Here is a 121,896-nt window from a genome sequence, read left to right as displayed (position 1 = left end):
AAATTTTGGAAATTGCCCAATTTAAACATTGGGTATTATAGTACAGGACCCTAATATGTATTATGATAAATTTGGATGGTCCACCTTGTTCCCTTTTAGGGGTACAAAATTGCCAAAATATAAACGTAAGCAATACGTAGTACCACGTGTTTGGTTTTTGGTCGATTTTATCCCCTTTGATGAGGTGTTATTATCCTATATAGTTATATGGTCATGTATAGGGGTCCATTACCTTTCATAAGATATGGGTATATTGGTGGACTCCTTTAAAAATTTGGGAGGGGTACTTTGGCCCACCCCTTAAATTTTGGAAATTGCTCATTTTATATATTTGGTATTATAGTATTGGACCCTAACATGTATTATAATAAATTTGGGTGGTCCACCTCGTTCCCTTCTAGGGCTACAAAATTGCCAAAATATAAACGTAAGCAATACGTTGTACCACGTGTTTGTTCTTTTGGCCCAATTTATCCTCTTGGATGAGGTTCTATTACCTTATATGGTTATGTATAGGGGTCTATTCCCTATCATAAGACATAGGTACATTTGTGCACTCCTTTAAAAATTTGGGAGGGGTCCTTTGGCCCACCCCTTAAATTTTAGAAATTGCTCATTTTATATATGTGGTATTATAGTACTGGACCCTAACATGTATTATGATAAATTTGGGTGGTAAACCTCGTTCTCTTTTAGGGGTACAAAATTGCCAAAATATAAACGTAAGCAATACGTTGTACCACGTGTTTGTTCTTTTGGCCCAATTTATCCTCTTGGATGAGGTTCTATTACCTTATATGGTTATATGGTTATGTATAGGGGTCTATTCCCTATCATAAGACATAGGTACATTTGTGCACTCCTTTAAAAATTTGTGAGGGGTACCTTGGCCCACCCCTTAAATTTTAGAAATTGCTCATTTTATATATGTGGTATTATAGTACTGGACCCTAACATGTATTATGATAAATTTGGGTGGTAAACCTCGTTCCCTTTTAGGGGTACAAAATTGCCAAAATATAAACGTAAGCAATACGTTGTACCACGTGTTTGGTTTTGACCTAAGTTATCCCCTTGGATGAGGTCCTATTACCTTATATGGTTATATGGTTATATATATTGGTCCATTCCCTATTATAAGACATGGGTATATTGATGCACCCTTTAAAAATTTGGGAGGGGTACCTTGGCCCACCCCTTAAATTTTTTGGAAATTGCCCAATTTAAACATTTGGTATAATAGTATAAGACCCTAATATATATATTACTATACATTTGGATGGTCCATCTCGTTCCTTTCATGGGTACGAAATTGCCAAATTTTAGTACAACCACGTGTTTCGTTTTTGACCTAATTTATTCCCTTGGATGAGGTCCTATTACCTAATATGATTATATGATCATGTATAGGGTCCATTTTCTATCATAAGACATAGGTACATTGATACACACCGGGAGGGGTACCATAGCCAATCCCTTAAATTTTGGAAATTTTTCAATTTAAACATTGGGTATTATAGTACATGACCTCAATATGTATCATGATAAATTTGGGTGGTCCACCTTGTTCCCTTCTAGGTGTAAAAGAATGCCAAAATATAAACATAAGCAATATGTTGTATCACGTGTTTGGTTTTTGGCCCAATTTATCCCGTTTGATGCGGTCTTATTACCGTATATGGTCATATGGTCATGTATATAGGTTCATTCCCTATCATAAGACATGAGTACATTGATGCACCCTTTAAAAATTTGGGAGGGGTATCTTGACTCATCGACTCAGTTTTAGAAATTGTTTAATATAAGCATTTGGTATCTTCGTACAGGTCTTCAATATGTACCACTATAAATTTGGATGGTCCACATCGTTCCCTTTCATGGGTAAAGAACTACCAAAAATCAAATTTCGGAGGTTATTGACCCTTTGATAAGTATTTAGCACGTTATATGGTTTATTACCTTTATATGTTTTTGTTCTCTTTTAAATTTGGGAATTATAAAATAACATAATTTGGTAAACCTTTTCTAGGACCCATTGGTGTTCCTCTTATGGCCAAATATTCAAAATTTAAAGGTTATTGACCGGCTTTATTATTGAATAACTACAGGATTTATTACTTTTTCATAAGACACAGGTGTATTTGTGTACCAATCTTAAATTTTGGGAGGGGTACATTTCTTATTGTCATATCAATAATTGGTAATTGTTCTTAAAATTGGATAGTATTTCATTCATTGGGTAAATCATTATGATCACGTGATCAGTTATTAACCTATGATGGGATTAGGAGTCCAGGACATTGGTACATTTAAACTTTGTAGGATAATTTGAGAATGCGTCATTGGTATTGATTATTACAGCCAAATATAAACGTAAGCAATACGATGTACCACGTGATTGACCTTGATGAGGTAGTGTACAGGGATACATAGCTAACCTTATTGAATCTTATGACTCATAGTCTTAAGGGAATACATGCTACAACACTGGCAAAGTTATTGTTGATGTAATTTGATTGGTTGATCACTATCTTTCGTGCAATCTGATTGGCTGATCACTATCTCTCGTGCAATCTGATTGGTTGCTGAGTTTCAAATCTTTGCTGCATTCAGTTTTGTTTAACATTTGAAAAGTTTGAAACTTTGGTTTGACATTTTTCGTTTGATATTTTGTTTAAAAATTTTTGTTTCGAAATTTTTGTTTGAAAACTTTGTTTCAAAATTTTGTTTGAAACTTTTCGTTTGAAATTTTTGTTTGAAAAATTTTTGTTTGAAATTTTTGTTTCAAAATTTTGTTTGAAAATTTTTTGTTTGTAAATTTTTTGTTTCAATTTTTTTGTTTAAAATTTTTTCGTTTGAAATTTTTCGTTTCCAAATTTTTTTGTTTAAAATTTTTGTTTGAACAGTTTTGTTTGGAAAATTTTTTTCGTTTCAAATTTTTGTTTGAAAATTTTTTGTTTGACATTTTTAAAAGTTTTGTGCACTCATTAGTAAAGAACCGGAACTGTTTAGAACTAAAACCTCTGGCAACATTGTGTTGCAATAGTACACGTCAGAACATGATGCAACGTCATCAGTTTTGCATCACATATAAGTATCGTTCGAGTTAGTATTCATGATAACGTCATCATGGCTACTTGTCTGCAGTTTCTAAACACACGTGATGTGATGAAATCATTTACCAAGATTACTGATTTACAACAGAATGTACCTTATAGAATCTTAGCTAGCCAAATGATCCCTACAAAGTTTGGATTAAGAATCGTAGTGAAGATTGAAAATGTTAAGAATATAATTTTACCAGCAAGATATTTTCCCATGGAAGCATCAAAACAAGAAGAAGTGCTGCGTTTCTTAAATACTGGATCTGTATCTTTATGTTACAAAGGATTCTTGGGTCGAAGTCATCAATTTGAATTTAGTACACAGCCGGATTCGTCAGCAATTGTGATGAAATCATGAATTCAAACGTCAGCACATCAGACATAGTTGTATGAATTTGGTTGGTCAGCATGACGTCAGTAACTGTGATGAAACCATGAATTCAAATGTCAGCACATTCCTTTCCAATGACGTCAGTAATAACTATAAATCAACCAATACACTATCATCCCACGAAATCATTTGAGCAAGTGCTTTTCAGGAGGAAAGATGTGTACTTCTAACGATAAAGAGTTCATCTTCGCAAGCTATTATTCAATAAATATATTTCAAACAAAACATGTGATGATTGGTATCAGTGCTAGAACATTTGAACCTGTGATTCGATTGGGCAAAGCAGAACAATTTGGTGTACAACTGAGCTGTGAAGAATGGCAAATATTATGTTCACGAATCGACCAAATGAACGATTATTTTCATGATGAGCTAGCTAAATGTGACCATAGTCAAATCATTAGGCTCAAATCATGAAGTGGTGATGCGTACAGTCCTCGAAGAGAAGATGGTGCTGTTACGTAAAAAGAGTACATTTCATGCCCCTCGCAACATGGTGTATCTAACGCAAACGGAATGGAACAAATTCATCAGCGTATTTCAGTGTGTGAAACATGCAGTGGAAGTGTGCAACAAAACAAGTATATTCCTGAAAAAGTACTATTTTGAAAAATGTGTTATGCATATTGTACAACATGTATCTAGATATTGTGATGGTTGTCAACATCGTTCGTGGGTGCATACCTGTATTGATAAACAGTTTATTTGTGATCAAATGGACATTGAGTTTCCACCAATTGATATTGCAATAGACCTCAAAAGACTTCAACTGGAATTAAAATTATATGCTAAACAAAACTAGTGCAAGAAGTTCAAAATACATTGTATCGACAATATCCAGAACCACTATCTGGTATGGATGTATGTGGAGTGTAATAAAACGATCCTTTTTAAAGGATTTTTTTTCATTTCAAGTACAACCCCATATTCTGACGTGTACTATTGCACCACAATGTTGTCAGAGGTTTTTGTTCTAAACAGTTCCGGTTCTTCACTAATGAGTGCACAAACTTTTAAAAATGTCAAACCAAACTTTGAAACAAAATTTATGAAACGAAAAAAATTCAAACAAAATTTTGAAACGAAAAAAATTTTCAAACAAAATGTTGAGAAAAATTTCGAACAAAAAATTTTAAACAAAAAATTTTCAAACAAAATTTTGCAACAAAAAAATTTCAAACAAAAAAAATTTGAAACAAATTTCAAACAAAATTCTGAAACAAAAAAATTCAAACACAAATTTGAAACAAGAGTTTTCAAACAAAAACTTTCAAACAAAAAAAATTTAAAACTAAAAAAAATTTACGTTTCACGGTTAACCGTCAAACTTTATCAGGTTTTTAACTATTCGATTAACAAATAAACGGTTTTGATCATATTTATCAGTGAGTGCAAAATGTTGAACGAAACCAAGATTTTTAAATGTTAAACAAAACTTAAAACAATGCAGCAAAGATTTGAAAATCAGCAACCAATCAGATTGCAAGAAAGATAGTGCTCAGCCAATCAGATTGCACGAAAGATAGTGATCAACCAATCAAATTGCATCAACAATAACTTTGCCAGTGTTGTAGCATGTATTCCCTTAAGACTATGAGTCATAAGATTCAATAAGGTTAGCTATGTATCCCTGTACACTACCTCATCAAGGTCAATCACGTGGTACATCGTATTGCTTACGTTTATATTTGGCTGTAATAATCAATACCAATGACGCATTCTCAAATTATCCTACAAAGTTTAAATGTACCAATATCCTGGACTCCTAATCCCATCATAGGTCAATAACTGATCACGTGATCATAATGATTTACCCAATGAATGAAATACTATCCAATTTTAAGAACAATTACCAATTATTGATATGACAATAAGAAATGTACTCCTCCCAAAATTTAAGATTGGTACACAAATACACCTGTGTCTTATGAAAAAGTAATAAATCCTGTAGTTATTCAATAATAAAGCCGGTCAATAACCTTTAAATTTTGAATATTTGGCCGTAAGAGGAACACCAATGGGTCCTAGAAAAGGTTTACCAAATTATGTTATTTTATAATTCCCAAATTTAAAAGAGAACAAAAACATATAAAGGTAATAAACCATATAACGTGCTAAATACTTATCAAAGGGTCAATAACCTCCGAAATTTGATTTTTGGTAGTTCTTTACCCATGAAAGGGAACGATGTGGACCATCCAAATTTATAGTGGTACATATTGAAGACCTGTACGAAGATACCAAATGCTTATATTAAACAATTTCTAAAACTGAGTCGATGAGTCAAGATACCCCTCCCAAATTTTTAAAGGGTGCATCAATGTACTCATGTCTTATGATAGGGAATGAACCTATATACATGACCATATGACCATATACGGTAATAAGACCGCATCAAACGGGATAAATTGGGCCAAAAACCAAACACGTGATACAACATATTGCTTATGTTTATATTTTGGCATTTTTTTACACCTAGAAGGGTACAAGGTGGACCACCCAAATTTATCATGATACATATTGAGGTCATGTACTATAATACCCAATGTTTAAATTGAAAAATTTCCAAAATTTAAGGGATTGGCTATGGTACCCCTTCCGGTGTGTATCAATGTACCTATGTCTTATGATAGAAAATGGACCCTATACATGACCATATAATCATATTAGGTAATAGGACCTCATCCAAGGGAATAAATTAGGTCAAAAACGAAACACGTGGTTGTACTAAAATTTGGCAATTTCGTACCCATGAAAGGAACGAGATGGACCACCCAAATGTATAGTAATATATATATTAGGGTCTTATACTATTATACCAAATGTTTAAATTGGGCAATTTCCAAAAAATTTAAGGGGTGGGCCAAGGTACCCCTCCCAAATTTTTAAAGGGTGCATCAATATACCCATGTCTTATAATAGGGAATGGACCAATATATATAACCATATAATCATATAAGGTAATAGGACCTCATCCAAGGGGATAAATTGAGCCAAAACAAACACGTGGTACAACGTATTGCTTACGTTTATATTTTGACAATTTTGTACCCTTAAAAGGGAACGAGGTGGACCACCCAAATTTATCATAATAGATGTTAGGGTCCAGTACTATAATACCAAATATATAAAATGAGCAATTTCTAAAATTTAAGGGGTGGGCCAAGGTACCCCTCACAAATTTTTAAAGGAGTGCACAAATGTACCTATGTCTTATGATAGGGAATAGACCCCTATACATAACCATATAACCATATAAGGTAATAGGACCTCATCCAAGGGGATAACTTAGGTCAAAACCAAACACGTGGTACAACGTATTGCTTACGTTTATATTTTGGCAATTTTGTACCCCTAAAAGAGAACGAGGTTTACCACCCAAATTTATCATAATACATGTTAGGGTCCAGTACTATAATACCACATATATAAAATGAGCAATTTCTAAAATTTAAGGGGTGGGCCAAAGGACCCCTCCCAAATTTTTAAAGGAGTGCACAAATGTACCTATGTCTTATGATAGGGAATAGACCCCTATACATAACCATATAAGGTAATAGAACCTCATCCAAGAGGATAAATTGGGCCAAAAGAACAAACACGTGGTACAACGTATTGCTTACGTTTATATTTTGGCAATTTTGTAGCCCTAGAAGGGAACGAGGTGGACCACCCAAATTTATTATAATACATGTTAGGGTCCAATACTATAATACCGAATATATAAAATGAGCAATTTCCAAAATTTAAGGGGTGGGCCAAAGTACCCCTCCCAAATTTTTAATGGAGTCCACCAATATACCCATATCTTATGAAAGGTAATGGACCCCTATACATGACCATATAACTATATAGGATAATAACACCTCATCAAAGGGGATAAAATCGACCAAAAACCAAACACGTGGTACTACGTATTGCTTACGTTTATATTTTGGCAATTTTGTACCCCTAAAAGGGAACAAGGTGGACCATCCAAATTTATCATAATACATATTAGGGTCCTGTACTATAATACCCAATGTTTAAATTGGGCAATTTCCAAAATTTAAGGGGTGGGCCAAGGTACCCCTCCCAAAATTTTCAAGGGGTGCATTAATATACCCATGTCTTATGAAAGGTAATGGACCCCTGTATACGCCCATATAACTATATAGGGTAATAACACCTCATCCAAGGGGATAAATTAGGTCAAAAACCCCCGAAATTTGACTTTTTGGCAATTTTTTACCCATGAAAGGGAACGACATAGACACCCAATACTGATAGAGGTACAGACCTCGCGCCACGAGTAAACTCTATACAGAGGGGAGACGGAGTAAAGAGAGGCAGGAAGGTCAACTCTATTTTCAGAATCTGGGGGTGGAAGATGGTTTATGCTTGGCCTTTCCGCGTGGAAAAGATGTGGTATCAAGGGTTGCCAGCACGGCGAAGTTGATTTACAGTACATTGACCTTCTAAATTTTACCCGAAGAAATTACCAATCGGGAACCGCAATCATATTTTCAGTAGTGAGCTACTGTTTTTTTGTGTAGAGTGTTCTTTATTTATGTAATTCAGAAACTATACATGACTGAAGTAAGTGAACATACTAATCGAAACAAAGTGTTAAAAAAATAAATAATTCAGCACACAAAATCTCATGCCACTGATTTCCAACGATGGCAAGCTTGCAGAGGTTTTGGGAGGGACACGCGATTAGAAATTTAGTAGTTGTTTGCTGTCGCAGTAAGTGGTCAGTTCAACATTTTAGTGCTTGTGGTGTGTCGGCTGTGGAATTGTTATTGTTTGGGGTTTTATTTGTTCGTGTTTTTGTTATTGCTGTTAATCGTTGATTAGTTTGTTATTTGTTGATATATATTTCATCGTGGTGATTTTGTTGAGGAGTTTCCGTGTGTTACGAATTATTGCAAGAGCATGGGAAAGAAAGGCAAAACAATACACAATGAAGGGAGAGAAATTATTAGTAAAGTTATAGACTTTTGTGACCAAGAAGCTAAAAGCAAGCAATGTATTGTCCCTATCACTCGTGCCAACAAACGTGCAGCAATTGCGACAGGTACTTCGGTGTCTACAATTATTAAGATCCGGAAAGAATCAGATGAAAGAAATGCGCGGTCTCCGCAGCGTAAACTGTTATCTCCTGGGAAACATAGGAAAAGAACTCCTAACAGAAATGTACATGTCGATGACTTTGATCGATGTGTTATTAGAAGAACTGTTAATAATATGTACTTAATTCAAAAGGTGGTACCCTCATGTAACAAGCTGTTGCCTGTTTTGAAAGAGAAGATTCACTTTCCGTGGAAAGCCACTTCGTTAAGAAAAGTTCTTAAAGAAATGGGGTTTAGGTGGAAAACTTGCGCCAACAAACGAAAATTGCTTATTGAAAGACCTGATATTGTAGCTTGGAGAAGTAAGTATTTACGGTCTGTAAAGAAGGCTCGTGAGGAAAAAAGGACGATCATATATGTAGATGAAACTGCTGTAGATAGTAATATTACATATTCGCGATGTTGGCAAAATGATGATGTAGCAGGAGTATATTCTAACAGCAGCAATAAAAATAGACTCATTGTAGTGCACGCTGGAAGTACGGAGGGATTTGTGCCTAATGCACAGTTAATTTATAAAGCAGGCAGTTCTACTGGTGACTATCACGGGCAAATGAATAGTGAGAATTTTGAGAAGTGGGTACGGGAGAAGTTATTGCCAAACATTCCCCCTCAATCTGTTGTAATCTTGGACAATGCTCCATACCACAGCGTGCAATCACTGAGAATCCCAACATCTACCAGTTTAAAGTCAACTATGATTCAGTGGCTACAAACACAGAACCTTTCTTTTGATGAAAACTTAAGAAAGGCTGAACTGTTCCAAATTATTCAGCTGCACAAACCAAGAAAGAAAGTGTATCGTGTTGACAAACTTTTTGAAGAGCACGGCCATTCAGTCTTACGGCTTCCACCCTATATGTGTGATTTGAATGCAATTGAACTTGCTTGGGCAAAAGTAAAGAGATTCATTAGGGACAACAACACGACAGGTTCGCTTGCAAGTAATACATTGCATGAATTGACAGAACGTGGAATAATGTCTTGCACACAAGATGACTGGCGAGGGTTCTGTAGACATGTAGAAGAATGTGAGCGGGAATATTGGGAAAAAGATGGATTGATGGAACAAGAAATAGAAAGAATTGTGATTTCGTGTACAGATAGCACAGACAGTGAAACATCGGCGAGTTCTTCAGACTCAGATGATGATAGTGATGATTCCCAAGAGATATTAGCTGTTCCATTAGAGTAACATTGGGTAAGTACAATGGAATTATTTTTCTTAAAATTAATTTGAATTTGTTCTAGCCTAGTCAAGTAGACAATATTTTCAGGGTGCGGGGAGAAAAATATATTAGAACGTTGATTGTAACATCTGTATGCCAGTTGTAAGGCATAAGCGTCACAAACCGGTTGGAAGGCCGTTGTCTTCTAAAAATTGGAGCATCAGAAGTACAGTATTTTATTTATTATTACAGTTTTGTTTTGGATGAGGACCAATCGAGTTTTTATGTGAGTCTGCACCTCATGTAAATTAAATTTTTCAGTTTAACGTCCCACAATTATGCCCGTAAGGCTAAGGGAGACGATGATGAAGCAAGTGAATGATAATGGAAGAATTGGTGGAATGAGAATGTGGGAGAAAACGAGGGTACACCTACAGACACAAACTTACTTGACCGGGGATCGAACCAGGGACCCTGTGAACCAGAGCTAAGCAGTTTATCACTGAGTAACCTGCCTCCCTTTTGTACCCCATTGTGAAGTTTGAACTGAAAAAGTAGCGTTTTTTTTGGGGGGGTGCGGTGATATTCTAGACGGTGGTATTCCCTCTCCCGCATTTTTTTTTTTTTTTTTGAGACCAGAAGTCAACATGTGTAACACTTACAAGTTTTTCCTCAAATATAAAAATATCAACCAAAGCAGTTTTTCAAAGAAACTCGAAAAGTAGCGGGCCCGCGGTAGCTCAGTGGTAGAGCGTTTACCTCTGGTACATGGAGTCACTGGTTCGATCCAGCTCGCGCCAAGTAAAGTTTGTAGTGGACAAAGACAGTGTGCGTGCGTTTCCTCGGGGTTTTCCCGTTTCCTCCCACTTTCTTCATTCCACCATTTCATTCATTTCTCATCATTACCGCCTCCTTTAGCCTAGCCGGCATAACCGTGGGACGTAAAACTCAAAAGATTTCGTTTCACTTTTTTCTCGAAAAGTAGCCATTTTTCAAGTTTATTTCCAGGGTAGTATCAGTGAAAATCTCGCCAAAATGGATTCAATGGTTCTTTGTTAAGTGTAATGGTATTTGCTACAGATATTTTCTTTTTTCAAATCTTAACAATTGCTCATAACGTGGCAACCCTGCATCTAGTTCTGAATACAGCGTGTTCGTCACACGGTGTCTTGTGCCCGAATGAAACGGTCTCCCCTGCGCCTGTGAAATCGACAGGGTAGACACATGTGATACACCTACGTCAGAGTTTTACTCGTGGCGCGAGGATAATACATACTATGGTCCTAGGCTACCATACCAAATTTTTAGATTTGGCAATTTCCAAAATTTAAGGGGGTGGTTCTATGTACCCCTGCCAAAATTTAGGGGGTGGGCCATGGTACCCCTGCCAAAATTTAGAGGGGGTGGTCCTATGTACCCCTAGGTCATTGACCCTGGCCAGGGACCATGGGTCCTGAGGCAGGGACCCAGGGGCCAAAAAGTGTCCTCAGGTCACGCCATTACTACTCTTACATTCATAAGACTTTTAAAAATTTTTTTCTTCGTGTGTATAAAAATAAAATCTCTTGTCTTGTCTTGTCTTCTTCACCATTTAAAGGCGTATCATTCCTTTTGCACCCTCCTATTGTTGTGCAACAAATGTTGATAATAGAAGATTTTTTTTTATTTATTAAGAAATGCCATAGAAAAGAAATAACAAAGAACTTTATTGTTACTGAGCAGTTTTTCAAGTGTTGTGATATTCTTGTGCTAATACGATATTAGCCGGTTAGAAATGATAAAAAGAAGTTAGGAACTGTCTAATGTATTTTTCAGTATTATGTATTCCTTGAAATTCATATTTTAAAGTAACTTCAAACTTCATATTTAATTGGAAGTTCTGTATTTTTTTTTAATAGTTTCTCGTAAAAGTGATCTTATTTTCAAAAACACGTTATACTTAGCTCAAAAATAGTAATTTTAGATAATTTTCTTTTATCGTGTAACAATCTTTTTTGATGATTTCCTTAATTACCCATACTTCTGAGTGTACCGGTACAGATTATGTCCAGAACTCATTAATGCATTAAATGAAATTTCACTGCAATGAAAACCTTCGATAAAATATAAGACGTGACAGTAACCTTTATAGTCTTCTCCGGAAGCTACTTGTCAGCGGCCACCGGTTACTATTTGGTACCAAAATTATCACTATCCTCTTAGGTATTGATCAACGCCAATATCATCGTCATATCTCTATGACTTATTGTTCCCAAGATATGGCTTCTTAAATTTCCTGAAATAGAAACAATGTAAAGAAAACAAGTCGAACAACTTTACTATTGTTGTTTGCTAGCCCCAATGAAAGCTCTTTTTTCAGCTGAATTGGATCTAGAATTTTGCCTATTCTCAGTGTTAATTAAAAATCATAAGAAAGAACTATAAATAAAATTGACCAAAAAAGGCGCTAAATTAGAACACAGAAATATATGTGTATACTCAGACGCTGAAAGAAGAAAACTTGAGCACTAATTTGCCACATAGTAAATCCATGGATAGTACAATTTGATAATGAGATTAATTATGATACTGACCTATAAAATACCGTATGTAGAATGTTTTAAGATTTTAGGAGTCTGAAGGGCAGTTTGAGTGGCACTCAGTGGGGCAGGACTAACCTCCAGGGGGGTACTCGTTCCCCTTGCCCCCCTCTGGCGTCGTCACTGATGCACATGTACACATAACTGCTTAGGCACGGGTTATATACATGTGTGCTTCATCCATACAAATGCACATGTGCACATGCACGACTTAATCACGTGTTATGTACGTGTGCTTCATCCAAGCAAATGCACATGTGCACATAACGGCTTAGGCACGGGTTATATACATGTGTGCTTCATCCGTGCAAATGCACATATGCATATACACGACTTAATCACGAGTTATGTACGTGTGCATAACCTACGCAAATGCACATGTGCACATACAAGGGTTACGTATGTGTGCTAAATCCACGCAAATTCACACGTACGGCTTAAGCACGGATTATGTGTGTGTGCATCATCCACACAAATGCACATGTGCACATGTACGGCTTATGCATGGATACTGCACATGTGCCGTACACTTACATGTTGTCTGGGGGAAAGTGTAGTTTTCCAGTGTTCTCCTGAGATCAAATTTCCTAGTTCTATTCTTTTATTAGCTATTAAAAGAAGACTACTGTAGATGACAACACAGACTTGTATTCATTCTTGCCCTTGGTTGGGGAAACTGTAGTATTCAAAATTTCAAACATATGTTGACCGCAAGAGCAATAAACATTTCTTCCTTCTGTAATGTGATGCACAGGAAAAGAAGGAAAACTCTGGCCCACTTGTGCTATTGCTAGTACCTTAATTGTTTGTTTTCTTGTCGGTGGAAGAAGAAATGCATTATTGGTATATTGATGTCCGGTACTCCGAGTTTCAATGGTAAGCTTAAACATCAAATCTTCCCCTTCATCTTTCCTGACAAAGAGGAAGGGGACCTTGCAAATATACTACAGATGTTGAAACAACACGCATCTTTGCTTTTGGTTTCTTGCAAGATTCGTTTAAAATTCCCCAAAACGGTATTTTTATGCGAGTAGCTAACACAAACAAATACAGCCTCATATACAGGAAAGAAGAAAAGGGAAGTGGGACAGAAGAAGTGTCATCCAAACTTAGAAAACAGAATACTCTAAGAGTGTGATTTAAAATATTTTCCATGATAAAGGAACTATGTATAGAGAGGGGAAACCACTATCCCTGATCGGGACGACATTAGCTAAACCAGAAGCCGAGATGATTTTCCCAGAAGGGGAAAATCCCATGCATACCCCCTACAAATCGAACACAGGGACAAACACCATGTGCGTGGGTTTCCTCAGGGTTCTCCCGTTTCCTCCCACTTTATTCGTTCCACCATTTCATTTATTTCTCAACATCAGTGTCTCCTTTAGCCTAGCCGGTATAATCATGGGACGCAAAACTCAAAGATTTCATTTTTCCACACTTCTGTGTTAAGTTTGGTCAAGAAACTAGATTTCGACATCGATAGGTTTACTTATAAGAGAAGAAAACTATGAAATACTGCTACAGAACTTTTTTGAAAAATTGCGAGGCACAAGGGTGAAATATGTATTTTAAAATTTGTTCAGTGTCTGCATTTCTATTTGAGTTATTTCTCAGAAAAATTAGCTTCTATAAGCAATGAACAGGGTGAACGTTTTCACCAGAATATTTTGCAGATGGAAAAACGTTATAAAGGGAAATGGGTATAACCACTAGACCAGCAAGGAGAGCACAAGATATTATATATATATATATATATATATATATATATATATATATATATATATGTGTGTGTGTGTGTGTGTTCTATAGACCTTGGTGTAAGTTAGTTGTAAATCTCGGGCCCCGCACCTCCTAAGGCCGGACCTACCCCTAATATTTACTCATAAATGATTTGGGATATTATTTGATACGGGCGATTCCGTCCGTCAACGCATGCAAAAGGTGAGATTGATTTTACGATAATAATTATAGGGTTCCAGCTATCGCATTAAGGTGATGTACGATAAATTATAGGAAAACTTGCTCCGAAATGTCCGGGCTTTATTATAGAATTTTTTATCCCTAAATTTTAGCTGTTTTGCTTTACCTGGCAACAGTTGATAGGCGGTTTATTTTGAATATCAGGTTTGTGTAGTTTGTTTTCATATTTATATTTCTAAATTTTTATTAACTTTTAATTAATAAATTAGTACACATAATATTTTGCTTTACGTGCTATGTGACTGTTTTACTGTGTTTGTAGCTACACACTGTGCTAGACGATTACTGTATCGAATCATTTATGTGAATTGAAGTTCTTATTTTCTATATTGGTATCACCATCATCAGCTAGTTAGAGGTAAGTTTACCTGAAATTCTTTCGGAAATATTACGCTAATTTAAAAAAAAGGCGCCCAACTTAAGAAAAGCGTTCCCGTCAGAAATAAATACATAATTTTAATAAGATCAACTAGTGCATTGAAACCTATTTCATTGGCGACTTTTTTTTTTTTGTGTGTGTGTGTGTGTATGAATGTGGAGGGATTTACTTTACCTGGCATGCTCCAGTTGGTATCCATACGCGGCTAATGTTTAGGAGAAGTGGTCCAGCAATTGTTTCTAAAAAATGTTGCAATCTCGGTAATTTCTGTTCACATTAGGTTAGGTTAGGTTTAGTTTAGGTGATTTTAAGTTAGTTTATGTTACTGTAGGGGTCCAGCATAATTTTCCAGAAAATGACAAAATTTCGCTTATTTCTACTAATATTAGGTTACCGGTAGTTCAGGTAAGATTTGGTTACGTTATGTTAGATCTAAGTACTTTCATAATGGATTTCTCATGGTAATTTTGTGTTTTTTTTACGTGCTTCTGGACCCCTTTCTGCTAAACATAACTCTCCACACGCAAACACGGCTTTCCTTTTAATCATGAGAGTTAAGAGATATTAGCAAGGTTTGGAACCTTTATGCGTACCCACCTTCGCTAACGCCTTGTTCCTTACGTATGCGCTCACGTGGAGTTCATCTTGCTGTGCCTTGACGCAGATTAAACTTGCTAAAGAAAGAGTAGAAACAGACATTGCTAAAGTATTCCATATTTTCTGTTAACGTAGGATTATCTGGCAGGAACAAGCATACGAAGTTTGTTCTTTCGACGATTGGCGTGTAGACGCAATGCTAGCTTGAAGGATACGTTAGTGGGTGTTTTCGCGTAACTGCATCGAACTATAAAGATAAAACAACATAATCTCTCACAAAACACGCCGAAACTAGCCCTTCTTTTTGGCTGCTTAAGGAAATCAACTGGAGCCTGTAATATATATTTTTTCAAAGATATGTCCATATAATTTAAGTTCCGTAAAGCAGTGGGAGCCTGAGTGAGCAGAGGTAGGAGTGTAGCGACGGTTAGGGCGCTAAAGGTATAGAGGCACGCGTTTTATTAGGTCATTATGGCCTAATGTAGACTAAATTTCGAAGGTAGCTTATTCAGCTGTATACATTGGGCACTGTTTTGCAGAAATACTTGGTAATTACCCTTCCACTATTTATCTTATTTAGTTATTTAGAGCTGTGTCATCGCCTGCATATATTAGTTTCTTGGTATTATTATCAGAGTTACAACGAAATGTAAGAGGGAAAAACATCTCCTAATATGATGTTTTCAATCTAAAGTGAAGGAGTTTTTTAAATCGGACGAGCCGTTTGGCGTGTACACTCTTTATGCGCCCAATGTTAAATAGAAATGCAACGTTGCCATTTACCTGGACCCACAACATAAATGAATGAAGTTACTGTCCTTTACGCTAACGTGTCGATAACCAGCCCCAAACGGCTTGTTCGATTTAAAAAAATCCTTCACTTTAGACTGAAAACATTTGGAGATGGTTTTTCTTCTTACATTTTGTTGTAACTCTGATAATAACAGTTACCCTATGTCAGGGGACTTTTTAGACACCCTATATATATATATATATATATATATATATATATGCAATATTCTGTAATACTATTACAAAAATTTTATATTTACGTTAGTTTCGTTCCAGATTTTAAGATGGCGAGGAGAAAATCGGCCGTTTCCAGATCTATTGTGCAAGAAAGGTACCCTTCCAATTTATAAAATTACTTAGTGGCATAATAGGATTCATATTAATAATTAAAAAGTGAAATTACACTAACGTAAACACCAAAATATTAACGGCAAATTGCCGCTACATCTTATTGGCTCATCGCCATCTTCTATATGCTTGTATTTTAAAAAAATATATCGAACTACATCTTGTGACCAGTTTCCTCCACTGTGGAGACAAAATTTAGAAGTTCTTAGAATCAGGAGTTTGAAAAACATTGGTGAAAAGCAACACCCATATTTTTAAACGCTCTGATGGATTTATGACGTTTTGGAAAACCCTTTAGGAGAGGAAAAAGTGGCTCTTGATGAATAATTTTTATAGCGGTAATTCACGGAAATTTTGAATTGTGTCTACAGTAGAGAGAACTGATTACCAGTTCTACAAAAAGCGTAAGGTGCCTTCCATTTCAACTCAGGCAAAAAAAAAAAAAAAAAAAAAAAAAAAAAAAAAAAAAAAAAAAAAAAAAAAAACCTCAGATATCGTTGAAGCTTCTTTAGATAGCAACTAGACATGATTTTAGGAGACCCATATATATATATATATATTTTTTTTTGTTTTGTCGAAAAAAAAATCCGCCAAGTAATGGGCCATCGAAGTCGGGAAGTACAATTTATGAATTGTAGAAGACATGGAAAATGGTCAACTTGGGAGCGCCTCCATTCAGCTATGGAGACAGGTAGAGTTATAATTCTTGTTGTGTATGTACATAGGGATATAAATATACTATATTTTATTATAATTTGGTTTGCGCATGCGTATCTTTTTGTACATACATTAACAAATGATCGTCAGTTTATCTGAAAAGTCGAAGTTTGCGAACTTTTTTTCGAGCACATCCGGTTCAAATTTTAAAATTCTGTTTTCATGTTTGGTAAGTTCTAGTTACCCGCTTTCCGAAAATAATTTTATACACTTCTATCTGCAACTGTTACGTCACAAAAAATTCGAGAAATTGTCAAATTTTCAAAAATCACCATTTGTGGGCCATTTTCTCGAAAACACCGTAAAAGTTCTGAAATTTTGTCAGATGGTTCAACTTTACATGAATAATAAACACACCTTTTGAAATTGGCGAAGTTCAGTTAACTTTGATGTTACAGTTGGCAACACTGAAAACAATAAAAGTGCAACAATTTGATGATGTTTAGGGTTCACATTCATTAAATAACGAACAAAAGTTTTTCCCTGACTTTTTTTTTTTTTTTTTTTTTTTTTTAATTTTGATCAAAAATGCTCTCTCAAACAGTAAATAAGCCTCCCCCTACTCATCCGTTTTCTTAAACCGAAGTAATCTGAGATGGATATTACGATTACGAAACATACAAAATTTAAGTTTTTTTTTTCCTTAAAATGGTCTTCGAAAACAAAATTTCACTCTTTTTCTTTTTCCTTCGCATGAACCAATCATTTGCTTGCTTGGTGTTTTCTTTGCTAACAGCATGTAATCGAGCAGATGCTCCAATAGGTGTTGGTGCACTCACAACTCGTAGCACATTGTCGATAGTCACAAAACACTTATTTTCACTTCTCTTTGTTGGGGCGACGTCGAATACTCTCGCTCCGTGCGCTGATTTTCCACAGCACGGCATTGCTCATGCTCTTCTGAAAATCTGTACACTGTTGAAGGTCCATGTGGAAGCTTAAACAGCATTTCAACTTCACGTAATTCATGATTTATTCATAATATTTCTGCTACCCATCACTGGTTATCATATATGCATGTAACAAAAGTTCCTTTTTGCAGACTTTTTAAGTCTACGCTTTGAATTGCAGAAGCTCGATTTTGGGGGAAGCATAAAGTTAGTTCATGGTAACCCGTTACTGCCATAAAAACTTCGCCATTTTCCGATGGCCAAAGGTGACTTCGTTGAATACCAGTTACCGGTCGTACACTCTCCTATTCTTGCATTTTTTTTCCCTCGGTAATTGTCGGCTTCAGTTCCAGGTAACAAAACAAGAGTGATACCCAGAGTTTGTACTTGCACTATGCTCACGAATTCTTCTACAGTTTTAATAATGATTATCTGTTTTGCCTAAGGTTATGCCGCGTTGCCACATTCTTTACCCCCTTCTTCCCAATACCGTCGCAGAGACTCTTGCATGGGCGGTTTCACTGTAAAAACCACTGCTCTATCGGACCTGTCCTCATCTCGAACATCTGGAAGCTATTTTTAAAGTGGGATGGAGCACCATCAGAAATCACGGACACGGTTTGGGAAATTGTAGACACTTATTTTTACGTATTCGAACCTTTTTCTATTTTCTCTTTTCTCCGGGTATTTTTAGAATCTTGTCTATGGCTATGAGTACATGAGCCGAGTGTGTTTTGTCGTCGCTTATTACAACAAAACTGTCAGTTGTTTCATAATGATATGCCACTGCCATTAAGATGGAAATTTGCTCGTTTTTCCGGTGATAACTCTCAATTTCACTTTGCAGAATAACAGTCCAGTTTTCAGCGAAGTCCACATGAAGTAAAATAGAATTTGTATCTTGAAATTTCATGCGTTGCTTTTCAGTAGTACTTAATTCTCTTTGGATTTTCTTGATGTAGTCGTGAATTACAATTCTTACAGTTAAACCAGCAGTGTATGATACGAAAACAGAAAGTGGCACAGTTTTTTTGTAAAGTTTTCCCATATGGCATACGTAACACTTTCATTTTCATCAGGATCAATAATTAAAGACTCCACACTTATTTTTTCCACTCCAGGACATTCACCACATTCTTGAAGAAGACAGGTGTCATTTTCTACGGATCATATTACTAGAGAAAATAGTCACTCATGACAGCTTCAATACAGGCTGCACCTTTGATTTGTTGCAATGCATTAGTAGCTAACTTAAAATTTACACAATACACACACTTCCCTCACAGGTAGCGGACTGACCCACTTTGGTCGAATACTATAAAATTTCGAGTGACACATTCTTATGCTGGGATTGTTCTGTTTAAAAAGTCCGTAAATTTTTTGATGGAACGCGTAAGAAAACGTTTCGATTCTTTTAACTTTTTGTTTATTTTAGATCACTGTAATGACAACGCACTTATTAGGACTTTGTCTGGAGCATTCCAAATCATCACTGAATTAATAGGTCAGGCTTTTTATAGATCATCAGAATTTATTGGATAGCCGTATCAAGTAAACTTAAAATTTGTGTTTCCTAATCGTAATTTCCACCTTAGATTACTTCGGCTTAAGAAAACGGATGAGAAGGGGGAGGCTCATTATACTATTTCAGAGAGCATTTTTGATCAAAATAATAAAAAGCAGTCAGGAAACAACTTTTGTTCGTTATTTAATGAATGTGAGCCCCAAACATCATCAAATTGTTGCACTTTTATTGCTTCCAGTGTTGCCAACTGTGAAATCAAAGTTAACGAAACTTTGCTAACTTCAAAAGGCTGTAGTTAGTTCATGAAGCATTGGTCGAGAGTATTTGGTGTGTGTATTATTCATGTAAAGTTGAACCATCTGACAAAATTTCAGAATTTTAAAATGTGGCGTTTTTGAGAAAATGGCACCAAAAGATGGCGATTATTCAAAGTTTGACAATTTCTAGAATTTTTTGCGACAAAACGGTTGCACACAGAAGCGATACATTTTTTTTTTTTTTTTTTTTTTTTTTTCGGGAAGCAGGTAACTAGGTCTTACCAACCATGAAAACAGAATTCTAAAATTCGAACCGAAAATGCTCGAAAAAAATTCGCCAACTTCGACTTTTCAGATAAACTGACGTTCATCTGTTACAAAACGATACGCATGCACAAACCAAACTATAATAAAATATAGTATATTTATATCCCTATGTACACTCATGTCCAAAATGATTGTCGCATATCTATAACTGTCTTCTTGTAAGAATATAATTTGATAAGGTTGTTGCAGGGCACTTTTAATACTGATACTATGTGTATAATCGCAAAATGTATATTTGTGGTGAATTTCATAGGGAAAGAATTATAAATGCAAAAATTAGAATGAGTAAAACAAAATCTTGCTAAATGGAGAAGAAAGTTTTATTTTTGTTTTATTGTTATTTACTGCTCTTTTGACATGAAATTTGCCACATACATGTCTTTGCCGATTATACACATACTAACATTATAAGAAATACCGGGCGAATTCGTTATCAAATTATATTCCTAGAACAACATATTTATAGACAAGCGACAATAATTTTGGACATGAGTGTACATACTACAACAAGAATTACAACTCTACCTGTCTCTATAGCTGAATGGTGGGGCTCCGAAGTTGACCATTTTCATGTCTTCTACAATTCATAAATTGTACTCCCCGTCTTTGATGGCCCATAACTTGGCGGGGAATTTTTTTTCGACAAAACAAAAATACCTGAGTCTCTTAAAAACATGTCTAATTGCTATTAAAAAAAAAAAAAAAAAAAAGTTTCAGCAATATCTGAGATGGTGATGGTATGCTCTGCCTGAATTAAAATGGAAGGCACCGTTATATATAAAGATGACAAGAGGCCATTGAAACGCGGCGTCAATTTGCCGTTAACATTTGTATAATTTCAGTTTTATTTTTATCTTCTAATTTATTTAATTTTAGGCAATTTTATTCTTCCATTTCTTCGTAAATGTTTGTTGCCAGTCATTTTATTTTGTATGGTGCGAGAAAGAGGTCATACAGTGGATGTTGTTTAAGAGGTGTATTGAAAAATTCTGCAATTTTTAACCCTTGTAAATGTATTTAGTGATTTACCTTTTAATATCGTCAGAAGGAATTCAGTTATAAAGTAATAGGGATATTGAAACGAATCTCTTATCTTTGTATCCAATTAAGAGTAATTCCATATACATATTTCAACACATGCTGAGGTCTTTCTCAACATCCATACCTCGTTACATACCAGACTCTTGTTATAATAACCATCAAAGTTCTGTAGGAGTTAAAGAAGAGTGAATCATCGGGAAAACACGTGTACTCGATTTTTGTATTTATTGACAACTGTATCACTCACTGTCATAGTCGCATTTGCCCAAGAATAAATGTGGCTCATGGTGTCAGTAAAGTGGTTTCAAAAAGAAAGGAAAGGATTTAGAATTTAGATTTATGGGCTTTTCGGCTACTATGGCCATTTACCCCGTCATTCATTTATGAGGGATAACGTCCCTCGGCTAGCGCACTATCCGAGGAAAAGGAAAGAAGAAAGGATTGGAGAAGGAAGGAAGAGACCTGGAACTTATAAGTTAGGTACCGCTCCGGCATTTGCCTGGTGTGAATGAGGAAAACTTCATTCAGGATGGTTTGCCTGAAAAAGGTTTTTACACTTTTTCGGCCGAGTGCCCCTGCAGGGAATCGAACCCGGGACCGCTTGCACCAAAGACGAGAGCGTTAGCGACTACGCTACGCGGGGCCACAGGAAAGGCAAAAGTATTAGCTTGTAACGTATATATTAAAATTGATCAGTTACGAAGAATGATCTCGTACAGTCTATACAGATAGGTATAATTAGATTATTTTCTGTTCCTTATCTCAGTCCTTCAGCCACAGTGACATCGTATAATTGCACAATGTCCACAATTGATCACATCAGTCAATAATTCAAGAGTGGAGTATTCCAAGTTACACTCGATGCATTTCATCCACTGGGAAAGAAGTGTAGACTTCTTTCTCGTTTTTAGTTCTTCCGTGTGATGGTCAAGAGAGAGAATGTCCGCACCATGTCCTTTGTTTAAATACTCTCCGGTATTCCTTGCTGCCATCTGCCGGAATGTTGATAGGAACTTATAAAAATATATATATATTTTTTTTTTTTGCTCAGATCGCGCCTTTCAGTTTCGGCACCTGAAAGTTTAACCGAAACAGGGCTATCATCATTGCAATATTCTTTGCTTTATTATTTTTTTCATCATTCATTTGTTTTTCTGTTTGGACAAGGGTGGACAGGGACGAGGGATAGGAAAAATGGACGAAACCACAACACTAAGAAACAACAAAAGATAAATTTAGACAAAATCAACAAAGAAAAAAAAAAAGAAAAAGGAAAAAAGATTTTTTTTAAAAAATATATAAACTCCTAACTACCTAATATTTGTTCGTCTTCTAATTTTCCTATTCTATTCTATTCTCGACTCAAGTTTAGCTTACTCTAGTCTTCAATTATTTTTTTTTTATCCTCGTTCTTTTATCATACTTAGCCTTTCTCGTATGTTTATCATCATCTTCATAGGTCTAGGTTTCACCTGTATGATAGGCTTTCCACCTAGGTTTTATGATCATCTTCCTCATTGAATCAGGTTTCTCCTGTATGATTAGCTTTCCACCTATATAATATCCTTTCCATCTATTTTTGTATTATCATAATCTTCATTAGATTTAGATTACACCTGTGATGGCCTTCCACCTGTATAATAGGTTTTCCACCTAGATAATAACCTTCCACCTATTTTTTGTATCATCTTCATTGGATTTAGGTTTCACCTGTATGATAGGCTTTCCACCTATTTTATTTTGTTCTTTTTTTTGACATTTTTTAAATTTAGGTTTCCTCCTGTGTGATTTTTTAAAAATAAATTTTTACTACATTTTTCTAATAGAGGATGATAATATTTGCACTACTGAACTCAGCATCATTATTATACACTTACATTTAAATATTGCACGCTTAAATAAGCACTACACACTCCTGTGTGTGAAAACACAACTTTTCCGTAATAAAAAGAACATACCACTATCACCACACTGCACACTACAACACCCATTCACTTTTCTGCGATCGCGTAAACTTTGATTTCCTTATTGATCCTAAGCGGAGTTAGTCATTTCAGTTTTCCACAATTGACTTCTATGGTTCTGATCCTCAGTGCAACGGTTTGAGGTCCAGGACCCACTCGGAGCACTTAGTGCAGGCCCTGGTCAGTTGTGTCCTGCCGCCGTGAGCGCTGGGACCGGTGTTGACACCTACACGAACAAGGTTCGAGGTGGACACTGTATGACATTTACCGAGTAACTGGCTTTGTTGTGCATAGGATCTTTAGTGTATGTTATGTATAAGCTATTTTTGATTTGTTTTGAAGTTTACGCTATTTCCCACCACCTATTTCCGTGCACACCCGCTCAACACATCCGGAGTTCCAATCCGGCTGGATGCCGGAGATGCGTCGAGCGCACATTCACACTATTCTTCCGGAGCACGCGGAAATCCAGCGTTCCTGGAGCAAAAACTCCGGTCCTGGAAGATACTCATTTGCACTCTGACACATTCATTTTCATTCCTTAGTGTTTTCTTTTACATTTTGTTTATTCCTGTGTCACATTTCCAAAAGTCTTTCTCTTATTCTTGTTGCCTTTTATATAATTGTTTTCTTAGATCAGAATATTCCTTTGCTATTCTACTTAATATTTTGTAGTCCTCTTCCTTAGCTAAGACTTCCCCTGTTTCTTTTGTTCTGATGTCATCTCTTCCCTGTAATTTATCTTCCAAGAGGGGACACCATAAAATATGGTGTTACGGCGTGCCTAGTTCTTGGCATTGGCATCTGGGATGTTCTTTCAAACCCATTCTGTACAGGTATTGTTCATATGGCCCGTGCCCTGAGAGATAATGTATCAGTCCTGGGTTGGAAAATATTGTAGAAGGAATGGTTGATGTGGTGCTACCTACCATATCATGTAGAGAAATATAAGGTCATTTGGAATAGCCACCAAACAAACTTAGCCACTTTTTGTAGCAAATTGAGTTCATAAGAAATTCACCAATATACGCGTATAAGGCACTAGCGACTAGTACCCGCTTCGCTGGGTTACAATAAGCAAAATTAGTAATATGTTCCGTTAGTCAGTTACTTTTTACTATTACTAAAGCGCTCTCTGATATATATCCCCTCTCCCAAATTGCGGGGCTGAATCTGGATGTAAACGGGATCGCAAGTGTCACTGTTCGTCTCAGCGACACCGGAAACTATAGATTCGGCACTAATATCGATCATTTGAAAAATGTCTCTCCCCCTCCCCTCCCATACGTTGCACCGTCAAAGTAACATGATAAGAAAGAACTATTCCAGGCCCGAACCTCATCAATATTGAAAATTTGATCGAGATCGATCGGGTGGTTGAAGAGTGATTAAGTTTATATATATATATATATATATATATCCTTCTCACCTAAGTTCTACCGTCAAAGTGAAATTATAAAAAAATTCCCTGTCCCGAATCTATGTTGAAAATTTGATTGAGGTTGGTCGGATCGTTCTAATGTTATTAAGTCATAAACATAGTCTTTTTAATTTTTATATAGATAAAGTGGTTAAGTGCATAAGAGATTAGTTAGTTTCGTGGTTATTCAAAATGCCTCCCACATTCTTCTGGGTGTAATACAATTTGTCGACAGTTTTCAATAAATGCAAAATTCGGGTACATTTGTTTTCCTGTTGATTCACGTCTCTGTAACTCCTTCAAAGGGTGTTATTGGAAGAGTAGCAAGGTACGTAACGAAGTATGAATGGGAAGATAAGAGATTCTTCTCATTTTTCAATATGTATCCTATAGATCTTTAAGTTCGAGTATAGATCTCGTATATAATAGGGATATTGTTTTTATTTAAATGGAGATGTATTGAAGTTTAGCATTTGCATATCCCATTGTTTTGTTTTCTGGTTGCCAATGCGTCTAATTTTCAGGTTTCAACTATTTTATCAATATATTTTTTTTTCTCAGGAAACGTAGACGCTCGCAAATTGTTCAGGAGCTGAGTGAATTGGCTTCTAGCCGATCTATTAGGAGTCGTAGTAACCAGTCAAAAGAACATCGAGAATCATGCAGGGTAAGAAAAACATATTTGCTATATTAATGGTATCAAAGAGTCCTCTCCTGCGTCAATTAAGAAAATAAAGTAAAATAAAAAGACAGTTATGCATAGATAAAATGTAATTGAAATTTGCACATAGAGTTCTTGTATAGCCTGTTGCAACATTTCTCAAACTTTTTTCAGGTGGGGTCCACTTTTGCAAGATAACCCAAAAAAGTTCTTGCCGTCTTTGATGTTCCATTAATCAAGCGCTCACAGAGAGGAGACGAAATGGCGTACATGCCTGCCGAGCTATCGGGAGTCAGTCTGACTATGGCACGTTACAATCATAGCTCGTCCAGTGTCAAGGAGAAATCGAAGTATCGAAACAGCTTGTTCACGTCTGTTTGTTCTATGACTTTAAAGTGGGTCTATCAGCCGCCGCATCAAGTAGCCGCATATGCCAGGCATTTGGGAAGAACGCCGTGAGCAAACGCACCGCCAGGCATTGGTTTCAGAAATTCTGTTCGGGAGATGTGAGCCTTTCGGATGTATCTCACAGTGGACGACCACATGTTTTGGATGACGAGGCCCTGAAAGTAGCCATCGAGGAGGACAGTGGTCTAACGTGTGACGAAGTTGTAAAAAAGTCCCATGTTTCCGCTGAAACAGTCAGACTGCATGTGCATGGGATAGGGAAGTCATACAATTTAAGCAAGTGGGTACTCCACATAGTGTCGGCAGCTAACAAGGAACAACGAATTAAACCTGTTTGTCCTTGCTCATTCGGCACCTGAACACACCCATCTTTGATCGCTTGCTCACTGGTGACGAAAAGTGGATTCTCTTTGACATTCCCAAGCGTACCAGACATTGTCGTCATGTGCTCACATCTTAAAACCATCTCTGTACCCACGAAAGGTTATGCTCTCTGTATGGTGGAATTTTCGACAGGTAGTGCATTATGAGCTCCTTCCACCTCGTCAGATCATCACTACTGACCTCTACTCTCAACGGTTGCAAAGGATGCGCCGTGTATGCATAGGGAGCCGGCACTGGTGAATTTCAAGGATGTACTGTTCCTGCGTGACAATGCCAAGCCACATGTGACAAAGAGAATTCGGGAAACTCTTCAGCAGCTTGGCTGAGAGACACCGGTCCATGCACCATATTCACCGGACCTTGCGCCAACAGATTACCATCTATTTCATTCCTTCGATTACTACTTCCGTGGGAGATCCTTCGCAAATGAAGAAGACTTGCGGAACGAACTCATGGACTTCTTAGCATCCACGACCGCCGAGTTTTATCACTAGGGTATTGTACAGCTGCAGGTACATTGGCAAAAGGTGTTGGACGCTGATGGAGATTACTTCGAAATCTAAAGGGCACTAGCTAATCAACCGGTACAGAAATGCTCGTTACGTTTCAGTAGAGATTCCAGATAGAAATTCGATCAATTAAGTGGTACCCAAACGTCGAGCTTCTTTCTGTAGCCAGCCTTTGGTGATGAATGTTTAGGTCATTGGCTGCTCATGACTGTTTACATGTCGGTCTTTCTCGTTTTTTGCCAGAATACCATTAACTCTTTCTGTGATTGGGTTCTTCCACTGCGAGGAGCATTTTGGACATCCAGAATGAAAGCGACTGAACCATCTTTTGGCTATTGTTTTTGATAACTACCTTACCCATAAACAGCACAAATTTCTTCACGAGTTTGCGCAGTTTTACAGAAAGTTTACTCATCTTCACGGTTCAATATCTTAGTCTGAATATAAGAATTCCAATACTTTTTGCACTCCTATTAGCTTTAACTGTCTACTGTAGACTGGTATTAGGCCTAACTCGTTGTGACTCACATACCCTGAGATTTGGAATACTATATGCTATCTCGTGCGTACAATGCTCAGTATTGTCTAGACTATCCGATAGATAATTTGGAATACTTTTGGTATAGCGGGAGATCCGGGGTCGATTTCCGGCGGGAGCTCATGTGGTTCGGATTCCACGTTAATCAGTAGGTCCCGTCTCATATGGTCTCGCTGTTGGAAGGGACGTTAAACTCAAAATCAACTCAATACTTTTGGTTTGTTTTTAATAAATGTAGAAGATGTACTTTATGGTTTGTCTAACTAAAATATTTTTGTAAACAGTACAAGTTCGTCGGGAAAATCCTTTTCAAAAATGTAAATATAAGGAATAAATTTGAATGAAATTCGCAAACTCTCATGTTACAATGCCGACCAACACTCATTAAATCGATTCATTTTACTACTGTGTGGGTAACAAATATGTCATCCTCAAGTTATTTAGATGTAGCGATGTCGCACCGACACCCTAAAACTTAAAAGAAAGAATGACTGCCAAAATGAACTTTTTAAATATACTTTTCCCCTGTAGATAAGACATTAACATATGTAGTGAGTTGATCTCCGTGGCAGTCCAGAATTAAAATAAATAAATAAATAAAAGATAGAAGTGTTACAACGCTGCCAAAAGTAAACGAAAACTAGGAAAATTCCTAACTTTATAAGCGCAAGGTTCTTACGTTTATTAAGGAAATCATGGAAAAAACAGACAAAACGAAATTATACGAAAAAGTCAAAGACCTCCCTCGTGACTAAGCGGTTAGCGTACGCGCTTTTGGCGTGGGAGACCCAGGTTCGACTTCCGGTGGGAGTTCATGGTTCGGATTCCGTGTTAAGCTGTAGGTTCACGTCTCATATAGCTGCGCTGCTGAAAGGGAAACATCACATCATGAAAAAGTCATAGAAATGTCAAGGGAAAAGTGGTACTTAAACTGGAAATGAAGGAAAATTGAATATATTTGCTTGGGAATTGATTTTCTTCTTCTTCTTCTTCTTTTCGTTTTACTTATTTGTTGAAACAAGCCGATACGCATACATTAAATTGAAGCTCATATATAAATACAAGCCGATACGCAGACTTACACATTAAATTGAAGATGTCTTATAAAATTTATTCAATAGCTCAAAAAGCATTTCTTTGGTTAGTTTACATGTTTGTTTATCCATTGTAATTAATCATGTTTTTATTTACCTCTTACAGGCATTTTTCATTATAGACTTTTATCTTAGTATACGCCGTGGGTCAGAAAAATAGGTGGTCTAGCACCTGTAAATCAGAGAAAGAAGTAAATATTTATTTTGTAAGAATCCTGTAAGCAGCAAAATAAATTTCCACTGTTAACACAAATATTCCTATTATCCAATCATAAAGCGGATATCCCACATTTATTAAAAATATATCAAAAGTATTTTTCCATGTTTTTAAATAGCCATATCATAGGCTACAAAAGGGCCAATGAACCCTCGTTCTTTGCGATTTAAATATATATATATATAATAGCTTCTTAAATTACGTATTTCTTTGTATTTGAAAAATGCCTCGTTTTTCTTTTGTTTTTATATTTTCATGTATGTATTTGTAAATTTGTTATTAAGAAAGAATATCGGAAGCGTTTTGTTATATGTATATACATATTTATCTACTTTTGCTAGGAGGCTCCAGAAGGTAGACGAAGGCGGCGACCTGGAGTAAGAGCCCTTCAAGAGATACGGAAATTCCAAAAATCCACAGATCTCCTTATTCCGTCTCTCCCGTTCATGAGAGTCGTCAAAGAAATTGTTCAGGAATATTCATTGAACATGAGGTACAGTATTTTTTAAGCTATAAACATAGGTAACGTACTTAACAGTAACCTGCTTTAAAATTGAACAACATTTTGTAATTTTGTATTACTTCGTGCTTGAATTATTCCGTTAGTTTTGCCCTCGTGAAATTACATAATTTTTTACTTACAATTTACGAGATTCAATGCATAAATAGTGTTCACTAATATAGAAATAGGAGGGGAGAAAATAGAACAAGTGACTAGTTTTCGATACCTGGGTAGTATTATTATTGATGACATGAAATGTGAACGTGAAATAAAAGCAAGGATAGGAATAGCGAAACAAGCCTTTAGGGGGAAGATAATACCATTTTGTGGGACCCTGAATAAAGAGTAGAGAAAAAGACACATTAAATGCTTCGTGTGGAGTATTGTACTGTATGGGTCAGAAACATGGACATTATGCAAAAACGATGTGCAACGACTGGAAGAAGTTTTCGAAATGTGGGTGTGGAGAAGAATGGAGAGAATTAGCTGGGTTGAGCAAAAACGAATGAGGGGTCTTAGAAATGGTAGGGGAGAAATGTACAATTTTAGATATTAAGAAGAGGAAGAGAAACTGGTTAAGACATTGGCTAAGAAGGAACTGTATCATGAGGGACGTGCTAGAGGATATGTTGGCAGGAAAGAGAGGGAGTGAGCGAAGGAGACTATAATTAATGGACGATATCAAACAGAGAAATCGTACGTGAAGACGAAGAGATTAGCGGAAGACCGTGATGCATGGAAGCTTTTCAATTGCGGCAAAATACCTGCAATAATGGGAGAATACCTATGATGATGATAAATTCTTGTTTACTTACATGTTTAATTTTTGTTTACATAGTGTTTCTTTAACAAGACCAACGTAGTCTCCAGTGGCGTCCAGTGTGACTACTCAGCAAAAATATGTCGTACTAACTTATGTAGAAGAAACGTACTAGATCTGGGGAAAAAAGTACTAAAATTTTATTTGCTTCCGTTTCATCCTATTTATGACATTTTACTATATTAATATCTTATTAGAAAGTTTCCGGCAGCTCCCTTCCTCTGTGAGTGGAGGAGTGACCCCACACATTCTTGAATAATAATAATAATAATAAAAACCCAACTTTAAATTTTTTACAGCCAAAATTCGACAGATGGTATCTGCCGTGCCGTTTCTTCGTATTGTTGTTTGCCGGCAATATCTCGCCTTTCAAGATTGTAAATAGTGCAACATAATTAATTTTCTTCCCTCCATCCTAACACTTGCCCCAAAAGCATTTGCCGCGATTCGTAAAGAACTACTAGGTCTATCATCCCTTTTCCCTATGAATTATCAAGAGACGAACAACTGACCACTGCCAGAATTCCTTCTCGTTGGAGGAGTTGACCGGACGGCACCTATGTTCCACTTCCGTTTTTGTAAATACCACTGTTTATAAAATAAAATAAAATAAAAAAAAGTTATCAGGAACAGTGACATTTTCGTACATTGTTAAATTTTCGTGAGATTCCTTTTTCTCTCCCAAATGTATGTATGGGAAGAGAAGAGGAGGAGAAAAGTACTAGATTTGTTGGTGAACGTACTAGAATACTAAAATATTAAAAAAGATACTAGATCTAGTACGAAAGTACTAGCGCTGGTCTCACTGGTGGCGTCTCATGACGTAATTTTTCGGCAGTTCACAGACGTTAGAAAATTCTAATTCTAGAATTCTTTCAGTGTTCTAAATACGAAAAATCAATGAAAGTAGCCTTACATATAAATTATATATAATAAGAAGTACCCATTCATAAACATATGCTCCATTTCATTCATATATGAAATCACTTCTGTTGTTCTTCTGGGAAATCATCTTGTCAATAGCTCTTCTGAAGTTTAGTTTTTACATTTTTTCTGTTGATATTATAATGCATTGAGACTATTTTGAACGACGGCACTCCTTTAAATGCTTTTATATTTTTTAATATGTTAATTTTCAGTTTTTGAAGGCAGCGTCGGATCATTTACCATGGTTTTCACGAATTTTATTGAATGCCATCTCTTTCTACGGACTCACCATCAATTTCACGACAATACACTAAATGAAATCTACTACGTCCCACGGTTATGTCGGCTAGGCTAAAGGAGACGGCGATGATGAGAAAGAAATAAAATGGTAGAATGAAGAAAGTGGGAGGAAACGGAAGAACACCCAGAAAACTCTCACATGTGGGTTTGTCCACCACAAAGTTCACTTGGCGCGAGCTCGAATCGAACCCAGGACCCCATGCATCAGAGGTGAACGCTCTACCGCGGCCCCTGAATCTCCATCAGACTGCAAACGTCTGCTATTTTGTATAGACTATTTGAATTGCCAGGTATGCTGTTTTGTGAACTGTTAACAGTATACACAAAAACATGCAATGTATCAAATTATTATGATAGTTGCAGAGGCACCGTTATTTACGAACATTTTTTCCACGCACTTTTGCATTGTTGTCTCAAGAAACTTCATGACTGTTTAGTTTGTATTTACGTTCTCTGTTAGAGGTTAGGTTATGTAAGACGAGATTTACAGTTTAGAAAAGAGATTACTGTAATGTGTTTGTTGCTCTCCCACCTGGAATTAAACCTGGGGCTTGCCCATCAAAGACATACACTAGTCACTATACAAATGAGGAGGACAGGACATTTCATGAAGTCAAACAAACCACGGAGAACACCAGAGCTACTAGAATCTTCGGATTCCTAATGAAGACATACAACGTATTCAAACACCCCAAAATCTGGTGCAACCAATCGAAAGTGAGCGAATGTGACTTCTTTTTCTACAAGATTATATGAGTCTTAATAGAAATAATCGTGTGCACGAATCGTAATAGAATATTTGGCACTTACTCAGATAATTTTGTTGGATTAGTCCAAGTTTGGGAGGGGGTCCAATATTATAAGACACCACACCCATGTACGAATGATCCAATGTAATTCTACACCCGAGAAACGATATCTAATTATTAAGTTCCGCCATTTATATTCCGAAAAATATAGAATTAGATATTTTCAAGGAAAGAAAGCGTAGATATTTTCAAGGAGATGAAGTGTAACATCAAATCTCTAGGCTGTCAGTCATTTCTATACTAGGCAATTATAGTTTTATTATGAAACGTATGTCGACTTGAAAAGTTTCGATGGAGGATCCGACTCGGTAGATTCTCCGTGTGAGTGCGCTCCTGGTGCTTACACTAGTTAAATTCAGGTCTCTTGGCCTCTATAAGGTCTCCTGAAAATGTAAAGGACTTACGTTTCTGATTATTACATTCCACGTTATAGCATAATGAAAAGCTGAAAATTTCTTTAAGACACCATGTTTGGACGCCATTTTCTCAAAAACCCCACCTTTTAAAAATCTGAATTTTTCACATGTATTGGAGAAGTATCTAAGTATTTAATATCCGTTAATCGTTCATGCGGCTGCAGCCCCTAACATTCGCAATTAATTATTGAAATTTCGATTTTTGTACTTGAAATGTAAATATTTCCTATGGGCATTTAGATCCTATACACAAGGCGAATTGAAAGCGAGTATGAAAATTTTGAGAGATGAATCCTGACATCAAATCCAGTAGAAAAGTTTCTATAAACATGAGTCGAATTCCGTTTCGTTTTCGAGTTACAGGGTTTCCAACTCGAGACCCAAAATCGGCTCGGGACAATGGAAAATAAAATATATATTTCGCCTTAAATCAGGAACTATGTATTAAAGCTTTGATAAAGTTCACAAAGTTGATTTGTATCAGTATGATGATTTTTACGTGAGTTGCAATTCGGTTGGCAGTGTTGCCAACTTGGTAGAACTTTTATTTGTTTCCAAATGACACTGCGTGGATTTTATTTGATATTTGGTATTCATTAATGATTATAAACATCATATGAAGCACAATTTTCCCTACATCACCACAGTTTTCGAAAACTTACATGTATTTCATTAAAAGGTTTTATCTCGTGCGTTATTGATAGTTTGTGTGATTCGGTGTCGTGAACATCGTCCTAGTGTTTTCTGGAACCATGAAAATTTTCACTGGTAGCTTGACATTGTAGTGCACTAGTTAAGTGTTTGTGTGAATAACAATGGGGAAGTCCTATTACAGTTAAGGACCGTATTAAATGTGTTGATTATTCTAAAAGCCATAAGAAGATTGTGTACAGAAAAAATTCTAGACAAAAATTTTATCTTGCGGTAAAATATATGGATTGCGTACAGCGTGTCTTCCCAAACGTACTATTAGGGGAGGATGATTATTTGTGTCATGTAGACAAGGCGATTTGAAAGGAGTATGGAAAATTTTGAGAGGTGAATCCTTCCCCGTAGTCTTAAGTTTTACCGATAACGGCTGTTTTTAATGGCGACACATTCATGTTTAGTATGTTAACTGTTTGGTTAATGGTTTCCAAATCTACATTCAGAGAAACAAATTCTTTATCTTGCTGATGCGTAATTTCATATTTACACCTTCTTTCGTGGTCACCAATATCTCTCACACATTCATGTTGTTCACGGTAAATATTCAGAGCACCATTTACACAAATAATCATCCTCTCCTAATACTACGTTTTGGCAGACGCGTTGTACTCAATACATATATTTTACCGCAAGATAAAATTTTTGTCAAGAATTCTTTCTGTACACAATTATCTTATACCTTTTAAAATAATCAACACATTTAATACGGTCCTTACTGTAATAGGACTTCTCCATTGTTATTCACACAAACACTGTAACTAGTGCACTACAATATTGTGTTACCAATGAAAACAGTTTTCGTGGTTGCAGCAGAACTTCTTGAACGAGTTCGAACTTGATGCGTGGAGTTATGGGAGGTTTTGCAATAATAAAAGATAAATTATCTTCTTCGTCTTCTTCTTCTTCTTCTTCTTCTTATTATTATTATTATTATTATTACAACTTACACAGACGTAGTTTTTATTCAACATTTTGGTTTTACTAATGATGGCAAACATCAAGTGAAATTCACACTTAATATTGCAAACTATCAATAACACACGAGATAAACCTTTTAATGAAATACATATAAGTTTTCGAAAACTGTGGTTATGTGGGGAAAATTGTGCTTCATGTGATGTTTACAATCATTAATGAATACCAAATATCAAATAAAAACCACGTAGTGTCATTTGGAAACAAATAAAAGTTCTACCAAGTTGGCAACACTGCCAACCGAATTGCAACGCGCGTAATCAACTTTGTCAACTTCATCATAACTTTAACACGTAGTTCTGATTTAACGCGAAATTTATATTTTATTTTCCATTGTCGCGAGCCGAGTTTGGGTCTCGAGTTGGAAACCCTGTAACTCGAAAACGAAGCGGAATTCGACTCATGTTTATCGGAACTTTTCTACTGGATTTGATGTCAGGATTCATCTCTCAAAATTTTCATACTCGCTTTCAATTCGCCTTGTGTATACGATCTAAATGCCCATAGGAAATATTTACATTTCAAGTACAAAAATCGAAATTTCAATAATTAATTGCGAATGTTAGGGGCTGCAGCCGCATGAACGGTTAACGGATATTAAATACTTAGGTACTTCTCCAATACATGTAAAAAAAATTCAGATTTTTAAAAGGTGGGGTTTTTGAGAAAATGGCGTCCAAACATGGCGTCTTAATGAAATTTTCAGCTTTTCATCATGCTATAACGTGGAATGTAATAATCAGAAACGTAAGTCCTTTACATTTTCAAGAGACCCTAGAAGCAGATGATTGATATTGCTCGTGAGGGCAGAAAAAAAATGTTTGAAGTTAGCAAAAATTTCATCAAAGTTGGCAACATTGCGAGTTAATTGCACGATTCCTATTGGACCAATAGACGAATTTTGGCCCTCCACCGAAACATATAACTTTATACTCTTCCTGCTATTGCGATTATGTTACTAAGTACACTCGTTTCTTTACAACAAAACTTTTAATTTGGCATGTTTTTCAGTTTTTCGAGGATTCCGAGAGGAGGGCAGCCATTTTGGAAGGCTGTATATCGAAGGAAAAATTTTTTTCAGCAAAAAGAAAAAATATGGGTTTAATAATCTTGCATGTAGATCCCATATAAAAAAAAATAAATGAAATCTGAGACTATGATGGGGACCAATTGTGGTTTGCCTGGACGATTTGAAATCGAATCGGTCTATTTTCATTTCATAATCTGTCAGCCATTTATTGCTTTAAATCAGCTTTTAAATTTCGATACAGTTCAGTTTTCACCTCTACATAGTGAACTTTGGTCGATTATGTTCTAACTTCTTTCTAAAGTTATACAATCCGTCAGTGGAAGAAAAGTAGTTTCCAATCACTCAATACAATCCTCTGCAAAATAGGGTAATGATAAGATTTTTCTTACAAGAAATCTTTCGAAAAATGATTCCGTGTCGAACAGGCCTTAGATTCACTAGTATGGAGGAAGTATTTTAGGAAAACCTGACACTACAAACCTATCGAGAAGGATACACAGGAGTATACGGAATATACCCACCTTAATATCTTTAAAGTTCAGCACATAGTATTTACTTTAATTCAGAGATGTAATGGAAAATAACTAATCATAAATACTAGCAAATAGTATACCATCACATAACACATTTTCACTTTTGTCACTTTAAAATACACTTAGAGAATAATGTTTCTGCGCATAAAGTACAATCTGAGAAGTAAATTATGCCTCCTTCCTCAAAAGAAATAAAAAAAAGAAAAAAAAAACTGTCAACTTTTTTTAGAAGTATTACAGCTGAACGTACGTTACGGCAAATACCAATACTCGTCCTTTTCTACTTTCCATGTGTTAAAGATGAATGCTGAAATAAAAAATCAGTTCCAAAATTTCCTTGAGGTTCCCACAATACAGAAGGTTAGATTTTACCATTGTAGCAGTGTTACCAAGTACAGTATGGTTTGATAAACTATTCGCTTTTCTTACAAACATTCAGTTTATTTAGGCAGGAAAACAGTACCCTACAGAAAAATTAAAGATTATACGTATTTAAAAAGAAGTCTTCAAAATAAATTTAAAAAGTTTATTTTGCGTTAACTTAAGAAGCTCTGGGGAAGAGTTCTAGACAACAGAAAGAATACCCGAAACACCTGTAGCCTTCATTTTCAACACTTATCACCGTCTAAGAGGTGTACACTACAGACCTCAAAAGCACACACTGCTGCATCGTGAACTAAAGTTCAAATGACACAAGGTTTATTGCGATTGCATTATGCGTCACACGATATTGCCAACCTGTGTATTTATGAAATAATTCGTAGAACATCTTACGTATTTTCATAATTAAAGAGTAGTAAAAACGTTGGGCAAATCAGTTTCGTTACTAAGTTTGGAGGGAAAGGCATGATAACCAGATTTGGCAAGTTTCGTGTTAGTTCAATTAATTGACCAGAAATATAGCTTTAAGTGTTTATTGTTCTACTTTTGTCTTATATTTGAAATTCAACAGCAGCAAGAGGTTAAAAAGTCTAATTTAAAAAACCAGCATTTTTTGCACAATGTGCAAGGTGTTAGCCATGTAGCTCGTTACAAACAATGAAAATGAGGATTTGAGATAACAAACCCATCCCACGATTTTGTACAACAAACTAACAGAATTATAGGTACTGAGATCAAGACCTGAGTTGTTTTCACGAAGTGAAATTTTACACTTTCAACAGAAATAGTACAGTATTTAATAACTCTTAAACCAAACGACCGATCTCGACCAAATTTTCAACATAGATTAGGTTCGGACCTGGGATTTTTTTTTTTTTTTTTTTTTTTATCATTTCACTTTGACGATAGAACTTAGGGGAGGAGGAGAAGGAGGTATGTAAAAATAAATAAAACTGAATAACTTGAATGTTCGACCGATCTCTATCAAATTTTCAACATAGGTGAGGTTCGTACCTAGGATGGTTTTGTCATTTCACTTGCAAAACCCTCGTATTACGTCTTCTCGAGGGAGAGTGGTTGCAACTTAGGGGAGGGGAAAATATGTTTAAAAATGATCGAAAATGATCGATATTAGTGTCAGATCCATAGTTTTCAGAGTCGCTGAAATGAACAGTGATACTTCCGATGTCGTTTAAATCAAAATTTAGCCCCGCACCTTGGGGGAGGGGGAGGGAAGATATATAAAGGAGTTATGCATTTAAAGTTTTTATTTCAACCCAGCGAAGCGCGTAATCAGTGCTCGTACTTAATATTTGTACCAGGGTAAATATGTGTGTATGTTTCTGATACAATAATAATAATAATTATAATTAATATTAAAAATGTGTGAAGAGAGCACGGTAGCTCAGTGATAGAGCGCTTACGTCTGGTGTGTGTCGGCCCTGGTTCGATCCCCGGGTAAGTTTGTGATAGACAACGTTGTGTCCGTGAGTTTTCTCGGGGTACTTCTGTTTCCTCCCACTTTGTCATTTCACCAATTCTTCCACAATGATTTACTTGCCTTAATTATCCGTCTCCCTTAGCCTAAAGGACATAATCCTGGGACGTTAGAACTGAAAGATTTAATTTCATTTCAAAACTTAATTAACTTAAAAGTAAATATAAATAAAAGCAGTAACAAATTACTTTACGAATACCCATAAAGAAAAACTGTCAATCTTGCATCAGCCAAAAACGTGCGCACCTTTTTTCTATTGAAATTCAATACACACTTTATTAGTCACTTATCACGAACAGGAAAATCATATTGTCAAAATCAACCTTTCCCAACCTTTTCTACACTGCGGCCCTCTTTAGAGTCTACAATACATGTGAAGGACCCCTTCAATATACATGGTTAGTATTTATTTATATTTCTTCCCCTTGTTTATATATATATATATATATATATATATATATATATATATATATATATATGTTTGAGTGAGTGTGTGTTTTTGTTTTTCTTTGCAGTGGTATGATGCCTACTCCGTAATCGGGTGGTCCTGGGGCCGGACACCTTGACTAAGATCTTGCAAATATATAAATAAATAAATCCAGTACGTGAATAAAACTTTAGACCACAGAAAATAGCTTAGTAAAGGATTTTTGACAAGTGAAAGAATGCCGAGCAAGAATTTCTCATTCCCTCTTTCCTTTTCGAGTCACCTATTATGTCACAGAAGATTTTCGTTTGAAGACATTTTACAAACACGTACATCAGTCCCTAGACGCATTTTGGCTCTGTCAGAAAAAAAATATCATTGGAAAAAAAATACGCAACTTCTTGTAGGTCGAATATCACTCATCACGCAAATTGACGTATCATTATTAATTCGATCATTTAACTTACAATGGTGTGGTTTTCACCACTGTGTGTGCCTTTCTCTGATTGGCTTGCGGACCTCAGGTTGGGAATGGCTGGTCAAAGTAATAGGTTATAGTAAAAGACTATCTTTACCTAAGGATTATCTTCATTTAAAAAAAAAAAAAAAAAAAAAAGTAAGTTCACTGGTTTATTCAAACAGACGTTATTTCATCTTTACGAGAATTTTTAAAAAAAGATTTTCTTTTTATTACTGTACTTTTGTTTTCCTTTCTTAAATGGCTCTGCCATACTTCTATATCTGAAATAACGCCTTTAAGTTAAAGGTAAAAATTATATATATATATATACTCGAGTTGAATGTAATTACATGGCGTGAATGTTGTAAACACAGTAGTATCCTAATAGTAAACAGTCACGCTAATACATCTCGCTGTGTGATGCAAATAGGTGTCCCTAACGCAGAGGCAGTTTGCCGATTAAAAATCATTGCGACCATTTAATTGCAACTTAACAACTGTATTATTTCAATTTAATAATTTGTAAAGAATTCATTGTGACCAGTGGCATCACAAGGAGAAGTTTCTGGCTTTTATAATCCTCCCTTGAGTAAGATATTATAAAAAATAAATATTTACCATATTAATTTATGTATACTAACACTTGAAATGACATTACCGTGTTTACTAGTGTAGTAGTCACACTTTTTGTACCAATTTTTAATGCAAAAATCCAACTGCGACTATTATACGAGGAAAGCTGCCATTCAACTTCTGCTTTTTTGAACTTTCCCATTTTTGTCCGAGCAAAAACACGCAAGAAAGAATTGTCCAAAATTGTAGTTTCCGCTCCCGTAAATCGCACTCGAACACGCAACGGTCAGACCACGCTCTCTTCCAACTACCGTAATGATGAACGTCAGTGAACTGGAAGTGAAAGTCGCGTAGCAACAAAGATAGTTTGTCTCTTTGGCACCAGAGGCTGTCTGCCAGCCAGGAAGTAATTTTTGAAATCACAACCAGATGTTTGAAACCTTCGAGGCAATACGATGGAATGCCAGAGCAGATGAGGTTGATTGTAAATAGGTGCCATACTGAGACAAAGGGGTGGGGCGCAGAATGAAGGGTGGAAGTAGGTTGCTTGATCTCAGTTGACAGATGTGCTACGATGTTACGTGTCATTAAACACGAGAAGTTCTTTTGCTCGGACTCGCGTAAGATAAGCAATGTCGAAGAAAGTTTTATTCACAAAGACGAAAGTTCCGTAGACTGCTACTTTTATGCGGGGAATTTTTTTTTGGCGAATGTTTTTACTTCAAACTTAAGGTGCGACTATTACGCGTGTAAACACGGTACTTGGGAGCTTCAATCCCTTCCCTCAATGAAATACTGCGCACGTTACTAATTGTGACGATTTGCATGGTTTCAATTTAATTAATTCAAAATGGACACTGATGGTACGTACTTCGCTGTTTATTATTAGGATAAGAAGCATAACCATATTTAGTTGTAAGTTTTACCATTTGTGTAACCGCATGTGGATAGACTAAGAAAAGAACAATTAGGGTTTTTAACTTAGCACGGTTTTAACATACGTCGTACAGCGGGCCGAATAACTAGTCTTTTTGTTTGACATTAAGATCCACAAATATGTTCACTCGCTTCTTCTTTTTAATATAAAATTGCCAACTAACATGTAAGGAACTAATACAGAGTCCGCTAGAAAATTGTATACACTCTTTGTCATCCTGTATATCAGGATACTGGCATTGACAATTGTTCTGAAATTTAAGGATGTTGTAATATGTTTCTTCGCCCAACAGATGTCGGCATTGTTCTCAGTTAAAATTATGTAGTAGTACGGTTTTTCGCTCAACAGCTGTCAGCACGATTAGTGACACAAGAAAATGGCAGAAACACGCTTGACGTTCGAGGAGCGTAAGTACGGTTTGAAGTATTATATCACGTTTGGAAATGGCATCAATGTGCAGCGTCAGTGTAGAGGAGAGTTTGGTACTGAACTACCGACCCGCCTAACAATCAAATGCATTGTTGACAAGTTTGAGGCGCATGGAACGACGAGCGGTTAATGTATCAATGGAGACCGATGCATATGTCTCTGTAATCTTCTGGAGAAGATTCTCGAGCGTCCCAAGCAAAGGCCAACATTTTGAACATTAAGAAATATGATATATAGTTTGTTTTCTTCTTTTTTAAAGTGTATACATTTTTCTGGTAGATGTGCTTTCAAGATAGACAGGAAAAAATGATTGTATATCATGGTGAATTTATGGCGAGAAGATCGCTTACACTTGTGTGGTAAAGTACAATTTATATGGTTTCATTTTAGGGTCCAACGCGGAGCTGTGGAAGCCCTACAGATTGCTGCTGAGGCTTATTTAGTGCAGTTCTTTGAGGACGCATTGTTATGCACTCTCCATGCGCGAAGGGTTACTTTGATGGACAGAGATATATCCCTGACACGACGAATTCGAGGACGTTTTGAGTCGAATAATTGAATTATACAAAATGTTGGACCGCTTGCGCATTTTTAAACTGTTAAGTCATGAAGAGTGATTGTAAAGTGAATATGCTGCAGTTGAGTAATGTGTATGTGTGATGACCTCATGGCATTGTAATAGTTCAGGCAAGTTTCACACCATTTCAATATTCCAAAAATCTGTAACAACTTGATCATTAAAATGAGACTGAAACTTAATAATAAAAATGGGTAATGGGATACTTAAGAGTAGAGAAAGTTTCTTCTTTTACGATCAATCGAAAAAAAAAAAAAAAAAAAAAAAAAAATACGAAGAACTTCATTTTGATCATCAGAACTTCATTTTCATATATACTTTTATTTTTCTCGTGGATAGTGTACTCCTCTGTAGTACTGACAAAATAGAGAGAGAAACATCCTCAGGTACTCGAAATTTCCGAGAGGTAGAAATACGAATCATTTGGGATCTTATGGGAGGTAGTCATTGCCTTCCTACTGTACTACAGTACAATTGTTAGATTTTGAAATTGGAAATAAGTAGATTCTGGATTTTATGGGGCTTACTCAAAGCACAGCATTATTGAGGTTTTTAAAGATAATTTTGATGGCTAAATAGAACATTTTTTTCCTTAGACCACGATCAAAGCACTGCTATATTTACAGTACATTTTGCATCCTCTCAGAAACATCATTTTCTATATCTACGCTGCAGTCTCCTAAAGTTTATTTAAATTGAAAATATAACTTCGCCAAAAACAACTTTCGCGCCACGCATAGCTTTTGTAATTCTTTGATAATGAACACCATTTATGTTGAATAAATTTTAGCATCGGTAGCGCTGGATTTTGATCAAAGACATTGAAAGACCGAAATTTTTTTTAAAGACAATAATGCTTTGACTGTGGAATATTTGACGGGGAAACAAGTTCGTTAGACTCTGTGAAGAGTCTTTGACGGTTTCCCGTTACTTGACACCCTGAATATGTTGAAGGACGAAGCAACGTTCGTGGCTTTCTTCAGAATATTAAATTATTGTAAATTACGTTACAATTGATTTAAATTTATTGAAGTTCTTGATTTAATACACTATTAGATCAAAATATTACTACTCGGCAAAATATAGCTTTTCATGTATTTAAAATCTGCTTTCTGATTTTTTTTTTTTTTTTTTTTTTTTCCACTACCGTTATACAGATTGACAAACTTAAGACTCTCACTACCCATTTTACAATATAATTTTTGGAAAAGATAAAGGTACTACATGAGGTTTTGTGTATGATTAATTATTAAGGGTTTGTGGTATGCGTATGTGGATATCTTGCCAAGGCATTGGTTTGTTCAGTGTATAGCTTTTGCCAAGACAAGTGATTATATGCTAACCCAATAGACTTGCAATGTTCTCGTTGTGTGAATGGCGTAAGTTAACAGCGAACCAATCGAATGATGGCTCATTGCTATTTAGTACAAAATGTCAATATGTAGTTGCTATGCATGTGCCGTTGTTTTAATTTGTTAATAGCGAGTAAGTGATATTCTGCTATAGTTTGCCACGTCTTACTGTTTGTAGTACAGAAAAGCTGAAGAGTTACAGACCAATGACCGTGAATATCTAAGAAAGGTTTTTGCCGATATGCAAAGGCGTTTCAGTCATGTTTCGATTTATTTTCTATATTTGGAGAAAACATATCTGGAAACCCTGTATTAGCAACGTGAAGCAGATAGCTCTGTCGGGGCGCAAATGGTCAGTATAAATCCTGTGAATTCTTTTTCAGTTTCTTTTAATTTTTCTTCTTTGTATAACAAAGAGCAAAATTAAAGCTTAGAGAAAGTTAATGAAATAGAATTCTAAGACCAACTTTAAACTTGTAAATGTCATATCTTTTCAAACACAAACAGACTAAGCTTTCGTCTTCCATGTGCTTCAACCCTCTTCTGAGCCAAATACTAGAATGGGGTGGGAATTAAATTGATTTTAAATTAGAAAAAACTGTAAGTTGTAACACAGCGATACTTCTTTTTTACAATTCACAAAGGATCATCGTGTTAAAGAATTTAATTAATTTTGACAATCCAGTTTTTTTTTTTTTTTTTTTTTTTTTTTTTTTTTAATAATTATTTTTACTGAAAATTAAGAATTCGTAACCTTTTCAACTGTCCTTATATTTTGATGCCTGCTCAACTTTCAGTAGCTAGACTTGCTACGTTCTATTGAGATTTTGCTAAAAGGGGTTCTCATGCATTGTACACACACGAGCATGCAGTAACCGGAAATTTAGCGGCGCATGAGAATAGGTAGGACATTCGCAGGTTTAAAATGAGCTGCGATGGATTGTAAATAGAATTCTCGTGCTTTTTCTCTCTCTTCCGATATATGCATGTATCTTATGTAGGTCACAATATGGATATGACGAATTCTTTAGCTGTAAATGTCACTTTTCATATTTAAGTGGTAGTAAAAGATTTTAAGTTGCTGTAAGCTCTAAGTTTGTATATTGCTCTTCGTTTTAGTTTAAAAGTTAAGACACAGGAAAATTTAATTGGAATTACCTTAATAACTTTAAGGGTGAATTACAAATAGAAAAGAAATTTTTCGTTTAAGTACAAATGATTATTTTATCTAATAATGTACAGGACTCATGTTTCTCCTCTTAAAGCAAAGGTTTTACGACAGGGTGTCTACTGGTCATGAAAGTCATGAAAGTCATGAAAAAGTCATATATTTTGCTTAGTGGTCATGAAAGCCATGAAAAAGTCCTTTATTTACCCAACTGGTCATGAATATCTGAAATCTCAGAGTATATTTTTATACTTCATACTTTTATACCTCATACTGCATGTACTGAAACAGTTGTATCAGGTCAGTAATTGTGAGAATTTCCCCCACCAGTTAGTGCTGGCTAACTGGTACTTTACTGTCTTCCTAGCTGCTCCCCATTTCATCTTCTAGTCTCTGTAATACCTGTATAGTAACAACTTTTTACTGTCCAACTTTCTGATCTGCTATTTCTTTACTTCTAAGAAATGTAAATTGTGTATTTTTGGGCCCTTAGACTTATGCAAATAATATTATTCGTTTGAGTTTGCAGATTTTAAATTTGATGATCTATTTTTTTTTTTTTTTTTAACGAATTTCTTTTATAATTTCTTTTGTCTTTGGGCAGTTCTCTGAGTGCTTAATTTCAGACAAATTTCTGCTAGATGGATAATTATACTCAGAATTAAAACTTCAAGTACAGTATAGAGTGATTCACTGGTAAGAGCAGGCCCGTATTTAGGTAAGTGCTATTCTGTGCTCGAGCACAAGGCGGCAGAATTTTAGATTCTTTCTTTAAGATTCACAATAAGCGATATTTAAGAACCGCAATTAAAAATTTGTTTACCGCCTTTTAAATTGCTCTTGCATTTTAAAATTAGTTGTCAGCTAATCGATATTATGTACATTAGACAAATAAGAACATAATGTGATCTTCATCTTAACCGATGCACCACTGATGGTAGGGGTTTATTATTACTAATGGTAAATTTTTATCGCCATGGTCATGAAAATTTGAACAAAAAGGTCATGAAAAGTCATGAAAAAGTCATTAATTTACTTTCTGGCATTCCAGTAGACACCCTGTACGAACTACCTAAAGGACACTCAAGAATGAAGATTTTAATGCGCTTTTATGTTGTGTGTTTATGTTGAGTACACGCTGATATGAATCTCTCGCAATGCGAGTTAAAGTTAAGTTTTCGCTGATGTTTCTAGTTGTAATGTAAAGTAATGTGAAAGTTTATGGTTACGTTTTGTCTTAATGTTTGTTGGCAAATGCAATTATGGATTAATTTCTTTTAATGAAGGTGACTGCAAAAATGTCTTGTCTGAATTGTTTGTGTCTGTGCAATTTACGTTAGAATATTGATATGTTTTGTGTCTGTGTATACGAGGGTCATTTCAAAAGTCTGCACACAGCGCATGCGCGACCGTTTTGAGTGGTGAGATCAAATTCAATTTTATGTTAGTTGTGAATCAGATTTTGGGCTTGACAGTTGTGTCTGTGTTTACTGGTTCGCGTGGCTGTGAGAAATCTAGAGTTAAAATGGAAGGTGAACCCGACTCAGGTCGGATTACACATAGTGACGCGCTCTTATATCAACATCGAAACTCTACGTGGAAAGAATCCAACTGAAATTTACAATGCTTTGCGAGAGGTTTTTTGGAAATAGTGTAGTGCATTGGATCGTAACACTGTATCATGGTGGTCAGCTCGTTTCCGTGAAGGTCGTGTAAGCACTGCGGATTTTTCTCATCTTTAACTTTTCAGTAATGATTCTGTAAACTAAAGTGACAGACATTTTGGCCTTATATGCAGTTTACTCATATGTTTTTCGTCGATCCTCTCAAAATGTCATTCACAATAATCTCAGAGGTGTAGTCTGTTGCAGTTGATGGTCTTTCACTTCTTGGGTTGTCCGCAGTGCTTACACGATCTTCACGGAAACGAGCTGACCACCGTGATACAGTGTTACGATCCAATCCACTACACTATTTCCACAAACCTCTTGCAAAGCATTGTAAATTTCAGTTGGATTCTTTCCACGTAGAGTTTCAATTTTGATATAAGAACGTTGGTCACTATTTGTAATCCGACCTGAGTCGGGCTCACCTTCCATTTTTACACTGGTTTCTCACAACACAACCACGAGAACCAACAAACACAGACATTAACGGTCAAGCCCAAACTCTGACTCACAACTGACATAAAATTGAACTTCTCCACACCACTCAAACGGTCGCGCAAGTGTGTGTAAGACTTTTGTAATGACCCTCGTATTACGTTAGAATATCGATATGCTTTGTGTCTGTGCATGTTACGTTAGAATATTGCTATGTTTTTTAGTTAAGTACCAAGAATATCGTGTTTATAATGTTTTAGCTATATAATGCCGTACGCAAGTCGTAAGCATTTGTCTGTGTATATAAGTTACATAAAAGTACATTTTTTGTGTTAATAAATGTTACTTTTTAATCAAGTTACAAAGACGAATGTGGATAGTTATGGACATAGTAGACGAATGTGCATACGAAATCAAAACACTAAAATAATAATCAAATTATGTTATTTCCTTTGCGCACCTTATTCTTCCTATATTACTTTTATTTTAATCTTGTTTGTTAGCTGATAAAATTTCTCTTATACAATATATGTATATAAAACCACTTTTTCAATTCCAATGTGTTTATTTTGAAACTTCAGTTATGTACTCGTTCTTCGCAATGGAATATAATTGCCATAATCTCCATTTTGTACGTTTTATAATAAAATATAAAGAAACTCAAAGTACTTTCTGCAGATATTATTTATTTTATAATTTTGAAGTAAAAATATGCATATTTCCCTAAAACATATAAAATAATGTAAACTTCACCAGATTAGTCTTCTAACGTCAAAGTTACGTTGCTTATATTTCAGTGTCTTCATTAACCTGTCACTTTTATTAGAACAACTAGAAAGTTTTATATATATAAATATATTGAAAAATAGAAGTGATTTTTAAGTACACATTTTTTGCAAAGAATAATGAAGTCACAAGGTAAGACCAATCATCCATTTTTATTAAGTTAGTTTTTGTAATATCTAAAATTTTCTAACCCTTATTGTCTTCACAAAAGCGACACAGGGCTATAATTTCACTCAGATATACGCATCCTAACTTTGACATACAACACTTAACTGATGAGATTTTAGTCAAAAAATATGTTCTTTATGTACCTTAACGGTGCTGAAGACCGGCACCATCTTTGTTTTTTGTTCTTTGTTAGATCATTGATTTATATGAAAAATTATTTTCTTTGAAACGAACTCGAATTTAGTTGTTTGAATTTTCTGGTTTCTACTTCAAATCTATTTAAATGCCCTTTACTTCATGAAAATTAAATTTTGTTTTGTATAATTTTAATTTTTAATAATCAATTTTAATTGTATTATTAAATTTATAAATAATAATTCTTTTTGGAAAAGGAGGGACGTTTAACTAAACTTGAAGAAGAAATTAGTAAAATTCCGGTTCATTTCAAAGAAATAATAATAATAAAAAGAACTCAGTACCATTAAGAGACGTTATTTCCAGCATCAAGTAGAGGTACTTGGCGAGTAGTTCAAATTATATACTCGTATTTTCTTTTACAAAAATTGCTTTGTGAGTACTTGAGATTCTGAAACATGCATTTTTAGATAGCGCACATATTAGTTCCTAAGTGAAGTCTTGGCCCGACTACGGTAGGTCCCATATTTAGAGACACGATTTTTGGGGAACACGCGAAATGTATCAATTTTGTGTGAAAATGTTGTGTACGTAAAATATATCTTTTTCACTATTTGTTTGCCCATATAACGCTCGCGATTACACGCGAAATTCTGTCGAAATAGCGAAATTTGCAACAAGTCTCGATATTCTACGAAATTTACGCAAAAGTGACATTTTTTTGACGCTTTTACGATTTGTTCATTACCATAATTGATTTCTTCATTACCAAGAAACTGGTTGACATGCTTAAAAAGGATCCAGCTGGTGAGATCTTTAAGACACTGACATCATTATTTCATCTTCCCCAGCTCAAACTGGCAAAACTTGATGGTAAGTTTTCCAGCAATGTAATGAAAATTCCCATTTTTGAGAAAATAGACGATCATGAATTTTTGAAATTTTACATGCAGTTAAAAATGAGCTCCAAACGGTATCTACTGGTGAAGTGTATAGTGTGGAAGGAATTTTGCGGGGTATGTTAGATGAGCATTGAGAAATCGCTGGAAAGTGTCTCCAACTAATGTACATATCAGTTTCGGATGTTGATGTAGAGAGGGCTCTCTCTTCTTACAGCGACATACTTATCGGGGGGAAGAAAAAACAACATTGAAACAATGCTTGTGAGTTATTTGCATAAGTAAACTGTGAATACTAGTTATTTTTTTAAATTAATGTTCTCTGAGTGATTTCTTTTAATACGTTTATTCACTGAAGATGCCTAGTATTATTTCTTAAAAATTCCAATATTGTTTAACATAGTCATGCATGAGCCCATGTCATAATGATTGATGAGTTGAAATTAAGGTGAAATAAAAGGTAACTAATTGCAATTGCCAAGGAAAATAGTGTTTTTACACTGAATTTTTATTCATCAATTTTATCCTGGTTTACGCATATTTTTATAACGAAATTACGAATTCTTATTTACCACAAAATCATGTCTCTACCTATAGTTTTAGAGCTCTGGACCTTTATAGTTCACTTTTTCATTGTTCGGCAGCGTATACTCCAAAAGGAAGCATTTGTGCACTCAGGTTGGTCTATACTTTTTCTCTTATCTTGGTGTCAGGAATCACCTCCAAAATGTTCTCGGTATTGTTTTGAAACAGTATATGCGGCGTTGTGTATCAGGAAAAATCTCCTTAGTTATGGAAGTTCAGAGAAGTCAATATCAGAATTTCAGTATGAACTCTGTATTAAGTAAAATAAGAAAGTTATTTTCAAGATCTTTCATATAATGAAGAAATTTGAGAGCCTGGCAATTCTGACGTCATAAACTGACTCCTCAGATTTCTAGCCTCCTATAAAGAAAACTGGAAGTTTTATATTTGGTCTAGGAATTAATTCGTGCGGTTGGACAAGAGATGGCGCAACGAACGGAGCGTCCCACAGTTCCGTGTATCCACACATGTGTTGCAAACCCCTGTCATCGCGTATCGTTCGTAGTATAGGGCAGTGGATTAAAGCGTGAACAACACCAGTTTGTAGTTAAGTGAACATGGCGCAATTTGTGCCTGATAAAGTGTTTTTGCGGGGTGTCCTGCTGCATTACTTTAACATGCAGAAAAGTGCGACTGAAAGTCATCGTATTTTGGTGGAAGTGTATGCTGACCATGCTCTAGCTGAGCGAACGTGTCAGAAGTGGTTTGCACGGTTTAGAAGTGGTGATTTCGGCTTGGCAGACCAAGAGCGAGCTGGACAGCCAAAAAAATTTCAAGACGAAGAATTGACAGCATTGCTCGAGCAGGATTCGTGTCAAACGCAGGAACAACTTGTAGCAGCATTAGGCGTTGATCAAACAACAGTCTCCAAACGCTTGAAAGCCATGGGAATGATTCAAAAGATGTCACATTGGATTCCACATGAATTGAAAGACAGAGACGTTGAAAGACGAAAAGCCATTTGCGAATTGCTGCTTCAACGACAGAGCAGAAAGGGGTTTCTGCATCGAATTATTACGGGTGATGAGAAGTGGATCCATTACGAGAACCCTAAACGAAAAAAGGCCTGGGTGAAACCAGGTGAACCAGGTCCATCACAACCAAAACGAGATATTCACTGTGCAAAGGTTATGCTGTGCATATGGTGGGATATGAAAGGTGTGGTGTACTATGAGCTGCTGCAACCGGGTGAAACTATGAATGGAGAACGTTATCGACGACAATTAATGCGTTTGAAGCAAGCTCTGGCCAGAACACGACCAGAATGGGAGAACAGACATGATAAACTTATTGTTCAACATGATAACGCTCGCCCACATGTCGCAAAACCGGTCAAAACCTATTTAGAAAATGTCGGATGGGAAGTTTTACCCCACCCGCCGTATTCACCAGACGTTGCTCCTTCGGACTACTACTTGTTCGATTGCATGAACAACGATTTGATTGGACAGCGGTTTACTTCTTCAGAAGATATCGAAACATGGGTCTCTGACTGGATCGCTTCCAAGGATGAGGACTTCTTTCGCCACGGAATCCGTACATTGCCTGACAGATGGGCGAAAGTGGTGGCTAGCGATGGACAATATTTTTCTTAAGGTATTTATGTACTTTGTGTTTGTACTACAGCTTCAATGTGTGCGTACCAACCGCACGAATTAATTCCTAGACCAAATAACATTTTATAGAAAATTTGACATACTTCCTACAAGGGTCGTTCAAGGTTGATCGTGATTTTCGTACGTAAATAACCGATGAATAGCCGGATCATGATGAAACTTGCGGGTGATGTAATGTATTCCTTCTCGAGTAACCGGCATGACGTATTTGGTGCATGCGCAGCAGTTGCAGCGAACATGGCGGCAAGCAGTATGTCTGTGGAGCAGCGGTGTGTAATCAAATTTCTTGTGAAGGAGAAAGTTAAACCAGCTGAGATTTTCAGAAGATTGCAATCACAGTATGGTGAACAAACGATGTCACGGACAAGAGTACAAATTGTGTGAACAGTTTCGCAAAGGACGGGAGCTGGTGACAAATGAAGCGCATGGACACACTCGCCCGACTGCAGTCACACCAGTCAATATCGCACGTGTTGAGCAAATGATTCTTGAGAACCGGCGAGTAACAGTGGGGATATTGCTGCCGAGGTGAATATCAGTGTCGGGAATGTTGAGACAATCATTCACGACCACGTACGCTTCCGCAAAATCTGTGCAAGGTGGGTTCCACGCCAGCTGACATTCGATCAGAAGTGGACACGTACGACGGTCTGTGAACAGCTTCTGAATCAGTTTCGAGCCTAAGGTGATGAATTGTTGCAATCCATCATCACGTGTGATGAAACATGGTTGCACAATTCAACCCCAGAGACCAAAAGGGGCAGAATGGATTGGCGGCATAAAGGTTCCCCGCCGCTCAAGAAAAGCAAAACACAGCCGTCCGTTGGAAAGATCATGGCAAGTGTCTTTTGGGACATGAAAGGTGTTATGCATGTGGATTTTCTGGACAAAGGGAGCACAATTAATGCCCAGTATTACTCCACATTGTTGAGTGGTGCTATATGGAAGTCCATTCGGAAGAAAAGACCTGGGATCTTGTCTGGAAATGTCATTCTTCTCCATGACAATACCCGCACTTACACGGCCAATGTGACAACAACTCTGGCCGAAATGTGCTGGGAAGTTCTGCCCCATCCCCCTACAGTCCAGATTTAGCACCCAGTGATTACAATTTGTTTGCACCCCTTAAAAACCACCTGGCAGAGCAGAAATTCACGACAGATGAAGCACTGCGGAACGATGTCCTCCAGTGGCTACAACCCCCACCAAGTTCTCTCTATGCCAAAGGAATTAGGAAGCTGCCACGCGGATGGCAACGGTGCCTCGACGCGCACGGAGAATACTTTGAAAATCTGACATAGTTTGGTGCTTGTTGTGCTATCTGTTTCCTCTGAAGAAATAAAAGTCCCGGTCAACCTTGAACGACCCTTGTAAGTTTTCGACGTTCACTGTTTTTAAGTTATTCACTAACAAGTAAAGGAAAGGTAGTGAAGACAATCCACATATCAGATAGCACCTCACACACTAACTGATCAAGCTATTCGAAGTGTTTGCTGTACACCAATATCAATGCTCCTGGTCCGAGGAAGATGTACATGCACATCTGATAATAATCGTTTCTTAGACGCAGGCCTATAATTACATATGCCATTCAAAAGACTTAATGCCTTCAGGCTTCCGTGATTATGCAGGTCGCCTCCAATGGAGACGCAGACGAATAAACTGGAGGGGTAAATGCTACGTCGGCTCCGTCTCGGCCTTAGTAATGGTTGTTTGGAAATGTAGCAACGCCTTCCACAATCCATACGACATACACACAGAAGCAATGTCAGGAGTTACGTATGGTAAGCCACAGCCTCTGGTGGAATTACAGGGAACGTTTGGTTAATGCAGTGTATATCCAGAACATCACAGAAGTTATTCTACTGCTGTTTCCGCACCGATTAGGGAAACATGCTCTTTCAAAAGAAAAGTACCAGCTCTTACAGTTCATATTACCCAACGCTCTTATGTCACCTCTCCTGGCCTAGTATCTATCACCAGACCTGCTCCTATTAAGCATGTAAAAAGAGTTGGTTTTGTCCACTTAGCAATTTCCGTAACAAACCTTAATCGGGTGTCCCAACTGGACAAAGCATGGAGCGACATTTCCCAGGAAGAGATCCGGGATGACTCCCTCTTGAGACACCCTGTATATTTCCCTGTGCACAGGACTATTTGATGACAGAAAGTAAATGTAAAATTTCATTCACGGGACATATGATTTCTGGCTGTTCATTTTAAGTTTCTACTAGTGTAGTATTCACCTGGTAGAGCCTGTCTATTTCAGATGTGCCCTCGGAAAAATACGCGAAACATACTTCGACCCCATCCCCGCCACCCTCTGACGGATGAAACCCTCCCTTTGCTTACGGAAAAGAAGTGAATGACCTCAGCTGTGTTGCCAATTTGTCATTCAGTCGTTTGGTCTTCACAAGTAAAAATTGTAGGCTACTTAGGATGGCTAACAAGACAGAGCACAGCGAAGTCCGTGAAATAATTCATTGTGGCAACTCTTCCGCATCTAACAGTTGAAAGATCTCGGCCGCAGTAACTTGTCTTTTCTCTTTCGAGGGAGATGCGGAAAACACACATCGACAGTAGTGCCGAAAGGGGCACAGTTGAAATACAAAGACTCTACAACCGAGGAAAGAATTGTGAAAAAAATTTAAGTTGGACAGCCGCCGTGGAATTCGAATTGGGATTTAGTTTCGAACACTCGATGAAACACAATCTCTGGTTTGGAAATCACGTAAGTTATTACTATACCTGTCTAGAGTCCCAACTCATGAGCATACCAAAATCCTGAGTATTAGGAAAAGGGCAAATCAAAGAAAAAGTGTTGTTTGTTTAAAAATAATTTCATTGCGCTACCATTATCATTGATTACAACTATCTTCTCGCTTCATTATCTGCTTTTTGGGTTCTTCTACCGACGATACGTCGTGATTGGACAACGATCTGCTTCGTTTTCCTTGGTTTTTCAATCTTTTCTCTTCCACCTTCTCTGCATACACACTGAAAATAAATAAAATAAAAAAAGATATAATAAAATGTAATGGTTGGTGTAATTTCATATAACTTGCTAGAAAATCAAAAGAAACTACCCTACTCTCCTCTTTGCCAATGCAAGACCTGACACCGTCCAAGAAAGGACATTTTTGTAATAGTAATATCGTTAAAATTTATGTTTTTTACCTCAGTATGCTCGCACTTAAGTGTCACTAAAAAGACATTTTCTGTTGCTTTTAGTTATTATGTTCCACTATCAACTGTAACTATAATTACAGAAGTCTGGTCGACTTATATCCGATCGATTTTCAAGAAGTTCTTACCCAACGGGAAGGCTTATCGCCACCACCAGTTGTGTTCTATCGGGCCACATGTATTATGGACTATCGCCCTACATCGTAATTTCCATGCCAAAAACTACGTCGGAGCACACACAGGTATAAGAATTTCTCCCTGCAGGTTTCTCATAGACCAGTCAGGGTAAGGCGACCGCAACGGTGCAGACATCGTTTTAGCACTCCAAATGTGCAGAAATCTACTGGGAATCTCTTTACAGGAATGTGATAAAAGGGGAGAACACGATTCCCGTTTCCTGCTCCATATCGTGGTTAAACCGATGAGATGATCTTGCGGCATGACTACGTTTTGTCCATGTGGATCCGCACCTGGTACTTGTTGGCTCCGTACAAAGGATATATCCGATCGATTGGAGTCATGATGGAATCCTCGAAATAGGCAACATTCACCTTAATGTTCCTGTTCCATTTTATATACCTACAACTTCTGGCGCTCCCTGCGGGAAACTTGCTTGGCACTGTGTAGAACTCCGTCGTCCCTTCCAGATTCCTCCAGACGTAGATTCCTCAAAATGGCCATTATGCGTGAGATAAAAGAGGGCGTCATCCAGTGTTACAACTATCTCGCATTTTAAACCCGCAACGTGTCTTTCGTACAATTTGTCTTCAGAAAAGCTACTATGGAGGTTGTGAACCCGTTCGCAGGTCAGTGCGCCGACGAATAATGTCACCGGTGAATTGTTTGGTAGTCTATTCTACGAAGCATCTTAGGCGACACTTTCGCTTCTAACATTCACCGAAGGTGTTACACAAGAGAAAAATTCAGAGGTACATGTTCACAACTACTATGTCACATCCATATAGTCGTAGAAGCGTTAAGTTTTGCTACTACTACAATAACATGAACCCTTGCACTGGAAAGCTGAGCGTATAATAAAGCCCTAAGATGTGACCGGAACCAACCTGAACGGAATAATGATCATAATTATGATGGATGCGCCTTCTCGCTTCCAGCACAAATTATGATAATTACTTCCTTCCATTCAATCTCACCGTTGTTAAGACGAACACTGAATAAATACTATGTACTTGGTATTTCACATAATATTCTTTTATGCAGTTACTTTTTATTTCGCAGTTATAGTTTTTGTGCAACACCGAGGTTATAAAAGTCGGGACCTACTATCAGCGTGTGTTTCGAACCATGTTCAAGGCTTGACTCCGGTGCATAGGTCTCGCCTCCAAGAGACCTCGATTACAGGACCGTGCTAACGGGTCCAGCGAACAAGAGAAGTGTCGGCATACCCACAAGTAGTTTCATTGCAAACCAACGAAGCTTTTTTTGCTTGTTACCATTATTTTTTCAAAATAGCAGATTTTTTTTAATTATTAAAAAGGGAGGGGGTAACGTAATAATGTACATTTATATGTAATGTACTGAGTGGCTTTTCTTTATATAAATACAAAGACAGGCACATGAGTACGAAGACTTGGTTGACCCATGAAAACTACATCGAGTTCTTTACACCGGATGTAAGTTCCACTTAATCATTGTACATTTTTCTTCATCGTTAAGTCATCGAAAGATACAAAAGAAATGTATGTAAGGTTCGTTGGGAAGCATCATCTCAGTCTATTCCGAACAATTAATACATTATTTCAAGGCCAGCTCAATATGAAGTAACGTGATCGAGGTTATAAAAAGTGACCAGAACCATTATACGTTATCTTGTTCTGATATATTTCATACAGACTACACGTCGAAGCTATAAAGAATTTTACAAGATATTAAGCGCTTTTGGCCCGCTCACCTTATTTGCTTCTTTTCACTTTTTTAATTGAAAGGAGATCAGTTTAAGATGAAGTAATCAAGAAGACTTCGTCGAGACGAAAACTAAGATGATCAGACGCAGATTCTAGGACTTCCAGAATTTTGGTGAAGAAGCTCCCTAGTTGTACATGTACCGTCTATGAGAGCCACTGAATGACAATTATTCTTTCAACCGGCACTATTAGGGATATAAATCAAGTAAGTGCTAAGATATTAAAGTTAATGAAATTTGCTGTAGGCCTCTCTAGATCACAAATCTTTCCTAGACCTAGTTGAACGAATTTTACTAGCTAACACGTCACCTGTTAGACTAACATTGCAAAATATGTAAATTTTAAGTTTGCTGTTCGCTTCGATAAAAGTAGTTTATTGTTGCACACGTGAAATGGCCTGATCTTAGTCCTTTCGGCTTATTATTGAAAATGTCTCTGAGTTATCAGGCCTATTTTCTCTCCTCAGAAAAAGTCTCTTCCTGATTTTGTTTCTCGTTGTTTTCATCGCATCAATGAAAGGCAAGAAAAGACAACGAGTTATGCCCTTTTGTCGTTTTTGAAATAAAACGAATGAGGTACCAGAATATTTATCAACGCATCAGGTTCTTTGTCTGCTATCTGTTTGTTCATGGAATTTACCAAGAATGGGTAAGCAAACCTGTGACGTTACAGAGCACTGAATTGGAAATTAAGACAGTACATAGCCTATTATTATCTTACTTCTCTGCAGATTTCAATGCAAATCGCAAATGGTAGGTGGTAAAGTAAGGTTGTACTTACCCCTAAATTTAATATTTTCTCAAGATTGAAAACCACGTTTATAATTACCAATACATACAAATATATTTGCATAAAATCAAGTAAAAGGTTTAATAGTACTTATGTTAAATATATAGAGGGTGCCCGGGAAATAAGGACGAATTTGAATTTCGCACCATTTTGTCATATAACGGTTGGCAGCCGTGGCTTTACCATGTTTGTTATCCTCTATCCTTCCGATTAGTAGCCTGCGTGGTGAGTATTGTTGGTTGGTGTTTATTTCGGCATGGAGCGTTTGACAACAAAGCAACGCATCCAAGTGATTAAAAGTTATTACAAAAACAAGGAAAGTCCCACGGCAACCGTTCGAGATTTGCATGTGACACTTGGACGCAATGTTGCTCCTACTGAGTCATCAGTTCGGAAGTTGGTCCTGAAGTTTGAGACCACGGGGTCAGTGTTAAATGTTAAGCAAACTGGACGGGCAGGAGGAGTGATTGGCCAATACTTTTTTAAAGACGATGAGGGAGCTGGCGTCACTGTGAACGGCGACCGTTACAGACACGTGCTTTCAGATTGGCTTTTCCCAGTTTTGGATGAAATGGAAATTGAAAATGATGATTTTTGGTTTCAGTAAGATGGTGCAACCTGTCACACATCTCGTGAAACAATTGGTCTGCTGAATGAAAAGTTTCCTCAAAAAATTATCTCTTTGCGAGGAAATCAGGAATGGCCTGCCAGATTATGCGATCTTACCCCTTGTGACTTTTTTTTTTTTTTTTTTTTTTTTTTTTTTATTTGTGAAATCTAAAGTGTACGTGAACAAACCACAGACAATACAACAACTGAAGGATGAAATTAAGAGGGTTATTAACGGCATCACACCAGATGTTTGTGAACGCGTCATCGCAAATTTCAATGAACGCATTGCTGATTGCCATGTAGCTTTGGGTGGTCATATGATGGATACAATTTTTCATACATAAATGTGAGAAAATTACCTAATGTGTATGTATACATAAATGGGAGAAGTTAATCAATGTGTTTATAAAAAAATCAATATATTTTATATTAGTTTTATAGCACTTATTGCTCATTGTCGCGCAGCCTTAGGTAGTCATATGCCGGATACAATTTTTCATACACAAATGTGAGAAAATTACCTAATGTGTATGTATACATAAATGGGAGAAGTTACTCAATGTGTTTTAAAAAATCAATATATTTTATATTAGTTTTATAGCACTTTAATATTCGTCCCTATTTCCCGGACATTCGTCCCTATATAATTTTAGAAACATTACCTCGTTTTGGCTCTGGTTCCTGGTCCCCAAAATCGAGCAGGATTTTCTTGAAACCTAGACATTCCTTTCTGCCTGGAAGGAGGATTAGCACCTGGATGTTCCGCAAAGCTCACAGCTGTGCTTGGTTCTTGAGCAAGTATTTTCTCTGCAGCGCTTCCTGGTTGAAGGCGATCCTTTCGTACTGGATGCTCTTTCTCCCAGTGACGTATTACATCCCAGATCACTCCTGGAGGAGCATCTGTTTTGATTGACGTTGGACATGCGTGAGAAATCGATACACGGTATCCGAGATTTAGAAGCGCCGATCTACATAGCAAAGAGAAAAAAATCAGTTCCTAAAATTCAACTTAGATATGTATTAATCAAAATTAGCAACAGGATAACTAACTTATAGTTTCGGTTTTTCATCTACGAATAATGTATAATTTATTACTGATGTCTCAAACATAACCTTAAATCAAATTATAATCCAATAAAATTATTTTCCTATCTGTGTACTTGTGACAGGAATTGGTCTGCGAACCCGAAACAATCTGTAGTGCAAAAGGATTAGATTCGATTCTCATGCAAACTCAATCGTTACCCACCCTGGGGCCGCGGTGGCTCAGTGATAGAGCGTTCACCTCTGGTGCATGGGGTTCTCGGTTCGATCCCAGCTCGCGCCAAGTGAGCTTTGTAGTGGACAAACACCGTGTGCATGGTTTTCTCTGGTTCTCCTTTTCCTCTCACTTTCTTCATTCTACCATTTCACATTCATTTCTCATCATCATCGTCTCCTTTCGCCTAGTCGGCATAATCGTGGGACGTAAAACTTAAAGATCTCATTTTGAACCGTCACTCAGTTCTGATGGTTATAGAAATCAATAGAAATGAAGCTGAAATAATAATAATATAATAACACCTTAAATACATGTAGAACAATTCAAAAATGTGCATATAATTTATAGTTTATCGTCCCTACAGGCTGAATGAGGAATGATAAATGTATTACTTGTAGGAAGATACTGGGACGAAACGGGAGATCCCTGACATGTCCATGGACACGATATCATCTACTTCAAGCTCACGTAATCTGTGATGAGGACACGAACCCTCTGCACCACAAATGAAAGTTCTACTATTAAAACAGTGGTTTCTGAACTGAGGCCAACAACAGTCATTATTCAATTGTTAATGTCTTATAATCATCGTTCTGTGAGTTATATAAACAGTACTTAAATTTTTATACTTCACGATTTTGAAATCAGACCTCACAAGATTAAATTAATTGAGCCTTAAGGATAATTACTATTTCAGAAATGATAAAAGCAATATTTAGACAACATGTTGCTCCAAGATTTAGATACTTATTACTCCAAAAACGAAAATTCTTATTTCTAGAGCCTGATATGGTTTCATACAGACGAACTTGGTAGTTTTTACTCACCTGTGACGACCAACACTCTTGACGATTACGCTACAGCGCACTTTCCACTGAAAAAGACTTCTTTGCAGGTATATAAGGGGGATTTTATTGTATTTGTATTCGAACGCTTTCTAGATGCCGGGAATTTAAACAACTTAAAAAAAGACTGGACTGCCATTAGAACTTTTTATTAAGATGTTGGAAAAGGAAATAGCACGAATTCTGGTCTTCACTACTATCTTGTGTGATTCAACGCCCTGTCTTATGACAATTACACTTGGTTGATGTCCACTTCATACAGTGTGGAGATTTCTTTGTTGTAAATATTGTCCAAGTATTTCTTGATAATAAACAGCAATGCATCATTAATTTTTCACATTGATGGCAACACGACGTAGCTTTAGTTCTCTTCTGTAACAATATTTCGCCACAATTATGAAACCCCGTGGATAACTTTCGGTGCATTGACGAACGAAATTATTTCGTCCCTTTGCATACATACTTTTGTATGTAATTGTTCTAATCTTTCCACAATCGGACAGATATATCCGCGTCTCGTTTACACTGCTGGCGTTCGTACAGCTTTCTGCAGTTGGTTTTCCGTTGGGCGGCAATGGCTGGCTTTCAATGCATGAACAGTCGCCTTATGGATCACCTTAAGACGTAACTTGTTATGTATGGCATGGTGCATGTGTGGTTGGCTTATACAGTGGATGGCCTCCCTGACGCCGTCAATGTCTTAATTCCGCGTAACACCGCTGTTGTTAGCTCTACTGGGATCAATTTCGGATGGGGCTTGGTCGGTGGTAACATCTTTCGGGGACAGTCGCGCCGCATATCGTCGTACTATGATATTTACAGTGACGCGTTCACATCAGCTAATTCGTGTTAGTTGCACAGTTTAACTATGCTAGAACAACTGAAATGTAATCCACACAATAATTCAATTAAAATGTAACACAATGTAACCTTCTCAGAATCGACTCACTTTCAGCGCCATTAGGTTGCACGTAACGACTATTTTGCTGGCAGACTCATCACACAGTACTGCCTCAGTTCAGCAACTTCCACATTTCTACTCTACGTCTGCGCCGTGCCGTGACTTCTGCATTTCGTCTATCTGGATGTCTATTAATCCCTGAGCAACAGCTGCCATAGTCTCAATCCTAATAATATTGTGTTCTGACAAACTTTACAGCATAAAGCCCCACGACTCAGTAAAACATATCACGATTCTTATAAAATAATAATAATATAGATAGTCCTACACTGCCGTCCTACAGGGATTTTTGCATAGGTCGAAATTTACGCAAATCGATTTTTTACCATAACCTAAGGTTTGTCACGAACACATGTGAAAAAATACTGTTAACAACACTGCAATGCAAAATCTCAAATAATATGCTTTATAAATAGGATACATAAACCTACACTTTTACAATGTCGATGAAAAAACTAATTAATAACAGTTCAACAATAACTAATTATTTACAGTAATTATTTCAGGCCTCACTCAATAAATGGCTCTCAAAATAACGTACTATTTCTGAATTTTACTTATATTGGAAATTTCTTACGTTAAGTATGAATTTACGTATGTCAAATTTACTTAATTCGGGGACTGTGTGTCATAGGAACTTAGTAGGTGAAAACGTTCACAGACTCAAACAAGGAAAAGAGCTGGGCTCATTATCAACCACTATCCTGACGATACCATTAGTGCAGCTATCAGGATATTGTTATCGAACTCAACAACTTTGTCTCTTGCACCAGTCTCTGGACAAAAATTGCACTTCCAATGTAGTATGCATTCCAGATGCAATTTCTTTTATCTGAGAATACAACCTGCCACTCATTTGAGAGAGGACAAAGGGGCAGCAGTTCTTTCTTTTTAACTGAAATTCTAGGAAACTCCAATACTTTTAAACAGAGAATAATTATTACTAACAAACTTGGGCCACTGACATGAACATGAAAGTATTAGAAATAATCAAAAGTATTTACACTTATAATGCAATTTCAAAAGCACTGTTCTAACATTTAATCTTATGAATTCCACTATCCACTGTTTACACATAAACACTTCCAATTTACCTGAATTTCAATAAAGACATTGTTTCTACGTGAACAATACTTGACAATCTGTCCACAGTATAATACAGTGGGACATCTGATAGCTCTTCTCTAACAACAGCCAACATTCCTTCCATTCGCCTAGCCGTTGAGAATTTCTCATGCTCCTCGGAGACCAATTCACCTAGCCTCTGAACGAAATCTTCGTCATGTAAGCGGTCGGACCAAATGGGGCCACCAACCTATAACAGCAAAACTGATATTTAATGTTATTACTTACGGAAACAATAGGATGTATATCAAAATAATAATAATAATAATAATAATAATAATAATAATAATAATAATAATAATAATAATAATAATAATAATAATAATAATAATAATAATAATAGTAGTAGTAGTAGTAGTAGTAGTAGTTTAACATCAAGGGCGCCGGATTTTGAAGATCAGTTGGAGATGTCCCTACAATTCACGAACCAGGGAATCTCGGGATATGGAATACCATTCAGGCTTTAGTGGGGAAATTTGAGGTTTTTCTCCAGAAAATTTTGAAAATTGACCCTCCTGAAATGCAGTTTTAGGTATTTTTAAAATGACAATGGAGTTTTCCTGTATTTTTCTTTTTCTAGTGAAAAATGTTTTCTTGAATGACAGAATTACTTTTTAACCAGGGAAGTTCTACGGTTCTCAGATTCTAACCTTCGATCTAAGTTCTCATCACGCCATTCAGAACACCGACCATTTGTAGCATAAGAAGTGTAAAAATTTTTCAGCTGAAAACGGCCCCCGAGAAACGCTCGTTCAATTTGCCACTTAAAAAATCCTCAGCATTTGGAATTGCACGTGTTTTCATTCCTGATAAAACCTGTCCAAACTTTATATTATCCATCTCCTTCCTCTCCGCTCTATGAAAATATCACTCCCTACTATCATTTAAGAAATGCGGTGAAATATTAGAATTTTCTCTCTTATTTATTTCACTTCTCTTTTCCTTAGGATTAAGTATTCAATTTCCGAGCTTTCAGTATCTACGGTCATGTTAGCCCGTATGACGTCCTTCGGCGATCACATTACCCAGGAATTGGGGAGGAAGAAGTCTGGGATCATTGTATTAGGTATCATCCCAGCACTTGCCTAATGCGAATGAGGAAAACCCAGGAAAACCTTACTCAGAATGGCTGATCTGAAAGAACGTTTACATTTTTTCGACCGAGTGTTCCCACTGGGAATCGAACCTGGGATCGCTTGCACTAAAGACGAGAGCATTAGCGGCTACGTTACGCGAGGCAACTCTCCTCTCTCTCTCTTGTGCGGGTGCTGAGCACACCCACAAAATTATGAAGGGTGCTCAAGCATCGGAGGACCCCCGGGATCGGCGACCTTGTCTAACACACACCTAAAGGATCCGAGTAAAACCAGTTAAGAACAGTTACAGTGATACATTCTCATCATCGTCTTTTTTTTTTCTTTTTTCTAAAACTACATTGCTCGAAGAATTACATTTATGACAAATCTTTTTTTTTTTATTTATTTATTTAAAGAAATAATGATTGTGAATTGGTAAAGAATTTTACTTGAATTTCCTTACGTTAAAACCTGAATTGTGTGTGGACTTGAACCATTTACATCATCTAGACTTGAAGTAAATCAAACCGACAGATTATTGATCTGTGCAGAAAAATACTAAACCATTCTATACCACTTAATACTGAATGTCTTAAGGTACAATAACAACTAAAATCTTATGGTTGTTGGTTAGTTTGAAAATTAATTGATCCCTTAAAAAAACTTCAGCTGCTGAGTAACTCACACTCATATAAAGTAACTATATAATATGGGGAATAGTAACTCATAAACTACCCATATTGGGAGATAACTCAAGTTATAACGCAAGAAAATGCAATGAAGGAATTTCTGAGAAACTTATTAAATAAGGCTCAGACAATGACTACAGTTCTAAAGGAAGTTATTTTGAAAAATTATAATGTATCAATAATTTGAAACGAAATTCCCAAAAATTAGATAATGCTGCTCGTACCTTATGAAATAGTGTAAGATAAATAACCTACTTGCTAAGACATCCTAGCTCTGCTAACAATGATTCGGTCTCTTTAGCCAAACACTCATCTATTATGAAGTGCTTTCTAAAACTTACCTGATGTTTGTGTCCACAATGTTGACATAACCTATCTACAGGAGGTCCTGTTGGAAGTCCAAATTTCTTAATATTTCCTCCCTTCTTAATAAGGCCCAAAGGTTGTAATGTGTATGTTTCACAGCCTGTGCATTGGTACACCATCGACAATTTGCTACAAACAGAAACAAGTATTAAGGATTATAAATATTATCACAACTACGTAAAACTTATAATTTATTTATTTACTTATTTGGGTCAGCCAATGGATGAATCGAATAGTTTGGTCTCTTCTGGTGAAAATGAAAGTGCAAAGTCCAAAAGATGCATTTCCGATTCGAAATAGTAAACGCGTTAGATAAATGGTAAGCTCAAAATATATAGAACAATAATCATGCCTGTTGTTCTGTATGGTTGCGAAACATGGTCGCTTACTCTGAAGGAAGAATACAGACTAAAAGTATTTGAGTACAAAATCCTGAGACGAATATTCGGACCCAAGAAGAACGAGAATAAGGAACGGTGGGAACTTCCTAACGAGGAATTATACGGTTTACCAAACATTATTAGGGTTATCAAATCTGGGAGGTTCAGGTGGGCAAGTCATGTAGCCAGAAAGGAATTAAGTAGGAACACTTTCAAAGTTTTAACTGGAAGACCAATCGGGAAACGATCATTAGGAAGACCTAGGCGCAGATGGGAGGGCAATATTAAGATGGATCTCGCAGAAATAGGAATACAAAGTAGTAACTCGATCCACTTGGCTAAGAATAGAAGTCAGTGGAGAACTTTTGTGAACGCGGCATTGAACCTTTGGTAGGTAAATGAAGCATAGGTTGGTATATAATTCACATATACAATGTGGTTCCTCACCTTCCTTGGCTTTGATCTATTTATTCTCTATAGTCGCTTGTTTAAAAAAAAAAATATTTCGGACATTTAGACAAAAATTATTATTCTTTTATTGCAACGTTTATAAATCAACGCCAAACATAATTCTTATTAATAAGCTCTGCCATCTCAACTACCTCTCTGCAGTATCTTTAATTGTAATATTTAATTTATATTTTTACACTATTATTGTTATTATTACAAAACACGAGAATAATAAGGCAAAACTTGTATTTTAATAAATAAAGTACTGTACCTTGAAGAGTCCATAAAGTTACAAGATACCCGTTTTGCTGTTCTGTATCCTGTAGCTAAATTCAAGGTAACATGTTAAATGTTACATTTTCGCTGATAGTTATCAGCATTGTCAAAACATAGGTAAGAATTTAGCTAGTATAAATGTTTTCAGTAATTAATGCCCATCTATCCTATCTCCATCACAACTTATTTCTTACCTATGTCTCGATAAGGGAGACAGCTGTAGGCGAAAATTCGACGCTTAACATGTTTGCTTGAACTTAGCTACAAGGTACAGAACAGCAAAGAAGTAGTACTTGGGTTTATGAATAAGATAGCTCTTCAAGGAGCTTACATTATAATACCTTGTGGTTTCCTTGCACGTTCTTTGGCTTGTGAAGATTCTGACAAACACTCGCACGTAGAAGTCTGCACTGATGGACAGTAAAGGCACAATGTATCGTCCATACCTATTCGCGTGAGATTCAATACACTGGAGCACGATTCTCAATGCCTATGGAAGCAAATAAAATAAAAACATTCTTAACATTTGACGTTTCGAAATACGTATATACCTTCCACATTATCATGATTTCACAATAGTAACGAGAATATTTTTGAATGTATCCTCCGTTACCATACATTACTTTTTTAGCAAAACATGTTTTCTTCCATCTCTTTCTGATGTAAGTGTCTAAGAAGTTTTCATTCAGAATAAAACAGTCTTCCCTAAAAACAAGTAATAAATAAAAATCATAAACAACTATTGAGAACACTTTTAAACTCAGTATGTTTATTCACCTGTCTGCACATAGAGCTCAAAATGCTGAATACATTCAACATACATGAATGCTGTCATCCCGTCAAAAGTAAAAAAGTGAACACTTTTGTTTTCAAAACATTTACAGAGGTATTTTTTTTTAAATAATAATTTGAAATATTTGGTTACATATACTAAAACTTTCAGAGAGAGAGAAAGAAAACTTTATATGAAGGGGTAATTTGGGTAAGGGCGTAACGACCTATTTTCGGTAAAATGAGATATACATATTATCTGCAAGTTTGAGCACGTCTAGGTGGTGTTAAGGTAATATCTCAGCTCCGTAGCGAACGCCTGTCTGCAAAAATATTGAGCGAATACGTTGGTTAATTGGATAACGGCGTTTGTTTTTCTGCTCTCCTGAAAAATTGAAGAATTGCTACTTACGCCCTTATCCAAATTTACCCCTCATATCCAACCGATGAAGACACTCAGGTTTAAAATCTATCTAAAGAGATGATTAAGCATACTGAACTTCTTTTAGGTACAGATAATCGATGTATCAGTATGGAAGAGTAACATATGTAGATAAATTATTTGTACATAATTACAGTGTGTGTGTGTTTTTATTTAACTACATGAAGTTGGTAGCCTTGTGTATGAATAAATGTCAATTCTCATTGATGATGAAAGCATCAGAAAGTATTCAAACAGATTTCGGATAAAAATAAGTATGGAAATTACTATAGATTAGAGACACCAGACGTACCATTTTTAACGAGATTGTCTTTTTTTCAGAAAGGCGTTCGGTGTTCCAAGGAAAATACGAACGGGGTACAAAACGTCCCGTTTTTGACTCACTTACGTAGTACAATTTCTATGTGTTCTTAAATCCTGTTGTTAAACCCCATTTCAACACAAAATATGACATTCAAGAGACAACTGATTCCTCTAATCCTGGTTCCCGTCAAATGTTAAAAGGTAATATGAACATTGAAACTGGAATATGGTTAAATAAATAAAAACCTAGTTATTTTGGAAAGTTGGAGACTTCTTTCCCACTGGCATGAGTAACTACTATATCTACGTGGATTGCCAAAGTATGCCAGTTTACCGAGTGTGTCCTGTTTTATTTTCTAGATCTAGTCACCCTTCTATAGACGTTTGTTCGTGCGCGTTCTTGCCTTTGGTGTAAGAGTTTCAGGTTGTATTCCCGGTGGAAGTAAATGCAAGTTCTTCGGAATTCACGTTAAACTAAATGTCTAAGTCTTACACAGTATTATTGTTGAAAAGAGAGTCTTCTAACAGCTATATGTTGTACACTTGTTTGATATCCACCAGTATTACCAGTGGAAGGACGCCATCTTGAACTATCCAATGTCTGTTAAGAAACGAACATGAGACCAAACGCGCCAAGGGAGGCTTGTTGACAATTCGGCTATACGTATAACGAGATGGTTTCGATTGCGATGTTGAAACAGTAGTTCTCATCGTGCTTTCCTCTTAGGTACTTGAAGGTGGTGGTCTTGAGTTCGACATTTTCAAACATACGCGCCAAAATTTTAATAAATATAAGTAATGATAGAATATACGAAGATAATACCTACATCTGGGACTGATCAGCATCAAAAAGTCAACAAATAAAACGCACTAATTATTTTACTTGCTTCATACGTTTTGAAATTATTACAAAACTATAATATAAACATGAACTCTGAACTAAACATTTCATCAAAGTTATGAGTAACATCGTGATGGAGTGAAACCTGTGCGATTTATTATTATTATCATTATTTAGAAGAGAAAGAAAAAGCGATATGTGATCAAACGTTGTAGGTTAACAAAATTTATATTAATAATATATCGTTAATAAATGCAAATTGCGAGCATTGTAAGTTACTTGAAGGCATTTTATATCTATCTATCTATACGATTCCCGATTTATTAACTGTTTCACAAAGATTTCGGCAGAAAATGACCCTTGTTGACAGTACTTAACGCAGGAATAAGACCTGAGCGTTGCGTAGTAATTTGCCTGACATTTTGAGTAGCTTCTAATATAGTGATCATTTGCTGTCCCACTTTATTGATTTGCTATATATTTGTACTGAATAACACGTCAAGAGTGAAAAAGTTAATGACTGGAGAGGGACTCGAACCCGGGATCTTCGGCATACCATGCCGATGCGTTGGATTGTCCAAACACAGCAGCTAACCTGTAGTACAAGCCACGTGGTCTGAGTGGAGAGAAAACCGACTTTAGGAGTAAGAGAATGTGTGGCTGTTCTGGGAAGCGGATTGGCTGATGTAGTGGTTAACACATCGGCACGGTATGTCGAAGATCCAGGGTTCGAGTCCCTCTCCAGTCATTCACTTTTTCACTCTTTACGTGTTATTGATTTCGCACCTACAGAAGATCTGATGTTTAAGAAATTAGGTTGTTCCCTCCTTTTATTAATAGTTTGTACTGATTTGTTTTACTACTATATGTCCTGATCGCGATATCACGAGGGATAAAAAAAAAATGAAATGGAATGTAATCTTTGAGTTTTACGTCCCACGTTATGCTGGTTATGCTAAAGGAGACAGTGATGTTCAGTAATGAATGAAAATGGTGGAATGAAGAAAGTGGGAAGAAACGGGAGAACCCCAAGGAAACCCAAGCACACGGTGTTTTGTCCACCACAAAGTTCACTTGGCGGGGACTGGGATCGAACCCGGGACCCCTAGCACCAGAGGTGAACGCTCTACCACTGAGCCACCGCGGGCCCAACCACGAGGAAAAGTATCAAATTCTGTACTAACAGCAAATTAGTTTTCAACGTTCTTTGCAATTCAGCACACCAAGAATAAAAATATTCCCTACAAAAGAACTTTGTGACATGGAACGTAAGATGAACTCTATAGAATCGAACAAGTACAGGAGAACGGTGAATGTTCTCACTAAGTGATTCTAAAGTCTCAAGTTTGAATATCGCTGCCAACCATATTCACTGATATTTTTCCACGATGCTTCCCTTAGTCACACCTAGGATGGCACCTTTACAGATCATGATCAACTTGCTTCTACATTTCTTTCCACGTTTCATTGTTGCTTTTAGTGTAGAATTAATAAATAATAAAAATAATAAGATGAATTCTAATACTACCATTTCATGGCATGCTTTCGACTTGAGAGAGACAGCTCCATATTTCGTGTAACATGTCTCTGGTGCATTTCCGGCTAACACAGCCATGTCTGTGCATGTAACCAATAACAGGCCTCCATCCTGGACGCACTGAACTGTTCCGTCCAGAAAAGGTGACGGACATCCATATGGGTCAAGATCTACTGCATGGAACCTCTCTATGTATCTTCGATGCTGATACATCAATAATCTTGAAAAAAAAAAAAAGTATTAATTAGGAACACTGCAAATCAAAAAGGTTATAAATACAACGACTGAATTATAACAACAATATACCAAATTAGCTGAAATGCTCGCCCTTCGCATGAGAAGAATAGGTTTATGGATTGAAAACTACTCGCTGAGCAAATCAATACGTTTATTGGAAAAATTATTAACGTGTAACACCTTCGCCAACTATCCACTTGCCTTCATCAGACACTATAAATACAAAGGTAATGACAGATTATATAAATACAAGACACAGCGAAACAATTCCTGAATGCTGATTGGCTGCCACAGGCTACCTCAGCCAACCCCCTTCAATTACAAAACCAGAATATAAAACAGAAACAAAATTCGTTTATCTCCCCCCCCCCCTATTGACACCAAATACATACATATCTAATTTACAAAATAACCTTACGAATAACTCTTAAATATGGATACTAAACAAATAGTAAAGAATAAATAACTAATATATAATAAATAAATACATAATACAGAATAAATAAATAAATATTACTAAAATTTAGACAAATACCGTGTACGATTAACATATATGAAGTTTACTAAAGCAAAGACCGTACAATGGAAAATATCTAAATCCTCTCCCCCCTTAGGATATGAAATGAAATCTTTAAGTTTTACGTCCCACGATTATGCCGGTTAGGCTAAAGGAGACGGTGATGATGAGAGATGAGTGAAATGGTGGAATGAAGAAAGTGGGAGGAAACGGGAGAACCCCGAGAAAACCCACGAGCACGGTGTTTGTCCACCACAAAGTTCACTTGGCGGGGGCTGGGATCGAACCCGGGACCCCAAGCACCAGAGGTGAACGCTCTACCACTGAGCCACCGCGCCCCCCCTTAGGATATGCATTTTGATTAAAGTACAATTATAAAATTCATAAAATACTCTATTTTTGACATAAATTTTGAAGTCCCTTTTCCCCTTATGATGAGCCATTTAATTCATGCAACACGAAAATCCCTGAGATAGGTACTAACTACAATTTGAAAGTTCCAAAATTAACTTCAAACGTGTAAACTGGTTTTCGTGATGCGATCACAAACAACAAACCGTATTTTTAATTAAGAGTATATATAACCAATTTTAAACATACAAACCAAGCGAATCCTTACATTAAGCATTAAAAAAATGAGCCCCCTTTTCCCCTTAGAAGTTTAATTTTCGCAAAAGCTAAAATATATTCCCTTAGTTTTATTTAAATATTTATATATCGAATTTTATACCTTCAACTTAAGCGAATCCTTTTCTCAATAAATAAAGAAAAATTTTGATATTATAGAAATGACACCCTTTTCCACCTTAGGTGCGGAATTTCAGAAAACACTGAAACATGTATTTCATTACTCATATAGCTTCACTGCTAAAAGAGACGTTAAACTCAAATTTAAATCAAAATGTATTCCATTATTATTATTATTATTATTATTATTATTATTATTATTATTATTATTATTATTATTATTATTATTATTAAAGAGTTTACATGTCGATTTTCATTTTACTACTTTATAAGCAAATTCTCGCATTGGTCATTTTCTCAATAAAGAATGGAAAATATAGATATTATACGAATTACTTCCTTTTCCCTTTTAGGAGCCGAATTTCCGAAGAAAAAAAAAAAAACACTTTAAACACATATTTTATACTAAAGCTATTTGATACGTTAAAAAAAAAAAAAAAAAAAAAAAACCTAAGAATCTACTTGTTTTCACTAACAAGGAATGTCTCCCAACTGTACAATGGATTTAGTAGACTCCTTACAGACGAGATTTGACTGAGGGAATGACGCTAGAGGTTAGCGTTCTTACTTTGTAATCGGGAGATCCTGGATTCGAATCTCGTAGTCTGCCATACTGAGGAGGTTTTTCATCAGTTCCACCAAGCAAATGCCAGAAGAATATCTTTAAATATAGGTCTAACCCAGGCGCGCACTCAGAAACTTTTGTTGGAAAGGGTTCAACTTTGGGAGGAGGGGGGGCAATACTACAAGACGTAGTGGCTATATTTTCAATATATATATATATATATATATATATATATATATATATATATATATATATATATAAGTAGAATGTTTTTCTAAAAGAAAGGATACAGATGAAGTGTAAAGATTAAATTTTCATGCTGCATCAGTCATTTCCCTGTTATAAGGTATAGTTTTATTGAGAAAGTTGACTTAGGAAGTTTTTTTTTTTGTGGTGGGGGGATCGGACTCGATGGACCTCCGTGGGTGCGTTCCTGGTCTAATCGACTTCCTTTTCCACTGTTATTGTTAATGATTCGAGAATATATTACTCTTACAGGGTTTATCTGTAAGTCTGTAAAGTGTAAAAACTTTTCTCGATACTGTAAACCAAACTATGACTCAACAAAAGTCTGGATAGTGATTCCAAATAATAGTAAAATTTTCGGATAAATTCAAATTCTTCAAATGAAAATTCAATACGAAAGCTTGGTGATACAGTATATTATCTACAAATTATCTACAAGAGTTAATATTACAAGTAATGTAGTGTTACAAACCCAGCAGCAGCTTACAAATTGCCCTACACCTAGTTATTGTACGTATATTTAAATGGGTACAAAGTGTTTATACATGTCTTATATAAAATAGTGTTGAAAACTTATGAGAAACACGAGGAAATTGTTTGCTCAAATTCAGAGCTACAGACTGCAACTACAAGAGAAAAGCTAATTGGTCATGATGAAAGTAGTTTTGAAGAGAATCATCCTAACTTTATTACAAAAAGCAATCGTTAAAGAGAGAAAAGGGGGTGTTACTAATATTGGTAAGTATGCTAATATATGATGAGATTGTGAGTTAGTACCGGGAAGAAGCCGGATTTCAAATCTCATTCTCTTTTAAATATATCTCTTATGTTTGGTTTCGTTATTCGAAACAAAAAATATTCCACTGGGAAACCATCTTACTTCCGGAATATCCGTATTAATAGCTTTGTTTGATTGGTTGGTTTGTTGAGCTCCAATGACAGTAATTCCTTGCGGGACTCTACTATATACTTGTCAAAAATACCCATATTACACATCTCACCCTGAACGTTTTATCACAGTTATTGCCTGTCTTACTACGGATTCTTTATATGAAATGAAATCTTTGAGTTTTACGTCCCACGGTTATGCTGACTACGCTAAAGAAGACGGTGATGATGAGAAATGAATGAAATGGTGGCATGAAAAAATGGGAGAACTCCGAGAAAACCCACGCACATGGTGTTTGTTCGCCACAAAGTTCACGTGGCGCAAGCCGGGATCGAACCAAGGACCCCATGCACCAGAGGTGAATGCTCTACCACTGAGCCACCGCAACCCCGATTCTTTAAATATTGCTATATAACGATATAACTGTTGATTAACCTTTAGTGTATAAAGTAACTTAAGTAGTAATAATATTTTAATTTTCCAGTAGTAATATTTTAATGAAATTCTCGTGCATCTCTATAGCTCTTATATACTGTCAAGATGGTGATTAATAATTAATGAAACATTAATTTGAAGTTTCCCTTGTTTCACCTTGATTCACTGGTAAACATACTTAGGCTAAGAGAAAGGCCAACATTTTGAACTGTCTCTTGAGATCCTTGGTATCTTCTCATGGACAAATTTTAAATTTGTACCCTTAAAATCTTTGGTAAGTACAGCTTTAATTAGTATTTAAAATGCATCTTATCAAATTATTAAGTAATTGTCAGCCCTATGCCCTATGCCCAATCCTGCATCTGCGTTGGTTATATCAACTCAGGAAGACTGGTATTCAGATGCACGAACCTTCCCCATATACACCATTTATAAGACGCTCCATAGCATTACTCCTTTAATTTGTAAATCAGAAGGAATTTGCTAAATCCAATATCCAGATTTTCTAAATATATCTCAGAATTGGGAGATGTCCTCTGTAACTGATTCAGAATGAATAGAATGAGATGTAAAAGAAATTTTTCCTACTTACGAAGCGTCATTATGGCTGGTAGAAATGAGATGTTCCACTTTATTGTGTGCAATATTCCTTTGTATACTCTTGACCGCAGTAGCAGAAATATCATTAGCAACAATATTTTGTATTCCAGGTACTTCTTTTGCATAACGAATTGATCTTAGTCCAGACGCTGATAATGCTTCCAGGATTTTAATCCCATCCTGAAACATAATTAAAAAACTTTAATTTAAGCTTATAGTTTCCTTTAATAGACCTTATTTGGTATTTTCATTAATATTATAAAACATTGCTTCCTAAAATAATAGTATAAATCACTACATCAACCTTAACTTCTTAAAGTTGATCGATAGTTCTGAAATTTGAGATTTTAATCAGTAAAACGGGCAAATGTATAACAACACTCAAAATTTACGTCTCAATAAATAAGCATTATAATATCATGATAATCAGGACCCGGATCTTGTTGACAAGTCAACTTTGTTTCTGTTTCACACAGGACACAGCAAGTTCAAATAAAAACATTATCCATCCATTCTAGGTTCTAAAAATATACTTTTTAGGGCTAAGTATTGGTCATTTTTTTGCGGTTTTGAAGTTTCAGTTTTTTTTTTTTTTTTTTTTTTAAAATAATATTTTAAGGTAACATGTTTACGGATTTGAAAAACACGAAGCTAAATGACTTTTTTTTTTTCCTGACTATTGCGGTGGAAAAACTGCATTCCTAACAAGTTAATGAACACTTAAGCTGTAGCTGGTTGACGAGAGGTTGGGGTTAGTAGGTGGTCAAACAGATAGTTTTACGTTGCTGACCACAAAAGATGTGATCACGTGAATAATTAAAAATTGTTTAGAAAGCATACAAAAAATTTAAACAGGGCTTTTATCTATTATTCTCGTGTATACAGTCTACATTTTCAAACTTTTATTCTTTAAGTGTGCTTCCTAGTTTCAACGTGGGAGTGAATTGACGTTTTCAGTACGTACAATGTCGTATAATGGACTGATCACTGGACTGCAACTAACTGAAACAAAAACTTCTGAAAATGAGTGAGAAATCGTAATTAAAATGCAAAAGATATTTTTAAAAAATGTCAATGTTTAATGACGAAATGAACGTTTAAATAACGCAAGTTTTAAGGTCAATTTTTGTGATTTTTAGGGGTTATTTTACAGGAATTTTAGTGTCATTTTATAGGTTACTTTTTAGAAAATTTTAGGTCAACAAAATTCGGGCTCTGATTATAATTGACCTTTTCATTCCTAATTTAATCTTTCGTTATATATAAAACAAATTTTCAAGTGATTTTTGTCTAATCCAAACGAAAGTTTTGAAAAACATTTCAAATGTTTATGTATGATTTTCTTGACGCTGATATGGATCACCACTCCACGGTTTTTCGAATTCGTTTGAAAGATGACACTAAGATAAGACAAAAAGTATAGACCGACCTGGGTGCACAAATGCTTCCTTTCGGAGTTATAGGCCGCCGAAAACATGAAAAAAATAACTTTAAGCTTCAAAACTGCGGAACCTACCGTAGTCGAGTCAAGACTTCGCTTAGGAACTAATATGTGCACTATCCAAAAATGCATCCTTCACAATCCTGCGGTACTTCCGCAACAATTTTAATAGAGGTAGTTGCTGACTACTTCAAATTATATGCCCGCAGCCAAACTCCCTATTTAAAAATTGTTGCAGAAGTACCGCAGGATTCTGAAACATGTATTTTGGATAGTAGTTCCTAAGTGAAGTCTTTACCGGACTACGGTAGTTTCGGAGCTATGGACCTTTAAAGTTCATTTTCTCATATTTTCGGCAGCCTATAACTCCGAAAGGAAGGATTTGTGCACCCAGGTTGGTCTATACTTTTTGCCTTATCTTGGTGTCAGGAATCACCTGCCAATGTTCTCGGTGTTTTGAAACATCCTCTATATATATATATATATATATATATATATATATATATATATATATATATATATATAGATAGATAGATAGATAGATAGATAGATAGATAATTAGTCTAAGTGATATGGAATTATACGTGAAGATACATATGGTAATAAGCCTACCAGCCATTGAGGAGTTTCATGGTTCAACTCCAAAGACCTTGATAAAATTTATATGGAATCTGCGAGAAAGTAAACTCTCTGAAACTATAAAGGAGATCATCAAAATCAGTACTTCTGTACTGAGCTTATGCGTGTGCATGCAATCAATGATGTCGGTTAAGTACGATATTAACACTATTAATCGTTGAGAAATTTCATGATCTAGATGACCACCATTAGATCCTAAAGAAATTTATATGAAACCACTATGAGAACATAGTTAAAAAACTGGTATATTTTTCTCGAAATTATGCGTGATCACACACACAATTACAGTATGAACACTGCCAAGCATTCAGAAGTTCCATGATTTAGCTCGGGATACTATGGTTAGATCCCCATGAAATTTACGTGGAACAACCGGAAAATAACACGCTTTCAAACAAACAAAAACATTAAAACCGGTACACGTCTGTCAAAGACTTATGCTTGAACACACGCACAACACACATACACAGGGTGTCCCAAAAGTAATGGCGAGAAATGAAACCACAGACATATGAATGTTTATATGACATATAGTCCGGAAATGGACAGGAGTGGAGCTAGACAGCTTCAAGTGTGGAGGAAAGGAACTTCACACATGCCAGCGTACAATGGGAGTCAGAGCAAAGACCACTTAGCACGGTTGCATACAGTAGCGTACGCAGGAATATATTTCGGGGCTTGCAAACTCAATACGAGGGTATTTTATATTAAAATTCCTAAAATTGCCCCTAAAATTAGGCTAAACTTACACAAAAGTCGAAATTTCGAGGAGGACGCATTTTATTATTCTTGTCTTGTTTTTCAGTTCAAATGATGCTGAAGCTTTATTTGCAAATTCAAAGTTGTTGTTTGAATTTTGCTTATGTGTTGTTAGCGGTGAACGAAGCTATTACTCTAGTGATAACTTGTTTCTTCGTTAATACTCGGGCGAAATATTCGATAAACGACTACATAAAGTAATGCTTACGCTATCTGGATTTCTATCCTATGGAGTAAACATCACAGTTTTGGTACCAGGAATGTGTGGTTTCATTTTTCACCATTACTTTTGGGACACCCTGTATATAAACGAGTTGAATTGATAACTTTTTTTAAGTCGGTTAAAAAGACATGTATCTCAGTTCAAAAAGTCAGAGACGCCACACTCTCTGTCTACATTAACAGACTGAAGATACTCTAGCTCAACTGATTTCAGAGTTAAGAACCTAACTACAAATCACAGCACAACACATTTTGACATAACTTAATGCATCTGTAACCTATTATTCTGTGTTGTTGTATAGTATGATCTCTACATCCCAAATAACCATATTACTTCAGAGTTGCCTTCTTATCGAGAACGATTACTTTGTTTCCCTGACATTAAAGAACTTTCCGTTATTTCTCCAACAAAAATCAAATTCCCTGACTTTCCAGGTCTGTAGGAACCCAGTTCTTTTCCAACTATTAGGACTTTTATATTATTGTAGAATTTTCAACTGGAATATCAGACTGATTACGTATTGTCTATGCATTGTTTACGTGTAAACGTAGACTATCGATTTTTATGCGTAGATGGACATCACTGATTTGCAGTGCTCTCCTCTCCTTCTATTAAATCTTCTATTTTGTGAGGTCCATCAATTGAAAATCCTTCGGTGTTTGCTATTGTCTCTCTCTGCACACGCATTATTATTATTATTTTTACAAGGTCTTCCCGCATTTCCCACAAATGACATTTTGATCAAAATGCTCCACATCTAATTAATTCAATAAACTATGACAAAGCAAAAAGCTCCACGAAACAGGGAGGGGAAAAAGTAGACTGAGATGAAATCGAGTGAAAACGTTTTGTGATTAATAACTTTTGTGCATTAAGAATATCAAACCACCATTATTAAGCAAAATAGTAATAGAATACTTTAATTATTGAAAAATATGGTATCAAATTATGTACTACATGGTTATCACATAATTCGTAGACTTTTCTTTCATCATACTCTCTATAGGTGCAAATTCGATAAAATTCATATAGTAAAAAAGGACGACCGGGTTGGGTTTCCGAACTGCGGAACGGCACAATAAGCCACAGTTTTTGGTTCAATTGTCACCCAATTTTCCGCCACACTTATTTAATATTTGAATATTACTTTCTTCGTATGTTACAATTGAATTCCCATTTCCGTCCTTCTCTTTGTGATTTGATGTTTGGTCAGTCGTCACAATACGAGGCCTTGCGCCATCCTAGCCTATAATTGTATTATACTGAAACTAATACATGCCTCATACTTAGTACCGGCTTCTAGTTGTTCCCTGCTGACATTGTTGTCTTGTGGTACGTCATTGGCTTCCTGCGGTTGATTAGAACTTCGTTTTTTCTTCTTCTCTTTCGCCTCCCGAAAGTGATCTTCAGCAAACAACCGCAGAACTGCAACACTGACAAAATGTTTATATTTAATGAAATTTCCATAAATTCACTGAGTAGACGTGTGTGGTAGAACATATGGAATACATATTACAAGATGAAAATAATACTAACTATTTTGTATTCCTTTCAGCTCCTACGGATACAAAACTGTTTGTATTATTTTCAACTTGGGCGTATGTTGCTTAGGCATCCTACATAAACCCTATTCAATACAGTTAACAATATTCTTTTGCCTACAATGGCTGAAGATTTCTTCTACTACCATCCTCCAATAACCTTGCGATCTTATCACAATACACAGCACTGTGTGCAAAATAGAAGTCTCAAGAAGTTAAGTGTTTGTTATCGTAAATGTATCAATGTATATACGTTTCACCTCAATGATTAATTCCAATCCATTCTATACTCAGTAAACCCAGTGTGCGAATTAACGGGGAAGGGAGGGCAAGGATTTTCTCTCTGATAAGGTAACTTTCATTCATTTTTCCCCTCTAGAATCTTATCGAATGGCCAAGAACTAGCTAAAAAGACTTTTATAAAATAGCTTTTCCATTTCTGACGACCAGTTTGAGAAAAAATTTTTGACACAATATTAAGACATTTTTTTTAGATAAAGTGAACAAGTAATCAAACAAAAAAAAAAAAAAAAAAATGATATGTGACAGAGTGTCCCCCCACAAAAAAGTACCCACTCTTTATCAACTCAACATTCACACACTTTTGCGAACATGTACGAATGTGTAAACAACTTGTGGAAAAGACTAATCTACTCCATTATGTCATTCTTTTATTTTAATGTATCCTATTAGACCAGTAAATATGTCAATAAACACATTAATCAAAGTTATATACATATGTCATAACCAGATAAAGTGTAATTACATTTTTAGGACACCCTATATATATATACAACCTCTGACAATAAAGTTCGGTGAATAAAGTCGCTGTGCTCGACCTGGCAACACTGGCGCAACGAAACACTGCACACGAGTAGCGACAGGTGCCGCCATTGTGGATCCACCGTTGTTCAGTTGTGAGTCAACTGTGGTCTGTGTGAGACGCGTTATACCAAGTGAATGTTAGTGTGTCCGGTTCCAAACTGATAACAGTAAAATGAACGAACAAAGGATCAATTTGAAGTTTTGTTTTAAGCTTGGCAAGACACCGAAAGAAACCCATGATATGCTGGTACAGGTTTATGAAGATCAAGCAGTGTCCTTGAAGTGTGTTTACGAGTGGTTCGGCCGTTTCCGAGAAGGGCAGAATAAGGTTTCTGATAACCCCATTAGCGGAAGGCCGTCAAGCTCTCGCAGACGAAAACATTGGAAAGCTGAGGACATTAATCACGAACGATCGCCAATTAACCTTAGGAACACGAAAGTAATTTTGGGTTACATGGAACACCAACGTGGGGGGGGGGGGGGGCTCTGAGGCCCACAGATTAAAGGTCATTATTTCTCACGGAAAATAATTTATCTTGTCTGATATGAACTTGGGGTGTCTAAGATATCATATATTATTATTTTCTATTACTACTAGGTTTCTAAGTACAGTGTTGCCAACTATATGTGTGTAATTGTTTAAGTTACCATTTTTTATTTATGTCAGTAACTATGACCTATTTATTGTATTTGTTTGTGTAGAAAAACTATAGAACTTATCAATAGCAACTTAGTACAGCGTAGTATGTGTACAAAGGCGGCTTCTAAAAGCATTTTGGTGTGGTACAGTAAAATAGGGTAGAATGGGGACGAGTGAGGTATACTTCAAAAAACGAAATGAAATCTTTGAGTTTTACGTCCCACGGTTATGCCGGTTAGGCTAAAGGAGACGATGATGATGAGAGATGAGTGAAATGGTGGAATGAAGAAAGTGGGAGGAAACGGGAGAGCCCCGAGAAAACCCACGAGCACCGTGTTTGTCCATCACAAAGTTCACTTGGCGGGGGCTGGGATCGAACCCGGGACCCCAAGCACCAGAGGTGAACACTCTACCACTGAGCCACCGCGCCCCCTGAGGTATACTTCAGTATTCCAATGAATTCAGGATTAATCTTGTGTAATTCCATCCCGGTTATCCTTGGAATGGCGAAATTCTTTCAAATTTTGTTTCCACGAAAAGATGGACAGTGTGAGGGACGTTCATCAGACACTATAGGGGATGTCATCAGAGAAGCAGTGTTGCCACCCACCAAAAAGTTACAATTTTTCTAGTAGCACAACGTCAAGTTTTTTCACTTATGGAATGAACATGTAAGACGTAAGCAAACAAGCTACGACTTGTCTGTCAATTTTGTAAACTAACACCACTACAGCGTCATGAATATTACAAGGGATTCACTGCAAGGCATACTTCCTTTCCATCACTATTGAAATTTGGTTCTCTCTTTCTTATATATACTGTATATATATATATATATATATATATACAGTATGTGTGTGTGTGTGTGTGTGTGTATGTAGCAGGTTTGAAGGAATAAACTAATAGAAAATAAAACATTTAGGTGCCAAAAAATAATCAGAAAAATATATATACTAATTTTTATAATGTGCAGTTGGCAACACTGCACCATAACTCAGAGTGACCCTGCATGTTGTAATACCAAAATTGTTTCAAAGGAAAGTAAAATAAGTAGCCAAAACACTGTAATATAACAGTTAGTGTATGCAGTGAATAACCCCTTAGTACCACCAGGATGGGGGGCTCTGACTGAGGCCCACAACACTTTCTTTATTTATAAATAGAAAAAACAAAACACTAAAAACTAAGCAAGTACGTTTTTTGATTAATGGGGTCAAGCTTGACAATATCATTTCTTTAGATTTTTTATGCAATTAGAAATGTTAGAAAATATAACAAAAATAATTTGTGGGCCTTCGAGCCCCCCTCCGCCCCCCCCTCCTCCCTGGTGTTCCTAGGGTTAACTGTGCGAATGATTGCTGAGGAATTGAATATTAGCCGTGAATCTGCGAGACTTATCCTCACCAACAACTTAGGGAAAAGGAAAACGTGTTGTCGACTCGTACCACCTTATTTGACTGATGACCAGAAGCACGCATGTATTCTTGCCTCACAAGATTTTATCACTATGGCGGATGAAAATTCGAATTTCTTGAACTGTATTGTTGCTGAGAATGAATCCTGGTGTGTGAGGTACGATCCGGAAACAAAATGCCAAAACATGGAATGGCGTTCTCCTGCATCACCTCGTCGGAAAAATGTCAAAGCAGAAAAATCACGGATCAAAACGATGCTAATCACCTTCTTTGACAGTAATGGCATAATCCACAAGGGATTTCTACCTGAGGAAACAACATTGAATGCCGCTACGTACGTTGAAATTTTGAGACGTTTCATGAAATGTGTACAAAGGATACGACCCCAGTACTCAGAACAGGGTTCATGGTTTCTGCTTCACGACAATGCTCGCCCTCATACAACCAATATCGTCAGACAATTCCTTGCCCGAAAAGGGGTGGTGCAAATTAACCACCCACCATACTCGCCAGATCTGAATCCTCCCGACTTCTTCCTGTTCCAACGCCTCAAACTCGCGTTGAAAGGAAAGAGATTTGACGATATTCCAGACATCCAACGAAACGTGACGAGGATCCTGAGCATTATCCCGAAAGAATACTTCTCAAAAAGTTTCCAGGACATGTACAGCCGTGCTCAGCATTGCATGGCTGCTGGAGGGGACTACTTCGAAGGACAGTAAGTTAAGTTTCATTCATATTGTATCTATTTTCTATTTACGGGATCATTCACCGAACTTTATTGTCAGAGATTGTACATTGTTTTTATGTATGTCACGACTACATGCGTGTATACAGGATGAAATTCATTATCCCTAGGGAAAACACTTAATTTCTAAACTAACTAAACTCCATTCATCTTACTTATGTATTGACAGTACTGGCATCAATAATCTAAAATTCGATGTTTAAATGATTTTTTGAACAAATTCGTAACAAGATACAAAGCAAGGTGAGTTTATTTGAAAGCAGCTTACATTAATACTACTTTCTGAATAAATATTAGGTCAATATACATAATCTTTCTTTCTCATTAACCTTTTAGTTGATAAAAAATTTAGTTAATTGAACAACATCATCTTCTAGTTAGTTGATTAGGACTTGCAGCTGATTCTTTATGAAAACGCCCTTGTGGCAAATGGGAGTACCCCAAAATTTCGTAATTATTATTGATTGGCGTATATCAAGGTTAGTCCAAATTAATACTTCTATTAGAAGGTAACTAGTGGGATGGTTGCTCTAAATTCTCTCCCTCATTTCAACTTGTTGTTTTACACATTGGTATAATTTTACTTTTAATATATAACTTAGTTATTGTAATCGAAGTCTCTTTCTCTCCCTTGAAACACAACACTAATTCATTCTGAATGTCGTAATCAGATAATCATCGAGTTTTGTGTTTTTCCTATGGTCATCAGAATCTACTTTCATTCGTTTCTCTCTCCAAATTTTGTTACCTCTTCGATCATGAAGTCATGGACACAAACAAAAGAATCAACTTAATTAAACGAAATGTACGACTGACTGCGGTACGGACTCTTAATAATATATAAGATGTGGGCAATAACCTCTGAATACCATATTTCGGTTTTGGACATGAAGTTTCGGTGATTCTATGGCGGTTCCAAGTAAGGAACCCATTAGAAACATACACATATTTACAATTCAATGACACCAGAGGACGAAACAGAATCTGAAGAAGCGGAAACGAAAGCTTATCCTAAGCACATATCTTAAAACATTGGGTAACATAATTAAGTACGTTTAGACCAACAATTTTAGAGAGCACATTTAAAAGTATAGTTGTGCACCATGCATTAGTTATTGGGAACACAAAGCAAAAATATTACCTTCAACACTAATACTGATTCCTATAACTTATGAAGCTTCACACACAATAACGTAAGAAAGATATTGTCCTAACAGAAAGAAATAATTGTATAGATTCTGCTGTATTGAAGGGTGAACTTTGGAACACGAAGTTCACAAATCCTTCTTTGAACAACACAACAATCTTATCAAACTAAATAAAATTATGTCACTTCGTACTCAACTATTAAACTGAATTATCTATAATATAGAATATTCTTTGAAATTTTGACAAGATTTAAGAATTCATGTCTGATTACAGTAGACGTAAGTATGCACGAAGTTAATTTTTTCGAATCCAGAACATTATTCATATAACTTGGAATCTGTTCACAAAATAAAGTTACAAATTTAAGATCCAGCTAACTCCCTTCTTGACGGAAGCTTGAAATGGAAAGGATTCCACAGTGATCTCGCCGCCACATTTAATAATAAAGTATTCCATGTGTTACAATAGTTTGCAAAACGCAACGTTACTTGTGTGCCAAATAAAACTGTCCCAAATGGTTCAAACCTAAAGAAAATATGAAAGGGGTGCTCTATGTTTTCATAACCCAACGACGATATGAAACATCAGTAGAAAATAAATTTTTCACTTTTTTACAATTTTTAAATACCATATGAAATGAAATGTTCAAATTAACGTCCCACGATTCTCTCTTTTACGCTAGATGAATGATTATGAAAGAATTGGTGGAAGGTAACGGGAAAACCCTAAGAAAACCCACAGATACGATATTGTTTATCACACTCACATCGTCTGGAATCGAACTAGGGATCCCTCGCACCAAAGATGAGCGCTTTACCACTGAAAACCGTATTCCTATTATTTTAAAATAAAATCATTAATAATTTCTTAAAGCTTTTTTGCTTATTTCTATTCTGTTAGTTTCAATTCTCAAAAACCTTCGACACTTTTTTTTCCTTTTTTCTTAAGTCGGGTATGTGAAGATTACTAGAAAGAATTTCTTATTAAAGATACATTTTTCGGAAAATCCAATTGAAGATGCAAGTAAAAATAAATAATGAACTTTACGAGGTTAAAAATGTTCTCTATTCAACAATTACATTACCTTAATTAACATTCATACATGAGATTTATGACTAATGGACACTACGGAAACGAAAATTTTTACGTTCACACAAAAGACATTTACAGACATCCGTAGTACATATAAACTTCTCAATTTGCGGATGAAACCTCATACTAGTAACGGCAGAATATTTCTGATGATTATGACTTAATTTACATATTATTTTATACATAAAATTAGTGGTGGTATCTAATGACGTGATAGGATTTATATCAATAATCAGAAATTAAAATTATATTTGATAAATCATCCAAATGGTAACAGCAAATCTACGCTATGTTTCAATGACCCTTTGTCATCTTCTTCATGTGTGTGATAGATTAAAAAAAAAAAAAAAAAAAAAAAAAAAAAACCTGAAAAGGAATAAAACAACACAGTCGTTGATTGTTGTTTTGAAGGACATGGTAGGGGGAAGGGTAGTTTTCGACAAGAAATTTTTATAAAGGTAATTCAAGGAACATCAACATTGTCTCTACAACGGAGAAAAAACATCAAAATATGTAGTTGTAGTAGGAGTGGAGAAAATAAAATGGGTGACTGTTTTTCGATACCTGCGTAGTATTATTAGTGATGATATGAAGCGTGAACGTCAAAGAAAAGCAAGGATAGGAATGGCTTCAGGAGGAAGAAAAGTATTTTCTGGGACATTGAGAAAAAGACTCATAAGATGCGTAGTGTGGAGTATTGCACTGTATAGGGAGAAACACGAACATTACGCAGAGTGATGAAAAACGAGTGGAAGCCTTCGAAATGTAGGTGTGGAGAAGAATGGAAAGAATTAGCTGGGTCGAGCGAGAACGAATGAAAGGGTGTTAGAAATTGGTTAGGACACTGGGTAGAAAGGAACTGTATCATGAGAGACGTGCTAGAGCGTATGGTGGCAGGAAAGAGAGGGAGAGGCCGAAGTAGACTACAATTAATTGATGATATCAAAACAGAAAAGTTGTACGTGAAGACGAAGAGGTTAGCGGAAGACAGTGGAGCATAGAAGCGTCTCAGCTGCAGCAAGTGACTTGTCAATAATGGCATAATACCTATGATGTTGATATTCTGGAAGAGGCACCATTTCTTAAAAATGCAAGCATGAATAAGACGACAAAGGATCACTGAAATCTAGCGTCGATTTTGCCGTTACCATTTGCGTGCTTTAGTGAGTATAATTGTAATTTTTAATTATTGGTGGTGTCACACAATCCAAAGTCATGAAATATCAATGTCTCTCATTCTTCAGAAAGTTCCGTGCTATGAATCTTACTTACATACCTTAAGTCTCTATTGAATTCTTGAACAGGGTTGTAAAACACATCATGTGATGATGGGAAGAGCACTTCAGCTTGGCCTTCTTTCACAGACGTGAAGGGCTCCTTATCCACAACAATTTTGTAATCTTCATTTTGAAACTGTGCGTTAGAGTTCCCATCGACATTCTTACTATCCAGCGGGCTGCTTTCAGATGGCTGTTCAATTGCATTCATTTCAAGCGGCACTCTGTATGGTCTCACAAATACTATGATTTAAAATACAAAAACAACGCACTTCAAAATAGGCACATGAAGAGAATACAGAAAACAAAATGGCACAGTTAATACAGAACTTAGTACTGATATATGTTAGGGGTCGAAAAATCCCAGGCGCCAAGGTGATTGGAAATACAAGTCTGGCGCCTAGCGTTTTCGATGTTACTATTCCCAATTTTTACCTGCCAGTAGTAGGTAGCTGTATCTTGAACCTTAAATTTATTTAATTCCGTTGAATTACGAGTATTGCCTATTATATCGCTTTATGCTGTATCTCTGTGTTTTGTTTATAGTTAATACCTTTTTTCTTTCTTGAGATTAACTACGAAAGGCATGGCATCAAATACTCAAACACAGAATCTGAGGCAATCTCGACTGACGAATTGTTTAAGCAGACTGGTGAGAAGTGAAGATTCCTGATCAAGTATTGAATCGGAACCATGTGCAGCGTAGAATGAAATTTCAGAATACGACAATGATACTTTGCAGTTGTACTAGCAGCAGCAGCTATAAGTTCAAAACACGTGGGTCTATATACCAACATGGACTTCTTTATTCAGAGGCTTGATTTTCAGAACCAGTGCCAGCTCAGAAAAGGATTTCTGAAGCCATGGTATATGCACAATGTGCAATTTATCACAGGTGTCTCTGAATAACAGTTCTGTTAAATGGAATAGTGAATGCTCGAAGTAAGAAGAGAGTACTATTTTTATGAGAGAAATAACACACAGCCTCTAAGCAAAGAACAATATTAGTATTTAAAATATTGATGTGTAATGGGTTCGCCAACTAAGTATAAAACTTTGACACACACTTTTCAGGCTAGCCATCCTGAATGAGGTCTTCCTCATTCACACCAGGCAAATGCCAGGATGGTACCTAACTTATAGGTCTCAGGGCGCTCCTTCCTTCCCCAATCCTTACCCCCTTCCCTTTCCCCGGATAGTGTGCTCGCCAAGGAACGTCATCCCTCTCACGTGACGGGCTAAATGGCCATAGATAGATGCCGAAAGCCCAGGAATCTAAATCCTAAATTAACAGACACATTATTTTGAAAACTGGGAAGTAGTAAACGATTATAAAACCTTAATTTTCTATCTATTATATATACAGGGTGGACCATTTAAATTGATATGCCTTCATAAATTTTAAATTAATGGATAAATAACGCTTGAACCTTTGTAACATTGAAGTGTCGACAGGAGGACATTGTTTTGCATGCTCCTTCATAGCTCAAGGTTAATAGTGTTGCCAAGCCAACATAACGTTGTATTTTTCCAAATGGAACTACGTCAGGTTATTACATATTCCAAATCTGCATGTTAAATGAAAACTTACGATGTTACATTTATTATTCAGTGTTGCAAACTAACCGCGATACAGTACGTAAAACAAACATCCAAATTTTGGTGGCCTCTACAGCACTAATAATGCAAAAGAGACAAACAAGGCAATGCAATTCGAAGTACTGTAGTCTCGAATACTCTGATCATGATATAACGAGTTTCCAATCACTATGAACGAAATTGAAATGGATTGAAAATTTGACTTTTTTTTAAAAAAGCCTTTATTTCGAAAAAACTGCTAAGTACTTCATCCAACTGAATAGATAGTTTTCGAAGATATGAAGATCACACTGCCGTTCACAGCAATTTGATATCTGAAACCGTTTTGAATATTTGAAATAAAAAGCGTTAAAGTTTGTAACAATGTTTATAATCATGTAATTCCGAAAACTTACTGTAATTACACCTAAAAAAAAAAAAATGTCGTAATGTTATAGAAGAAAAGTAAATCAAAAACTGTTTTTAAAAGTTCCCACAAATACGCCATTTTAAGAAATATATCAAATTTTAACATTTTTTCCCATATCTCCCTAATGGTTTGAGATATCAAATTGCTGTAAAGGGAATTGTAATTTTTATGTCTATTTAAAACCAGGTACGTAATTTGATGTGATACTTATCTAAACATTTTTCGAAATAAAGTCATTTGAAAAGAGTAAGGATTTTCAATTCCTTGTAACTTTGCTTTTGATCGCAATACGTCATATGAAGACTATAGTACCAGAAGAAGACGCCCTGGTTTTTCAACTATCCTTGGTTATACGCATATCCACCGTCGCACAGTGGGGCGCAAACGCAAAAAGCTGGCCAAAATATGATAACTATATTCAAATTGAATGAAATTTAGTATTAAGGGGTTATTGAGGTTGCTGATTACGATTCTGCAACTAAAGTTGAAGAAAACAAAATGGCGGAATAAAATTTGCAAAAGTCGAAAAAGTTGTAGAAATGTTCTCAAAAGTGGCGATAAAGGGGTTATTGAGGTTGCTGATTACGATTCTGGAACTAAAGTTATAAAAAAAATGGCGTATCCAAAATGGCGGAATAAAAAGAATGTGAACATACTTCGTAATTTTCACAATGTATCTTTAACAACATTCATTTTTCACATATTTTGATGAACAATTACTTGTTACTTACGTTCTTATTTATTAGAAATGTATTATTACTTAAATGACACCAATTATTGGTATCTGATTCGGTTATGATAACTGCACCGGCTTGTCACTGTAACATTAAATGAACAATAATTAACATCAACACGCTTCGTAATTGGCACGTTTAGGCAGCTACGTTTTTGTCGACAGCATTAATTAATATTCAGACTACCATTCTACAAAATATGAACGTGGTGCACGAGGGTGCACATAATGTTTTCAACGCTTTAAGTTAATAAAATATATAAACAATATGAAAATTTTGCCTGACTTGCGATTCAAATTATAAATTATTACATCATCATTATTAATTTTTTCCTTCATACACTTATTCTACTTACCAGTATGATATAGGAAAACTTTACAGATTTAAAAACTATGAACGCGTTCGAAAGTTACAACCGTTTCAACGGACGCGTCACAATTCTCCTATTGTTCTCTACGCATTTGACCTGCTGAAAGGTCTACTTAGGAGTGGCTTAGGTAGTCGGAATAAAGTAAAAACTCTATTTTATTTATGGATTTGGGCCCTTCTAACATCACTCTAGCCAACTACATAAAAAAAATCCTATATTACTAACTTTCGTTTTTTTACTTTTGGCCAGCTTTTTGCGTTTTCGCGCCTACTCCTTATGGACGCACTACCTCGCTACCGCTCGGGCTCCACAGGTGCGCTCCTGTCCTGGCTCTACAAGCATTTGTGCCTTTTAGTGGTCACCTACCACAGGTTGATTCGTTTTTAAGTTAATGATGTCCTATACGGTATGCAGTTTTTATGCCACATGTGCACACGCCGTAGTTATACTCAGTCGTCTAAAAACAATATACACCCATTAATGCAATTCTTTCCTTGAGAAACAGTTTCTAAGACAGTAAGAGAGCATTTGCCGCTAGGAGAAGTTAATATCCCACGAATAAAAGTATTCCCTTGTGTACCAACCTAATACAGGCAAGAGGTAGGCATTACTCAAGTAGGCGCTTCTACCAAATTATGACACACTTCTTACATTTTCAGGATAGGTTAGGGCTTTGTATTTCTTTCAGCATAGCATACACTAAATGAGAAGCTCCATTACTACTTGCACACTGACTCCAGGAGGGCTCAGTATAAATACAGTGTGAACGTATAGCATAAAAACTACAATGCATAAAATACGAACCAACGTGTGCTAGGCGGCCATTAAAAAGCACGAATGATATCTAACAGAGTCAGCGAACGAGCGCAGCAGGGGGGCCTGGTGGTTGCGAAGGGGTGCATTCCGTCGAGAGCAGGCGCGTCAGCAACGGAGGGAACACGCATAAATGAGGATAGCGGAAGACGCAAGGTTCTACAACACCGGTTCATTTAGCTGTAATAAAGACAGAAAACAACGTGCCCTGCGGGGCTCTAACCCGCCTTCTCTCGCTAACGCTCGCTCGGCAATACTATGTGAAATATTAAACTTTGGTACAGAAAGGAACCAACCTACCTACTAACCTATATGAGAGGACCTGTGTTCTAGAACCTTCCCAGCGGAAGAGAACACTTATATACACAACACTTTCACTATCACTCAAAATTCATTCCAATATGCCGTGCATTGACAGTAATTACTTATACTCACACTCCCCACAAAAATATGTTTAACATTGTATTTTACCCATAAATTTTCTATTTGGTAGAACCACCTGCTGAAGTAAACCTAAGAGGTATTTTCGTAGTCTGTGTTTTGTAATTTTTGATGTCCCAGTGACATGTATTTGATAGAGGGTCTGCCCCTAATGATCATCTAAAAATTTAATTGCATAATACTGTAGTAGGGTGTTGTTTATAGTGATGGTTGGAAACATATGAGAAGGTAAGGATTCGTTGTTTTCGTTATTTCTGAAAACTGCGTAGTCTGCTACACTTAACAAATGGAAGGTATTAATTTGGACAGTAACGCAATATAGAGGAATACGTATCTACCGAAGAGCAAAGTAAACATGAAAATAAGAAATATTTGTGATTTTAACAGTTAAGAATGAAAGTCGGAAATGAAAAAAGAGTAATCCTAGCTAGGGTATATTAAAATAACAAATAAATAGTAGTATAACGTTGAAAATAAGTTCATGTGAGTCTTATCCGGACCACCATCACTAAGCTAACCCAATCTTACTCTCTTATTCCGTATCATTCTAAAGGGTCCTGGATTCACTCGAACAAACGGTTCTACCAAATAGAAAATTTATAGGTAAAATTGGATGTGAAACATTTTCCATGAAGGAATGAGAATGTATATATAAGTAATTACTGTCAGTGCACAGCATATTGAAATGAATATCGAGTGACAGTGGAAGTACTGTACGTCTGTGCTCTTCCAGTATTCTCGTTTATGCGTACCTCCGTCGCTAACGCGCCTGCTTCCTACGCACGCACCCCCTCGCTACCGCCCTGGTCCCTCTAATGTACTCCTGCCCTGACTCGGCTAGATAGCATATTTGCGTTTTTGGTGGCTACCCAACAGAAGTTGGTTTGTGTTTAAAGCACTCTAGATTTTATGCCATACGTTTACACTGTATTTATACTGGACCCTCATGAAGCCAATCTGCAAGTAGTAACGGAGTTCGAGGGAAAATTCTAGAACACAGGTCCTGCAATATAGGTTAGTAGCTAGATTGGTTCCTTTCTGAACTTCAGTTTAGTATGTAATTTACATAGTATTGTCGAGGAGCCTTAGCGAGTGAAAGCGAGTTAGAGCCCCGCAGGGCACAGTTTTCTGTATTTATTACATCTAATTAAGAAGGGGAATCTGTGTTCTAGAACTTTGTCGAGTTCGTCATTTAGTGCAAGCTGTGCTAAAAGAAATACAAAGCTCTAACCTACGCTGAAAATCTAAGAAATGTATCAATGTTTGGTAGAACCGTGTGCTCGGGTAATATGCGGTCCTACTTGTTGATGTGCTGCTAGAGCGTGTATTGTCGAGTTCAGACGGGAACTCCGATCACATATAAAAAGGAAAAGTGTGGAGACTCCTTTATGTAATAACAAGTCTCTCTCATAGAAGTTTAACGTGAATGGCCCTTATTCTAATTAGGGCAAAAATTATATCAAAAATGTTACATGTCAAGTGGAAATTAAGGTACAAGGGAATATTCTTAGAATTGCCTATTATTTACCTTACCATATTTTCACGTTTACCGGAAACAACAAAAGATAATTAAATTAGGAATAATTAAAAAGACAATTCTACATGCACATACCATCTAATACCTTAATATTTTTCTGCAAAGTAGCTTGCACACACTTAAAAAGAAATCTTTCCGTACACTTAAGCATCCACACAAACTACAAGGGTAGAATTTCAATCGCCTTTTTTTAAAAAAAAAGTAGTTCACTTGTTTCAAAGAGTTGGTTCACGATCAAAATTGGCAGGTAAAGGGAATTTCCCACCGATAAGGAAAAACGACCAAGGAGTTAGTCAGGAGGGAGAAACAGAATAAGGTAGCGCCTCCATTGATTGCGAATGCGAATTTCCCAGCACGTGTAAATAAATTGGAGTGCCTAGATTAGTTCCGACCTGCGAACAGTGATGAATTCAGGGGGTAGCCCGGGGGGAATCTCCCCCCGAAGAAAATGTATTCCCCCAGGGAAAATTCAAAAAATTTCAGTCACAAATGTAGAAATTACTTCACTCAATTATTTGCTTTTCTTTCCGTACACGTGCATTCGAAATCCGATCTCTTAATATACATATAAATGACGCAGACCCATTCTATATAAATATTAAACATGTAACATCAAAGATAAAATACCAAATAGTCAATAAAACTTGCATTTTTTAACGCTATGACCGACTTTGGCAGAACATGAAATTGTTAACTGTTGAAGAAAGGTTTGTATTTGGTAGGTACTATACTCTCGCCCTAGCACAGATTGAGATGGGAAAGGAAAGAAAGGGAAGATCTTTCGATCATTCCATATGATTTCTGATGTCAGCAGACTTCAGTTCTTGAAAATGTACAGTTCTTGCATTATTTGAAATAGAGCGCCTAAATCCCATTTCTCGCATCGAAAGTAACAGATTAAATGTGTTTTACGCTTGTTAAAGTAAACACACCTTTCTTTAATTAAAAATAAGTCAGTGAAAGGGTGAGATTCAGAGGGCGTCATTTAGAGGGATCAGCGAGGAACAGTTATCCCTCTTGGGTTAGAGATTTATATAGAATTTATCAATATAATAGTAGTATATAAGTGAAAGATAGCTATTGAAGGTGATGAAGAACCTACTCAGTGCCGTGCCATGGGGGAGGTGCAAGCGGGGCGACAGCCCCGTGCCCCGAAGTAAGGGGCGAAAAATTCGGGAGGGGAAAAATAAAAGAAGGAAAGAATAAAAGAGGAATGAAACACATGTGCACATGTGGGCATGTGCATACATATAAAATGAAAGGAAAAAAATTAATAAAAAGTGCTCAAAATCAAGGAAAAGCAGGGTTTACTTTTTAAAATTTTCTCACCTTTCGCGGCTTGTCTGTCGACCTCACTTATATGTACGGGAGTGCAGTCGTATACTCTCGCCCCAAGCGCTGATTTTCCACAACACACGGCACTAATCCCACTGAATATTTCGTAAATTAAACTATTGATGTGTATGCAGTGAAGAAACCAAGGCTAATATGCTTGATTTAGAATCAGAAGTGTGAGAAAGATGATAACTTTTTGTTAAGATATTCCTATGTATGTTTTAGGACAAAAAATATTTGAGTTAATTTAAACTTTTTTAAAACTTCTACATTAGTAACAAACAGTAACTACTGTATATAGGAAATAATAACAAAAATAGTTACTGTAAATAGCAGTTAAAGTTTAGTCTAAAATATTTTTGCCAGTCTTTATTTAATGTTTTAGATAAAATTAAACGATTGTTTTGTTTAAAATTATAATCTCACATTGAATATTTATCAGCAATTAGTCTAAATATTAGGTAAGATGTGCATGTGAATGGAATTGTTAAATATGCTGCTTTCTTGCAAAAATACAGAAAAACAACCCTCCCCCCCGAGGAGTTGACATTCCCCCCGGGTGAAAATGTCTGAATTCAACACTGCCTGGGAATTGAGAAAACTAACGAAAAGATAAGAATGTGAACGATCCGAATCTTCTGGGATTGTTCGTCCAAATACGTGCGAATGCAAAGTCATCTGCAGAGGAATTGAGTGCTACGTGAGAAGAGAAATTTTATTATGCGTGAAAGCAGTCAACGTTGCGGGGTCCGGAGAAAAATAAAATGAAGAAAACTAAAGATGAAAATAGATGTTGATGTGTTAATACATTGTGTTTTTGATAAAGTTCCATTGTGAAACCAAGCACATCCTAATCATCACATCGTGAACAAATTACGGGCAGATGTAAGCAAGGAACTTGGAGTAGAATGTATGTATATTTTTCTTTGTTTTGTCTTTAAAATATAAAGATTTAATTAATACACGAAAGTACTAATGGCCTGACCTGAGGCAAATTTGGACTTTGACACAAACATTTGTGACGTCATAGGTCAAAGGTCAATGACTGTGGTCCGGGGGTCAATGACCTAGGGGTAATTAGGACTACCCTCTCTAAGTTTTGGCATGGGTACCTTGGCCCACCCCCTAAATTTTGGCATAGGTACCTAGGACCACCCCCTTAAATTTTGGAAATTGCCAAATCTAAAAATTTGGTATGGTACCCTAGGACCATACCTCTATCAGTATTGGGGTCTATCTAGTTCCCTTTCATGAATAAAAAATTGCCAAAAAGTTAAATTTCGTTTTTTTTAACCTAATTTATCCCCTTTGATGAGGTTTAATTACCCTATATGGTGATATAGACGTATACAGGGGTCCTTTCCCTTTCATAAGACATGGGTATATTGGTGCACCCCTTTAAATTTTTGGGAGGGGTACCTTGGCCCTCCCCTTATATTTTGGAAATTGCCCAATTTAAACATTTGGTATAATAGTAGTGTGTAGGACCCTAATATGGATCACTATAAATTAGGATGGTCCACCTCGTTCCCTTTTAGGGGTGCAAAATTGCCAAAATATAAACGTAAGCAATACGTTGTACCACATGTTTTGTTTTTGGCCCATTTTATCCTCTTTGATGAGGTTCTATTACCTTATATGATTATATGGTCATGTATAGGGGTCCATTTCCTATGACAAGACATAGGTACATTGGTGCACCCCTTTAAAATTTTGGGAGGGGTACCTTGGCCCACCCCTTCAATTTTGGAAATTTACCAAGTTAAGCATTCGGTATCATTGTACAGGATCTTAATATGTATCATGATAAATTTGGGTGGTCCACCTCGTCCCCTTTAGTGGTTAAAAAATTGCCAAAATATAAACATAAGCAATATGTTGTACCACGTGTTTGGTTTTTGGCCGAATTTATCCCCTTTGATGAGGTCCTATTACCTTATATGGTTATATGGTCATGTATAGGGGTCAATTTCCTATCATGAGACATGGGTACATTGATGCACCCCTTTAAAAATTTGGGAGTGGACCTTTGCTCACCCACTCAATTTTAGAAATTTTTTAATATAAGCATTTGGTATCATAGTACAGGACCTCAATATGTATGGTACCACTATAAATTTGGATTGTCAACCTCGTTCCCTTTCATGGGTAAAGAACTACCAAAAATCAAACTTCGGAGGTTATTGACCCATTTTATTCCTTTTGGATGAGGTCTTATTACCTTATGTGATTATGTGGGCATATATAGGGGTCTATTCTATTTCTTAAGATATAGGTACATCGATAGTTCCATCTTCAAATTTTGGTAGAAGTACATTGGCCCACCCTTAAATTTTGAAAATTGTTCAATTTATAACTTTGATATAATAATATAGGGCTCTAATATGTATCGTCAGTTATAAACTTCGGTAATCCATCTCGTTCCCTTTTACGGTTAAAAAATGACAAAAATTAGTACGCCCATGTGTTCGGCTATTGACCCATTTTTTCTCTTTAATGAGGGCTTTATTACTTTATATGAACATATAAATATGTTTAAGGGTCTAGTTTCTTTTATAAGGCATGAGTACATTGATGCTTTAATCTAAAATTTAGTAGAGGTACATTCGCTCACCCCCCTACCAAATTTTAATAGAGGTGTGTGTATAGTTATAGGCTAGTTAATGTCCAAGGGAATGTGCGGGATATAATCAAAATTAGGGGGGTAACACTAAACGTTAGGACCTCTCAGAAAATTAACTTTCAGTGTTTCTACATATTAGTGTCTGGACAATTAGAGTCCACAGTAATAAAAAATCCAAATAGTATCGTGAGTAGACCAGGGTTCCGTATCTTTAGCTGTACAGAAACAAAGACACACCGTAAGGTCAACAAAAAACGCAAACGTATTGACGAACATGACGTAACTGACGACGAACCCATACGGAAACGTGCAAGCGTACCATACGGTTATAGGTCCACGAACGAGTAAATGTAAGCTGTAGGAATGTCTCTTTTCCTTTTTCTTTTGTTCGTTCGTTTTTTTTTTGTTTTTTATATTCACCTTTCCCGTGGAAAGTCGTTGTTAATTATTTATTTATTCATTTTTGTTGGATCGTTTCATATAGAAACTGATAAGAACACCCCATGAGTCTGAAAATAATGAAACGTTCCCGTGGAAAGTCGATAATTACGTATTTATTTATTTATTGGATCGTATGCATAGCACACTCATTGTTTAAACTAGTCATTTTAATTAACTAGAAACCTCGAGAGTTTAATTTTTTTTAACTCTAGAGCTTTATTTTTTAACTCTAGAACCTTAATATTCCTATATTTCCAGTGATTTTTAACTCGTGAGTTTTAATACTCCCAGTGATTTTTCTTTCATTCTGTGTGAGTGTGTATATAGAGCAAATACTATATCGTATGCATTCGTTTGAGTACATGATGTTAAAGTTTCAACATCCCTCTACTATTTTAATCACCGGTCCGTCAAGGGCGGGGAAGACATGTTTTGTAAATCGATTACTTAATGAACGTGATCAAATGTACAGTATAAAATTTAATGATATAGTATGGTGTTATGGTGCAGTAATACCAAACATAGATGCACATGCAAAAATACGTTTTGTAGAGGAGATACCCGACATGAATAATTTTGAAATTAAAGATAACCCATTATTAGTACTTGATGATTTAATGTCAGAAACCAATGGTGATGTTGCTAATTTATTTACAAAGTATGCATATCATAAAAAGTTGACTGTAATATTTATTATTCAAAATTTGTTTCCAAAAGGAAAACATGCACGTGATATTAGTTTAAATGCACATTATATTATAGTATTTAAAAATCCTCGTGATAAATTATAAATACAGTATTTAGCCAGGCAAATAATGCCTCGATATAGTAAGGAAATCGTAAATGTATTCGAGGAGGTAACACGTGAGCCTCACACTTATGTATTATTTGACTTAACACAGAAAACAAACGATGCATTGCGAATACGTATAAATATTTTTCCTAATGAAATTATGCATTTGTACGCTAACGTAAACGACAAGCATACAGAAATTTTTGCTTAGTATGAATGAAGATGTTGAAGGTGAAACAAACTACAACACGCTCCGTGCTCTGTGCAAATACAAGAGTACAAAACGAAAACAAATTTTACAGAATGTTTCAGGGGATTTAATAAGAACAATTTCTCAAGTAGCTAAAACACAATAAAAGGAAACATGCCTTTAAATTCTCGTCAGAAGCAACATTTACGTAGACATGAAAAGATCTTACGTGCTTTATCTCAACAACGTACGGCATTAAAGAAGAAAAAGAAGCTGTTAGTACAAAAAGGTGGTGCGCTTCTACCATTAATGTTGGGACCACTTCTTGCAGCAGTAGGAAGTAGTGTTTTTAGTCGATAACAATGTCAGAATTACGTAAACTGATTTTCATTCCTGAAAATGCTGCACATGAAATTCGATCCAATCTTAAATCCATAGATACACATCAATCACGATTAGATGAAGAAATGAATAATATTTTAAAACGTTGTTACCTTATACATGGTATAATGTAACGTGGCCCGGAAGTTTTGGGCAACCAGTATATATATACGAATTTTATATTTATTCAACTTTTGTAAAATATATAATTAGTCGTTTACTCAAATTTCGGTAGATCGCAAAAGTTGCGTTAAGTTCCTCGAAATGATGATTTTAGTATATTTAGAGGGAAATATATGGTAATATATATCTATATTGGACAATATTCGTACATTTAGCTAAAAATCTAATGTTATTTTAGGAAATAAGGTTATATCTGGTCGTTTTGAATCCTTTCCAGTCAATTTTCATGAATATTTTCGGTTTAGGGGATCCTCAAAAGAAATCAAAATTTTTTATTTCAAAATCTTCTCTGAAATTTCACATTTGTAGAGTCAGCCATAGTAGCTCCTTGAAGCATCTCTTTGTTTAATCTACATTATCTGTGATTGGATCTTCCGCAATCACAGTTGTGGTTGAGATTTTCGGCTTTCTTTGATCTTGAGAGATAAACCTATTATCATATAGTTACGTCACAATGATCCTCCAATTAGGGATCTTCTTCCCATTGTCTTTGTCTTTTACCGGAAGCAGTGTTAAGAGGTGGACGTACAATTATCCTCGTCGATATAAAACGTGGAAAATAGAAATTTTAAAACTAACAATTCAAAATTGTTGAGGCTTTTCATGTCTTTGGACAGTATACGTATGCAGTGAGTGGTTGCTGTGCTCAATGGACGATAGAGTTTCGACAGTGAGTGCAAACTTATACGTCATAGCGTGAGTGGCTGACGTAAGCCATTTTGGTGAAGCCTCGTTGTCTGGAGTCGAAGCAGCGGCCAGAAAATTTCATTTTTTTTGGAGTCACCGTGAAACTACTCAGCCGAGTAGTGGTGAAGAATATTTTCCTTGAGAAGCCTGGCAAGGACTGACAGATCAGGAAAGTAAACATATTTTTTTTCCATGGAAGATTTCAACAAGTAAGTGTTGTAGAAAGTAATCCAAAGTGTTATTTTCGGACGAACTAAACCTACAAAATTTTTATCATTGGATTGAAGATGCAGTATTCTTTTGGTGTTGTGATGTCTGACATAATGTGCTAACTTCGCGTCGTTTTCCCTAAGTTGCATGATATATTGACTCAGGATGAGATAAGAAATGCTCGTTCAATGGGGGGGATATATATTTTCTTTCTTTGAGTTTCAGTGTTGACGATTGTCATAGACAGTCCATGAAGTGTGTGTACTTTCGAGTACATACATTTCACCCCAAAATTATATTTTGAATATGTAACCTCAAAAATTTTCCGTACTGCTAAATGCTACAATTAAATCCATTTTCTGGTTTCTTTTTGGCTCACCTTCACTTGAGATTGGATATGATGAGACAAATGTTTAAGAAAGGTTTCGGCTCACATTAATGACAAGGGTGCCATAAACGGTTATTGACAATGGGAGATGTTCATCAACGGTGAAATATTCGCTCTGTATATTGAATTCCTTTCACTAGCAAAACAAAAGCTCAGATTTTAAAACATTCAGATTTTTTTTTTTTTTAAAAATGAAAGCTGAAGGATAAGTGTTCTGTACGTCCTTGGTAACCGGCTGTGCATACTATACTTCGAATATGTCTGATAAAAGTGAATTTTACATGTGTTAGGGTAAGTTAGTTTAGATAGTTAGGATAGGGATTTAGGTTAAGTTAATTTTGATTTGAATTTTCTAATGTGTGTATTTCCTTAGTGTCAAGAAAATGATTTATATTGTTGTGAAAGGAAAATGTGGATAGGTCTGAGCTTATACAAAGAGGTCACCCTACCGGTATAAATCCTCTGTGCCGGCCCCACTTGCACAACAACGACCGAGAGAAATACAAAAGAAAAGAAATTCAGTATGCACACAGCCATGGATAGTAGTACACAGGTGTAGTATAGTGTTTTGTAATCAGTTTTCCTCGTAACAAATGTGATAATATACGTTTTGTTTATAGTCGATAGAAATTGAAAAACACATGAAGGGTACCCACGAGATGTGAAGAGAAAATGTGATTCTAATCAATTTGTATACAAGCTTATCCATTCAGCTATGTTAAGAATTTTCTCAATTTCCAACCTTTGCGATTTTTAAAAAAAATTTATTCTGTTATCTTCTTGTCATACAGCAAATTAGTGTAAATAAAATATACGAGCCGAAAAAATTTTTTCTTATCCAGTACAAAGTTCATCATTTAGAACTATGTAGTAAATTAACTTCAGTGGTATTGTTAGTACGTAGTATACAGAGTTTTGAAAAGCAGTACGTGAACAGTGTGATAAAATTAAATTATAGCGTTTGAAAACTTACAGAATTGATTTCACTTAGTGTGACCGGGGTTGGAATCACAGACCTGCCGGAAAATTTCACTTCGTTAATAAAATCAACTAAATTCATTTTAGGCATTCAGTTTTACAAAATTCCATTCCGTTGCGCGATTTAGAATTCAGTTTGAGATTTTTTTTATCTGGGTTAGTAAATACAAACATTCAGATTTTCGAAGTACTCATTGTCAGTTTCACTCTTGGGTCGGTGTCTTGTTTTGTTAGACCGTGGTTTGCAACCTACCCCGTGATGGGATGCAGACGATGAACTCCAGATTGGGATACTGGACTGCGAGTGAGAATGAAGGAGGCTTAGAAATCTTCATATTTTTGGGTCAATTTGAGTTCTATTTTCCGGAGATGATTGGTTTGGTGGATGGGTCAGTGAGTGTTGACAGCTTACCTGTCTGGGCCCGGTGGGTTCGCGGTCATCAATCAGTGACACATTCACGCAACCATAGTCTTAAGGAAAGTGAACGTCATACAGAAACACATCAGCATCATTATCATTTTATTTATTTATTATTTTCTAATTTTTATTTTATATTTTTTTATTTTGATTTTTTTGTAAAATTGGCCTTCTGCAGCCAGGATCTATTATTTCAATCGTTCGCGAGTGCTAAGTGAATCACATTGGAAGAGCAGTGTAATGTAATGGGGAATGTTATGACAATCGACTCCTTGAGCGATGCGTAGTCACTCTTGAGTTTGTATATGTGTAACTTAGGGAAAACAATTTTATGAAATAGAGATGTCTGCTGGTAGCAGGTTAAGTACTGAATCCCGTAGCCCGGATGAATACGTGTGCTGTAGTGAGGAAATACAGGGCTTTAGTGTGTATTGTGACGGTTGCTCTGGATGGGTGCATGCACAATGTTACGATATAACCGATGAGGAGGTTGAAGAATTAAATAAGTGTAGTGAGCAGGCCCGTATCCAGGGGGGGTCTAGGGGGGCCGGGCCCCCCCTAAATTTTGGCTGGCCCTCAAAAATTTTCACGGTAGGCTTCCAAATGAACTATAATATGGTAATATGGTTGGATCGGGCCCCCCTAACTTCAGCCGGGCCCCCCCTAAGTTTTTGGGCTGGCTACGGGCCTGGTAGTGAGCCATGGTTTTGTAAAACGTGTGTGGCTAAACAGCTGACTGTGCGATCGCTTCCAAAGTCACAGGAAAGTGGAAATGAACGGAACACCATGACACACGACTCGGGAGAGAAACTTTTGCACGATGGTGGAGATAGTACCGGAACTGCAGGTTCAACTGCACCCGTAGTAGACCTCGCGGAAATGCTAGAACGTTTTAGTCAAACTTTAACTTTAACTCTGAATCAGAAATTTGAAAGGGTAGACAATAATTTTCAAGACATGAATAAGACATTTGAAAAAGTAGACAATAACTTGTTGACGATGAATCAAAAATTTGATATGTTAAAATCGGAAATGGTGCAGATTGTAAATGAAAAGGTCGATAATGTAAACAAGGACGTATCGGACCTCCGTAACGAAGTTCGCGACTTGTACACTTCGATGGGGGAATACCAAGATACGATGACAACGCGGGTAGACACCGTTGAGGAGAACCTCCGGTTGCCAGTGGAAAAACAAAATCGAAGGTGTGATCAGCTCGCCAAAGAGCTATCGCATCTCGAGTCGAGCACCCAGAAATCCTATGACGTACTCGAGGCTAAGATCCAAACTCTGGTAAAGGATCAGGAGCGAAGAAAACCAGGTCGGGTCGGTCGCAAGCGGTCACGTGACTTTGTTGGTTGTGAAGGAGTTGACTCTGACGGAACAGACTCTGACACCCGAGTGGATGTACCAGTCTCTTCGGTTGGGGAGACTCGTACTGTCCCAACGGTGACAGTCTGTCTGTCAGCCGACCAACGTTCACACTAAAAATGTCTGGCCGTTTGACATAAATTCACATTCTTTGGTCACGAGCAATTCCAGTCCCACCTGTGGGGAAACCATGAGTGGTCAGGTTGCCTCTAGGGTTTTAAATCCATTATTGACGTTGTCTCAGGCTCCGGTCTCGTCTTCCAATATATGTAGATTAAGTCATGTAGTGTCCAGTACTGCCGCAGACAGGATCCCTTCGTTTGTTGGAAATCCGGAGGGAGTATGTAGTCACACGGTGGTATCGATGGCAGGCAACTTACCTTTTGGACCAAATTATACACCTTATTCAAATCTTGGACAAAATTATTCTAATGCAAAGAGCCCCGTGATTGGCTGCAACTCTCCCCTGAATCCCGGCAGATATGAGGGATGTTCTGGAAATAGATCGTTAAATCTAAGGTTGTCGGAATTAAACCATTTACCGAGCTTTTCTGGAGAATATGGTTTGGCCAGATCTTTTCTAGAGAACTTAGAACAGACCTTCAAGATAATCTCCGCGTCGGAATACGAACGCATGGTCTTGGTACCGTGTTGTTTGTCGGCTGGGGCCAAGACTTGGTACCAAACGGTCTGCAAAGATATCAATAGTTATGCCGACTTTGTGCGTCTGTTTAAGGAGCATTATTTCTCGGCCAGAATGGAACGCCTACAGAAGAAATTCATCCAAGGGATGAAGTTTGACCGGTCCAAGTACAACAGGCTAACAGACTTTGCTTGGAAGGTCATAGCCGAGTATTATGCAGTAGCACAACATCCAGACGAGACAGAGCTCATGGAAATTGTACTAGATTGTCTACCAGCTGGAGATGCTAAGTTGTTGCGAGCCGTGGAGCCCAAGAATATCCAGCATCTAATTGTCAAGATAGCCGAAATAGAAGGTCATCCGGAACCAATGGAACCAGTGACGGATAAGAAATTTAAGCGTCTGCATATTCGGCAGGCCAAGATTGGGAAAAAGACCGAAAAGAACGGGAAGTCTCAACAGACAAAAGACACTTCGTCGCAGACGGAGGAGGACGAAGGAAAGAAGAATGGTGATGCCAAGGGAAATGGAAATGGCAATCGATTCTTGGGGAACCGAGGTCGAAGAAGAAATTTTCAGGCCAGAAGACCCTGGTACAACAACCGAAGGCCGAACTGGGGAAATGGAAACCAGAATGCTCCATATGTTTCCAACCCTCACTACCAATCGGGGGCGATGAACTTCGGATGTCATCGAGGTGCATCCCAACAGTGCACGCCGAATTCGAACCACATACCAGGAGCGCAAGCCAATCAGGGATACATGCCGAATTTGCCTCCTGGAGGAGGAGTGGCAACTCCCACATCCACTCCTTCCCCAGCGATGAACATGGCTATGTCCACTGGTTGGCCTCCGCCGTATACGACGTTCATGCCGCCGATGGCGCAGTCATCTGAAGCGAATGGGAATAGTTCGGGGAATGCATTCCGCTACCCTCATTAGGGGAGATTGTGGACTGCGATATGGATTCCTACTACAGAATTAGAAGAAAAGAGGAGAGAGTTGTTGGAAGGTTGAACCGAAATAAACATGTCGAAAAAAAAAAAGAGAGAGAGAGAATCGTAGGTTAAGCTTAGATTAAGGTAATTTTTGTTTGTTTTGTGTCTTTTTTTGTGTGTCTAATCTTCTTTTTCTTTCATATAGAGTAGTCATAAATTCTTTGTTAGGATTAAGGTCTCTGCAAAATTTCCAAAACCATTTCCCATATTGATCTATGTATTTCATTAGAGTATTTTGTGAGTAAAATGTTAGGTTAAAAAAAAGGGCTCAACTTAGAACTTCTAAGTTAGATTTTTTTCCGAAACTCCCGGAGGATGTTACCTTATACATGGTATAATGTAACATGGCCCGGAAGTTTTTGGCAACCAGTATATATATATACGAATTTTATATTTATTGAACTTTTGTAAAATATATAATTAGTCGTTTACTCAAATTTCGGTAGATCGCAAAAGTTGCGTTAGGTTCCTTGAAATGATGATTTTAGTATATTTAGAGGGAAATATATGGTAATATATATCTATATTGGACAATATTCGTATATTAAGCTAAAATCTAATGTTATTTTAAAAAATAAGGTTATATCTGGTCGTTTTGAATCCTTTCCAGTCAATTTTCATGAATATTTTCGGTTTATGGGATCCTCAAAAGAAATCAAAATTTTTTATTTCAAAATCTTCTCTGAAATTTCACATTTGTAAAGTCAGCCATAGTAGCTCCTTGAAGCATCTCTTTGTTTAATCTAAATTATCTGTGATTGGATCTTCCGCAATCACAGTTGTGGTTGAGAGATTTTTGAAGCATTCATTGCCAGTTTCACTCTTGGGTCGGTGTCTTGTTTTGTTAGATTGTGGTTTGCAACCTATCCCGTGATGGGATGCAGACGATGAACTGCAGATCGGGATACTGGACTGCGAGTGAGAATGGAGGAGGCTTAGAAATCTTCACATTTTTGGGTCAATTTGAGTTCTATTTTCCGGAGATGATTGGTTTGGTGGATGGGTCAGTGAGTGTTGACAGCTTACCCGTCTGGGCCCGGTGGGTTCGCGGTCATCAATCAGTGGCACATTCACGCAGCCATAGTCTTAAGGAAAGTGAACGTCATACAGAAACACATCAGCATCATTATCATTTTATTTTATTTATTTATTTATTATTTTCTATTTTGATTTTTTTTGTAAAAACGTCATGATCTTAGTGTACAACAAAACTGAAAATTATATCAACAAGCTTTGCTTTGTTTTATTTACAGTATACTTGATCTTCACATAAATCTATTACATCACCTGTTATTTAGGAAGAAAAAGAAGAAGAAAAATCATCATCATCATCAGCTTTCCAACATAACAATACTTCTATTGTACCATTTGTATCAGATCAAGGGACTCTCGGGGTAGCTTTTATTGATCATCTACCACAAGTTGGTTTGTGTGTTTATTTTTTGCACAGTCGTTTTTATAGTGTATGGCTGCATGCGCATTTATACCTGCAAAAAACTGAAATGCAATGAAATCTTTAAGTTTAGCGTCCCACGATTATCCCCTTTAGGCTAAGGAAGACGATGACTAAAGAAAGTACCGATAAACGATGATGAAAGAATTAGTGGAATGATAAAGTGGGAAGAGAAGGGAGTACCCGAGAAAACCCACTGAGACGATGTTGTCCACCACAAACTTACATGGCCGGGGATCGAAACAGGGACCCAACGCACCAGAAGTAAGCGCTCTACTATTGAGCTACCGTGCCATTTATACCTGCAAAAGGAAGTCCTCATGAAGGAAATCTGCCCCCATGAATACAACACAACCTAGGGTAGGGAACAATTTCTAAGGCAGTACAAGTAAATTTTGTGAAGAAATTACTGCATATAAGGTAGCAGGTAATATGATAACACGCAGGGCACATCAGTTTGAACACTTTTTATCAATCTGTACCCCAGTGGCGTATTTAGGGGGGCTTCCGGGCTTAAGCCCCCCCAGAAATCTTACTTACTATAGTACAGTATATTAAATATCTTGCAGAATTTTCACATTTTCAGGCAAAGCCCCCCCCGAAAATTAGCAAAGCCCCTTCCGAAACAAAATCGTAAATACGCCACTGTTGGGTATGCGTGAGAGTAATAATGCATTTTTGACGCTCGACCCTAGCCATATGTACTAAATACACGTTTGTGATTGGTTGCAGTTTGCGACTGTCCAAACTTTCTGGTGCATGTATTGTGTATTATAGTAATAGAAGAAAATAGTCACTTTGTGTGGTGATAAAAATATAATTATGTTTAGGTTACATTTCGTAAGAACATGAGGAATACTTTTTTTTTTTACGCGCTATCCTTAAAAATATGCATATTGGTTACAAGGAAGTGAGTGACGTTCGAAGTTGGACCACTCGAGTGTGATGTAATGTCATATGGTATTATCATGGGGTAAGATGAACAAAACATGCCCTGCGGGGCTTCTAACCCCCTTCGCTCGCTTAGCTATATTTCATATCGTAAATAAATTACTTTTTATGTATTATATATTACGTACAAGAGCACAAGAGTATTATTTTTAGCTTATTTTAATAATAAAAGTGCTATGAAAAATATTTACAACAAATTTTAACCCACACGAGAAACAATTTTCATTACAAGCCCGTTGCACTAACATACTTTTTTTTTTACTAGTTTCTACTTAATTTTACTCATTTTTCACTTCTTTTATTCGCTTAACAGTAATTTAGATCGACAACAACACGAACACAGAGACATCGAGGACAGTTAAAATTCCAAAGGCTTTCCAATTGGGAATCGAACCCGGGACCTCGTACACCAGAGGCGCACGTGCTAGCAACCAGACTAGTGGGGAGGGCATGGCATCTTGTGATTTTCTCATGTACACACTCGGCCACGAGGACCGACAGCAACAGGCGTTTGATTTCTGATATATGATGGTGCGTGGCGAAAAACAGATAACTTCAACCAATTGGAACCGCGCATTTAGCTCCTATGGTTACAGTCGAGCGTGATTTAAAAATATGCTGTAATAACAGGGTTCAACGTCTTAGGGAATTACTTAAAGAAGAAAAGTAAAATATTGTTTTCCTTTTTTACTTTGACGGAGTATCCTTAATCTATACCCAGGAGTGCATCATTTACTTTTTACATTTAGTTTATATACATTCAGATATGTATTGTTTTTTCTATCACTAATACCTTTTAGGCAAAAAGTGCAATACAAGAACTAGCTTTACTGAACGTTAAAGATCGAACAATGAGCGTTGCCATTGATACGAAAAACATTTTCATTGCATGAAGAATTGTAATCTTACATTTAAAGCATCAAATAGTTACGAAGTTGGATAAAGGCAAAAGTGGTAAGTGAATCTTCTACAGATCTTACATATTGTTTTTTTTTTTCTTTCTTTTTCAAAATTAATTTAGGCAAAGTTTGATAGTTGGGATCCCGTTAAAATAAATGCAATTTCGAACTGCAATCTGAAAAGTGAAGCACCAATTATTTAGTTATTTTTCTTAACGAAAATCGTCAAATTTAAAAGTTAAACAAAGAAATTTAATAAAAAAAAGAAACGAACTAATTCCAAGAAGCTCAGTGCAAAAGATAGTAGTAGTGCTATGACGTTATTTCTAGTTTCATAGATATTCTGAAAAATACAATCAAAATACCGTTTCAATATGCAAATACTCATTTAAATGCTGTTCTATTTTAGGTAAACACAGTTATATTCACTACAAATTTCCCTCTTATAACGTTAAAAAGTATTTATTATAGAATTTGTATAACTGGATGCAGACTTAACAAACAAGGGTTAATTCTGTGTTCGGGGGGCCAAAACTAGGTAAAAAAAATGTTTACAGGAGAAAGGAGTTGTTGTTACGGAAGGGTAATTAATGTGTGAGTAATCTCTGAAGTGAATAGAATAGAAATCCAGCGTGTGTAAAGGATGGAACACGAAATATTGCCAGGAGGGGGGCAAAACCAGGAGAAAAAAATGCGGTTGCCCATCTATACAAACCATGAAGGTATGTACGAAGTTAAACTTCAAGTCAACACTTAACCTAACCTAACTGAAACTAACCAAAATTAGCCTATGTTTAGCAAAGAAGTATAAATTTTTAGAAAAAAAAAAATGCCCCTCAAAAGCAGAATTTATCTAACAAGCTTGTGTTAGGTGGCCACCAAACAGCAGGAATTGTATCTAATCAAGTCAGAGCAGGAGCATGACGGCGATGGTGAGTATAAGCATAAACTAGGATAGACGAAAGAAACCTTTTCATTATATCATGAAACATATATCTTGCGTGTGTCACAGCTCTGCGACACTTCTATGATCCCTTTGTACAGCGGGGGACACTTCTAAATGGTACACCTTAGCCGTAAATCTCCATATGGCTGTACCATTTAGAAGTGTCCCCCGCTGTACATTGCCTTCATACGTATAGCACTTCATTTTATCATGCGTTGATTATGTAGTGTAACATGGTAAAGACCACACTTTGTATTTTGTGTAATTCTATCTTATTATACACAAAAAGAAGTGTTGAAATGATAGTATCGATCTTCGGTGAACAGTAAAAAAAAGTGCTAAACTGTATTCCGTAATTGAGTAACTATACAATCACCACAGCAAAGAGACAACACAGACACATCGAATAACAACATTACGTTACTAACCAATCACAATGCATTAAAAGCGTGAATCATACCTTGTCAACCAAGATAGAATACGCTTTTTTAAAGTATATGTTAACCTGAGATAAAATGTTAGTGGAGTAAAAGAAACAATACTAATCAATGAATAAGCACGAAAACTGACTTTTATATTGAATTTATTTTGACATGAACAAAATAAGGAAAGACAAGTTACAAAAAAATCTCCCGAAGTGTTCATTCACTCAACAACAAAAACAAGTAGAGCCTTTCTATCTTAACTGTGCCCTTACTGGCGCTGCTGTCAATGTGTGTTTTACCATACCTCCCTCGAAAAAGGCGGGACAACTTGCTGCGGTCAAGATCTTTCAATTGTTGGATGCGGAAGCGTTGCCACAATGAATTATATCACGGACTTCGCTGTGCTCTGACTTGTCAGCCATTCTAAGTAGCCTACGATCTTCACTCGTGAAGACCAAACGACTGAAGGACAAATTGGCAACACAGCTGAAGTCATTGACTTTTTTCTCTAAGTATAGGGAAGATTTCATCCGCCAGAGGGCGGCGGGAGTGGGGCCGAAGTATATTTCGCATATTTTCCGAGGGCACACCTGAAATAGACAAGCTCTAGTAGCAACAACTGAAATAGTATAGACATCGATGACAAGGTAATATAAAGCAAGTAGTTTAGACATTGAGGGGACAAGGCCCCTAACTTTCCAACACAAGTTAAATAATTATAACATTACTATTATGATAAATATTAACTATGGTTAATAATTTATTAGAAATGACAACATACCGCACAAACGACACCGAGGAAGTGCAATGAGACCAACAGGAGCTATCGCCAGTCATGTGTATGCGGTTATTATTATTTTTTCCTGACGAACTGTTCCTAAAGTGAGCTCCGGGAGTCAAAACTAAACTAAAATGAAATGAAATCTTTAAGTTTTACGTCCCACGATTATGCCGGTTAGTCTAAAGGAGACGGTGATAATGAGAAATGAATGAAATTGTGGAATGAAGAAAGTGGGAGGAAACGGAAGAACCCCGAGAAAACCCACGAGCACGGTGTTTGTCCACCAAAAAGTCCACACGGCGCGGGCTGGGATCGAACCAGGGACCTCAAGCACCGGAGGTGAACGCTCTACCACTTTCTTTTTTTTTTAAACTTCCTATTTTTTCTATTTTAACCACTTCTCAGGACTACTAGACACGAATACAGAAACATCGAGGACAGTTAAAATTCCACCCTTGCTCTTCAGAGGGACTCGAACCCCCAATGGGCTTCACCTCATGATCATCAGCCTAACGCCTCAGACCGCTCGGCTACCCACCGCCACACTGAGCCACCGCGCCCCCGGGGTCAAAAGTAACCCCTACATCTACATCGTGAAATGAAAAAATCTTGAGATGAGTGCGTATAATTATATGAATTTAGTGGCAACTGTCGCAGATCATTAGAAAGTGAATATGGGAGAATTATGAAATAAAGTAAATGTAAATAGACGCGTACCATTTTGTTATGAAATTACATGTCGAACGTATTTTGTCTGATCCGAAACGATTATCGTTGAATATACACCGTTAAAGGAGCACTCTGATTGGCAAAATTTAAAAAAGACCTCAAGGATATATCCCTCTACAAGCGAGTTTTTCTTCATCGCCTCCGTGGGGAAGGCGGAAGAACGATGATGACCTATGGCCGGTGAACGATGATTTCTGACTGCTTTGCACAAGGCCACGGCGAGCGAGCAGAAGACAGTTGATCCACCAACCCTAGGCTCAGAACCTGGCGCGTCCCCATGGTAACCACCGCACATTGCCAAACTTTCTCTCACTCACTCGCACCGTTTTGCCGTCCGTTCAGTCAAAACTTATCTTTTGTTTAGAATTTCCGCTTTAGCGTGTTGGGTGAATATTGTGTGAGTGAGTTAATTTTTGTTGTTGATTCGTACAAACGTGGATCTTGAGAGAAAATGGCATCTGCATCTGCAAGCAGAAAAGAGAAACATGTTGTTTTAAATAGTCAGTCTCGGGGACTTGTATATAATTTGCGGGAATATTTTGAGACAGAAAGGGAAAATGGAAGACCATTACTTTCACTTTCTAAAGTTGTGTAGAGTGTCTGCAGCTTTGCATATCGGAACAGCGACAGTGACAAGGATCACTAAAGAAAGTTGCCCAGAAAATTTAAAAGAGCCTTCAGAGGCGTTAAGAATTCCGAGAAAAATAAAAGTAGACCTTCAAGAGTGACAAACCTGGATGCATTTCAAAAAGATGTCATCCGCCGGCATCTTTGTAACTAGACCTACTACCAGTGAAAGAATTTCCCACCCGGATAAGGATAATGGTTCGTTCGATAGGGGTAAAACTACTTTATCGTTGGTATTGAAGGGTCTTGGGTTCAAGTGGAAGAAGTATTCTGGGCGAAAAGTTTTGTTGGAAAGAACAGATGTTGCCAAAAGATGCCAGTATTTGCGGGGTATTTTTTCAAGAGCACCGAGAAAACGTCGTGTGGATAGATGCAACATGGGTTAATGCAGATCATACTAGGACGTAGGGGTGGACGGATGACAGCATTGCAGGCACAACGAAAACACCTGTTAGAAAGGACAGCTGTCTCATTCTGTTATATGCAGGTTCATATGAGGGTTTTATACCGAATGTCTTACTGCTGTTTCAGTAAAAAAAAAAAAAAAAAAAAAAAAAAAAAAAAAAAAAAAAAACTAATGACTATTATGAAGAGATGACAGGGGAAAATTTTTATAATTGATTTGTCAATTCACCTACCAAATATAAAGCTCAACGCCGTCATTTTGATGGACAATGCGTCCTAACATTCAGTACAACTATGCAAACTACAAGTACACTCAGCAACGAAAAAGCAGAAATTTTAGATTGGTTACAGAAGAATAATATTCCAGGTTTCAACACGTCAATGACAAAAATTGAACTTATTCAAATAGTAAAGCTTCATAAACACAGATATGTTCAGTCTGTCAGGAAGGTAAATGTACACCTGTTTTTTAAGTCTGGCATTCCTGCGATCCATCCATGGAGAATATGAGAATTAAATCAACCAAATGTTTACTGACGGGCAAGAAGAAAAGTCTAATCTGAATAAGACATTGCAGAGGGACACAAGCTGTGAATACGAGTAGTGCATAGTGTAAATAAAGGACGATACCGAAAGAGAAAGCCAGAAACAGCTGCTAAACGGAGAAAAAAAGTAAAAATTGTCGAAATGGGAATATAAAATACAAATACCAGCAAATACGCCGACAACTAAATGTTTACCAAGCAATGATCTTGGTGTAGTGGTTAAGGTACTGGCTTGTAAATACAAAGGACGTCAGTTCGAATCCCCAGCAAGGAAGATTTTTAAAATTTTTGTTTATAATGCATACAGCTCATGAGATGGTGAAAGAGGTCGTATTTAGTCTTTCGTAGCAATTATTGGTAATGTTTAGTAGGGTATTGCTTTTATTCTTGTCTTCATTTCGAAAGAGAAGAATAACCGAACAAATGCCACCAAAATTCCTCTTATTTTGAATGTAAACGCCATTTACAATTAGTAAAGAATAAAAATTGAACGTTCGACGTAGCTGCAAAAAGTAAAAAAAATGAAAGTGGTGGCGTTCGATCCCATACTCATGTTCATTAAAAATTCAATCACTACATACCTTAAACCTCTCGACTACGATTTCTACGTTGAGTACTGAGAGGCTTGTGTTTATGTTAGGCTGGTCAATACGTTTTGCAAAAGGCCCGGTTTGACTCTGACGCAGCACGGGTGCGAGAGGGGAGAAGGGTGCGAGGCACTTTCTCTCACTCTCTCTCTTTCAGTGTATGTGTGTCTATCTATCTATCTGTATATATAAAACGCTTTTTGTGAATATCATAACCAGCGTAATTTTCAGCGGATTGAGACCAAACTTGGCACAAACATTAATAAATTGTTGAAATATCTTGAATGAGTTCGTTAGCCAGAATAATCAGATGAAAATGTCCAAAATGGGAGCCCTTCAAACTCTTAAAAAGTTCCATGGGAACCAACTTTCGCCCATAAATGGGTATTCACAATGTTCGAGTAACTTTTCCTCTATTAATGAAATACTTGTGTGCAGGAACTTATTCTCCTTTATTGAAATATTGGACCCAATTAATCACCTAAAGAAGGTTCACGCCCTTTCGCTACCGTCAGGCTTTTACTTTCTTGCAGGGGGAATATTTTCCTATCGGAACAAGACGATTTTTAGTGATGATATGAACGTGAAAGTGAAGTAACTTGTGAAACGTGTTATTTGAAAGAATAATATAATAAATGTGCTTTCCCCTAACACAAATCATGTATTTCGAGTTCGGGAGCATGAATGGCGAGGAGTGTTATTTGAAATGCTTTTTAGTAACACATTGCATTGCAAATAGTAGTAGGCAACATTAGTGGTAAGTAAAATAATAATTATATATATATATATATATATATATATATATATATATATATATATATATATATATATATATATATATACAGGGGTAGACAAAAATCTAAAAACACTTCATACAGGACACGTAAGTTTGGCTCACCACTGTACAACACATGTTGCGGTTGCTGATCGCTTTTTGTTTTCAATGTTCATGTGGACCTTGCTCTTCCATCAGCAGTAACCAGTTCACCTGTGAATGTCGTGGTGTGAAAGTGGTGCTGTAAAATGGGCGAACTGACAGACTTCCAAAGAGTCATGATCGTTGGTGCCCGTGTAGTTGCAGCTTCAGTGTCAACAGTGGCGAAGATTATGGAGGTATCGAAAGGCACTGTGACCAATGTCACGAGAGCATGCACAATTCATGGGCAAACGACTCTGCAAAGCACAACAGTGGTCGAAAGACAATCCTGTCAGATAGGGACCGACCTTCACCTTGTTTCCAACAACCGGTCGTGTTTACGTATGGAGAACACCGTCGCAGGCCTATGATACAGACTATCTGCTTCCAACTGTAAAGCATGGGGGTGGTTCTATTACAGTATGGGCAGTGATATCGTGGTTCTCTGTAGATCCCATCATGGAATGATGAATGTTAAGGCATATATAGCCATTTTGGGGGACCAGATTCTATCCATGGCCCAAATATTGTTTCCTGATGGTGATGGAATCTACCAAGATGATTTGGCACCCTGTCACGCTGCAAAAACGGTGAAATCATGGTTTGAGGAGCATGACCAGTAGCTATCACACCTCCCCTGGGTCCCACAATCACCAGATCTGAACATCATTGAGCCATTGTGGTCTGAGTTAAAAAGGCGTCTTCGGTCTCATTACCCTCCACTAGCATCCCTTAAGGAACTGGAGCATGTTTTGGAGGAACAATGGTACAAGCTGTTTTGGACGCAAAAGGAGGCCCCACGCCATACTAGGTATGATTTTCAAACTTTTGCAAACGCTTTAGATTTTTTGCCCAACCCCTATATATATATATATATATATATATATATATATATATATATATATATATATATATATATATATATATATATATTAGGAAAAGGTGTTGTTAGTGCCAAGGTAATATCTTCCTCAATTCTTCATCAAATGTAATGTTTAAAAAGCCATATCTCCCTTACAAAAAAAATAACATTTTTTATCGAGAGAACGGGAAATGGTAGAGTGATGGGAGCAACGTTGGACAGTATGCACTCATAGTACTAAAAAAATGAGCAATTTCAATGCAAAAATAACGAGAGGCATTGTTATAAGGAGCCATGAGGCCACGGCAGAGCCCTCTTTAGGCGAAATGTCGATAACTTAAATCGAGAGAACAGGAGGTGGTAGTGGGATGGGACCAAGGTTGGACACCGTGGACCCATAAGGCGCATCGAAAAAAATATGAAGGGGTGCCAGCAAGCCTTACTTATTTCCACATGATAATAAAAAAAATATTGTGCGAAATATACGCACGAGTTAGCTAGTAATCTTTCATATTATTATTATTATCGACAGCGTCTTTTCATTACTTGCGCATGTTTGACATGAAACCAAAGAGAAGATCCATCATTCGTAGAAAGAATAAAAATAGACAGTTACTTTAACTGTGAAAGACGACGAAAGAACGAAAAGTGTGTCTACCTGTAGCGAAAAGAAGCAATACTTTCTCTCAAATGTATAAAAAAATCAAGCCAAGATAGATTCGAACTCGGGTGGATGGCGCGAAAAGCCAGTGCTTTGTCCACTCACACACCGTGTCGTTAGGGATTACAACCACTGCATTAACAGCTATCAACTCTGTGGGTTGTATAATATGTTCACGTGTTCCTTCTTTGCTGGAAGTCGACAATGTTCTTACATGTAGTAGTGCTATAATACATGAGGTATTTAGACCTACATGCTCTTCAATAATGTAATTAAAGGGTCATGCTGGGAATAAGAAAAAGAACATTCCTTGAACAAAACGGAAACTATTGGCATCAGAAATATTTATCTACGAGGCATGCGCAGTAACATAATTCAGAATAGTTATTGTTTAGTTCAGTAGACGAAGAAAGAGGTATAGATGGCAAACATATCGCGTCAACAAGATCGACCAGAGTTGGCAGAGGCGGAAGCACAGTAGTAATACAATAATTTTGGTTAAATTGATAATTCGTTCTGTATCATGTAGTAGATCGTATCACAACTTGACGGGAGAGCAGAGAAAGACTTACTAACCCTATCATATAGAAAGCTTTACTAACCCGATCATATAGATACAAACGGATGTAACTGTGAATACTACGACTTGGATTTAACGAAAGCCGTTTAGACATTCAGTGGTTTGCAGGGTTGTATATTCACTAAAGATAAGACACAATACAATTCTTCATACCTCAGCTTCCCGTAGCTAGATACATGCTATTTCTGGTTAGATACTGAAACTGCTGTCGGATTTTAATACATGACGTATTGCAGGATACAAAATGCTTTGCATTACTTGTTTGTTTGTGGACAGCTATTAGTTTATAGCATAGGTAAATTAAGCCAAAAATGGCTCGAAACATGAAAAGGTATTAGAAAGCAAATTTTAATTTCAACACATTCTATGGACTTCCCTGATACTCCACACAAAAGTCCTAAAAAAATCCCACGTGGGCAACCGCGTGAAATGACGTCATCAATATGGCGGCCACGCTACTACGACTACTTATACTTATGCGGTAATATCTCATCACAGAACTGAGATACAAATTTCGTTTTGGTGCCAAATTAAAGATAAGGCATTGTATAATTGATTTCAGCTATTATCGTTTTTACTTCTTGCCGCCATTTTTAAATATGGTGGTTATTATCTTAAAAATTAATTTTCTCCGTTTTATTTTATTTGTTTTAAAGTAGATTACTATGAAACAAATATACGGAAAACACCTCGAAATAAACGTTATAGAGTGGAGTCTCACCTTTCTAAGGATACCAATATTATTTCTGTATCTTAACAATTAAGCGAACTACTCCATTTTTTGTAGCGCAAGGTGTTGAGTTTTTAGCACTTAGATTACACTAAACATGTGAGAATATTTTTACAATTAAAGGCGGAAAAACGTTTGGAAAACAAACTTTTAACACATTTTCTTTAAACCGCTTAGACTTCTGAGAGAATCGTCAAAAATAGCACATGAGCAACCTCCTGAAATGACGTCATCAATATGGCGACAATGCGAATACATTCATTTATGCTTATACGAAATATCTCATCACAGAACTGAGATATGAACGTCGTTCTGGTGCCAAGTTAAAGGTACACGATTCAAATGATTTCAGTTAATATCGTTTTTATATGTTACCGCCATTTTTAAATTTGTCGGGTATTATCTTCAGCACTTAGATTACGCTAAACATATGCAAATACTTTTAAAGATGAAAAACTTTTGGAAATCTAATTGGCATTTCAATAATTCTTTTGTGCGTCTGTAACTCCATAAGAACTTGCCAAAAATAGAAATGGGCAGTGGCATAATATGACATCATCAATATGGCGGGCAAGCGATGGTGATAAAAATCTTCTACGTAAATTTAAACAGGCATTTTTATATTATAATAGGGTTGAGTATGCTGTAGGGATAGTTTAAGTCGGTGAGTAAATAAATATGATTGTATATTCACAAATGTTGAAACAGAATATGCAACCCACTGTTCTCGGTTCACTTTGTATACGCGCCTTCCAAACCCCACCGTGGTCGGTCCCAACCCGTGATAGGATTTAGATTTCTGGACTTTGTGTATCTAAGGCCATTTAGCCCTTCACGGTTTGAAGGATGACGTCCCTCGGCGAGCACACAATACTGGGAAAGGGAAGGAAGAAAGGATTGGGGAAGGAAGGAAGAGGCCTGGAACCAAGAAGTTAGGTACTACCCCGGCATTTGCCTGGTATAAATGAGGAAGACCTCATTCAGGGTGGCTGGCCTGAAAAAGCGTGTTACACTTTTTCGTCCGAGTGCCCCCACCGGGAATCGAACCCGGGACCGCTTGCACCGAAGGCGAGAGTGTTACACGGCGCCATCCAACCCGTGCTCAGAAAGGGGGAATGACCCCTTCATTACACACCTGTTACCACATGCCTCGTGGTGAGCTGGTGCTTTGAGGGGAAGATAGGTTTGAGTGGTGAATGGAATCATGTAATTATCTCGAATGTTCAGCACCCTGAGCAGCTCTTCCTCATAGGCTGTTCCAACAAGCCCGACAATAACCTACCGGAGGTGGTGACGCTTAATCTATCCTCCGAAATGGCCAACTAACTCGTGCCATTGGATCGGGGAGAGTACGTGTAACCTCATCATGTTCTCAGTGAGGTAGGTAGCTTCTGCTGCCGCCCCTAACGACAGAGGTGAAGTTTTGGGCTGTCCTCCGAAATCGGCAACTAAGTCGTGCCCTTGAGTCCAGGAGATAAGGCTACGTGGTACTCCAGCACATTTGAAGGAGTGAGTAGTTGGTTTGCCTACGGTGACGGGTTCAATGCCCTATCGGAAGGATGATGTAGTACTGCATTCAAAGAACATTTCGTACGTGCTCTGGGGTCCGGGATGGGATACGTAGTGTCCTAACGGACACTTGTACCTTAGAGGCGCTGAGCAACTGGGACCGTTCATCCCAGATTTTGTTAACCTTACAGGGTGCAGGTTCTACGACCCTACCAGGGTAGCCGCCGCTCCAAAATGGCCATTGTTTTTAAAGATAGGCAGTTTACGTAAGCCATTGGGTCTGGTAATATACGGTGTAGCTCTACTGTAATTAGAGGAAGTTCCGTATTGCTTGAACGACCCTACCGAGGGAGGATGTGGTGGCCTACCCATAACATTGGGTTCAGAATGTAGTTTTTCTACGACATGTACATGGTACCTAGACATGTAAAAGATAGATAGTCACGTATTACTTGGGAAGACACGTCTTCCAAATGGCAATGTCTGTGTTGAACACACGGTCTAGGACAATGTTGAACATCAGTCATTGGTTCTGGTAATGTACAGTGTACCTCTGCCGTAATTAGAGGAAGCCCCGTATTGCTTGAACGACCCTACCGAGGGAGGATGTGGTGGCCTACACATAACATTGGGTTCAGAATGTAGTTTTTCTACGACATGTACATGGTACCTAGACATGTAAAAGATAGATAGTCACGTATTACTTGGGAAGACACGTCTTCCAAATGGCAATGTCTGTGTTGAACACACGGTCTAGGACAATGTTGAACATCAGTCATTGGTTCTGGTAATGTACAGTGTACCTCTGCCGTAATTAGAGGAAGCCCCGTATTGCTTGAACGACCCTACCGAGGGAGGATGTGGTGGCCTACACATAACATTGGGTTCAGAATGTAGTTTTTCTACGACATGTACATGGTACCTAGACATGTAAAAGATAGATAGTCACGTATTACTTGGGAAGACACGTCTTCCAAATGGCAATGTCTGTGTTGAACACACGGTCTAGGACAATGTTGAACATCAGTCATTGGTTCTGGTAATGTACAGTGTACCTCTGCCGTAATTAGAGGAAGCCCCGTATTGCTTGGACGATCCTACCGGGAGGAAAGTGTCAGATTCCTGCTTACAGGGGACTGAACTTCGACTGGGGAAAAGTGCCAATCCCAGATATCTGGGTAACGGTTTCTGATCCCAGTGAAATGGGGGGAACTTTGTAGGATGTGGGCTGGCACCAAACTCAAATGGTGACTTAACACGTACCATTAGATCCGGGATGAAATATGGGAGTATCTCGACGTGTGTGTGGTACTTCTACACGCGAAGGCGGTTGCCAGTTGAATGATAGAGGTAGGCAGAGCCCTGAATTGAACTAGTCCCCTCGGGCAATGACTGGGGCTCCCGGATTGGGTTAGACTCTGCCAGGCTGCGGTCATACCATGGGATTCGGTAGCTCATGGGCGCCAATCCCAGGAATCTGGTAACGGTGAGTATTTGTGGGAGATGATCTTGCTCTGAAATGCACGGGTACCATGCCAGCAGAGCATGGAAGGACTGGCTCGCTAGCATTTCGCTTTTACCAGTAGGCAGAACTTCTGTCGCGCAGTGGACGTAGCCCACTCTCTAAGAGAATAGGGGTTACACGCCAAGGTGTCAAGGTCGGGGATAGATATAGACAGTGCACTACGTGCACGAGGAATGAGAGTCAGAAGAAGGAACTTTGGGCACAACACCTTGTTTGGCGGAGCCTGTCCATCAAATAGACCAAACGGCCGCGGGCTCGCCCTCCACGCGTGCACGCAAATATGGATATAGTAGACCACTCGATGTGGTCTCCTGATGTTACAGAAACTGTAAGTGCCGAAAAGGAGGAATCCGCTGTACATCCATGTGTGGAGAATGTGCGGGAGAATCATGCACAAACAAACTAGTATTAAATTCATTAGAAAACGATGATCATTTTTGTAAAGATCTTGAAAAACTTAAAAACCATCTTCTAAATGATTTAGAAACATTAATGAATGAAACATTAATGAAAGAAATTGTAGAGAGCTAGATTATGTAATTTGTAATGCAGTATAGGGTTTTTAAATTTTGATTAAATATATATGTTATGTTGTTAAACAAAATTTTAAATATGAGTTATTTTATAACAGAAAAAATTAATATTTACCATTTTAAATAATAATTTTGTTTAATAATGGCATAATGTAAAATGCAGACTTTTTTCCATTACAAAGTAAATTAAATTACCGATATCAATGTTACTTTAAAATACTAAAACATTCTTATGTATGTATTTGGTAGTTTCATAATCTGACTTGAAACAAATAAATTGAATGGAGTAAATTAATTTTTAAGTTAATACCCGCCATATCTTAAAATGGCGGTAACATATAAAAACGATATTAACTGAAATCATTTGAATCGTGTACCTTTAACTTGACACCAGAACAACGTTCATATCTCAGTTCTGTGATGAGATATTTCGTATAAGCATAAATGAATGTATTCGCATTGTCGCCATATTGATGACGTCATTTCAGGAGGTTGCTCATGTGCTATTTTTGACGATTCTCTCAGAAGTCTAAGCGGTTTAAAGAAAATGTGTTAAAGGTTTGTTTTCCAAACGTTTTTCCGCCTTTAATTGTAAAAATATTCTCACATGTTTAGTGTAATCTAAGTGCTAAAAATTCAACACCTTGCGCTACAAAAAATGGAGTAGTTCGCTTAATTGTTAAGATACAGAAATAATATTGGTATCCATAGAAAGGTGAGACTCCACTCTATAACGTTTATTTCGAGGTGTTTTCCGTATATCTGATAGTTCCATGGTAATCTACTTTGAAACAAATAAAATGAAACGGAGAAAATTAATTTTTAAGATAATAACCGAAATATTTAAAAATGGCTGCAACAAGTAAGAACGATAATAGCTGAAATCAATTATACAATGCCTTATCTTTAATTTGGCCCCAGAACGAAGTTTGTATCTCAGTTCTGTGATGAGATATTACCGCATAAGCATAAGTAGTCGTAGTAGCGTGGCCGCCATATTGATGACGTCATTTCATGCGGTTGCCCACGTGGGATTTTTAAGGACTTTTGTGTGGAGTATCAGAGGAGTCCATAGAATGTGTTAAAATGAAAATTTGCTTTCTAATATTTTTTTCCGTCTCCAACCCTAATTTGCCTATACTATTAGTGTTCTGAAAGTTTTTGTGTAAACTAGAGATGGCCAATTCCGGAATTTTTACCCTCCGAACTCCAGAAAAGAAAAAACGAATAGATACCAGAATTCGAAAAAGTCCGGGTTTGGAAAAATCTGATTTTGGAAATATTCCGGAATTCGGAAAAAATCCGGAACTTAGAAATTTGTGATTTCTTAAACATTCTGAAATTCGGAAAAATCCGGAAAAATCCGGAATTTTTCCGAATTTCTAGATTTTTCTCAATTCCCCAATTTTCTAAATTCCGGATTCTTTCAAGTTTCGGATTTTTTCTGAATTTCGGAATTTTACCGAATTCCATACTTTTCCGAAATCCGGAAAGTGAAAGTTCCGCTTCCGGGAAATGAATTTCTCTTGGTTAATATATATCATGGCGGACATAAGTCTTTGACCAGGTAATGGTGCCTGCTTTGAAACAAATTTAGAGTATGAGCATTAAATCTGTCATATCTGTAGTTTCGTGTGGAGAAAAAAAAACTTGTGAACCAAAGGTTTAAGAACAACTCAAGTTATTAATATGAAGTTTCCTGAAGATTATTCACTTATATCATCATAAAAGAAATACGAAAAACGTTTTGAATCGAAGAAATATAACATACAACTTTGCAAGTGGAGGCAAAGAAACCTAACGTAACCAGACTAAAGACGAATCGTTTACCGCGTAGCGATCGTGGTTCAGTGGTCAAGGCGCTTGTTCGAATCCACGTCGCACATTTTTTTCTTTTTAATTTTAGGATTTTTGATGGCAATTTATCGGCGATGACATATGTCTTATTATATTCAGATATTTGAGTACTCGGATGTTTTAATAATTGAACTATCAAATCTTCAGGAATAATAAAAGAAATAATAATAAACTAATATTAATAATAATTATTGTCTCGTAGAAAATTAAAAGCTAGGAGCTAATTATCGCTCAGGTCATACCATTACAAGCAAAAACGTGACATTTGGAAAGAATATTTCGATTTTGTCTAATGTTGCCCACGAGAAGAATTTCTCATCTCGTTTCTAAAACAAACAAAATAACATGAGAATTAACATTTTACATTCGAGAGGGAACAAGGCTAACTCTGTCGTCTGAAATTGTCGTCTCGCTTTAGAGATGAGCATCGAGACGAGACGAAAAGTATCGTAAACATTTCTCGCCTTGACTCGATTCTCGAAATAGTGCATGCCCATTCTTTAAGTAACAATTGCCCTGTAGACTGAATCTTATAGGCTATTTTGTTACTTTGTATTTCAGAGCTCATTGAATAATGGCCTGTATAGGTATTCTTGTACGAAAGCTTTTTTATTTACCTCTGCATATCCTAAAAATTAGTTTATTATATGCCTTACTGTTGCGTGATATTCAGTTATTTTTATTACAGTTATTTTCCTTAAAACATCAGTAAAATAATTTCTGCATGAAATTTTAATGGAACTCTTTAGTTTAAAATTTGGGTAGTTGCAGAGGTGTGTCTTGAAGGTACGGAACCCTTTCCCCGAAATCTCTACTTTTAAGTAAGTTTTGCCAAATTTTAGGGAAAGTTTAAAACTTTTAATACCATTATGATTATTATTATTATTATTATTATTATTATTATTATTATTATTATTATTATTATTATTATTATTATTATTATTATTATTATTATTATTATTATCACTGAAGTGTTGTGGATTCAATGGTTCACCCTGTTCCACCCGCTACTGCCTAGTAGGCATTGTGCTTAACAAACAACGCGTGTGTACGTTTTCTCCGGGTTCCGCTTGCTCCCATTTTTTATTACAATTTTTTTTTTCATTCTCGTCATCGACGTCTTCTGTAGCTTAGCCGGCATAACCATTAGTTAAAAGCAAATTTTCTTCGGGCTCTTGTGAATTCAGTAGCATTACTTTCTACATAAAATTTGCCTGGAAACATTCCGTTTAACATTTAGCTAGTTGTAGGGACGTATGCAGAGGGTATGGCCTGATGATCCTGACAGTTCTCTTCAATCCCGACAATTTTGTAACTTTTGCCTAACGCTAGGGGCGAATTTTGTACAATCGGTCCCCATATATCTTCTATATTATTATTATTATTATTATTATTATTATTATTATTATTATTATTATTATTATTATTATTATTATTATTATTATTATTATTACTGAATATTTAAGACCTCAATATTATGTCCTATAGAAATGCAAATAAACATACTGAAGTTAAGAAAACTGAAAACAAATTTTTTGGACTCACTATAAGGATGAATTGCCTTATAAAAGATACTTTGGAAAGAAAAGAAGGGGAAAAGGTGTCAGCTCCTGGACAATACGACAATCGAATCTTCGGATGCCTTAACAGAAACTAAGTAGAATTTGTCTTCATCACGATACATAGGAACGCCCTTTCTTTGGGTAAAAGAATTTGGATTATGTATGCGTTATATCGATATTTTAACAAAATATGCATACAAATGTAAAATAGAATAGTTCCTATTTCCAAAATTTAGTTGAATAGATACATGGAGCGTGTTGGAAATGGCAAACGAAATTATTATTATTATTATTTCTAGTAAGAGTGGAAGAACTTAGAAACTATTCCACAATGATACAATAACGTTTCAGACACATTTATGACTCACACTTTATGTATTCATGAATTGTTTGCTAAATACGCTAAATTTTCACGGTACGAATCGAGATTGTAGACGGTGACGTCAAGTTGTCAATATTTCGAATGTGCAGGAAGTCGTTTCAACTCTAACTTGTAAGAACGAGAGAAATTGACTATTTTTCATGTTAATATACGTCAGAGATATCAACATTGTAAATGATAAGAAATTTTCTTAATTTCCTCGCAGGGAATCGATCCGCGGACACCTAAGTTACTAAACGAATGCTCAATCCACTACCCTAAGACTGCTGTGTTAAGTAAGAGTCACGAAACACTCGTCTATGTAGCAAATTGCACACGTTTAGGATTCCAATATTTTATTGATGATGAAACACTGATTTCGGTCATGATAAAATGCTATAGTCCAGAGAATTCCAATTTAAATTTAAAAAGACCTACAAACACACAAGAACATAAAGGAGAAAGTGGTCTTAAGAGTAATTCGAATCCTTAACCTGGAGCCTCAGACCACTCTTTTTTCTGATTCACCGAAAGTTATCTCCGTAATTTATCTCTATTATATTCTTTTATTCTGGTTTTACAGTTATTTCCTGTAACCTTGAACGACAGGGACACGAACACAGATACATCAAGGACATTTAATATTTCAAAAGCTCTCCCACCGGGAATCGAAACTGAGACCCCGCCTACTAAACTACCTGATGGTTGGGGTACCTGTATCGTTCCCAAGGCAAGTAAGCTTGAGACGGAAACATCGTGCTCGTGGGTTTTCTCGGGACACTCTCACTTTCTCATTTCACCATAATGCACTTGGTTTAATCACAGTCTTCCTCAACCTAACAGGCATAATCGTCGGATATTAAACGTAAAGATTACATTTTCAAGCTATTAACACAAACCAATCCGAATCGAGAAACATTGTATTTGCTATTGCTCATTAACGTGTTCTCACAAAAAATATATAGAAGAAAAAACATGGGGAATCTTAATTCCATTTAAAAGTGAAACAGCAGACTCATAATACCTTAATCTGAAACGAAACCATTATATATCGTTTTGAACTTTTCCAAAATATATACGGATATTCTGAAAAGTGGCAATATAGTGCCTGTTTACAAACAAAAGTCATCCAAATTACGGTTCGTTTTCGGAAACAACGGACACATTCTGTTTCAAGCTTAAACCGAACACAGAGCAGTTAACTGAGCCGTGGGTCAATGAAAACTTGACAAACGACCCACCACCCACCGTGAAACACTCTGGCTTATTACTTCCACCCACCGTGACCCACTCTGATTCACCACCCACCATGAAACACCGACCCACCAAAACACATTGTCATCAACTGTGACATTTGATCCACGGCCTTTTCTCTACTGACTAAAGAGTTTAAACTTATAATAAAACCAGGTTTTGAAATTCTAACTAATTGGAGTTTGAATTTCTACGGTCAATCGCTCAAGCACCGCTCTGTTCCAATAATGATGGATCTGACCGTTGCGATATAAATTGGTAAAGTGTTTGTCATGGGTAAAATTACGATGAATTTTAATTAAATTACGATGGTCT

At 36.7% G+C, this 121,896-nt stretch overlaps 2 protein-coding genes across 5 annotated transcripts; one reads left to right on the top strand and one right to left on the bottom strand.

Moving 5' to 3' along the window:
• The first annotated feature begins 14,457 nt into the window (after positions 1 to 14,457).
• On the top strand, positions 14,458 to 45,682 carry LOC145665021 (uncharacterized). The gene is made up of 5 exons (XM_081732224.1): positions 14,458 to 14,484; positions 16,374 to 16,439; positions 25,159 to 25,264; positions 28,750 to 28,901; positions 40,524 to 45,682. The coding sequence occupies exons 2-5, from the start codon at positions 16,393 to 16,395 to the stop codon at positions 40,690 to 40,692; spliced, it is 474 nt and encodes a 157-aa protein (XP_081588350.1). The 5' UTR covers positions 14,458 to 14,484; positions 16,374 to 16,392; the 3' UTR covers positions 40,693 to 45,682.
• Positions 45,683 to 52,342: 6,660 nt separating this feature from the next.
• Positions 52,343 to 90,670, bottom strand: LOC145665020 (tRNA (guanine(26)-N(2))-dimethyltransferase-like). 4 transcript variants are annotated; one of them, XM_081732223.1, is made up of 10 exons: positions 90,574 to 90,670; positions 83,341 to 83,584; positions 75,934 to 76,087; positions 71,585 to 71,772; positions 67,348 to 67,576; positions 63,804 to 63,952; positions 62,332 to 62,485; positions 60,195 to 60,415; positions 56,696 to 57,001; positions 52,343 to 52,518 (listed from the first exon to the last, which is right to left on the bottom strand). In XM_081732223.1, exons 2-10 carry the CDS (start codon positions 83,550 to 83,552, stop codon positions 52,380 to 52,382), a joined length of 1,752 nt encoding a protein of 583 aa, XP_081588349.1. In that variant the 5' UTR covers positions 83,553 to 83,584; positions 90,574 to 90,670; the 3' UTR covers positions 52,343 to 52,379. The 4 variants fall into 4 exon arrangements, with proteins under 4 accessions (XP_081588349.1, XP_081588348.1, XP_081588345.1 ...); XM_081732222.1 differs by lacking the exon at positions 90,574 to 90,670 and adding an exon at positions 89,893 to 89,994; XM_081732219.1 differs by lacking the exon at positions 90,574 to 90,670 and adding an exon at positions 89,320 to 89,747.
• Between the last annotated feature and the right edge of the window lie 31,226 nt (positions 90,671 to 121,896).

The sequence above is a fragment of the Thermobia domestica genome, chromosome 11 (assembly GCF_964235325.1).
Source record: "Thermobia domestica chromosome 11, izTheDome1.hap1.1, whole genome shotgun sequence".
Taxonomy (NCBI): domain Eukaryota; kingdom Metazoa; phylum Arthropoda; class Insecta; order Zygentoma; family Lepismatidae; genus Thermobia; species Thermobia domestica.
Note: the sequence above shows the minus strand (reverse complement) of the source record. Positions and strands in the feature narration are given on the sequence as shown.

Coding starts and splice junctions, on each gene's coding strand:
- LOC145665021 (XM_081732224.1), top strand. CDS start 16,393: ATGGCGAGGAGAAAATCGGCCGTTTCCAGATCTATTGTGCAAGAAAG. Junction 25,265..28,749: donor AACATCGAGAATCATGCAGG/GTAAGAAAAACA, acceptor TACTTTTGCTAG/GAGGCTCCAGAAGGTAGACG. Junction 28,902..40,523: donor GAATATTCATTGAACATGAG/GTACAGTATTTT, acceptor GTTTCATTTTAG/GGTCCAACGCGGAGCTGTGG.
- LOC145665020 (XM_081732219.1), bottom strand. CDS start 89,395: ATGCTTAAGTGTACGGAAAGATTTCTTTTTAAGTGTGTGCAAGCTACT. Junction 71,773..75,933: donor AAGCCGGTACTAAGTATGAG/GCATGTATTAGT, acceptor ATTATGTTTCAG/GATGGGATTAAAATCCTGGA. Junction 63,953..67,347: donor CGAAAGCATGCCATGAAATG/GTAGTATTAGAA, acceptor TTGCTTCCATAG/GCATTGAGAATCGTGCTCCA.